We start from the raw sequence: 122,720 nt of genomic DNA on the forward strand, positions 1-122,720 counted from the left end.
TACCTACTTAATTGATTCTAAAAATGAATTTGCGTTCAACAGAGTATGCATGACAACGCAAAGAGTTTATTTTTTTCCAATATCTACGCTTTCTTTAAAATTTATAAGAAGACCTAGATAAAGAAACAAACCCACCCACCCCCCCCCCCCCCCCATTTTTGATCAATTTTAAATAATAGAAGTTAAATTTGAAAACTCTTCCCAAAGTTTTATTTCTTGTTAAAAGTTTTTTCAGTAAGATTTTATTAATTCGTACTTAGCTTTTTCTGCTGGAAAAGGGCTCGCTGGTTGTCTCTTTAGTACAATAACATACTTAGCATAACTCACGCTTTTTGCCTTTCAGATGCAACTTACAACTATTTGACATCCCCTTTGTTCATTCAAAAAGTTAACAGACCTAATTTTAAATTTTGGATGTAGCTTTTTATATATACTTTACGAAAGTGTGTTCTTATATGAAATAAACTACATGTTAAATGTACTGGTCTTAACAGTTTAATTGGCAAAAAAAAAAACCTGTTGGTAAAAGCAAATATACTGAGAACCACATGACTAGTAGAATTAATATTTAAATTTTGAAATGTTTTCCCAAAATATATCCAACCGGGTGTTTGGAATGCATGGACAAGGCATGATGATATGTAAATGCTTTGTGTGTTCATCGCATGTTAAATTAGCACTTGTCATTTATCATTTAACATAAAAAATGCAGCGATCAAACTTTCGTCAATCGTTCGGCATCAGTCTTTCACCTTACATAAGTTGGGTTAAAAAAGCCTATCCTTAATAAGTGAAATCAAAACTTGCTTGTATTTATAAACCTTTTAAAGGAGCATGGTCACGATTTTGGTCAAATTTTATTTTTGTGTTTTTATTATTTGCAATGCTTTAGGAATGCATTTCTAATGATCAAATGAAATTTGGGTGCCAGTAGTTGAGTTTTAAGCAAGATACAGGTCTTAAAATTCTTCGTCAAGTAAACAAGGCTCATGGCCTGTTGTGTTTGCATAGGTTCAATATAACAGTAAAAAATCTTTTTAAAGCTGGTTTGTCTATCTTATTATTCATTTTAAGCATAAATAAACAGCTCCTAACGATTAACACGTTCATTTTAGGTCTAAAACTGGAATTTTCACTTCAACATTCAAAATGTAAACAACCGCTTTATTTACGTACCGAAGAATTGTAAGCTCTGTAACTCGATTATGACTTATCAAATGACACTCAAATTTTGGTTGCCTATTAAAAATGCCTTACTAAAGCATTGTATACATAAAAATCGAAAAAATAATATTTGACCAAAATCGTGATCTTTAATAAGTGAAATCAAAACTTGCTTGTATTTATAAACCTTTTAGGCGACTCGGTGGGCAACAATTTCATCAGATCTCTCTTAAATTTTCAAAAATGTGTATGCTGCATACACACACCTTGTTTATATCATGAGGTACAGAATATTCAGTCGATGAAAAAAGAATTTGATTATAAATACATATTCTTTTATGAATTCAATGATTCACAATACATATTATATGAATGCTTTAAATATGCGTGTATTATAGTCATTGTCTTCAGTGACTCTAGATTTGTGTTTCTGTCTTTGATGGTTGGTAATAAATACAACCATTTAGTTCGTTTTGTGGGTAATAAACGACGTTTTGTTGATTTTTTTCTCACCATCTTCTTTAAAAAAAAATTAAACGTACATTATATAATAAGTACGAAGGTTCCTGTTAAATGTCATTAATCGCTGCTGAACTTTAGAGGGTTAAATGGTCGTAGCAATTTTTCACCTGTATCACTCTCTTTAAAAAATGCATGGATTTAATTGCGGAAAAAAATATAATCATGTACGGTATGAAAGTGTAATAAAAAGGGAATTTGTTGACCACAAAACCTCCTTAAGGTATCCCACTACTCAATGTTGTTGTACAAAGATTTTCTTGAGAAGTATATCATTGAAATCTGTAGACAAAACATACTTAAAAAATACAAAGATAATGGGGGGTCAGTATCCATCCCTCTGAGTTATGGCCTATTTAATTTGACCTTTTCGCACCTAAAATGCAATTTCATCCTGATTAGGATTTGTTGTCAGTATTTTTGATTAAGCGAACTTATTTCTTCAAATATTGTTTTTAATTATGCACAATGGTCACACTGAATAGGGGGATTACGAAAAAAAATTGTACGTAGCTGCATAAATTGTTGTGTGACCTTTTTGCACTTAAAATAGACAATTTTTATAATAGTTACAATTTGATTTGAAATAAAAACTTTTTGAATATCAAGAATTTTATAAGATTAATCCAGTTTGCCTATGTATTCAGTATCATTTTGACATAATATAACATGGGGGTCAGTGATGTCAAATTTTAGATATAGGGCTTCAAAGGTAAAATTCTCGCAAAATTTGGCTTTAAAAATTCAGACATGTTCTATATATTTGCATGATTTTATGCTAAACGGCTATCACATTTTCAAGATTTGATTTTGTACATGTCACACAGAACCTATAAAATATGTTACAAGCCTATCAAATGTTAAAAATGTGAATAATGAATTAAGTATAATAAAAAGAAAAAAGTATATTGAAAATTCATAAAATTGCTTGTTTCTGTCATTTTCGTCTAAAAAACCTTCCGCACGAAAAAATAGTTCCCCAAAAAACTTGTTTGCTTCTTCAATTCAAATGGATTTTCTTTATGAATGTTGTGTAATTATGAAATAATGATCTATCTGTGATGATTAAATGAATAAAATCATATTCATTTTAAATATAATGATCATCTGCTCAATGAATTCAAAACATGAGGAGTGAGTTACCTTAAAGATTAATGTTATTCATTTTTACCAGCTGCTGAACTTAGACGCAACAGAAAAATTGTAACGAACAGGAACTTTTCTGTGAACGAGCTCATTGTTATTAGACACATGAGAATCTAGAACAACAAGAAGGTTCCGTCGCCGATACGTCATGATTTTTTTTTTATCTGATAGAAGAGTAAATCTAGATTGGTCCACAGATAATTCGGTTATTTGATTGAAAGATTTTCTGATATTATGCTACGTAAGTTAAAGAACCGAATTCAAATCATTAGTTTTTGATATAAAAAAAAATCCCCAAAATTTAACATGATTCTCTTTCATTTGTTTGTTGTTTCCATGAATCAATATGCCGTTATCTCTTATATTCTCCATATTTTGACACACTTTTGATCGAAATCAACAATAAAATCAATTATTAATTTGAGTTTAAAAGTATAACTGTTTTCTTTCCCAAAATTGTGACATAACAGCAAAGCGTAATGGATTAGAGAGTTAACTACAAATCTTTAAGTCATGAGTTCGAATCCCTCTGGGTTTTTATTTATAATTGTTGCCTTTCAAAATTTTTAATCCAAACCTTGTTTTTAAATATTGTGAAATTAAAAACAATTAACCAATGATTTTTTTCAATTATAAAATACTTTTATTAACGTAAAAATTGACAAGTGTCCCAAACCACCTTAATTTGATATCTTATCTCATTATTGTCACCAACTTTCGTAAACATTTCTTTAAATGAACTTTCAATTGTTTTTTTTTAACAATATCCAAAAGTAGATCATAACAAAACGCATAAGCAATCAATCGATCGACAAAAAATAACTATTTGTTGATTTTAATACTGTAAGGAAAATGTACCAATCTCCCACAACCTGAAAAGAGCTTTAAAACATATTTCTATTTCATTCATATGAATAAAGTGGTTTGATTCACGTTTTGAATCATGTTGTTGTAGGGTCCTGCTGTTTCAAAACAAAACTACATAATACAGCCTTTATGCACGTTTGAAGTTAGAGAAATCGTTTTTACTGGAGGCTGACATGATGTAGAACTTTTCTGTATTTAAAAAAACCCCTATTTTTTCCCGGTTGTTTTACATATACCTTATATATATAAAATACCTTCAATATGCACTGTACACAGTGCTCTGAATAAAACGATGTTGTATGTCTTTTTGTTGTAAATTAAAAAACTAAACAGTTTAATTGCAGAATTAAATACTCGCGTAAAAAAAAACCCATCTACCAGCAGTATTTGTTTTGTTTTTCATTTTGTATCTTGAACAAGTACTCATATCCTCCCAAAGGGCAGACTTAGTACCCTGGGATGACACCCCTTGAAAAACAGATTGACCATGGATAGGGTATCTCTATATATTGTCGCACTATCATTTTGAATAAAAAAATCACATTTAAACATTTTTCAGAAATAGAATAGCCCCCCCCCCCCCCCAAAAAAAAATGGTTTGTTTTAAACCATTTTAGTTTTCTGTCAAATTGCAAAAGTTTCAGACATTTAATGATTGAATAAATATTGTGAAATTTTAATTTCAAAAAATTGAATTCAGCTAGTGATATTAATGTTCAGGATGGTTAACATTAGTATTATAAATGCTGAGTCAAAATGTGAAAAATCGAGTTACAAGCAATTGCAAGGTACAGAGTTCAGAATAATTTGTTTTGTAAGCAAAGGTCGAGCTTGTTTTTGTTTATCAATGAGTTGTTAGGGTGTATGTTAAATCAGATGATGATAAAAGTTATTAAAACACATGATTAGTGTTTATTGTTCGCCATGAGTCATTTTGTCGAAAAAAATTTATAATTTCTTACTTTACATTAATTGCAAGCAATTAATAAATCTTGAGTTCGGATAACAAAACTATGCAGTCTTAACCTCTGTGTTTCGCTTGTAACTTGACTTCTAACATTTAAATTTTGGTAAATTACTCAAAATGCACAAAGAACTTTTTAAACATAAAAAATATTTTTTTAATACATATCGTGTACAGGTGCCATTAAAATCGAGCTACCGTGCAAGCAAGACGAAAAAACATGATATAACACACAAAGAGCTATAAAGGCGTTAGATAGTTTTGAACTTTTAGAACTTGTTCTTGTATTTTGACAGTGTACCCTAGTACTTGAACACAGGTAAATGACCGGTTTCTAAAGGAGTTTGACACCTTTAGAGAACTACCATAGTCAGGTGACACTGCAATTAAAACTGAAACTTCATTTACATAACCAAAATCTATTTTCACACTAAAAAAATTTATATTAACATCTGTACTGTTGTTCATAATTGTAAAGATTGAATTTCTATACATAGTTCGTCATTATGTTCTCCGCCTTTGATCTACAAAAATAAATATTACTCATGATTGGATTGTTTAGACAGAAATAAATAACCCACTTGTGTTTAGTGTTTTTTAAATCAAGGAGAATAACTCATATGTCCTGATACCTGTCCCTTTTGATCTTTATGTCTACTTTATGCTGTCAATAAGAAAACTTTTTGGAAAAAAAGAAAGAGTTTCAAAAAAGGCAACTTTTTAAAAAAAATTATTAAAACTATTTTTACAAACTTTACAATATTCAAGGAGCGAGAGAGAGAGAGAGAGAGAGAGAGAGAGAGAGAGAGAGAGAGAGAGAGAGAGAATTTCAACGACAATAATTTTTTTATTTACTTCTACTCCTTTATGTAAATACTAATTATAATATATAATTGTGTGTTGGAAACATTTTACTAAAAGATTTTTCCCATGGACCATAAAGCGCGTAAATTGTCTCAAGTTAAATGTGTATAATATATTTAAACATCGGTAGAAATTAAATTCATTCCCAGATAATTAAATTCATTTCTAAAAATATAAACAAATGACCTTCTTGGAATCGTTCTCATATGATATACAACGAAATATACCCCCCCCCCCCCACCCCATGTTAACGTTACCTCAACCAATGTGACTCTCTACAAGGTGAAAGTCGGTCAGCTGAAATTAAGACGTGACAAAACATAGAAACGTTGCCTTTTGGTAACCTTTCCGTAATTTTCTGTTTACATTAAGATATTTGGGTGGCCAAGGTCCATCCCGTGACAGATAAAGTGTTTAAATTAACGTCATGTGTATGTTAATTGTAAAAATATCTTTGAAGTTTGAATAAGAAATATCAGAGGCATGTTTAGATAAAGTTATATATTGCCATGTACAGTATCGGTTTGAATAATATACTCTATCTTTTTCAGTGCAGATATATCAAGTAAAATGCATTAAATGTAGCATATTGAGCAAACTTTTGATTTTGAGTTAATACAGGTTTGTCGGTTTAAGTAAATAAAATAAATTAAAACAAACTAAGAGACTTTTGATAACAGGAAATATTTCCTTAAGATAAAACGGCATTCAGAAGTTTGAGTTCTTTTCGCTTTTTGCTATTCACTATTTGAATTTTTTAATTGAAAGAAACAGTTATATTGTAAGAATTATTACTTGCTGACCTGAAATGGAACATTGACATAATGTATACGCCCAAAAAGAGGCTTAGCTAGCCTGGCAGAAATGGAACATTTCGTATAATACAGTTACAATGCGATTTCTTTCAAGGGGCTGGCTTACACCCTGTATCCCATATTTAGGCCTTCATATTTTATGAAGATTTGGCCCCGGAATTGCCCAGTCCACCCTCAAAAGGAATTGGGTTTACACGACCAGTAAAAGGCAAATCTAGCCTAGCGAAAATGGGAAATTTCGTATAATACAGTTATAATGGGATTTCTTCGAAAGGGCTGCCCTAAACCTTGTTTCCCATACTTGGGCCTTCATATTTAGTGAGGATGGGGCCCAGTCGACCATCAAAAGGAATTGGGTTTACACAACAAGTAAGAAGCTTAACCGCCCTGGTGAAAATGCGATAATGTATCTTTCAAGGGGCTGGCTGACACCCTGTATTTCATATTTTGGTTTTCATATTTGATGAAGATTGGGCCCCGGGAATGCCCAGTCGACCCTTAAAAGGAATGGGGTTTACACGACCAGTACGAGGCTTAGCTAGCCATGTGAAAATGAGAAATTTCGTACTCCAACTTCTGAATGCTAGATAACACAGTGATAATATTGACTTGTAATCTATGGTTCGTTGCTGCAGTTTTGGCAACTGCAAATAGTTTCATGAAAAGGGCTGGCATGTTAAAGATGTTATAATTTGAATTGGTGCCGATAGTTTGTTTACATTACATAATCTAATGTTCGTAAAGAAAATATGTATACCATTTAGGAGATGTAAAGCATTAATAATTAGAATCCTAAGGGCTCAAAACAATTTCACATCTTCAAAGTTCCTGAGACAACGCTCTTTAACAAAATTACACACTCCGAAAAACAAACTTAATGTAACGTAAGTTTTCACAAGGTGACGCACGTATACACTTTTTTATAATGAAGAGACTATAAATTTTGCCCAAAAAAATGCACTTCACATTCTGGAAATAAATGTACACTCATAGCACAGATTTGCTCAAAGTTGTTCTGAGCCCTGAGGCTTCTAATTATTAATGCTTTATATCTCCTAAATGACATACATGTTTATTTTCACATATATTAGATTATGTGCATGTAAATAGACAATCGGCATAACTCAAATTATAACATCTGTAACATATTAGCCCTTTTCATGAAATTAATCGTTAATTCTTTATGAAGTTTTTTCTGAATTAATTCTGGCATCAGAGACAAATGTATTAATTTAGAATAAAAACAATCAAAAGCATGACCAAACAAAGTTTCAAATGACAAAAAGTCATTATTATGTAAAAGACCATGAGGATTTACAGTCATTTCATGCATATCTCTTACAATTTTATGCTATGCTATGGTATGCGATTTAAATGATATGCTACGAGATTTTAATGCTAGCTATGAGATTTGTATGCTTTGCTATGAAAAAGTGAAATGAATGGTTTAATGATATGGTATGCTATGCTGTGGTATGGTATGCTATGAGATTTGAACCAAAACGTCTCCATACACACGATAGTTCCACACATTTCAAAGTAAAATGATTAGAAGACAAAGTTTACCACTGATCTGCAATGTGAAAATTCATTCCTTTCAATAAAATATTTTTAACCGAGTTAAAATCCTTTTGTATGCTATGCTATGGTATGCTATAGTATGATATGACGAATGAGAATCTATGATATTGTATGCTATGGTATGATATTTCAATGCTATGGTATGAGATTCCAATGCTATTCTATGAGATTTTAATGCAATGCTATGCTATGGTGTATGTTATAAAAGATATGCTTGAACTGACTGTATGACATGCTTGAATTATTGAACAATTTACTAATTTTACAAAAGAATAATCAGAAATATACAGTAATTAAGGTGATTTTCGCGGTGAACTATTTTCGCTCTCCCGCAATTTCTTTCACATTGCAAATTATAGAATACATAGAAATTATATTTCTTTTTTTTTATAATTTTTTTTTCTGTAGGCCACTTTTGAAACACAAATAATAACGCAAATTAAAAATGTTTTTCGTTTTCCACACCCTGTTTTTGTGAAACGTGAAAAACTCCCGGAAATATTGTATTCAAACAAATTTATGTTGAAAAAAAAAAGAAAATAAAAGGTAACTTGCTCAGTTGGAATAATGAACACAGGAATAAAGTTGATATAGTGTTTGTCTTTAAATATCCATGACAAATTCATGTCTATGTTTTCAAGGTTTCTAAACGATACGGAAATATAACTATGTATTGCAAGTAAGTAAAAACAAATTATGCTTTGTCTTGAAATACTGACAAGAGATTTGTCTTACGGTTGATCACCGAGCAACGATTTACGTTCATTTTGTTGAGGACCCACAGAAATAAATGATGTTTGAATGAATGAATGAATCGATCTATGAATCTGTACTGTACATCTGTATTGTAACGGAGAAATCACATTCTTCCCGAGTGCCTGCGCACTGTATGACCATATACAAGTTAAGGTAATCTACCACAGTCTAGATAGGAAGACATTTAGGTTGACAAGCTCATGCTGACACGTATGACAGATTCTATCCTACCATTTGAGTACTCCCCTGTCTGTAAATAATATTTTTGTGGAAAAGCTTCTTCAGATTGAAGCAAAGTTACATTTTTATCATTTGTGATACAAAACAGGAGTAAAACGTGTTTTCCTAATAATGCTAATATTACAAAAATACACAAAACATCATTTCTGAATATTTACACTTTCCAGTATCTATGCCTGTAATAACACTATGTATCGATTTTGTACTATATAATCCATAACTTCAAATGACGCCAAATTGAGGCGCCAGCGGGGTTTGCTTATCAATATTAAATTATTTAATCGTACGATGGCTTAAATTATATAAATAAAAGACAAAAGGAATCATTCTTTGTATATTATGAGGTGATAATTTCGGTCGGGGCGTGATCAAATATATCATAAAGCCCTTTGGGCTTTATTTGATTTGATCACGCCCGGACCAAAATTATCACCTAATAATACACAAAGAATGAATCTTTATTCCGTAGTGAAATTCGTTGTTTAAACCGTTCACTAAGTTGACTGCACTAGAGAACTTCATACTGTGATACTATTTTTATATATAAATTTCAAGTATTCCACAATGTGTAAAATCAAATCAAAGACTTGTGTTACTTAATAGCTTTATACATGTATATAGACAAATACTCCCGAAGAAGCTCACAAAGTTACGATTTAATAGTGAACAGACATACTATAATTCATTTGATCGTATGAAATTTGTATAATTGTCGGAATTTATGATACAACATTTGCATTCTTTTCCTTTTCCTTTTTGGACATTATCTTTCAATGTACAGAGATGTATACCAGATAAAAAGATAATTGCGTGTTCAAAACGTCGAACAGAGGGCATTGAACTATGGTGATTATGCATTTACATGCGTTTTATACAAAAATTTTACTATTCATTTTTTGTTTTGAACCCAATGCACAGCCACACAACTATCGGGGGTTAAATCGATAAAGCGGGACACCTCTGAATTGACCCTATGTAAATCGGTACAAAGCTATTACTTAAGTTTTCAAAAACTTAAGTGTTACACATAAATTTTAACTTTTACATTTTTTTTCTTCATTGAAACGTTACAGTTGATGATTGTTATCCGTTACACAGCTTTACAAGCAAACCGTGATAACCTCACGTAAATGTATGGTTACTTTAATTATACTTGACAACCAATAGATTCGGTCTTATCGCTATTTTTTTAATCACTTTAACGGCATCCTTTCAGGCTGGATTAGGGCAAGATAGATTGTTCTTCAACATTGCTTTTTCTAGTATTAAAAATTGTATTGCAAGTCACAGATTAACACTTTATTAAGGGTTTTACTAAAATTACATCAAAAAACATCTACGACAAAAATTAATCTATTGCAAACTTTTTGAATATAAATAATGTTACATATTCTTTGATGTTAATATCAAGAATCTGCTATTATATTTTTAATGTTAATCTAAACATATCTTATTGAATGAATTGAATAGGATTGGACAATTGACATAGCCTTTGCATATCCTCTCCTTGTAATAAAAGGGAAATTTACATAAATTGTATAAGAATATTGTAAAGTATACATATCTAGCTATACTCAAGTATTTGATAAATAATCTAAGTACATAAATAGTGAGTTGTAGAGATGCAACAATTTATAAGTATCTTAATTATGATTATCTATATCTAGTTATACACGTGTAGTTAATTGTACTATGAGGATAATTAGTAAACTGAATATATATATATGAATTTTGCCTTTAAAAACACAATAAGACCTTATTAGCATCTTAAGAAGTACACTTTAAATGATAATTTAAAAAAAGGAAACCACATGAAATATATAAAGTCAATAGATTATATTCTGAAACATCTAAAATGTTTCTCTTTTTTAATAATTTAGTTTTTCTCTTCCCTGTAAAGATCAAAACGTAAACCATGGTTACTAAGTTTGGCTTCATGCATTTATTTCGAAAAGCAAATGGTTTTGAAAACGACTTTTACAACAATGATGTCTTGCCGACTAAATCGAACGATAAAACTAATTAATCTTTGCTACTTTATCACTTCTAAATTACTTTAATTTAAAAATGTGATTTATAGTTGTTTATCATGATAATGTTTTGACCTGAGATTTGACAAATCTAATAATGTAATATGTACGTCGCTTTTACTAATAACATTAGATCTCACGTACGACCTCACTCCTGTATATCTCATTTTGAGAGCAATTTTAGCTTTAGAATTTTTTTAACGTTTACGTCTCTACAGTCTATTGTAGCTTTGTCATTCTCATACTATAATGTATGTTATCTATACACAACCTTGTCGATTATAAATGAAACAAGTGAACAAAAAAACCCACTTGGCATACAAATAAAAATGTTCTTAACGTGTCATTATCATGATGTATAGTACAGACCTAAACCCATGTGTCGTTCCAATAACTCTTTATCCCAATACAATTCTGCAATATTCATCTTTCAACGCCATGCAACATAGCTCAGTGCATTTCCGATGCATCAGACTGATTAAAAACCTGGTGTAATAAATACAGAATTACGCAGTCCGTTTATTTATAGTGTGATTTCAGTTTTCAGCAGTTTAAAAATTATCCTTTTAAAAACATTTTTTGCAAAAGAAGCAATTGTTAAGCCAAAAATATATAAATATGTTTATAATCATTTTTTGCTGTTGCAAAAAAGAAAAAAAAAAAAAAAAAGAAAAAAAAATACACTCTACTTCTATTGTTAAAAGAGGTCAAGTTTATAACTGTTTAAATTAACTTTTAAAAAAGGACTATCAAAAATCAATGGCCACATTCGTTTTAAATCGGCAACTGCCAAAAAACTGTTCTGTAATTCAGAGAAACAGATTAAAATGATAATGATAATCTAATTCTTTGTACACTTTATGCATATATGACTTCGTGTCAAAATGGGTGAGAATGTATATAACTTTGCTGTAATTTTATTGACTATGAATATGAAAAATAACACGGCGTAATATATGCTAATTATTTTAAATTCCTTTCGTCTGGAATAAAATAATTTGTTTTTATCAAAGAAAAAAAGCCATACAATTTCTCCGAGGATATTCATTATTATTTTCACAAAAAAGACATAAATAATTTGAAACGTTTAAGAAGGGAAGTTTGACTTAATTGCACCTGAGAACGGGTTGTGTGGGATATTTTTTAACCTATTGCGATATCATCACAAGACACAGCGTTTGGATCACGGGATAATCACAAGATTTCACCTACACTTGCTTGCGTTAGAGATTCAAGGTCACAACACGGGAACCGCCATGTCAATTTCCGTACGACAGCTGTTTGTTTTCACCTGATTAAATTCCTGTAATATATTTATATATCACAAACAAAAGCATGTCGAGACTGTATTTCGTTCCTAAGGATTGAAAAAAAAAATGGTATTTCTTTAGCTGGATTTGGATGGCTTACTTAAATGCTATCTTTCGAAACTAAACGTAAGACATTTTATCTTCACTGTTCATGCATATGAAATCAACTGATTCGACATTCATTTGCAAATTAAATAGTATACGTTTTGTCGTTTATAAAATATCAACTTTGAAATAACTACTCCGACAAGAAAGTTAACTTTATTTAGTATTTATTTTGTGCTTTTAATCTTTTGAATGTGTATACCTTCCTTTATTTCGTATAGAGAAATTGTTGATTAATTTTGATTATTGAATCAATATGGAAGCAAATTCGTTAACTGAATAAATATTGATAAATCGAAAAAAAAATCATTTACTGGAAAAATAACATCTGTTTCGTTTTTGATTTAACACTCATTATTAAATGAAACTAACTCATTTAAAAAAAGAAAGAATATAATACTTTCTAAAAGAAGTAAATGATATTGACGTATGGTTTATCAAAAGTTTACTTCGTCTAGTTTGTTTAAATATAAGATCCATTTTTCAAATTCTAAGTTAAGTTTTTTGTTTTGGATTTTTAATATGCAACTCAAGAAAATTTTTAAAATAATGTGAATCATTTATAAAATAAAGAATACAATCACTACATCCCCTTCCTTATGTGTCTTATCCATCCAAAAAATGTGAATAAATATCAAGTTAGCAAATTCAATTTATTGAATAACACAAAAAAAACAACAGAAAAAAATAAATAAATTCCGATCTAACATTTACGATAGTTTCTTATTTAAAACTAGTCAAAGATTTGTATTTTTTGGATTGTAATACAGAACTGTTGTATATCAAATTAACATCAGATCTTTACATTAATCATCTTGAAATATTTGCATCATCATAAATCTGTCTAATTAACGCCAAGGATTATTTCAACATTAGATATGTCGTTTGAATATTTATGTAATTGCTAATTGGTGTCTCAAGTCTTTTAAAACGAAAGGAAAGAAGTGGGTCCTAGAATGTTCATGCACGGTTATAAACGATAAAAAGGACAAAGTATATTGCACGAACTAATCTGTTATCATAAATCTTTAATACATAGAAAAGGTAAAAGTTACTCCACAGGTATGATAAATTATTTCAGAAAGTCAAATTTCTAATGCGTATGTTCATCCGATGATAAAAACTATACTAATGACTATTTTCATTTTCTCTTCATTGTCATGTGAATAAACAAAGGAAAATGAAAATGAACAAATAAAAAAATATCAAATTCACTTCATTCTAACAACGCATTTAATCAGAGCTTTCATTTGGACAACACAGAGAAGGGTAATACTGAACAGCGAGTTGACTGAAATTCTACGCTCAAAGGCTAGACATGGGGTAGACCGTTATTTTTTTTTTTTTTGTTGGGACAGGATAAATACATTTATCAAACTAAAATTTAATACCTCTGATTTGTATTACAAAATCAAATAGGAAACCTACCAGACCGATTAATCATTTAAATGATTAAATAATTGACACACAATTGGCATGCATCGGGATGGAAAACATCAATCAATTCTTTTTTTTTCCTTCCAAAATATTTCAAACTTCAACCAAATATATCAATAGATAAATCGTTTGAGAACTTATGATAGACTGTTTAAGTTTGATGAATAACTTTATATGAATTTTAATATCAATTCCTTTGGAAAAAAATAAAACCATTCCATTTGAAATACCGGTATCAACCGTCAATGATTAATGGAAATATTTTCGCCTTTTACGCCTAGTCGAGAATATCAAATGATGCTAATAACATAGAACTTCCCGACTGAATTGAGATTGTTTCAAAGAAGTACTGAATATGGTCGAAATGATTTATTAATGTATTGGTTTCATTGAAAAAAAATCTCCGACCTGATTTCAAAGTTATTTAGCTTTTTAACCTCTTGGATCAGATATATTTTTTAATTAACATGAAAAAAAAAGGTCAGAAGCAATGGTAAATTTTGTTTATGTATTATCAATGTAATCTTCCTACGACTGGTTTAAATCATCATTTACTTTGAGTGATAACATAATGACATGCGCGATTCACATGTACATTAGCATGCAGCTGTCACTTATCTGGATCTAATAAAAGGCTAATTTATTCAAGACCACTCAGAAAGGTTTATCATGATCATGTGCGAGCTGCGCGCGACGCGCCATAGTGATGTATGCCTTGTTTCCATAGACTTTGATGAATTTAAACATTACGATCATTATTTGCGTTGCATTTCAAAGTTTGGTCTATACCTGAGTAGCGACATTTTACTGGTAGGCAGAGAATTTGTCGATTTACTTTTCTTTTGTCTTATAATACAAATTTTAATATATGTCATATTTTTACAAATAAATAAAACGTAATGTAAAACATCAATACTTACTGAAAAAAAATAGTAAATAAATCTTCTAAAATTGATAGCTTGAAGTTTTAGTTGATGTATTAATTTACTAAATAGTTTATTCGATTTTTCGCTTAATGTGATTTCTTAAAACTGCCATTTGGTTTATTGGATTTGGTTTTTAATAAAATGAAGAATTATAAACAGAAACGGACACATCTATCTTTGGAATTTTTGTTTTTTTTATCTACGTTGAGGCGAATAATCTGTCTAGTAAAGCTATACTTCTATGCAGATATGGAATATCAATAGCCGTTGAGTGTATTGTTAAAAATTGAAGCAGATGAAGAAGCTAGCGTTACCTAAGATGAATTTGTACTACAGAAGAAAAATGAAGAGAAAAAAAGGTATAGACTTGACTGAATGTCCTTTGTTTTTACATTCAGTCATTTTTAATCTTGTAGAAATTAATGATGAGAAATAGTTTTATATAATTATATAATTAATATACATAGATATAGATATAGATATATATAAAACACAAAATTGATGTCCAAAATCTATTGGAAAACTCCTTTTTTAAAATAAAATTATTGATGTTTGCGTTTTAAAGGGTCTTTGACGGGTTTTGAGCTTAAAGTTTTAGAATTCATTTTGCTATTTTTAATTTTTTAAATGCTAAATATGGATTTGTAAAAATTTGAAAGTCAAAGTTTGAGTTATAAGCAAGATAAATTTTTGTTTTGTAAACAAATCACTAACCTCGTCACTGTTTTCATATGTTTTATTGATTTAAGTTTCAAATAGATATTGCTTTCTCCTATTGATAAAATTAATTATGAACATATGATTTACTTTACCCTTGTTTGCCATAAGTCATTTTGTCAAAGAAATGGTTAATTCCATGCTTTCCATTATTTGCAAACAAATATAAGATTCGAGCTATGTTTACATAACAACGATTTCTATTCTCTGTATCTCACTTTTAACATGACTTCTTATAGTAAAAAAATCGTCAATCATTCGAAATGCGAAATTTAACCATTGTATACATAAAAATTAAAAAATAAAATTTTAATCTAAGATCGTGCCGTAGTCCCTTTAATGCACATAAAGAGATCGAGTAAGATCCTAAAAGAACAAAGAATGTATTATTGCTATATATATATATAAAGGGTCATTTTTTGTATTTTGCTCAATAGCAAGAAAGAGCGGAAACGTAAGGCACCGAAGCTCAGACAATGGGGACCATGCATTGCCCGACAGCAATTCATTGTAAGTAAATCATTATTTTTATAATGTACATTTTAGGAAAGACAAGTGTAATACAAAAAATGATTTCTGAGATATACAGAGTTTATATCTAAATAATAAATACACAAATTTTATGGTGCAAAAATAAAACTATTGGCTGGATAAAGTTTGATAGAACGGTAAAGATTGTATAATCTATAAATTTTGTACAGGAAATCTCAGTCGTTCCATTTCAAGATATTGATATAGATATATTCAAATAAAAGTTAAGGATAGTTTCAAATTGTGTAATTTCTTCCAAACTAAACAATAAAATTACCTATAACTTTGTTTTTTCTTCTATCTTTTATTGTCTTATAGCTTTGCGCAATGGCTTCAAGTTTAAAAAAAACATTTCCATTGTCAAATATTGTACAGTTTGAAAATTTTAAGCAATTATTACTTTTAAATAAGGCGTAGTTTTATTTTTATCAATTTCAATATCGCAAGGTGCCATTTACCACATAAAACATTCTGTTTCCATGAAGCATTAAAAAACTGCAGATTCATACGAATATTTATATATAGTAAAATTTGTCATCTCTTTTGACTAGGCGTAAAAGATTGTTTAATAGAACTGATTTCATTTGGTTTAAAAAAAATGTCTCCTTTTCACAAATACAGAGTAATTGGGCGGATACACACTAAATACAGGTATAAACACAATTATCGCAGTTGATACATATAACTTTTTTAGATATCTCATGGTAAGAAAGGACACCTTTGATTTTTATTTTCTATTCAAATCCATACAAAGTCTATTTTACTGTGATCAAAAATGTATTTGATTTTGTTTTCATAGGCTTTTCATAGACCGAACAACTATGAATAGTGAATAGTTTTCAATTTGAATGTGAAATGCACCTTGCATTTAAGCATAATTATGTTTATAGTTCAATGTGACATATAATTTTTTAAAAAATCAACATCAAAAGTTGTATTTCTCGGCTATTTGCGTTATATGATCTTAAGTTGAACATGTGTTTATCTTCGATTTTTCCCATCAGAACAAGTCCACAGAGAGTAACGATAGACGACTGGATACAAAACATTAAGGACAGCAGAGAGGAAAATACCAGGCGTGTGTCAGAGATAGAGAAAAATCACCAAAAGATTCTTCTAATGCATCAATACATAGATCAGAGGATCACGGCAAGTACTCTTTAGAGGGTTCGATGGTCGTGCATCTTTAGACTGTATTGATCTCCTTTTGAAGAAGAGCTCTTATCAAATAAAATATACAACATGACTATTTATTTGATAAAATGAAATATATCGGAAAGGACACTTTTACAAATATATAAAGAATGCTTAAATTTAAAAAAAAGGTTAACTTTAAAGGAATTTTTAATTAAAATAATAGTTAAAAGACAAGTTCTACCATATCATAAAATTCTAGGTAAGTATGATAATTACATGTATTTTGTTGACAATCAAGCCTCCTTAATGATTAACACTTACAATATCTAGTCCTAAGTCGGTACTTAAACTGGCATCTTTTAGTCCACACAAGAGAAAAAGTGGAAAATTTATCTTATATATTAGAGATAAAAACAATGCCTGGTGTGTTGACTACTTGCAACTGTATGACATAAATTTGATTTCTGGCATGACTGCCTTTGAAAAACAGTAAAGTCATGGAATCCTCCAACTAACGAAACACATGTGAAATTGATTCCAGTAAATGTTTCATGTTGAAACACACACGCACGCACGCACACAGGAACTTTCGTACAACTAAATAAGGATGTATAGTTAATGCATTACATATCAGGTCTCCACTAAAACTTTTGATATACATTTTTTAACAATTCACCAATTTTAAGTAGCAAGAAATATTTAAGTTTTTAAATTTCAATATGTCATACTAAGCTCTTCTTCCCCAGGAGATTATTATGGTCTAAAAATGACAACGACCACCAAGCGCTGTTAATATTTTGTATGTACGGTAATTACACATGCTACGTATTTAAGAATATTTCATTATAATTAGCTTTATAGTTTATCCTTAAAAAGTGTAAATGTACAGTATTTTGTACCTTACATTCCAGGCTTTAGAGCGCCACTTTGAAGTTTGTACAAGTGATCTATCGGATTCAGAGGAAGAATCTTAATTGGACTTTGCACTGGTTTACGCACGTGATAAATATGTGCATTTACAGATAAAAGATGCATGCTTGCTTTGGAATTCAATAATCCCTAGGCATATCATCTTCAACAACAAATGGTATTGTGTGAATTTGTTTTTGTTTCTTTGTGTTTTATAAGAAAAATAAATAAAACCTTTTGAAGGATTGTTAAATTGAGTTTGTGTTGACACTTCATTCGTAGATAAGCAATTTCACGGATTTCTGCCCATGAAAAGGGTACACAATTCACAATGCATATATGGACCACACGCTGTTTGTTTACTAATCATTATACATGCACTGAATCAAAATGAAAAATCCCTTATATGAATTAGATAAACTAATAATTAATAATGTCCTTATTTTGAAAAAAAAAATGATGCAAACTGCTCTATATGAATAAACAAGGTTAGATATTATACTGAAATAATACCTTGATTAGCATGATTACTGCTTAAATGCTGGCAGCTAGTGCCACGGTCCTCGTCCTAAAAACGTTAAAGAAAAGGGACAATTCAAACTGTCATAAAAAAAATATTTAAACCTGCACAAGATAAACCTCAAGTACATCTAGGTCTTTAAAATTTCTATTTTGGTAGTTTGACATTTACACAGCCGCGCTTGTTATTGAGAATTTATTCGTATATGGATTGAAAAATCGATTCTTAAACTGAAAAGATAGATTTGACTTTTCATCGGTACATTGACTTTCTTCAAATTATATGTGATTTAAATCACCCAATGGATTTAGACTGCATAACTTGCTACTTATTCATTATTCGAACAGGAAAAGAAACTTCTCATTTTAAAATATTTAACAAAGCGATTCAGTTAACGTTATTTTTTTGTTTAATAGATAAGTAAACATGATATTGACCTAATGTAAATTCTTTGATGTGTTAATGAACATGCTCAAGTCCACAATAAACGTTGATAACCTACAAATATACATAAATATATCACAATTTTCCCCTTCATTGAAGAACTTTTGTTACTCGTAATTACATGTATCAATAGATAATTAAATCGTAGAATACCGCAGAAAGTTCCATTTCATATTAATGGACAGTACTTGTGTTTAGTTTCAGTATTCCTAAAACATGCTCTTTGGTAATGTATAATAAGCTTTCAGGGGGATGGATGATATGACTTATTAGATGAATAAGGAATCATTATTTGAGTATTATGAGGTGATAATTTCGGTCGGGGCGTGGTCAAATCAAATAAAGCCCGAAATGCGTTATGATCGATATGACCACGCTCCGACCGAAATTATCACCTCATAGAATTCAAAGAATGAATCCTTATTACTTATATTAGTATTTTGTCCAATGCGAACAATTTAAACAACATTATTTAAAACCACTTTTTTATGTGGCCCATGCTATATGTATTACTACGCGGTGCAGCCAATACCGTTTCTCGGTTATGCTTTAAAATTGATTCGTAATGTTATCACAGACAAAGACAGTTGAAAATGTAAATATTTTTAGACTATATTAATTACCTTGGAAAAAAGGACTCTTTATAAAGACTAAAATATTAAGTATTTAATAGAACATGAAGATTTTTTCTTTCATAGATAAAAGATTACTGGTACTGTACCAGTTAATCGGCTTAGACCAGTTATCGGCTAAACTGAGGGTTGGGGTCTATAACACGCGAATATCCGAGATTTTTTAATTCAATCATCTGTTTCTAATAAAGAAAAGTAAGTTTGCTTGAAAACTTTCTTCAATATGTTTTCAACATGAGCTTAACAATCATTGTTTACCGCTGATAAATATCTTTGCACTTTCAGCTGTGGGGGAAGTGACGTAATAAGTTAAATTAGACTATTACCTCTTTGTGATACGTAATTATATCCCTTCATTGATTTGACATATAATATCAATAGAGAAAACATTTATAAAGAAAAGGAACTCCTTAAATTCCGAGAGATTCATGGTGCAGTTGAACGCCTGATTGTATAATTATGCATTTGTATTACCGTATGATGATAAAAGAATAATTCTATGAGTTTAATTTATGTATAATAACCCCTACGACCTACAGGCTGACCCTGCAAAGAATCTAATTCAATCAACACTTTGCAGAATATAAAATCAACATGTACAAGGATTTTACTATGTTATTATCACGAATCCGATAACTGGTACAGTAAATCATAAAACCAAGGCAAATTCGGGGCTTGCTAAAAAGCACGGAAACAATATGTTTTGGGTTCTAAATGATGATATCATCGAACCGATGGATAAATAAAGAGTTCACAATTTAAAGTATGAAAAGTTTTATTTCAATATATCAAGAAATAAGGAAACACGAAAAGAAAACGTAAAATTATAGCCGATAAACTGGTACAGTGCCAGTATGGCCAAAAAAAAATAAATAATAATCATATTTACAATCTAAAAGGTTATCTGCCGACCACCCAGTAAGTAAGTTTACATGTCCTTATTGTCACCAGCTGTGACCCGTTTTATTTTCCGCGATTCAGAACAATGGTAGGTATCGGCGACATTCCAGGGAAGCTAACGAGAATGATTTCCGAATGCTTCACCTTGAAATTATCGCCATTTTTATGCACAAAGGTCTCACATGATGGTTGACCCTTCCTTGCTATACTATGATTGATAGTGACAGATCTGTCAAATATTCTTTGTGTATATACAAGACGGATTTTTTAAAAATTTCTTTCATCAAATGTATTACACTCCCATAAGCTAGACCCCATAAATTATTAACTCCCCCTATAAATTAATAAACCACGTATGAATGTTTAGTGAAGTTAACATCGTTATGAATACCTCGTGACAGCTAGTTCTAGAACATTTTATGATCGCTGATCTACTTTCGATTCTACTTTCAATTTCACGATGTAAAACAGGGAAAATTCAACATCAAATGAATCTGCTAATGAAATTCTTCCCCTGAGGAATTTTTAGTTTCCATTACACTTATTTCAAATAAAACTTTGTGATTTAAATGACTTTGCCATCGTTTTAAACACGAATTACTTTAAGTTTTCGCTTGCATAAATTTAACATCATATATCAAGCATGCTACGGAATTCATATTTAAGTATTTAAATACCTTCCTCCTTTAAAGATATGCAATAATTGTGTTTTGGAAGGTCAAAACATATCTCGTATGATTAAAAAAAAATTATATTGATTGTTACCAAAGATCATCGATTTGCAGTTCAATATAATATTTGAATTCATGTTATTTCTAAAAATCTGTGTAATTCATTTTAAAATCAGTTTTCATTATGTTCACAAATTAATTTGATGAATTTATTTAGATATTTCTGTTATAAATATTAATGCATTATTAATAATGCAGGTGTCAAAACATGGCTGAGGCAAAATATTCCTGAATTTACCTTCGAATTTGGGGCGTTTTTTATGAGATGAAAAAACAACATGCAAGAGGTCTAACTATGTTTCCGGAGGGGGGGGGGGTGAAAAGGCCCGGGCTTGATTTTCAAGCACATGTAACTTCGAGGTAAACAAAGTCTCACGCCTTGTTGGATGCACGTGTGTATTTTGCTAGAAAATTGTAAATGAAGTGTTGTTTAAAAAGATGTCAACAGGATTTTTTCCAGAAGTTCGTTTTGAATTTTTAATCTATATATAAAATTGTGCAATTTTGGTAAGAATATATAGTAAAAATTAATACAGTAGTGCAAACTTAAAATAAATATTTACACACCAATCAAAAATCTATTTGGTAGAACGTCGGGTTAAATTAAGTGCATTTGCAGAGGTTATTTTTAGTGCGAAGTCATCTTAAACGACTTAATGTTTTTTAATTGTGCATATTCTTATCACCTTTCAACCATCAACTCATCACAGTCTGCAATGTAAGGTTACACAATTTTTCTTAAAAGAAATTAATATATGCCAGATCTAAAATTATGTATGAAATATCACGAGCTCGAGCATTCACAAATAAACTGTCTAATACATAGTATCTAGTTTAAAAACCCAGTATCCCATGCAGATTTTTTTTTAATAAACGATACTTTTAAAAGAACCAGAAATGATTGAAGGCGATGTGTTTGCGTCCCGCTCGTTCCGAGATATGACCGATATTCCATAAAGTGAGGATATAAGTCCAAAACAGCACTTTTAAAATTTTGACATACAAAAGGCCAGTAGACTGGTTTTCAGTAGGGGAGGACATTGATTATCGTTTTGGGGTTCAAGGTGTCATCGTTCCTCTGCATCAGAGTCCGGGGCTAGAGCACACAATTTATCATAACGCACTAACGAGTGTGTCTCAATTTGTCTGCTCACCTGGCGGCAGTATACACACGACGGCGTCAAAAATATAATTTATAAAATCATTCAATGCTATAATAATGGTCCTTAATTTCTTAAATGTAAATAATACGTCCTTTCTTTTGAACAGGACAAACTAACTTGAATGATGTAAGAATGGAATTCCTTAATTAATCATTGTAAGGAATTTTCAAATCAGATACAATTAAGGTATAATATTTTTAATCATTGTACACAGAGTCAGACTCATTTTAGATTTGTTTTCTTTTCCCAAGGAATATTTCGGTACCATCTACTCAATGCTAGTAATTATATACTCCTCTCGCTCTTCATTATAGCGAGCGCAGCTCGCCTGCGTGCAGCGCCGGTGCTAAGCGAGCTTTACCGGCAAGGCGTGTGTGAATAGAAAATTTGGACTATAGTTGCACATTCATTCAACGGATTTTTTTGGCGTCAGTAAATCGGACCAGTAATCGTCCCAGTAGTTCCCTGTAACCAACCCCTCGCTTCAACGCTTTAGTGACGTATTTTCGAAGATGTGCTAGTACTTTCAACATAACTATATATACTACAAAAATTTATATAAAATGGATTTTGTCAACGATATAAATTACAAATATGAAGAAAAACACATAACTGCGTAGCATAGGCGTCGGAACCGGAGGGCTTTTTTTTTTTGGAGGGGGGGGGGGGTCCACCCCCCACTTCTTTTGCAAAGTTATACATAACCTCACATTCTCGCGAGAATCAAAGTAAAACTAATGAGAAGCATATAAGATGTGTAATTTTAAGAAGATCATGCTTTTTAAGTAAATAAAACAGTATACCTCGCGTACTTTTATTTCTCAGGAGAGTTTTAAAGAGTCAGGCGACACTTAACCAACGTGAACTTTAACGTCACAATAAGGGGAAATTACTTTAAGTGAAGTTATTGTAAATCTAATGAAATGACCAAAACTCCTCTCAAAATCTTGCAAAGCTAAAGAATGAGGACAGTTAAAGGAAACAGTTGTAACTTTCACTCATATGGATGAATGCTCACATCTTTTTTATTCACTATAATTACGGTAAAAAAGGGGGTTGGTGGTGGGTGGATTGAAGCCTCATCCAAAAAATCTTTACAAGCAAAAAGAAAAAAAAAAAGGATAATTCTCAAAATCATGACAATTCTAATTCTTCAGCTCTTTAGCAGTTCAGTGTTTTTTTTTTTTAATTTTCACTTCCATCTATTACATGTTTCCAATATTTTTAAGTGTAAATAAAAATAAATAATTAAAAATTATTAAGAAAAAATGTCTACTGCAAAAAAGAGGGGATGAACTGACGTTACAATCACTTTAAAAGAGGAGATACAGTGCAATGAACATTTATATTAAAATCTTTATTATTCAGCAACATTGTATCTGTCATTAAACAATAGTTCTACTTTTAAATAAATGAATAACAAAACTTATAAACTATGAATAATGAAAATTTACTGAAAAAATAGGTATGTTTTATTTTATTTTGCAATGAAATTCATTTTCGTTGTTAATTTTGTTTTTATTGATTTATCATGATTCATTGTTTGATCACATGCTGCGCTCGCCCAACGGTCGCACCGTAAAACATATTAAAATAAACTTTACTACCACATGTTTATCTCAATATATGGTGGATATCACTCATGGGATAAATTTTTGATATTCCACTGTGTTTTCAATTAAACATTACGTACCTTTAGGCAGATTATTGACGTAGAATGAACAAGAAACAAAATAATTCAGATGAAAAGCGTAGATTATAAATGTGCAGCATTTAATGCTGTTTAAAATCTTTTTATAAATTGATAAAAATATACAAGAAAATCAAATGTTTGTTTGTTAATTTTCACTTTTTTCCATGCGGAAAGGTGTTGACGTCTTGTAGTGAATGTTGCGGTTTAACAAAAGACTGAGGTTCAACTTGTGGAAAAACATGTGATAAAAACAATCTCTCATGATTGTTGTGTTTTTTCTATCCCCTGTCCAAGGCTAGGGGATAGAAAAAACACAGCTCGTTGGATAAAAATCATATACCATCGCAAATCATAAGAGATCCTATATTTAAACATGCAAAAAAATGCAAATGCGTTTTTATATCTTATCGCGTGACTTATCGACGTAAATCCTTTAAAAAGAGAGGTATTGATAACTTTATACATGTGTATCTTATGTGCGATTGTTATTTTACCTAAAATATATCACGAAATTTCATTCTAGACTAAGGAACTTAAATAGAATCCTAAATTTGTTTTCACGAAATGCGCATTTACACTAACAGTATAAAAATAAGATACATATGTCTTGCAACAAAAATGGACAAACAGGTTATACAATCTATATAAAAAATAACATTTGAAGGTTGACATATTTTACAAATTAAATTAAGAGCCATACTAGTGGCATGAAAAATGAACTTGTTATTGTCGTTTCTTTACATGGATTTCACCAGAGTTGGTTGATGCACTTCATGTGATGTAGCGTATGAGGGCAAAAAGATATTAAGCTGAAGCCATGGCTTAATATTGGTTTTATTCAATTGTAAAATTGATAAGAATATAACAAATACCAATATTTACATCATCCAGAAATACTGTCTGTAGATTTTATTACCTTTTTGTTGCCGAGATTATCTGGTTATATAAATATTTGTGGGGTTGTGCAATTTAAGGAATAAACTTTATGTTTTTTGAATTTATATAATAGAATCGGTTTGAAGCAGTTTACGCAAAATCCTTCATACAATTTACAATTGTCATGTGACTGGCTAGTCAAATCAACAAAAAAAATTATCATGGGAAATCAAATTATTTATACAATAGAATGCCTTCTTTGGGATCGATAAGGGAGGAAGGTAGTGACATTACAACAAAAATATATAACCTGCGTTAGCAATGATCGCTACCTTCATAAACCCGCATACCAGAATAAATTATTGTTTATATTTACAGCTTTCTTAATGAATTGATCGTAAAAAGAAAGTGAAAGTAATCAAATTGATGCAAATATACATCAGTTCGTTAGATAAAAGAAATTGCCAAGTCGACTTATATGAGAACTTGAGTCTGACATCACCATGATTATTTCGTGCAGTCCGTGATTTTTCTGAAGTTGACGAAGGTAAAACTTAAACCCATTGAACAACTGGATAGAACTGGGTCGTGTAAATTTCAGTTCTGTCACTTTCTATACAGCTGTAAATTACAAGCAATTTCTGTTAATCATACTTAGAGGATGTAAATGCGTGTAAAAACGTTGACAACCTGACTCAAAGACAGATGAGCCACTTAAAGCAATATGATTATTAAGTCGCAATCCACACATCCAGTTACTCTTTCTATACGAGGGTTGTTATAGTCTGTCCCAAGATATTTATGCAGCACATTTGGACGATTTTTAAAAAAAATACACATACCTGTGAAAGAAGTGCACTTGTAATAGTTGAAAGGGATAATTTCCAAGATAATTTCATTGACACATTATCAATTGTCACTCAGAAAAATTCACAGGAACGAAAACAGATTCCTTACGGATATTTATAATGGGGAATGTTTACAGCTTTACTCCATTCGGAATACACTCGGAATACATCGCGCAATTTTTCAACGTTATCATCCGGGGTTGCTGCAATACAAAATCTCCGTAGACATCACATTTTTTAGCATTGTATTGAAACCTGATACGCTAACAGGGGGCGTTTCGACTGAGAAATCTTGGAAATTTTTTATACTTTTGAATGAACATCGTTTGAACCCTGAAGTATTTATAAATATCAAGCAATTAAGCAAAATGTGAATCCAAAATATCTTGGGACAGACTATAGAAAAGTTCGCGGACAAAGTGATTTACGGCAAAATGACTGTGTACTTTGTAGGATGACGTATGTTTTATTAAATGACCACCAATTGAAAATAAGTATGCAAAAAATCATATGATTTTGAAAATGTTTTCAAAAGATTCAGCGATTTTTATTTTGCATGAATTGGATTTACGGAGCTCCATTCATATTTCAACGACGTCAGGTGACGTCAAACAAGTGAAATGCAATCTAAACCTGTCATCCTTTTCCAAAGTAAACACCTTTTAGTTCACACACTTTTCATGCCATTAACCCATTTATAAAACGCATGTTCACACCATTATTTGTCAAATTTTAATTTGTATAATGTCTTTTGTGTCATATCATAGATCATTTAGGTCCGTAAAACTCTGTCCACGCAGTTTCGGCTTCAAATAAGGAAATAAAGTAAAATCCATAGATGCAGGATCCGGGCTGTATGGTGGTGGGGGAGCTGCAAGAGCTCAAGATATCAGCATTTCCATTTTCAAATCTTCAATTCCAAGTGTGGTTCAAATTGTAAACCTTTGTCCTGTAAAAATAGCAGCATTTATTACTTAATCAAAGGGATTTTGTTGTTTTATTACAAATTAAATATTTGAGTCTATTTTGAACAGCCGGTCAATAGACTGCGATCTATTAGACCGCCGGTCAATAGACTTCGATCTATTGGACCGCCGGTCAATAGACTGCGATATATTGGACCGGTTACGTATTTCAGAACGCGGGTATGTTAATGTTACATCCTTTCGATAGTTCTCAGGGAATGTATATTTCTTTACATAGACGCTGTTTTTAGTACTTGGTAAAACCAAATTTATGTTATCAAAATGGAGTATCAAATAAGCAACAGTTTTAAAGCCTCATATAACTTAAGGTAAAAGACTATTTAAAATCTAATGGGTTGAAGACTCCCCCTTCTTTGTGTAAACTAATATTAAGTGAGATGTTCTAATGCATGCAACAGGTTTTGTGATGCATGCAACAGGTTTTGTGCATGTAAAAGATGAAAAAAAATCTTAGTATATTGCATAATGGCACGCAAACCATTTACAATATGCAAATTGTAAACCCCGAAAACCAAAAAAGGAATTAGGTAATAAAACAATTATTTAATGCTTGAACAGTCAATAGACCAGAATTTTTTCCCTTGGTGCAGGGAACAGCTCATTATGATCTATTGTCCTCGGCCGTTGGCCTCGGGCAATAGATCATACTGAGCTGTTCCCTGCACCTCGGGAAAAATATTCTGGTCTATTGACTGCTCAAGCATTAAATAATTGTATACTAAGAACTTTTCGGTTTCTATCGGAGATTTTTCTGCGTGCACACAAAATATAATGACGGCCCGGTGCTCCAAGGTGTCCATTTACATGTACATGTACGTTAACGTGTTTGGCTCACTTTAACGGATTACCAACTGCGTCTAAACCAATCAGATTTCAGTATTTAACATGAAAGTATAATAAAATATAGATAGTGCCTGTTTTGAAATTGATACCCCTCGAAAACCATTGTCAACCTCCGCTTAGCGTCGGTTGACAATGGTTTTCTCGGGGTGTCAATTTCAACTCTTACCATCCTAAGCAGGTACTATCCATTTTATTATACTGAATGTCTTTAAGTTAATTTAAAAGAAAACTTTACTGATTTTATATAGGAATGACGTGAATTCTATGGCGAATCGTACGCGCATAATTTACGTGCATGTAACAATTCGTTGTGTTATCCGTTGCCAAGTGCGTTGATAACGCTGAGGGTAATAGAACGGATTATTTACTGCGTCTTAACCAATCAGATTTCAGTATTTAAAATACCATGTATAATAATAAAAAAGGTACAAGGTATCGGGTGTTCTTATTTACGTCTTTGTCATCAGCTCTTTTTGTTAAAAGACATACATGCCAACTTTTGAAAATCTTCATGGGGGATTTTACGCGCGACGACATTTTCCTTGAAGGAAATTTCGCGGCATTTTGTCGTGTAATCGCTTTGTATAAACAATTGAACTCTTAGAAATTCATCTGTTTCTTTATCTATTTATCATTATCCTAATGTGTTTATCAAACAATCTCCTCTTTCAAATGAAATCATAAATAAAGTTCATAACTTTATTTTCATATATTAAATCAATCTTTAAAATCTCCACAAACAATAAATAGTATGGTTTAGCAGTTCAAAAAGCACTAAATTCTGCAACGCAGTTGGCAAACAGGACCTCTGCTCTTGTGACATCTACAAAATAAAATGAATAATTAATTAAATTAAATATTAAAAAGCATTTCTGGGTCAAGTTGCTATAAAAAGTGAAAGAAAGTATTTATAATTGTTTCCTGGCTTAAAATTCTTTAGAAATATTATATACTAGCTTATTAAAAAATTTAGTTACCTTCATCTTGCTCCAATTTTGATTTCACACACAAGTTGGTAGCAGCAGGTGGCTTGATGGATGGCTGATTTCGTGTTCTTTGTAACATCATTCATTCCACCATGGTCTACCCTAAAATCCCTCAAAATAAAAAAAAAATTTTTACTCATAAAGTTTAACATATCTACAATATTCTTCATGTTGATAATGTTTTAGCTATCAATCTCTCCTTGTGTCATGTGTACACAATAGAATGTACCCTGTCAATAAATATATTTAGTTGTACTCTATATAAGTTAAACATACCTATTGCACGGCAATATACATGGTTGTCATCCAATTACGATCCCGACAGTCATCACGAAAATCGGGAATCTGCCTCCCGATATTGGGATGAAAGTTTCGTTTTCTTTGGTGGTGTAACCCCATTCTTGTCGAAGTTTGTGTAAAAAGTGTGGCATTTCGCTATCCATCCCGATACTTCCCGATTAATTACTATCAAAACATGCTCCCGATTAATTACTATCAAAACATGCTCCTCATTAGGTTTGCAAGCACCCAGACACAGGTAGCGTACAGGTAATTACACCAATTCACACATCCCGATATACACACACGCGATACAGGTAAACAGCAATGGCGGTCATAATCCCGCTTTTTGATTGGTTAGCGTAGACAAACAGCGCGGGATTTGAAATTTTAGATGGAAATCGGGACTTATTGTCGTAAAACGGGTTGGATTTTTTGAAAATCGGGATTTCGGGGTATTTTGACAATCCCGATCGGGATATCGGGATTTGTATTTTTGACGACGTGAAATCGGGAGAATCTCGCAAAAATCGGGATAGTTGGCATGTATGAAAAGTTTTAATTTATAACTTCAAAAAAGGTTTTACTATGTCCGCGCTATATCTACATTAATTTATAACTAAAGGGATTATACATGTACATGTAACAAGTATTTTTTTTCTCATAATATAAATTCACCTTTTTCTTTTGCATGATACGGAGAATGTTGTTTCGTTTAAAGGTCGTAAAAATATAGGTTTAACTTACGATGTTTATAAAGTCAGCTGCTAGGGACATTTTGTTCCTGTGATGTGGAGCGACAATGACAATCGCTGAACTTGGAAGGAAGCTATCTTGTATGACTTCATTATATTTTACCTTGATCTTATCGCCACGTTCATACATAAAGGCCTCACATGATAGTTTAACCTCCATCGGTAGATCATAATTTATGATGACAAATCTTTCAATATGAGTCAAATCCTGTATACATGTGTACATGCATGTCATGGTTTTTTTATGAATAGAAATATTTTGTTTTTTCGTATGTGACATAAATATATATAACACTTCACGTAATAATAATATTTCTATTTTTAATTCCTTATCATGCACAAAGCAGAGAGACGCAGAGGTCATCTTAATCCGATAATGAATTTGTTACCTTAAGAAAAATTCATTTACAAATCACTTTTTTAAAAAATCAAATATTTTATTTAACTTTCACAGTAACGTTAATACAACTGATGTTTTACGATTCATCAAAATATGATTTGATTTGAACATATTTTATTGTATACATATATATAAAATACATATACAAATGGTTTGGACACAAGTTCTGACAACTTACTAGGTCTTTACCATTAAATAGAAAAATTATACAAAACTTACAACTGTTATTGCATAATATAGAATTATTATTACGATAAATGAAAGTAAATGATATATACGAAAATAAGAAACATGCACATAAACTATATTAAACAAATCTACCAGTTTCGTTGATGTACAATTGAACTAATGAGAATAACTGTTTGTTAATATCAATGGATAATGACTCATCGCCCCATAATAAAAGATGAGTATTAATTATATGAAAATGATCTAGTTGTAGCAGATTAAGAAAAAAATTATTTCTAGCGATTGTATAATTTTTGCATTTGAAGAAAAAATCAAAATATCTTCCAACTGATTTTAAAAAAAACCCCTCAAATTTCATGGATCACTCCATTTCACATTTACATTTAAGAGGGTTCGATGATTGTGGCCTTTTTTGATTGTAACGATCTCCACGGCCTGTTCGCAGTAAAACAAGTTTTCCCCGTTCTTTATTTATTCATTAGATAAAGTATTGGTGTTGAAGAATCTTGATTTAGCAATTTATACTCGAGCAATTCGTTTAGTTTTTACCATATTTGAATTATAATACACCTCCACTAAACTTTAAAAAATCTGAACAATTTGGTTTTTTTTTTGGTTAGACGGGTTCAATTAAGAAGTTCAATGTCATCTCAGTGATGTATATGTATGTCACTGCATTACATGTACATGCGCGCATCTAGAAGGAGGGAGGGGGTTGGCCGTAGGACGGTCCCCTCCCCCTGATTTTTTATACTAAATTTTTATTCAATACATTTGTTCTTGGGTATGAGAGGGCTTCAGGTCTGAACAAATTAGACCTTTTCTAGACTAACATGTTGTATAAACACATCAAACATAATGAGACAATTAATTAGTGTGTAAACACAAGTCCATTTAAAACAGGTTTGCAACCTGTACATTATTATTAAATTTGTCTGTAATTCTTCTGCTAACCTTACATGCATATGATTGTTTGCATTTATTTGTACTGATAAAATGTACTGCTTAGAGTTAATGGAGAATTGAACTGATTATGACACGTTTTTATACTTTTCACATTGAAAAAAGTAACTGAAATATAATTGAAAAGTAATTGAAAATACTTGATATTTTTTGGAATGTATTTAAATACATTCAATTACTTGTAATTGAAGGGAGACTCAATTACAAATTACTTTCACTTACTTTGAAAAATGCACTAATTAATTACACTCAATTACAAATACTTTTTTCAATTACCCCATCCCTGATTTTAAGTCGCGGAAGCGAACTGAATAACTTGCAAACATATGTCCAGACTAAGAGCCCATATAATGGCTCTACAGGGACGATAAAAATATTTCGGTTTTTTATTTTCGGATTTTATTTCATAAAAATGGACACCAATAAGTATATACATATAAGCATTGCATTCTTATTTTTGGATGTCGTCGGTCCTATAACACATCAAGCGGTGTAGACAATTTAATAGAAAAAAATAATCTTACCGTGACCAGGCTACGCTCAGGTCACAGTAAGAATTCGTCCCATATACTTGCAATGTAGTAGCCGCGAAGCGGATCAGCTTCGCGTCGATTTTAAGTCTGTTAAAAATAATCTGCAAAGAAAAAACACGTTTTTATACATTACAAACCTTTTTGAACATGCATATGTCTGTAATTCTTCTGCTAACCTTACATGCATATGATTGTTTGCATTTATTTGTACTGATAAAATGTACTGCTTAGAGTTAATGGAGAATTGAACTGATTATGACAGGTTTTTATACTTTTAACATTGAAAAAAGTAACTGAAATATAATTGAAAAGTAATTGAAAATACTTGATATTTTTTGGAATGTATTTAAATACATTCAATTACTTGTAATTGAAGGGAGACTCAATTACAAATTACTTTCACTTATTTTGAAAAATGCACTAATTAATTACACTCAATTACAAATACTTTTTTCAATTACCCCATCCCTGATTTTAAGTCGCGGAAGCGAACTAAATAACTTGCTAACATGGTTACTCCATGTATGTTTCATATCCCAGACTAAGAGCCCATATAATGGCTCTACAGGGACGATAAACATATTTCGGTTTTTTATTTTCGGATTTTATTTCATAAAAATGGACACCAACAAGTATATACATATAAGCATTGCATTCTTTTTTTTGGATGTCGTCGGTCCTATAACACATCAAGCGGTGCAGACAATTTAATAGAAAAAATAATCTTACCGTGACCAGGCTACGCTCAGGTCACAGTAAGAATTCGTCCCATATACTTGCAATGTAGCAGCCGCGAAGCGGATCAGTTTAAAAATAATCTGCAAAGAAAAAACACGTTTTTATACATTACAAACCTTTTTGAACATGCATATGTAGTTTAGTCCACATAAATATCCATTTGATGAGTCGTAACAAGGCATTTTATCAAAATACGCGTTTGAATTTGCCTGCCATTTTGTCAAATATCGCACTCGGAATGTCTCGGATTTTATTGTTAACATGGCGACCATAAACAGCGAATTTTCAAATGCGATGATTAAAGTGGCAGCGATTTCGTTGCAAAAACGGTTAATGTGGTAATATGGAATTATAAAAGAGCAACATTGAAGGTATTTGAGATCAATCATATGAAAATTTAGGCGAGATACAGGGCGATATATTTTTTTCATTTGCTACGAAGCGAGTATATGGGACGAATTCTATCGTTAAACCGGGTCCATAGGACATCTGTCATTTTAACGATAGAACATTCTATCTAACAAATTATCAAATTATTATTACCGCTTGTTGTGTCCTAAACATATCCTAAAATAAACATGAAATGCTTAAAAATAAGACAAGCATCACTTGAATGAACAGTGTAATAAACTCAGTCTTTAAATCATTATCTTTATACCAAACTGATATAAAAAATAAGAAGATATCCCATTATAATTGTATCATACGAAATTTCATATTTTCTCCAGGCTAGCTAAGCCTGTTAATGGCCGTGTAAACCCAATTCAACAGAAAATCATAATTGCCTTACCTTCTTGCCAGGCTAGCTAATTGTTCCAATGTTCAGGTCAGGAAGTAATAATTTATGCTATAAAACTGTTGTTTTTTTCAATTAAAAAGGGAAGTTTATAAATAATTTTGAATTTATGAGTATTAGCATGTTTACGGTAATCTGAATAGCAAACTGCCCACAGAATTCTATTCGCTATTCGAAGAGTGACCTCACCTGATCATTTGCATGATTAGCTAGCCTGGCAAGAAGGTAAGACAATCATCATATTTCGTTGCATGGGATATCTTTCAAGGGGCTGGCTTAGCTAGCTTGGTGAGGATGGAGCCCCGGGAGTTTATAGGGCCGGGAGTCTATGATTTGTATCCGATTAGTACCACGGAACCAGGAATAGAATAAAGACCCACATTGGTCGGAGAAAGAATGAAATTATTATTTAAATGCAAATACATGTCCTTACAACAAGCTTGCTGATCTCATAACGGAACATAAAATTCTTTAATTGTGCTTTCATATCGCTGAATCGGGAGAAACTTTCTTTTGTTTTAGATATCATAAATCTGTAACTAATATATTTCTTTCCTAGTTCAAAATTTCTATTTACTAATGAGCTATAAAATGATTTAGTCATAAAAAACGGAATTTGTACGAGTCAGTGTAAAATTAAAGCTGGTAGTTGCCGAGACCTCAGCTTTTACTTCCCATAAAATGCATTTAATGGACATTGCATCAGATCAGTTTGTATTTCTAAGTAAATGATAAAGGTTTCATCATGTGATAAATCATTTAATACATTCATGTATTAAGCATATAGATGTGCAGGAATGCTAATGTTTAAATATGTAACCTTTCAATCAAACAATCGTTTGGATGTGTTTAATGTACATTATGAATGTTTAATATACAATATTCCTGTTACTCCTTTAAGGACCCTTGATGACCAATTTTTTCAAGCAGAGAATCTGTGCTGTTGTGATTGATGAAGTCCATATGGTGTCAGAATGGTGTGCATTTACTCATTTAAAAATATAACCTAGCATTAAGTGCTTGACTATTGAAATAAATTAATAAAATTTAGATTATATATAATTATTTAAAATAATTGTCCATTACATTCTTGCTGGATAAACAGGAAGTAGATTACATATGTGACATTAATAAATAATAACAATTATTATCAAGTTTTTAAAGGAATTAACATTTTAAACATTACAATATATAGGTATGTCACGCAAAGAAAATTTAATTTTCATGCATACCACAATTTTTTTTTCGGGGAATGTCATTTCGCAAAGCATTCAAGAAGTTGTCCGAGTTGGTATGTATTTTCCCCCTACCAGACACTGTGCATCTTGCTATGACAGCAACAGCAACACCACCAGCAATCAAAGAACTTGTAGAGGACCTACAGATCACAGACACTACAACCATCACTGTAAATCCAGACCGTCCTAATATTAAACTTGAGGTACACAATGTGTTTATCCTTTGTAAGAAAAATTGAAAATATAGACTTTTGTTATTTGAACATTCTGATATTAAATCTGTCAACAGTACCAATATTCTACTTGCAATGATATACTGTATACAGGGTTGTTTTCTTCCCATGTAATTTTTGTTTTAATTCAAACAGATACAGACACGCCTTCCAAACATCAGAAACTATGAAAAACTAGATGAATTGCTGCACCCCCTAGCCCAGGAGTTGCGGGACTTGCTTTCTTGTTTTCCTTTAACTATAGTCTATATATACAAGAAGCACAAACCAGAATGCTAATAAAACGATATCGTCACATGTCGAAGAAGTTACGACCCTTGTTCGGCTCGATAGACGATATTCCATAATGTAAGGGCATTAGACACCAAAAACTCTCTTTATGTCACAAAAAGGGGGTCGATAGACTGTCTGGCAGGAGGGAGAGGCCATTGACTTATTTTGTAGTTCGAGGTCATAACACCGGTGCAGTGAGTTCACGGGGCTTAGTGTATCAGTGCACGTTTAAAGCAAAAGACGTGTCAGAACCTCCGGCGGAATAATGTACATGAAGACTGTAATTTATTCCTAAAGCTTTCTATCGTTTATGCAATATGCATGTACTTATTTAGTTCGCAAAGTTCTTATCGCGATATCATCTTCTTCGTGTGTGATAAATATCAAATCACGGGTAATAAAAACAGTAAAAAGATTTTAATGTGCATTTTTTTTCAAGGTCTCAAATTATCTGTTTTTTCATGCATCACAATTCATCTTAATTTTTGGTGTACGCCATTAATATTTTTCTATAGAAACACTGTATATAAAAATTGTATCAGATATGCAATACATAATGATTTCGATTGTTTATACACTTAATTGTCATATGCTTTCTTTGCACTTGACAAACTCAAGATATTAATTAGGAAATAAAGTTACGTGTAAGCATACATATTTCTTCAAATGTATCGTGTTTTCTCTTTATTTCCAATATTTCTCAATTCAAACAAATAATTATTCATTTTATCATTTTATACAGGCTATGTGATCAACTCGCACTAGACTGCTCGCTATCGCTCTCTCTCTCTCTCTCTCTCTCTCTCTCTCTCTCTCTCTCTCTCTCTCTCTCTCACTGTACCTTTGAAAACGTGTGATGTATGCAAAAGCAATTGGCTAATTAATATGTTTGTATCATAAAATTTGAATTAAAAGAATTATACAGGCTATTTCTAATTCCAATAGTTTTATCAATGCCAGCTTATTGGCGCTAGTGAGTACTGTATTTTTCTGCTTGCTGTTGGAAAATGAAAATTGTTAATGTTTGAAGAAAACAGAATTGGCCATGCGTTTATATACCTCGTGACTCCCCTGTGTATCTCCTTAAATTAGGGCGTTATACATGTATATGTCCTTTCTACGATCGTTTAGGGAATATAAAATAAATGTCTTCTCAAACATAAAATTATATTATGGGTAAGTGGGTTAATATGTGCCTTGCATAATTCATGTAGCAACATAAATAATGTATGGAAATTGGTATACAGCGTATATGGAAAGTAAAAAAAAAATAAACAGGTCATTGATTCTAAATTGAAAAACATATTTTATGGATCGATTCATTTTTCATAATCTGAATAATATACATGTTCATGCCAGTAACATGATATTTCAGCAGGTGGGTTTCATTAAAGTTGCTGATGTCATTTTTTTGGCACAAAGCTGTAAGGGAATATAATTTAAATTGTTTTTTTTTTCATTTAAAGTACTGTGCACATTTCAATTCACACATTACACATAGAAAACATGTTCTACATTTTTTCTTAATTTACATTATTTAGTATTTATTTAACAATTCTTTATCAATTTCATTGCATTTCTGTGCCGACACATTACACAGAATGCGCACGGGTCCCTGGTCATATTCTCTGTCGAATGAACGGTAGCAAATGTTTGTAAGAGAGCTACATTTTATTGTAAAACAAGCAATATCTAGGTGAAGGATTTGAACGACAAAATGAGTGTAAGAGCGATAACTCCAATGTCTTGACTGCAAACTTAAGTATTGTACACAAGCATTTGTGTTGCATTGATATTTTGTAAATACACTGAACAAAACTTCTATGGCTCATCGTCTCAAGCCACACATAGAACAGCTCTCTCCATGCGCGAATCTGGGAGGGGGTTGGGGTCGGGGCAGGGTCTGGACTCCCTGGAAAATTTTAGAATTTACATATTAGTAAAATTACTAAAAACGGAGGCGGATCCATTAATTTGGCAAAGAGGGGATCCAATCGATGAAAATCAAGAGTTGTAAAATTCAGTAAAATTTTGCTCTTCGAAAAACGAAGACCTTTGAACAATTTCCGCCCATGGGTAAAATTAAACAAACACTTATCTTATCAATATCTATTTCAACATCAGAGTGTACATGCATTTAGACAAGTCCTGACAATTTTTGTTTACCCATTGTTTTGGTTTCAGTAAGGTTGATTTGAATAAAGTTAAGTCTTAACAAGTCCTGAAACTGTCTCCGGCAATGAGAACGAGCATCTGTGGGTTGCTCTGTTAAATGAATGGATATGACAAAAAAGGTGTTTTAGGGGATAATTAATCTGCGTAGTAGGTGTCCAAGTAACGTAGTGGACAACGCACTCGCTTGTCACTGCTGCGACCCGAGTTCGATACCCGTGATCGACAGTGGTTGTATGTGATAGGGTATGGCGGTCGCCCGCTTGGACACGTGGGTTCTCTCCGGGTACTCCGGCTTCTTCCCACACCAATGTCCCCCTCGCGCTAACATCCGTGCCAACGAGAGATATTAATATAAGTTGTAGAACTTGCTTATCAATCGTTGTAAAATAAATAAAGTTCAGGTTCAGGTTCAGGTTTGTGTAATGCGGTTGCACAAACAATTGCTGTCCCCGGGAACTTGCTGTGGTCTCTTGAATGGGTGCGCTACATAATCCAGCACTAGAGCAGATGTACAATGTATTATCATATTCAGGAACCGTTTTATAAGTGGTACATTTTCATCATGATTTACAAGTAAACCCTTCTCACGATATTCTTGTAACAGACTTGCCGATTCTTGGAAACATTTAAACAAGAAAATGCATTTTATTGTGTATCATGCGGGCATCAAGCTAGCTATTATTGCAGAAAAATACATGTATAACCCACATAGGCTTCTTATGTAAATTTCTTTCTTAAATGCAGCAACCTTCATAAAAAAAACAAAATAAAGCATTTTATTTTCTATATTTAGATTTGCCTCTGAATCATTACCAGGTATCTTATCCACCAAGGGATATTTTAAAAAATACGTAAATTATCAATACTGTTCTTATAACACAGAAGAAACAGCTTATTTCTCCATGTAGTACATTGTACATGTAGTACCTTGTACATCAACGTGTACATGTAAGTACAATTACACAGAGTTTGAGGTCCAGCCGTGGGCTTTCAATGTAGCTCTTTTTTTTGGGGGGGGGGGGGGGGGTATTTTTGTGTGATAAATAAAGTTATCGATTCTTTCAACTTAAATTGTTGGTGACATTTTATTTTCCTCTTGTTTACTAGGTGAAACAAACACCAGGGGCTGAAGCAGAGTACTACACTTCGATAAAATATTGATAGGGTTATGTTTCTAAGAAATAAATTACATGCGGTCCATTTTACGAAACTCTTTCAAATGAGCGATTTTTAATTAACGCATTTATTGACGATACATGAGGCTGTGTGAGGGATATCAATATTTGTTAGGGCCTATTTATTCACAATGGAAAATGAATTTATATAAATTGAAATTTCCAAAATGGAGGGGAGGGGGGGGGGGGGGTGTGCAAGACCCCTCGATCCCTCCCCCTTCTCTAGATCAGCGCATGGTGTGAGGCATTCAGCATTTGTGTACCTTCTATTTCTGTCTAATGATGGCCACTAAATTTACTTCAAAATATTCATCTTATTTAAGTTTATCATAAACTGTCTTAGATGTAAAACATGAAACGATATGTTCTTATTCTTTTGCAACAGGTATAGTTTATTATCGGGTATATACATGTATATAATTGTAAAGCTGTGAATATTACAATAGGTGCGCGTCGCGTCAAGCTTTCAACGTGAATGAAAGAACACCATATTCAAAATTTAATCATCGTTTTAAATTTTCAAATTGTACTATATTACCATGAATTTTAAACGAATTTAAAAGTCTTTCAGTTATAAGATTTTAGAAATCCGACCCGGTTTCTTACTCGTGGTATACTGATTACAATCTGCCGACTCAACCCAATGTATTACGTAGTTCAACAAAAAACTTATATTAAATTTTGAATTAAAATACAAAATTAAAACATGTATTGTAATTTTAATGATATTTTTTGTTTTTAATTTTTATAGTCACTTTAACCAAGTATTATATATAATATTCTATAGATATATTTGGACTAACGAGCCTTAAAGGGGCAAAGTGACGGTTTTGGTCAAAATTACTTTCCGATTTTAATATTTACAATGTTTCAGTGTGGCATTTTTATTAGGCAACCAAAATCTGAGTGTCATTTAAATTATAAGCGAGTTATAGAGCTTTCAATTCTTTGCTATGTAAACAAAGATTTTGTTTACATTTTGAATGTTGAAGTAATTATTCCAGTTTTATACCGAAGATGAATGGGTTAAACGTTAGAAACTGTTTATGTATGCTTAAAATGAATAAGTAGATAGACAAATCAGCTTGAAAAAGATGTTTAACTGGTATATTGAACCAATGTAAACAAAAACAGGGCACGAGCCTTGTTTACATGACAAAGAATTGGGAGCCCTGTATCTAGGTTAAAACTCTATAACTGACTCTCAAATTTTATTTGATCATTAGAAATGCATTCCTAAAGCATTGTAAATAATAAAAAACAGACAAATAGAATGTGACCAAAATCGTGACCATGCACCTATACCTTTTGGAGACACGAGTCGCCGCCTCTTCAAAATACACCAGAATAAGTAAATCACAAAACTATTGTATAAAGATGCATGGAAAGAAAAGAATAAACTGAAACTGTAGAGGAAAATATTTACATTTTCAAGGGTTTTTGTCGATAACATAAGTAGAAGTCAAATTATTTTTCATTTTTACAATACATTTATCATTGGCACATTGCCAAAACTCGGTGAGGTCAACAGCATTTCACCGTACAGTATAGGCCCAGGCGCGCGGATCCAGAATTTTTTATTTAAAAGTTAAAAGGAATTTTTCTTTGTCTCTTATTAAAGTTCTTTCAGCTGTAAGAATTTCAGAAATCCTATCCGGTTTCTTACTTGACTTGTGGTATACTGATTACAATCTGACGACTCAACCCAATGTACTACGTAGTTCAACAAAAAACTTATATTGAATTTTGAATTAAAACATAAAATGAAACTCTTATGTACTATAATTTTATTAATATTTTTTGGGTTTTTAAAAAAAGATCCATAGTAATTTTAACCAAATATTTTATATTCTGTAGATATATTTGGACAAAGGAGCTTTAACTTTTCGGAGGATTAAGTCGCCGCCCCTTCAAGATACACCAGAATAAGTAAAATACAAAACTATTGTATAAGATGCCTTAGATGCATGGAAAGAAAAGAATAAACTGAAACTATAGAGGGAAATATTTACATTTTCAAGTGTTTTTGTCGATTTAATATAACTAGAAGTCAAATTGTTTTTCATTTTTACAATAAATTTATCATTGGCACATATTGCCAAACTCGGTGAGGTCAACAGCATTTCATCGCACAGTCTAGCCCCAGGCGAGGGTAAGGAATTTTTGTTCGAGGGGGGGGGGTCTTTTCATTTAATCGATAATAACAGTCAAATCATTTTTCTTATTAATCGTTATACGTTATATTTTAATTTTTTCTATGCAAATTTCGGGGGGGGGGGGAGTTCCACCCCGACCCCCTCACCCTCTAGATCCGCGCGTGTTATGCCTATATATTATATCATCTGTCAAATGACATACACTGTTTGGAAACATGTTAGGGATTGCATGAGTACTGTTTTGTTAAAATATCAAAAACTTTAATTATATTAAATACAAATGATTAAAAAGTGGATATATAAAAAAGTTATACGTTGAAAGTTATGATAAGATCCTAACAGTTGCTACGTAATTAAATCTTTAATGAAGTTCTTTTTTAATGTAACGGTAACTGCAGTATGATAACAATAAAAAAATAAATAATAATACATGTAATATACATATCAATTGAAAAATTGACTGCAATTATTACGAACAGCTAATACAGAAAAAGAATGCTTGTTTGTGTTGAGGGAGGGGGTGAGGTCATAGAGATAATTTTTTATGCCGAAGGGGGAGGGTGTGGATGGTATTTTCACGATGAAAATTTTATGACTTTGAATTTTCCAGTGGGCCCAGGGCCGACCCCCCAATCTTGTTCCCAGCCTCTGGATTTTTAATGCGTACTGCGGTATTTGATCCCAAGTAATTTTAAAAACAGTTTACTGATTTGCAAGTTTAACAGAAATCATTTTCAGGTTCTTAACTGTAAAGAATTACATATATAACTCTCTTGGTAATTAAATTCAAAAGACGAATTGCCTATCACTTGGTACATGTATTTCAAATATTACAGTTTCTCATTTAATATTGTGATAATGGTAAGATTTGTATGTATGCTGCCATATACATGTATATATGTGTGTTATATAAAATATAAATATTAAAAACATGGATTATGATACATATATGGGTATACAACAGTTTATGTCCGTCTCCTTACAATTATATTTGGATGGAAACTCTCTTATCATAGACACTGTATTGACGCCGTGCGATTATGGAATCGATTGCTGACAATGGAGGACAATCGGCTAACAAAGCGTGTATTTTTGTGGCACTTTAATCAAACTGGTATATCTAGATAGACATCACGAATTAAATCACTATTTGAATCTATGAATCTGTTACATATTTATGATAATTTATCAGTCTGTGATGTTAATGAATTTGAAAACAAGCTGTTTCTTACTTATGAAAATGAATGGTTAGGAAAGATAAACCAACTACCAAAGTTGCGATTATATAAAGGCGTAAAACAAATTTTAAAACTGAAAATTACCTTGAAATGAACATTTCAAAATCTCAAAGATTTATTTTGGCACAATTCAGATGTGGGATTCTCCCAATTAGAATTGAAACAGGGCGATATGAGGGGGAACCTCTCAATGAAAGAATATGTAATTTTTGTGTATTAATGAAATAGGAGACGAGAGTCATTTTCTTTTGAATTGTGCAATGCTATCTGATTTTAGAAGGGAATTATTTAATAATGTAGGATGTAATCCAACACTAGTAATGTCAAATTTAGACTGTATAATTTTTCTACTGTCAAATTTTCCGAGACAAAGATCTAAATATTTACTTGAATCTTACCTTTACAGACAATCATTATTGTATAACATACGCAATGCGTAATAGGTGTATATATGTTATAATTGTATTTTCAGTGACATATAGGCCCAATAGGCCGGGTGTTTCATTATATATAACATTTTGTAATTTGTTATAACACGTGTCACTATAATAAATTATTTACTTACTTACTTACATGTACTTATATCCCTCGTTCCCTCTTGTGTATACTTGTGTTTATTGATAATATTGTGCATGTTGTTTATTTACATAACTGTACTATATCATCCCGCTGCCCCCTGAAGGTCCCTGATTTGTCAATAAATTGGTTTTTCTTAAAACTTTGATTAAGTTAAACTACAAAGTATCCCTCATCCTAAACTATATCTCTCTTGCTGAACTTCTCATAGATTTGTCATTCACACACTTGATACCTTGGCTAAATACTGTCGATGGACTAGGTCTAGGATTCGGGGAAAAACCTAATAGCCAAAGGGATGGTCGTCTTGACCCTAACCTTTACCATGCGATTTTCGGAAAATTGGTTTAAAGCTCACCACGTGTTTGTTTTGTTTATCAATGATTTTCATTCTTCTTTTAAATTAAAAGTTTTTATCACTAGCCGACTTACTCCCACAGGTAAACCCGGACCGGTGGTTTTCCCTTCCTATGACTCACTCGATCAATAAAAGTCAAAATGAAAGTAGAAGATTCTCGGAATAGAATGTTGTACAGGTTGACCTATATTGAGCCTTGAACGTAAGATAGGTGAGGACTGATAGAGCTGATGTGACCACAGTCCACGACAGGTGTGTACACTAGTTACTTATGGTTGACACATGTTGATATTATTGCGATAGTGTGTGTGCCGAATGATAACATATTTCAGATATGACTGATTACGAAACGTAGCGCATACGTGCATCTGAAAACTTCTGTAAAAAAGAAGATGTGTCTATATTTCGTAACATTTAATTTTTGATACATGTTTAAAAACAATTAAGTCTGTTAGTAGAAGTAGATTTATAAATGTATGCATAAAACTGGATGTATATGTTTGTACCGTACCTTTTTAAATTTTATATTTTCGACTACATTTACAAAGAAGTCGGATATTTTGATATGGATATAGCAAAAAAGGTAAAAACTGGCCATGGTGTGTAAATACTGAAACCCAAACGAGAAAAGAATCCGAATTAATTTCATTAAGTTAATGGACGTATGTTAAATTTTGAATAAGCTAGGTGAATCACTGAATGTCAATACAAAATTTACGTTATGACATGTATACATGGCACCCTGATAGTAAATTCATGACTTAGTAAAAGCAAAGAGGTGTGATATTTTTGTGCATGGAATATTAAATTCTACTTGGACATTGGATGAAAAAATTGCTCATCTCAGATGAAGATAAAAACTATAATCAACTTGAAAATTTTAATCCTTTTCATATTCTGGTTTAGGCCGTGTGAAAAACATTTTATGGGGTTATTTAGGAGGGCCCTATGTGCCCCCGGGCATAGCAAGGACTAGGTAGGTACATGTAGGTTTGGAGGTTAGCAAAAATATGTTTTTAAAACCATTTTATTCGTGGTAGTAAAATCTCCTACTTCGTAAGTTATGGTTTCCTAGTTATAAGGATCAACAATGTAAATTCAGTAAGTACAGACATTCGGAGGTTTCCGATTACAGGGCTTAGGCAATGTTGTAAAACCATCGTAGTATGAATAATAGAACATTATCTGGCGAAATATCCATTTAGCTCAAATTTTGTCTCCTTGTGTCGTATAAAGATATTTGTTAAACTACTTTGTATTATATATTTTCTCAAAATAACCAACTACTTTTTTTTTATTCTCGCATACTTCGCACCCGAGAAATAGAGGTAGGAATTAGTTGTTTTATGCGTCTTTTCCGTTACTTATATAAATAGTCTTTTAACAGTTGCATGTAGCACGAGGCAAAATGTTACCCGTGTTACAATATAGCTGTAAGGATGAACAATGCAGCCTCTAGGGAAAACTCAGGTCGATTGACATCTTCCCTAGCCAAGGGTTTGCGATCCGCTCCTGTCATCTACAGTTGAGGAGTGGATCGTAACCATTGGCTAGCGGAGATAGTTGATAGATTAGACGAGGAACATTACTGCACACAATAAAATGCATAAGTATTGAATTTGCATGATTGTATGTTTTCATAATTCCTTATTTAATGTATCAAAGTGGATTTCAACATGAGTATACTTTCATTGGACGCTCTCTCAAGCCTCAGTGCGTTTGTTTATTGGGTAAATTGGTAACACCTGTTAATCGAAAAATTCATGGACTTCAAATTTCAACTATTTAAATAAAAAGGCAATATATTAAAGCTTATTTCAAAGTCCATACACTCTGAGGCCGAAAATGTCACTAAGTACTGCAAATGTATCTTGCATTGACAGTGCACTTATGTTTGAACAAGACTTGTTGAAACACTAACCCCACTTTAACATCAATGATAAAAACCAAGCACTTCAGACAAAGCAGACGATACTTTTTTCTTCCAGTCGTGAAATCAGCGCGCAAATGTAAAAAAAAAACCCCACCAAACTTTAAGGGCGTTAAGCTTGGTATTTTGTAAAAAATAAAATGAATATTTATTTCTTCAATTGCTGAAGAATGAGAGAGCATTCAAGCAGAAACGTGATGCGTATGTCGATAACAGCTATGTAGAATACAGGAACTAGACTGCATTTCAATGTAATGAATTGAAATTATCTAATGTTTGGAAGTTGCATTCTTCGAAACAAATCAAGCAATGGGAGCTAGCAATTTCAATATTTTTTAATAATAAATAGATAGTCTTGTTAAGTCGGTGAAAGGGAGGGGAGGGGGCGTCATAGCAACAAGCTGTTACCTAAGCAATAATTATTGTCTACTTCTTGGTAGAATATAAGTACTAACTGATGATGGATTATCGCTATTTAACGAAATCTTCAGCTTGAATTGAAGTAAAAATAATATAGTCTGAAATATAAACTGAACTGCCGAAGCGGGGAGTTTTATTTCATATGCTTGGATTTTTTTTCCAATGGGCGATATCAATCAGACATCGAATGCTTGAAAAGAGTGTGATTTGCGTCCGTGTCTAGCTAAATGTAGGTAAAAAATTAGTGTGTACGTTTATTCGACAAATCTTTATAAACAGTCGTTCCATTATGGTTGAACTTGATTTGTCAAACCGGCGTACGCCTAATGTGCCAATTGACCTTTGGAAGCCCTGCTTGTTGCTTTATTTTACCGGGAAAGGTTCGTCTGGATACGCCGATTTCGCGGATCTGGAAAGACCGGCGTGCAATTCGCCCTTTTTAAGTATGGCGGAATCTCACGGTTTGGTGATGTAATGAGATGTAAAATGTTGATGTTTGTTAATAAATGAGCATGCCCATTTATTTAATGTATTTTGCGCAGAAACGACTATAAAAAAATCTGTACTTCCTGGTACTTCAGGTGAAATTGCATTGCTACATATTTAACAGTTCTTTATGTTTTATTTCTATATAATATGTAGGAATTCTTGCAAAGCCGATAAAAATGTATCTTTTTGAACTGTACTGTTACATCTATTACCATGGTTACACCAAAAGCTCTGACAATAATATGTTCCTCCATTTTTGTTTTACTCCGGTTTACCCTCTTTGCCAATTCGCCGTTTAGCGAGGGTAAGAATGTAAAAAGGTTGTAGAGAGGACACCAATGAACCCCCATCATATTTTTTCAAATTTTTAAATCATCAAAATAAGTCTGTCGCTGCGCAGTTCGACAGCTGTTTTGAGTGATTGTCCAGTTCTTGTATGCAGACTTTTCAAATGCACACTTTTCATGACAGGTAGGACCTCAATTTTATTGCTCTTATATCTTTTGGCAAGATTTGTGGCCGGTTTCGGGGAGAAACAAGTCAGTTTAAGAAATGCTTACATTCTTATCATCTAATGTACAAGATGGTCGCACATCCTTCTTTACAAAACAAACATCAAAAATTGATTTGTCTCCTCTCCCCGCGTCCAAAGCATCGGAGATCTCATCCTTTTGGTGAAAGGTAATGCAGGACTTCGCGCTTTAATGTTTACCCACCAATAGAGTGGACGAGTCCAAAATGGGATCGTTCCCTATACGATACGATTTGACTTAAAATTTTCAAATTTTATTTTTTCCATTTTCAATGTTTATAATGATAAATATAGAAGTTTATAATGTAATGTCAAAATTTGAAAGTCAAATATCAAGTTATAGGCAAAATACAAATCGAGTTCATAATTCTTTGTTTTGTAAACAAAACTCGAATATTGTCATTTTTTACATATGTGTTTTATTGATGTAAGTTTTAATCAAATGTAACTTTCTTTTGTTGATTAAAGTGTTTATGAAGATATTGAGTTAGTTTAAATTGTTTTTTTACATGTCATTTTGTCTAAGAAATGGTAATTCTCTACATTTTTTTTGGTAAACAGCTTATAAGAGTCGTCCTTTGTTTACATAACAATCAATTCTTACCTCTCTATCTCGCTTGTAACTTGATTTTGACATTCAATATTTTGGTCAATCATTAATTTTAAAATGCTCAAGAAAACCATTTTATACAAAAAAATAAAAATAAAATTGTTGATATCGAATCCTGTCCAAGTCCTTTTGAGGGAGGGGGATTTTTTTTACGGCTGCATGGAACTACATGGATGTATTCTGTTCAGTATTTCTTCGATTCGGTTATTTTTTGATAAAAAAAAGTCATTTCGAAGTGTCATGTCGTGTCGAATCAGCCAGTAAACATTTCTGAATATATGAACTCATTGAACTGATATGAACATTAAATTATGTACACCCTTTCGATTAAAAAAAATCTTTGGACTTTTTACTAAATATATTCAAAATAAACCTTAATAGAATACTCGTACGTCATATTTAAACGGTATGCGTTATTTCCTAAAACAGATATAAATGTTATATGATAAGTATCTCATATGAGGTAACAAAAACATTTGATTGTTTAAGCTAAACATCACTCCTTGAAAGCAAGGGATTTCATGAGTGCTCGAGGATCTGTCTAAACGTGAACAACTTGTATCAGTAAACCAGGCCCTATATATCAGTAAATGGCTACTGAACGTTCGATCTTTCAGGAAACTTTAAAATTGTGACGTCGTCAATAGCGGTTTGGAGGTAACAGGCGTTTGCTTATGAAAAGTGAGCTATCTTTATGTTATCATTTTCTACCTACAGTTGTACCATAACATTTAAAAGAAACGTTTACGGAGCCCTATTAATCGAATTTTCCAAACGTTTATTCTACTTTTGTGCCACTCTGTAATCCAAAGTAAAGTTGTGCGTATTGCATGCATGTTCATGTTTAAGGATGTTCTAGAATCAAGCATGATGTACAAACTTCCATCAGTCACTACTCAGCCTCAAGCCTGAGTATTGACCTCAAATTTATGCACTTTTATATACAGGATTTGAGTTGAGGAATAAGTTGAGTGATTTGAAAATTTTGATGAAGGTGGAATCTGGCGATAACAAAGGTAATCATCGACTAAATTCATTACAAAAATGCGCTATATTTCAGGATATCAGCGCTATGGTTTTCAAATGCCCTATTTGCAAAAGGGAGGATTTCCAGAGCGAGGGAGGACTCAGCAGTCACATAACGTGGAAACATCCAAGTAGCTCAGACGGTAGAGGGTCGCGACCATCTACTGGTGGACGTGGCAGGAGGGACGATAGGGTAAGGACTACAATACACGCTACACGGTCTCTAGGACACGTACACCGCTGATTAATGCTATTGTAAAAGGTGTTTAAAGTTATTAATCAAAAGAAGTTAAGAGGGTAAGATGGTCGTTGTCATTTGTAGAATGTATTTTATCTCCTTTAGAAGTAGAGCTTAATATAAAAATACCAGAATTTTAAAGGTGAAATATATGGATATTTTTTCTTTCCTTAATAATAGTTTATAGCCAATCAAATGATATCTGCTAATTTTAGGCAGATCTGATGGTTATTTGGTTGACCATCCAGCCTATTGAGGGTAATCGTGTTCAAAAATCCAGACATGTAAACTTGTAAATCCGAATATGTAATCGTGTTGGTGTGTGAGTCTGAGTATGAATATGTGTAATTCTGATCGTGTAACCTATAAAACTCAGGGATAAACACTTTAGAGTTGACCCTGCAGGCCTTCAATCTAATTTTTCCAGCAGATGCTAATTGCAGCTGTAAAATGTTGTTTGTTATTTACATGTAACTTGCCACTATAATACTAACTTTCAATCTGTAGTCTCTGTATTTGTATTTCCGTTTTCTGAAATATCATGGCTGACATGTTGCAAATCAACAAATGTAAAGTCTACAAGTTTGTCGAATTTTGACATGACCATATATGCAAACAGTGACGTCACCGATAGAAAAAGACTAGCTGCAGGTAAAGGCATGCCGTAATCGCCGGAATAGGGACGGAATAAATATAAAAAAAATATAAGGATAGTCTATAATAATAATATCTCTGGATAACAACTTTTCTTAGAAAGTACTTTTTTTCGGAAAGTTATCGATAAGAAAAACAAAGAATATAAAGACATATATTGGTTTTGAGATTTTGATTAACATGAGACACAAGAAGCGCCCTTTAAAAATAAATATATAAAAATTCCAAAGATAAGGTTAACTGTCGTGAAATTAAAATGTGTATAATTTTAAAAAAAAAAATGTTTCATTCTGCATTGTCAGCAATATGTAGGGAAAAAAGCCTATCATGCAGGTGAAAATTGGCATTTTTTAAAATTTCAAGCAATTATTACGGAATATGAGCATGACATCCTGAATGTCGGTTCAATACAGACTCACTTTGTGAAATTGGTTGATAAAAAAATCCCGGAGAGCTATTATAATACAGCTTTACAGCCACTTGTGAACATGTACTGTTTGTCATAAGCAACTATAGTCTGTCCCAAGATATTTATGCAGCACATTTGGACGATTTTTTAATTAAAATACACATACCTGTGAAAGAAGTGCAATTGAAATACTTGAATGGGATAATTTTCAAGACAATTTCATTGGCACATTATCATCTTTCAGTCGGAAAAATTCACAGGAATAAAACCAAATTCCTTACGGAGATTTTTAATGGGGAAAGTTTACATCTTTTTTCCAATCCACTGGCGTCGGAAGTAAATTGAAAGTGGGGGGGGGGGGGGGGCTGGACTGATCCTCAGAAAAATTGAAAGGAAAAAACCTATTTCCCAAAATCACGAAAATCCTAATCCGTCGGAGGAGGGGGGGGGGGGGGGTATACCTATGACTCCAACTTCTCAATCTTTCAAGGTACATTAAGGAACAATTATTTTTCCTGCGAAAAAAAGTGGGGGGGGGGGGGGGGCTGAATCCTCTATTCTACTATGTGCCTAATGGTTAGGTCTAACTTTGGAAAAAAAATAAAAGTGGGGGGGGGGGGGGGCTAAGCCCCCCTAGCCCCCCGTTCCGACGCCTATGCATTCGGAATACTCTCGGAATTGTATTTAAATCTGATAAGCTAAAAGGGGTGTTTCGATTGAGAATTCTTGGAAATTTTTCCAAAAAGTATCAATACATGTATAGTTACAAACATTTTTCCGCAAAAAATTACCAAATCTTTGCAGGTCGTTTATTCTAACTAATTCAGCAAAATAACAAGAGAAAAGCTGTCAATGTAATACCAAACCGGGTTTTCTTTTGTGTGAACAGTATCCATATTATAATCCATTTGTCAATCCTGAATTAATAAATACTACATATCCAAAGAGATGAGGTACTCTATATGCAATGTATTTGCCAAAAAATGACTAAGTTGAACAGCTGATATTTTTGACAAATTATCAGAAATCAAAATCCTAGCAATTTGTATACCTCTGATTTATGTAAAAGTGTTATGCAAAAGAACAATCTCCTATCTCAAAAACTGTACGAGGAGTTATCGGTAGAATAAGGGTACCTTTTTGGCAGCCACTCACCCGCCATTTTCACTTTTTCAATAATCGAAAAACCCGGTTAAAAATTCTCTCTAAAAATTCTTAAAATTCAGAAGCAATGGAGTTACAACATGGGACCTCACGGCGGTCTCCGAGCCTCATGTCGCTCAAAATATATTTACCCCCTTAAGAAATTTCTTGATCCGCCTCATTTCTAGAAAAGGGTACGCATTTACTTATATTCCTGTTTAAATTACAAGTCAAATTATTTTAGAGAAATAAGATATTAGGCATTTCTTTTTAACACTTATCATACAATACCATGAGAATTATATTACAGAAATTAGCGCATTCGTCACATCGGCGACGATTTTTATGTGCATGACACTTCTTCCTGTTTTGTCAAGTTTCAATCACACGTAAAAAAAATTCTAAAAATAATACTGGTATTTTTGATAGAAAATAACTGTCCTTCATTAAAAGCTTATTGCAACAGTTAAGTTGAATATTATGTTTATGATTTATCCATTCCGGCGATTACGGCATGCCGTTTCCCCGCAGCAAAGCAGTTGCAATATAAGGTCATGTCAAAATTCGACAAACTTGTAGACTTTACATTTGTCAATTTGTATTATGTCAGATGTGCTATTGCCGAGTCTGAAGATACAAATGCAGAAACTACGGATTGAAAGTGTGCGAAGTTGAAGGTTTAATTAACTGATGAAAGCAATAAAGCTGCGAATTGAGCATCATGCGAAGGAACTGAGTCAAATCTTACACGTGTTTATGCCCGAGTTTTATAGGTTACACGGTCAGAATTACACATATTCATACTCAGACTTACACACCAACACGATTACATATTCGGATTTACAAGTTTACATGTCTGGATTTTTGAACACGATTACCCTCCATACTAGCCTCCATACAGCATACATGCTACTGAATGTGTAAACACCCAGGATAAATTTAGCATGATTTGTATTTGGGATAAGAAAATTGAAAAACAGTAAGCAAACTATAATCAAATTTTCAGTTGCTATGTTAAAATATCAATTTTATCAATTAATATGTTTTACGGTGTGACCGTTGGGGCGAGCGCAGAAGGAACCACACATCTGTCATTATTGTTAAATGCAACCCGTGGACTTGCCCTAACCAAAAATCTTTGGCTTTGTCTCGAAAACTTTTACCACCGCAAGGAACCCGAACTCATCAATCTTTTATTTTATTGTTCCCTTCCTAGGCTTATACACTTAAACAAATTACCACTCAGTGGCGTCGGAAGCAAATTGAAAGTGGTGGTGGGGGGGGGGGGGGCTAGACTAATCCTCAGAAATCTTGAAAAGCAAAAGAAAAAAAATCTAATTCACAAAATCATGAAAATCCTAATCCGTGGGGGTGGGGGTGGAAGTATACCTATAGTTCCAAAATTTTTTTTACCTACCAACCCCCCCCCCCCCCCCCCCCTAAATCATGAAATACCTAATACCTTAGGCTAAGCCCCCCCCCCCCCCCCAACCCCGGTTCCGACGCCTATGCTACCACTGAGCATTAATAAAATGTTAAACAGATTTATTAAAATATTTTGATAAACACAAAGCCGTTTGGGTTTTTTTCATGTAAATACAATTATGTTTTATCATTCCTTTACCTTTTAATAATGATCATTAAAATCAGTAAACAATAGATTGTGTGTCTGTGTTATTTCTCATTTTGTTCCTTGTTGTTACCTGTGTTTTAATTTTTTTCCTCTGTGACATCAATTTTGTTTTTAATCTTTTTAATTTTTGTACGCTTATATAAGCGTTGAAGACGTGTGCCCTCACCCTTTTCTGGTGTGTGATATCCAATATTATTGAAAGGTTTGACCACGTATGCAACTATAACAAATACATGTACAATGTAGATATTTTAACAGTTTATTTTTTTTCTTTTATTTATTCATTCAGTACAAAATGACGTGGCTGCACGTAGATCTAATAATGATTGGACTTTTCTGTTTTGATTATTTTTTGTCACCTACCTAACGTATGCATATATGATTGGATCAATATGACAGTAAATTTAGAATATGGAACTTGCATGTGTATTTACTAAGCAAAAAAATTATCAAAACAAAACTTATTAGCCAAAGAGTCACCGTTGACACTGATACTGAGTACTTTCTACACGTTACATCCAGATGCTTGATCCACCTCTAAATGAAAACGCGAGATCACTGTGACATCATTCTTAACTTTCTTTTGCTCGACAGTTTTCGTAAATTGTCGGACAAATTCGGGGAAGGAAATGACGTCATATGTCAGCAAAAGTTCAGATAGGTACATTTTTTTAACGTAAGCATACGTGCTGTTTACTTCAATTTTATAAAAGGATTTTTTATTGTTAAATGAAAATGATGTTTGCGATTTAGAGGTAAGAATTTTCCTTAGAAACGCTTCCTGTTCCACCATATTGCTATGCACCGCAAAGGATCATTGGGATAGTAGGCCTTATAAAAATTTCTTTGAACAATGTGCAGATTTCAACTCGAATTTCCTCCGTTCGTACACGTTGTCTATGGAGCTCGCTACGCGAGCGGCGCTTCGCGCCGCCTCGCTGCGCTCGCTATTACTTTTCACTAAGATAAGTCGAGAAGGGTTAAGAAAAATGTACCATTTTTGAAGTTTTACAATATATTTTTTTCATTTCAAACATTTGTAGGCGATACAAAGTTCGAATACATATTGTTTATTGCAACAGAACTTTGAGTGTTAAACCGATACCATTATAACCATTGACCAATGGGGACACACGAAATCATAAAAAAATTCCAACTATACTCTGTCCCGAGTTTTTGCTTCCACCACTTTTTGCTTGATATTGCAATAATAGTAAATACCTTTGTGCTCAAACTACGTTCATCCACTAGGCTAATATGAAAAATGTCCAGATTATCTGTTTTGAAACGCCCCCTCTACCGCTTCAGGTTTCAATACACATCCCAAAATTGAAAGTCTAAGGAGATTTTGCATTTGATCAGCCATTAAAAAGCCCGGATGATAATGTTAAAAAATTGTGCGATGTATTCCGAGTGTATTCCGAATGGAGAAAAGATGTAAACATCTCCCATTACAAATCTCCGTAAGAAAATTGTTTTCGTTCCTGTGAAATTTTATGAGTGAAAAGGGATAATTGTTCAATGAAGATATCTTGGATATATTCCCTTTCATCGATTTCAATTGTATTTCTTTCACAGGTATGTGTATTTTTATTAAAAATAATCAAAAATTGATGGAAGCAATAACTTGGGACAAACTATAGAAAATTGGGGAAACCATTTCTTAGCGTTAATCGACTGTTGTAAGACCAGCTTACTATGTCTACAAACAAAAAGATATTGTTTGTAAATAAACGTAGTATACTTTAATTTGAAAAGTAAAACATCCCATTTTTGACGAATTCGCCAATTAGGTATAAAGTAGTCAAATGTTGTATAAAATCTAACCTAAAAAAGAAAGATATAATAGGCATGATATACAATGCGAATACCTTAATTTTTGTGGATTTATTTCCCAGGATATCAAAGCCAGGGTTTTCAAATGCCCTATTTGCAAAAGGGAGGATTTCCAGAGTGAGGGAGGACTCAGCAGTCATATTACATGGAAACATTCAGGTAGCTCAGACGGAAGAGGATCGCGACCATCTACTGGCCATGGTGCATGTGGCAGGAGTGACAATAGGGTAAGGACAACAATACACGCTACACGGTCCCTAGATCAGGACACATACCGCTAATCAAGGATATAACAAATGACTTACCAAAAGGAATAAATAAATTAATTGTTCTATTAATTGTATGGGATAGGCAAAAACAAACAACCCCTCCCCCCCCCCCCCCTTACAAAAAACCCAAAACAAAGCTTAAGAACCCCCCCCCCCCCCCCAAAAAAAAAAAAAAAAAAACAAAAAAAAACAAAAAAACAAAACATTTCACCCCAAAAATATAAAAACCGATGAATATTTTACATTTGAGCTATATCAATTAGGTTATTATGCTTTTTCAGGAATACAACACTACGGTTATCAAATGTCCTATTTGCAAAAGGGGCGATTTCAAGAGTGAGGGAGGACTGAGCTGTCATATAACGACTGTGCATCCAGGTAGCGCAAATGGCAAGGGATCTCGACCGTCTTCTTGTACAAATGGCAAAAGGGACGACGGAACAAGACCAAAAACTTACACGCCACGTCATAGAGACCACGAGAGACACAACAGTGACAGAGATGTTGTAAGGGGTGTTGCAAGAGTACAGAGGGAATCACTCCAAAGGGGTTCTCCAGACGAATTTCCGTTCAAAGTAAATATGTTATTTTTATATGTTTTGCTTCTGAAAAGATTTGCAATGATAACTAATTCTTTTGCATTAATAAAATAGAATCATCGTTAGTCTATTGTAACGATTTAAATTGTATTTGCATAGTTAAAGTCTGGGAAAAGTTTTTTAATTTATAATCATCTTCATGATAAACTTGTATATTTTATATTTACATTTGTAAACATGTTTCCCTATTTGAACCTATTGACTAACAAATTAAAGCATTCATTTCTATATATTTACATTTGCAAATATTCTTCCTTAAAAGAACCTATAAAATAGCGAAGAGACTCAATTCTGTATGTTAACATTGCAAAAATGTTTCCTTATATGAACATGTAGAATAGCCAAAACGTTCAGTCTTTTATGAACGTTTTCATGACGTGAAAAGGATAACCATAGGCGAATTTTGTTTGACGGTTGCATTTTTGTTAACATTAAAACACGGATATGTTAATAACTATAAACGATTTGACTTGAAACGTATATATAAGTAATAAATAAGTTCAACGGGATATGAACTTAGTTGTTACGTGATCAAATCTTCTGAGAGGTCCTTTCTTTTTCATATCTTTGCATTATTGTAAGTTCATGTTTTAAAACACGATTATGTTAAAAATTATGAACAATTTGCCTTTCTTAAACGTATATATAAGTAACAAACAACACTGTAATAAAATCAATGGGGATCTGAACTTTTGTTTGTCACATGATCAAATCATATGAAGCCTTCACAGTATTTAATTACGTGACAAACTAAGTTCATATCCCGTTAAACTTTTATACTTGTTGTTTTTTTTTCTAATATAACTTGTCAATAGTTATGCTAGGCCATGGTGTCTCTTAAAGAGTTTTTGCTGATCAAATCTTAATTCATAAGATGGTCTTCCATGGCAAGTTAATGATTCCCTTTGATCCTAAAGTCAAATGATAAACGGTATTGTTATGCCTTTATTAATCTTCCTCTTAATTATTCTAACCAACAAAAAGTCAAATGTTAGTTCAACCGGCCGCGGTATAACAAACTAGATGTTTGACCGGTCGCTTCGCTACAACTATTTAACCGTTGTTCAATCTTGGCGAGATAGAAGAAACGGAAAGAATGCAAGTGCTTTGCGACAAGAGTGGCTGGGTGCAACTTAAAATGATCCCTGCGTCTGCAGTGAAAGATAACACAAAATAGCTATTGGATCGGATTTGGACAACATGTCATCTGTTGGACCATCTGACAGAAGTATTGTCTTAGATGTTTAACCTTGGGCAACGTTTGTGTCGTGTCTGTAAAAGTCCAACAAATGATATGTTGTCTCATACCCCGGCAATATGTGAATGAGACTGTATTTCAAAAGTTGACCGTACGATAACTTGAGAGTTATATTATTACTTATTAGGTTTGTTACTGACTGTTTACAGAAATTTGTGGGGTCGGTAAAGTCCATAGAAGGCGAGGCGGAGCCGAGCCTTCTGTGGACTTTACTGACACCACCAATTTCTGTAAACAGTCAGCAACAAACCTAATAAGTGTTTTGTTTTGTCGAGGACCCTAAATTTGATATGTAAACAACAAAAGAGAATACATACCAATTAAATTCATAGGCTTATTATCTAATTTTGTACCTTTCTCGTCAGTCGTCTGTGTAAACCTGGATGCCATTGTATATAGGATCGTTTTATTACGTCACGGGCAAAGGGGGAGTCACTCTAAATATTTTGGGGCATAAAAATTATAGGTATGGTTGAACGTTTGTGTTAAAAATAAGCTCAACTAACGTTACGTCCGCCATGTTGCCGTATAAATTTTAACGCACGCCGTGTAAAGAAATTCATAAGGCAATCACGTGACGTGATTCATCCAATGACGTCGAGACATTCTAGTCCGAGGCAAAACAAATTTACATATAAGTCACCATTCACCATTTCTATCAATTACGATTTAACAATTATTGGAGAATCATTTTTAAGACATTTTATCTTATGACACAGGATGGTGCAGGAGGAGCAACATGGAAATCGAGCTCAGCAAAGTATAAAGGTAACAAGACAGAGTTGTTTTTATAGTCCAAGCAATCCAGCTTTACGTAGTGTTGGCCATATAATAATATAAGCTATCTCAGAAGAACAATTTCTTCTTTATCAAAACCGTTGGACACTCGGCAACTAGATTTATCAAATTTTAAATGGAAAGGCACTAATTTAAAGAAGCTTTAAATTATTTGTCATTTATTGACCTGTTCCCTGATATTGATAATGAAAATATAGGAAGCATTTGATTTGTTTCTATTTCATCAATAGAATCTCCAAAACAAAGCAGAAAAACAGAGGAACCTCGTGAAAGACCCTCATCATCAGATTTAAGTAAGAACTGTTTTAGTGTGAAATTAGCATCATCTATATGTAAGGGAATGAAACTGTCACTTGCAGGTTGTCTATATTCAGTCCTTGTAGTAAAGTTTACTTATATATGACTGAGCCATTCAGTTTGCTTTTCAGACCTTTTTGTAAATATTCAGTTGACTGAACATCAGAATCTCTTGTGATAATTGTAATTGCTGCATCAGGAAGTTGTTAAAGTTAAAAATGCTTTAGTTGATCAAAGGGCAGAACTTCTTGCGATAATTATATTGGTAAATCAGGAAATAGTTAAAAGTGAAAATTCATTAGGTGACGAAATTGCAGGACCTTTGGGAAAACTTGTATTGCTCTATTAGGAATTTGTTAAACATTTTTCAGTTGATCAAATGGCAGAACTTCTAATGATAATTGCAAGGGTGTGTATCAGGAAATAGTAAAAAAGGAAACAATCTTTTGTTGACCAAGTGGCAGGACCTTTTGTGAAAATTGTAATGATGTATCAGAAAAGGGTAAAAAATGAAAATTCTTTACTTGACCATATAACAGAACGTCTTGTGGTAATTGTATTGCTGTATACGAAAATTGTTAAAGTTAAGATTTTTTCAGTTGATCCAATGTCAGAAGCTTTTGCAATAATTGTTTTGGTTTATCAGAAAATAGTAAAAAGGTTAAAAACACAAAACCTCTTGTGATTATCGTATTGATGTACATAGAAACTGTTAAAGTAAAAACATATTCAGTAGAATGTCAGAACTTCTTGTGAAAATCTTTTATTTGTGTATCAGAAAATGGTGAGAAGTAAATTTTCCTTAGTTGATTTAATTGCAAAGGTTTTGTGAAAACTGTATTGCTGTATCAGAAAATAATTAAACACAGAAAATGATAAAAGTAAAAATTTCTTACAGATTTATCGCTGTCGTTCAATGCTCCAAATTTTGAGAAATTTGTGGGAATGATAGAGGGCAGCATTGTACGTCCGAGGGAAGACAGTACACTTAGGACAGACAGCATAAACAAGTTCATTGATGACTTATTGGTTGTGATGGATAGGATATCTGATATACCGATAAAGCTCTTGAGATCCGGGTCTTACTATGACAGAACGAAGGTAACTGTAAAAAGAAAGTGGTACCATGTTAGGCGCCTTGAAAATATGACTTTTATGTTTACATTTATGTATTTGTCTGTAATAACAGTATGGGTCGTATTTGTAACGTATTCTTCAATGCATTTCATGAATAACGCAATTGAGATGCCCCTGGAGAGCAAGCGGGGTTTGGAGGGTTGTTGGTCGGTCCTCCCCCCCCCCCCCCCCAAGCACCTGTGTATTCGATTAACTCATAAACTCAAGGAATGGTTCCTTATTCCTAATTCACTGTGAAAAGATGTTTTTATGAATAAAATTATCTTTAAGGGTCAATCATGAGAAGAAAAAAAACAAGTGTCTCCATTGAGACACTTATTGTTAGATCATAATTAATCACCTAATTGTGTACGGATTTTCCTTTCTTTCCGATTTCGACAAAGAGCACCCGGGGATGTGACCGGTCAGCAGAGGATGCTTTACTCCTCAACGGCACCTGATTCTACCTCTAATTTTTTTTATGAGGTCTTTGTTTGCTCTCCTCCTGACTTGTGATTTTCCTTTTGACTTTTGATGTTTGTTATCACCAAATGCCTGTATTTTAAAGAACGAGGAAGAACGTTATAATTCTACCTAGTATTTCATACACCTTTCTTTTAATTTCTTTGAACAGATCGACTACAACGATGAATTCGATTTTATGTTTTATGCTGACATCAGAATGGAAGCAGATTTTACAAACTGTCCCCCAGGATATTGTAAAATTCGGAAAGGAATGACTGTAAAACCGGATCTTGATCCGTTCATCGACAGGAACGGGTACCTTGTTCCTGAAAAGTACAAAGCCCATATGTTCGATATATTCGAAAAATGTCGGACTGATTCCAGTTTTAGACAAGGGAGGAGAACCCAAAGTAAGTGATCTAATTTTAGTTTTTTTTTTATTTAGAAGCCTTTTTAAATATTTTGGCATATGGCGTGTTATGCATTGATATATAACTAATATTGTTTGCTATTCGGCAGATCAGAGGCAGACTAATTTGTTACCAAGTAACTGTAAATTTGCATAGAACTAGCACAAAGAGAAAGTCTTCCTCTCCTAAACACTTCAAATAAACTTTAACTAGGCATAACGTCGTGTACACGTTATCCAAAAAATAATTATATTACCCTCAGACGCATTTTGTTTATACTTAATTCAATCATAAATGAATAACTTGAAATCGTATGTTCCAGAACAAGATCGCAAACCTGAGAGCCCAGCATACACATTACTGTTCGATTTAGGAATTTCCGGTAAACCCCCAATCGACATTGATTTAGTTCCTGCAATAAAAATTGATGGCTGGCCAAAACCTGCAAGAAAAATCGGTCCTAGTAAATGGATAGAAAAAAGCATGGCTGAGAGAGCTATGCAATGCTTCCACGTCGTTACCAAGAAGTTTCCCGAAGGTATACTTTTGTTCATTGCATTTTAAGTCATCTGTTAGAAAAGAAACATTTAAAATGATTTGGATAAAAAAAATGAGAATTGTTTGATCACATCATTAATATCATACGGTTTTGTAGTATACAATTTTAATCAATATAGTTATAAAAAAATAACGATATTGCATCGTATGATACTATACAATATCGTGCCATATGATATATCATCTGATACAGGAAATTGAAGAAAATTAACTTTCTGCATATGTATTGTACTGAAATTGTTGGGCAAATACTATCCATGAACTAGATTAATTTAAAAATAAAAATCTTAAAATTAAGTTCAATTGCAAACAGTATACAGCAATTAACTTTTATGGTAAACAAAACAAAAAGAAAAATGCGAAAATGTTTTTCTTTTCTAATAATGAACATTAACAATGAAATGCGATATGATTCGCCGGAATTTTATTTTTTTCATATGATTTCATTTATAGCTCACCAAGACAGTCGCCTGCTATGGAGGATTTCCTTCTCGCACGCAGAAAAAGAACTTATTCTTCACGCTAACATGTCGGACAATGGTTGTCGGAAGGATGTTTTTAAAATTCTGAAGAAAATTAAGGAAAACATGAAGTCTAAAAACCCAACTGAAATGGACAAGTTCTGTAGCTACCATCTTAAAATGTTTATTCTAAGGTTTTATGATAAGCATAGAGATTTTAGTAAAGAGAAGAAGTTGGACTTGCTCAAGGAGAGTATAAAGCAGCTCGCGAAATGTGTACGTGAGGGAACCATCGAAAATTACTTCATTCCTAAGGACAATGTTCTACAGTCAGTCCCAGAGGAAGAAAGGTGGTCTGTTGTCAGGGAGCTAGAGGGTCTCTTACAATAAATGGAGCTGAAATGTTACATGTTTTCGTTGATATCCATACCAACATATGTTCAAGTTAACTAATTCTTTTTACAGGTTTCGTGTTCAGGAGATGTTTTATATATATTTTTTTATATTTTCAGTATGTCTGGTGCATTATTATAAATCATGACACAAGATAGCCTGTAACTTTGTACCGATTAACTTATTGGTCTGTCTTTGTTGCATCATCGTTGTGTGTTAAGGTACTAAGATTTTGTAAGGATACTGAATGAAACGCATAGCTCTTATTAGGTAAAAGTGTCTCTGCATACACATTTTAAACCAATGACTTTATTTCTAGGCCTGTGCATAATGGTACAATCAGTACTTTGTAAATTTGCAAATGTTGATTTTTTTAAAAATATTCGTTTGTTGGATTTTTTGTGAGAAAGAGGAACACGGTGTGTGTTTTTAACCTGGCCTCTTTGTTCAGCTTTTGTGCTAAAAAGGTAAAATTGGATGATGATTGTTTTAAATAAATATATCATAGACGATAGTATTTTAATATTGAGTTTTACGATCTTGTCATCATTATGAACTGCTGATTGCGTATAACTGTAATGTAATGTACAAGGTATAATCAAGCATTTGTGAAGTGAATGAAATTCTAAATTATGTATTCTTTACAAAACAAGTCTGCTTTATATATTATCTGTAAAATGTGTCCCATATAATTCGATGTTTGGCTTTAGCGTATGAGCAAAACTACTTAACACTGCCATTTAATAACAATATTTTGAATAATATCTTTACTTCACATTACTGTCTCCAAGTACATATAATAGTATCTACGTTGTGACGTTTTTATTTGTGAGGCCATATTTTCTTTATCTTTTATTTTACTTATAATCGATAATTGATCATAAAGTTTGTTAAAAGATTTAAAGCAATATGAGCTGTAATTTTTAGAATTTTATTTTGCTGCAAAAACCTGCCAGTATGATAAGTCTGCATGTAACTTAAACTCTTATGATAAATAAAATTTGAAAGAATTATTAATTTCGTCAGATGAAAGATTTCTCTTATGAAGAATATATAGCAGATCAATTTTGGTAGAGGACAACAATAATTCAATTTTGCTTCAATTAAGGCTTCTTTACGGCTTTTAAAATAAACATATGCCTAACAGAACTTTAAAAACCATGATATGTTTGTTAATTTAATAGAAAATAACATTTTCGTAAAAAAAAAAATCAGCATGAAAATTGCAGCTCATATTGCTTTAAACTGTATATTGATGGATGTAAACTATTGATTACAGAGAATAAATAATGTTCAAATTTCAAAACTTTATTTTCAAATACTTTTATCGTATGATCAAAACTATTGAATGTGATTACCATTTGCACAGTGATCAGGTTTTATAGAAAGATGCATAATTTAAAAAAAATATATTGCGGTTGTGCTTTGGTTTTTTTTCTATCTCTAAACATTTAGTCCTACTCTTATTTTTTTTGTTTCATTTGACATGGCATTTTGTATCCATTGTAAAAAAATGTTTTACTAGGATATAGTAATTAGAACCCAATAACTGTTGTCAATAATAATACACAGTTCATAATTTTGACGATTACAATTTAGTTATTTGAATAAAGTTTACAAGTTATTTTCTGGAAAGTAGATTGGTTGTAGCATGATTTGTCAAAACACTGTAAGTACCTTTGCATATAAAAAGATTATTTGATAATCCTTAATTTTTATCATTTAAAGCGTAGATGATGATGATGATGATACTGTATGCATAAGCGAATTTCTTCCCATTGGGTAGCATTTAGGAACATCTCAAGCCTATATTGCAGGGGGAATTGATGACATAATTTGCGGAATATATCATTAATATACAAAAAATCCAATATCAGCGATATCGGAAAAAAACATCAGAAATAATTTGAGATCACAGTATTGTGTAATATACGTCGAACACCGAACATTTAAAGGGGCATGGCCACGATTATGGTCAAAAATCATTCTTCCGAATTCAATGTTAACAATGCTTCAGTAATGCATTCTTTATAGGCAACCAAAAATTGAGTGTCATTCATTGAGTTAAAAGCGAGTTACAGAGCTTATTTTTTTTCTATGTAAAGAAAGCTTTTGTTTACTTTTTGAATGTAGAAGGGAAAATTCCAGTTTTAGACCTAAAATGAATGTGTTGAATGTTAAATACTGTTTATTTTATGCTTTAAATGAATAAGAAGATAAACAAATCAGCTTTATATAGTATATTTAATCTTTGTAAACAAAAACAGGGCACGAGTCTTGTTTACATTACAAAGAGTTGTGACCCATGTATCTTGCTCATAACTCTACGACTGACTCTCAAATTTATTTGAATATAGAAATGCATTTCTAAAGCATTGTAAATAATAAAAACTGAAGAACTAAATTTGACCAAAATCGTAACCATGCCCTTTATCGCAAACGAAATAGGAAAGTGTTTTGAGAAAAGAAACCAATGAAACACGATACAAAACAGATATATTTAAAAGTTTCACATTTACAGACGTTACTCTGTGTTAGTTTGTCAAAACATGTACTGCAATAGATCAAGCAGAGACATCGTGGACTTAAAAACGTGTTGGTAATTTGAAATAAATTTTACCTACTACGTGTATTGTATCCTCGTCTATAGACAACGCTGGTAAGAGAACTCGGGTATGCAGCTATATTGGAAAGTTGAAAAAGCCCCTTTTGATGTGCACTCACAACGAAATTACTCGTTTTGTGCAAGGAAATCCTAATACTTTGTATTCTTCCAATAAATGCAACATTAAAACAAATACCGGTATGAAATTTTGCTGAATATTACGAATTCACCATTGCAATTTCATTTATTTTCTGTTCAACTTTGTTATCCTAAATTGAATTTTGCACGGTCTACTTTTTAGGACCCGCTCTGCGGGTGACTTATAGTGAGCAGTCCATCCATCCATTTTTGTTTCTGTTTGTCTGTCCGTCCGTCCGAGATCTCTTGTCAGGAGCATTTTGTCTCCCCCTTGGCCTATTTTTGCTCTTACTTTCCCAAGTTTTAAGGCGAAATGTGAAGATCATAGCAGATCTCTTTATAATCCAGTTTTAGAACATACATTTATTCTCAAATGCTTAATTTTGCTCAGATTGAACAAATAAATACATGTAGGTAAGAGTAATGACATTGAATTATTTAAACTTCTATGCCAGCTGGAACATTTTTGAGTCATAGGTTAAGGTCAAAGCAAATTATCTGAAACACTTTTCATTCTATTGTCCATTATTTGAGTAGGCCCTTTGAGATGGCTACCATCTTAATGATGCCTAGTTACTGTCAGTTTTAGATTCCTGTCATGCAAACGTGTATTGCGCTATGTTGATTTGATAAGGTTGATTTTTCCCTATGTCTGTCATAATTGTAATTAAAGTGTTCTTTTCAGGAGGAGAGGGTTACTCAAGGAAGCTATACTATCCTATTTAAAGTAATAGGCAGTAGACCCTATTTCATATAACTTGATAAATGTCTTTTAAACTTAATTTTAAAAAGATTAAATTGTACACAAATTTGTCAGTTAAAGGTAAATACTCACGAGTATGGAAGGTAGTTAATCCAAAATCAATAAATGATAAAACGAATAAAGGGTCCGTTTTGTATTAATCAACAAATAACATTTCATTTTGAATTAATTCTTCCGGGATATTAACTACGTTATCGTAATAAATAGTTGGTAGCTAACTTACAATTTTCTCTATTATATTTAGTTTAAACACCTACTATAAAGAGCTATATGTGTGTTGTTTGGAAAAGTGGCACACAGTCAGTCAATAAAATTTCAATGTAAATGGTCAATTTTTTACCAAATAACAAATTTAAGAAATCGGTATAAGAACAGAAAAAAAGGTTTTGCAAATGTGTCTGAATATCATTTTATTCTTGATCCAAAACAGAAATATTCGTAAAAACAGAATTCCTAAACAATATTGATCAATGGAAAAACAGTCATGTCATATAAAAAGAAATGGTTATAGTTTAAAGGGTTAAAATAACAAAGCAGTAACATATTTAAAAATTTATGCAAAATTAATGTTAAACACATTCAATAGTTTTGATCAAATTACAAAAGTCCTTGAAATGTAAATTTTTCAATTTAAACTTTCTTTCCTTATACTAATATGCAGTTTTATTCTTTAAACATAATTACGGATGTTCAATTACAGGTTTTAAAAAAATTACAATATGACCTCATGTATATAAGCTCCAAAACAAAAGGTAATTTTCACATGTACTTAAAAAGGATAACGTCCAAAAATTAAGTCCAAAAATTGCAATTAACTGTTGTTTTGGATAGTTATGCAAATGGAAAACATTAAATTTTATGCACAAATTTTACAGAAATATATGTAAAAAATAGTTTTACAAAATACATGTAATTCAAAACTTCAAACACTTACTTGTTTGGTTACATGTACATTTTATATAGAGTTTAACGCCAAAAATACCATCTTACAAAGCAACGAACACATTGTGTCTCCTTTTCTCAGAAGAAAAATAACAGAGGTAGACTATTCCTAAAAAATGTTAACATATTGATATTACAAAATATGCATAGAAAAAAAGCTGATGCTCTTAAATGTGCATACGCAGACCACTGTTGAATCATTAAAATTCGTGGGGGCCAATTTGTGTGGATTGCTTTAATTCTACAGGTTTATAGGGACGTAATTTCGTGTATTCTCTGATACTTCCAAAAGGAAATATGACTTAACAGTCCTAATTTATTTATTCGTGGAAGATGTTAAATCGTGGGTGAGAGGTACCCACGAATTCAACGAAAATTGAGCCACCATGCAATCTAATGATTTCAAAGTGTCATATTCATGCGTCCCTTTACCCATACAAATATACAGATCAACATACAGTGATGTCTTGATAAAGACAGATCAATTGGTCAACTTAAGCAATGTAAAGATATATTTTTCTATAGAAATTAAGGCTCATAATATTTTTTCTATACAGCCAGTAAAGGTAATGAACGCACTTGAACACATTCGGCTTTGATTATTATAAAAAAGGGTAACATTTGAACATTATTTATTGTATTAGACCCCCTTTGAACATATTGTGGTTTGGATATAAACGAAATTATGTAACATTTTAGCACCATTTATTGTAAGAGACCCTCTAGTTCCCTGACAACGTACCGCCTTTCTTCCTCTGGGACTGACTGTAGAACATTGTCCTTAGGAATGAAGTAATTCTCAATGGCTCCCTTACGTACGCACTTCGCGAGTTCCTCTATACCCTTCTTAAGCATGTCCAATTTTTGGTCTTTACTAAAATCACTGTGCGTATCATAAAACCCTAGAATGAACATTTTAAGATGGTAGCTACAAAACTTGTCCATTTCAGTTGGGTTTTTAGACTTCATGTTTTCCTTTATTTTCTTCAGAATTTTAAATACATTCTTCCGGCAACCTTTGTCTGACAGGTCTGCGTGAAGAATAAGTTCTTTTTCTGCATGCGAGAAAGAAACCCTCCATAGCAGGTTAATGTCTGGGTGAGCTAAAAATTAAATTATTTTAAAAACATAAAATTCTCACCAATTATATTGCAATTTATTGTTTAGGTTCATTTAAAAAAAACTCAACAACTTTGAATTCGTTTTTATTTCTTTTTCTTGTTTCCCAAAGAATGTAATTACTGTATTATAAGAAATTAATTGCTGTATTTAAAGGTTTTTTAAGGGTTAAATATTTCGAAAAATATGTCAAACAATATGATATATTTCCAAATCCTTCCAGATGTTTCGTTCTATCAAATTAGCTAAAATTTACAATGTAATGAATCAGCGTATACCTTCAGGAAATTGTTTGGTTACGACATGGAAACATTCCACAGCTTTTTTTGCCGTGCTTATATCAATCCATTTTCCAGTCTGGATTTCTCTTGCATCCTTTGTTTTGGGCCATCCAGATATTCTAATTGCAGGAACCAGATCAATGTCGATTGGGGATTTATCGGGAATTCCTAAATCGAAGAGTAATGTATATGCTGGGCTCTCCGGTTTACGATCTTGTACTAGAACAGAAGATTTAAAGTTTTACATAATAATGGAAATAAATGTAAGTTTGAACATAATACATCTTAAGGTAATAAAACATTTGACAAGAACGTGTATGTATACAGGATCATGTCCAGTTAAACCTTATTCAAAGCCTTTGCAAGGGGAAGTTTTTATCATCGTGGTTCATAATCTACGCTAGATGTCTGCACGATACTTTGTAACAAATTATTTTTTCTCTAATATGCTGAAAAGCAAACAATTTTCAGCGATATACCTATGCATAAGAAGCCATATGCATACGTATTTGAAAAGGCTAATAATAAAAGAAAATAGATCACCTACGTTGAGTTCTCCTTCCCTTTCTAAAACTGGGGTCAGTCCGACATTTTTCAAATATATCGAACATATGGGATTTGTACAATTTGGGAACAAGGTACCCGTTCCTGTCAATAAACGGATCTAGATCCTTGTTTACAGTTACTCCTTTCCGAATTTTACAATATCCTGGGGGACAGTTTGTAAAATCTGCTTCCATTTTGATGTCAGCATAAAACATAAAATCAAATTCATTGTTGTAGTCGATCTGTTTAAAGAAATTAAAATAAAAACGTGTATGAAATTCATATGGCAGAGTTTTCGCTATATAGTAAGATGTTAATCTTGACGTGATGTCGTCATTTTATTCTATAAACTACTTAAATTTTACACTCTAAATTCAAGTGACTCCATGAATTTCTCCTTCTCTTTGCTTATAATTAATCCTTAGAGAATTTATTTATGAAAACATGTCCATAACTAATAATAAAGGAATAAGGAATCATTCTTTGAGTATTCTCAGGTGATCAAAGAGACTAGAAAATGAAAAAAATGAAGTACACGTTCAAGGCGATGCAAATTGATACCATAAGTCTTGTAACAGTTACCTTTGTTTTGTCGTAGTAAGACCCCGATTTTAAGAGTTTTAACGGTATGTCTGATATCCTTTCCATTACAACCTTTAAATCATCTATGAACTTGTTTACACTTTCGGTCCTAAGTGTACTGTCTTCCCTCGGGCGTACAATGCTGCCCTCTATCATTGCCACAAATTTCTCAAAATTTGGAGCATTGAACGACAGAATAAAATCTGTAAGAATTTTTAATTATTATCTTTTTTATGATAGAACAATACCATTATCACAAGATGTTTTGCTATCAAGTCAACTGAATAATTTTTATTCTTAACCATTATATAATAGTCTAATACAGTTTTCACAAAAAGTTCTGCCATTTAGTCAACTGAACAATTATTTTATTTTTACCAGTAAATTAGAGTTCATCAATACAATCATCACAAGAAGGTATGAATTCAAATTGTATTAGTTTTATGCGATATAATATGGTTAGGGGCAGTTTAAGCTTTATAAACCTTGAAGCGGTTTATAAAAAAGCGTAAACTGTCCTAAACTATTTTATATCGCATAAAACTAATACAAAGTGAAATCATTGCTTATTATTAAATTTTTTGGCTATTTCTTGTAGATAAAAACAGTCATTTGACCTTTATAAAGACATTAAATCGTACAAAATTCAAACGTAACGCCAGACGAATTGATACGTTCTTGACGTTAGTCTCACTATAATGTAGGCAACGTTTTTTATACGATAAAAATATTGTTTGAGCTACTCAAAAAGCGTGTTACAACAGGAATTAAATCATTCTTTACTATTATCTGATACACCAAAGTATGACTAAATCAATTCTTACTTGACAATGATGACAGAGGTCTGTCATGGGGTTCCTCGGTTGTTCTGCTTTGTTTTGGAGATTCTATTGATCAAAGTAGAAATATATCAAATGTACGTATTTATGTGTTTTCATTGATTTTATCAGGGGAGATAGCAATTTAAGTCCAATTATGTAGAGCATCTAAGTACATGTCCAGCATAAATTTGAGAGATCTTTAAAATGATTGTCGAGTGTCCAGAGGCTGGGATGATACCTTGATCATTTTTCTAAGATAATTAATGTTTGATATATTGCCAATACTATATTAATTCGGATTGCTTTTCATGGAAAAAAGCCTCTGTCCTGTTACCTTTATACTTTGCTGGACGTGATTCCGGTTTTGCTCCTACTGCATCATTCTAGTATCATAAGGAAAAAATTTTTTAAAATGATTCTTCATTATTTGTTAAATCATAAGTGATGCACCAAATGAATTTTGATATTCATGTAAATCAATAGCTCTCAAGATATTGTATGATCAGCATCTAAGATACATTATCATACACAGATTGCTGGGTATGATGCAACATATCATTTGTTGGATATTTAAAGACACTATCGTGTAAGATAATATATTTTAAAATATAAAAATACAAATTTATCATGAAGATGATTATGAATTGAAAAAACTTTTATCGGGCTTTTATTATGCAATAAAAATTAACTGATATGATAGACCTATGAAGATTATTTATTCATGAAAATGGATTGGTTATCCGTGCAAATCTATTCAAAAGCAAGACATATCAATAGTTATTTACTTTTAACAGAATGTTGTCTGGAGAACCCCTTTGGAGTGAATCCCTCTGTACCTTGGCAACACCCTTTACAACATCTCCGTCACTGTTGTGTCTCTCATGATTTTCATGACGTGGAGTAAGAGTTTCTGGTCTTGCTTCGTCCTAAAAAAAAAGCTTTGAAATATTGAAACTGTTTAAAAAAATTACACTGTCGCTCTTGAAACTGTCCCTTTTACAAATAGGACAATTGAAAACCTTGTGCCGATATCTTGATAAATCAAAGTACCTTATTTTATACAGTTCATACTGTAAAATATACGGCTTCTATTTTTAGGAGTGAAATACTATTTGTTAAATCATAATTGATGCACCAAATGAAATGTGATATTCCTGTAAATCAATAGCTCTCAAGATATTGTATGATCAGCATCTAATATACATTATCATACACAGATTGCTGAGTATGATGCAACATATCATTTGTTGGATATTTAAAGACACTATCGTGTAAGATAATATATTTTAAAATATAAAAATACAAATTTATCATGAAGATGATTATGAATTGAAAAACTTTTCCCGGGCTTTTATTATGCAATAAAAATTAACCGATATGATAGACCTATGAAGATTATTTATTCATGAAAATGGATTGGTTATCCGTGCAAATCTATTCAAAAGCAAGACATATCAATAGTTATTTACTTTTAACAGAATGTTGTCTGGAGAACCCCTTTGGAGTGATTCCCTCTGTACCTTGGCAACACCCTTTACAACATCTCTGTCAGTGTTGTGTCTCTCATGATCTTCATGACGTGGAGTAAGAGTTTCTGGTCTTGCTCCGTCCTAAAAAGAAAGCTTTGAAATATTGAAACTGTTTAAAATAATCCCACTCTCGCTTTTGAAATTGTCCCTTTTGCAAATAGGACAATTTAAAGCCGTTGTGCCGATACCTTGATAAATCCAAATACAATGTACCTTATTATATACAGTTCATACTAAAATATACGACTTCTATTTTTTTTGGAGTTAAATATTATTTTATTCTCAAATCGTGTTGGTTATTTTTTTATTGACGACTTTGTAAATAGAATATCTTGATTATTATTATGTTTATTCTATTTAACTACTAAATTTATTTCTTGTTACAGAAAATATAGTATAAGATTTACAAGCGAATGATTCTAATGAATTTCATGTAGTACAAATATGTATTTTTGTTTGTTTGTTCGTTTTTGTCTTTTAATTTTCTTTTTCAATATTTTATGTATTCTATCATGTCATCTATCATGTCTTGTATTTTTCCTATAAAAATCTAGCACAAGTAATTATTTTTTCTTTTGATATGCCATTTAGTTTGTTACGTCTTTGATATACGATATATGTCCTGATTTAGTGGTCGTGTATCGTGTATTGTTATCCCTACCCTGTCGTCTTTCCTGTCACGTGTACCAGTGGATGGCCGTGGTCCTTTGCCGTCTGAGCTACTCCGGTGCATTCGTGTTATGTGACAGCTGAGTCCTCTTTCACTCTTGAAATCATTTTTGTCGCAAAAAGGACATGTGATATCCTTAACGACTATATCCTTGGAAATAAATCCACAAAGATCATGATTATTAAGAAAGTTTTTATTATATATTGTGAATTATCAGTTTTAGGTCAATAAACGGGGTTTTTCATTGATGTAATATTTTTTTGATATACCACTTTGTATTTTTTCCCAACGTGACGTCATGATGTTACATTACGTAGGTCTAGGCGGTTGATTGACATAGAATAAAAAGGAAAAAATCATTTGAAATGTGTTGATTTTTTTTTTTTTTATAAATTGTTAAAATATATTCAAAAATGTAATGTTTGTTTGTTGATCTTTAAGGAACTTTGCGTAAAATTGTTGACGTAATGCAATAAATGTGTGTGCGGCTCATAATTATAATTTTTAGCTAAAGACGTTGTAAAAATGCGATAAAAAATCTCTTATGATTTGCAATGGTATATGATAGTTATCAAACTTTTTGTGTGTTTTCTATCTCCTCGCCTAGGGTCGGGGAAAGAAAACACACAACTCAATGAATAAAAATCCTATAATATATATCTTATATATTTTTCTAGGAGATTAAAATTTATACAACATTTAACAAGTCTTATTCCTTTTTGGCTATTTTTTCAAAAAAGAAATTACATTTTCTAACAAATGTTGAGGGTTAATATCTGATACCATAGACACTTTAAAAAGCTTTTAATTAAAGTTTTTTAACGTTAAGTCAAAAAAAGTTTTATAAATGTATTTGATGTAAATTTTCACTCAACAAACATTCATGAGTCTTCGACAAACTGAGCAGAGTTTATAAAATCAGAAAAAATAAGAGTGTGTCCAAAATGACGTCTTTTATATATATAACAACGGCGTCACTGAATGAGTAACAGTCTTAACAACATCCTTTTTGTACGGATCCCACTTTTTCAAATCCCCTCACTTTTTAAAGATTATGTTGCTTGTTGAGTTGATTTCCCCAGGGTATTCTTTTAAATTACTCGAATAATTTTATTTTGAGTTTCAGTTTAAAAATGCAGTTTTAAAACGAAAGATGCCTGCTCTCTTGTCCGATTTATCTTCAATTCTTCATTTAAACCGACCAAATATGATGCAACTAAATGATATCAAAATTCTCTAAAATTGTCTTTTAAAAACAAATAAACTACTTAATTTTTATTTGAGTCTCATTTTACAAGTTTTGACCAAACATTATCTAATTTATATGAATTTCAAATGGTATCAGAACTGTGAATTTCCTTCAAATAATTTTTAAGGTCTTCCGTTTCCAACGGAAGACCTTTGTATTATTGTGCGGGAAAGATTATTTTTCTTTTTTTTTTTTTCTTCCTAGACGCGAACTTTGAGGCTTCATATCTTGCTTACATCTGAACGGTTTTTGCTCAAATTTTCAGTGCTAATGTACTTTACAAAACACTATCTTAAGCAATTCATAAAATTTAGAATTCCCTTTTCGTTAAAGAGTTATTTCCCTTTTAAATTTTTTTAGGGCCTTTTGTTTCCAGACAAAGGCTCCGAGACTATGATAGCAGGGAATGGGAATCCAACGAATTTGAATAACAGAGACATTGTAGTTGTGCACATCGGTTTTTGTTTTTAGATTACGTTTTTTATTTAGGAAAAGGTAGGGGGTCAAAAAACAGGATTCAAAAAGAGCGAAAATTTAGACATATTTTCCTTTATATCTTTTAAACGAAAAATATTTTGTTAAGACATGTAGAATAAAAGTTGTGCAAAATATAGAGGGCTTTCATTTGACACCAATAAAAAAGAGCTGGCCCCTTAAATTAAGGGCCAATGGCCCCTAAACAATTTTGCTTAATAACTCAAAAACGGTTTGGATTTTGATATGGCTGTCGCTGGAAAAGTTGTTTGTTGGGATCTCATAAAGGTCGTTACAATGTTATTTTGTATGTAATTTGTGTAGTATGAGTGTAAAAAGCTTTACATGTTAACATGTACCTGTTTTCATTTGACAAGTTAACGAAAGTCTTTGCGCGTACAACTGGCATAAAGTCACCGCAGAAAGTATGCTGGTTTATACAAACGGCATTAATTCATAAGAATTTTTTTTTAGAATATACGTGCTTTTTTTTTTTAGGAGTTTAAGTCATTGTTGTTAAGTTCTTATATTGCTCAACCTTTAAAAACGGGATTTGGAAAACAAATCGTTGTTTTTCTTTTCTAGTAAACCACAAAATATGGAATTAAAAAAAAATCTATGCATTACATTTTAGTTATTAACTCCATACATTTAAAATCTACCTTGAATCAGAGCTGGTGTGTACCATTACGTAAGCTCTCCCTCGCCCGCGGCCGAGAAAATCGGTCACCATGGTCGCGGCTGGACTACCTAGCGGTCAGGGGTTATCTAATACACGAGAGTTGCGTCTCTCATATATGAGTTTATTTATCCGCAAACCCAAGAATTGTTTTTGTTTTGATTACACATGTTTTTTTATGGATTAAACGATTGGGTGTCAATTAAGAAATCGTTCAGTTAATTAATAAAAGCAATGTCATTCTCAATCTAAAGCAATAATAGATATAGATAAATTGTGGGTTTTAAGTTTAAAATAAATAACTTCTATTTGATAAAGTAAGGTCATTATACTGCAACTTTCAAGGCTTACTGGGTTCTGAGCTGTGTGGGTGTGTGCGTTGTACCTTTACGTAATCTATCGTTCGCCCACGGCCGAGGATCTCAGCCACGGCTGCACTACATAGCGGTTATTTATACACAAGATTCGCACACCGAGACGCACACTTCCATGCATATGAACGTGTTTGAGTTAATATAGTCGTAAATACAAGAACTGTTTTAATTTTATGTTATAAAAGTTTGTCCATTTTGTATTTATTTAATTAAATTTGAGTGTAAATGAATATTAATGAACGATATTACTCCAAATCGGAAACATCGTCAGACATAAATTAATGGTTGGTTTGTTTATATAAAATATTTTATAAACTGTACAAATAATGTTTTAAATCAACAACAACCCCCCCCCCCCCCCCCTAAATATTAAACATTTAAATGATGATCATCCATCGCCCATGGCTGAGGAGATCCGGCACGATTGGACAAGTGATCCGCGGTCGGTTCGTGATCTTGTACCTTATCACGCGTTCATGTTTCATATTTTGGCATTTTGCACGGACACAACTATATTTTATTATGTTTTCAACTATTATTTTGGTTTAAGATGAAAAGATAAATTTATTTTACTTGTACAGTTGATTAAGCATTGGTGTATACGATAGCGTACAAGGTAGTTTAAAAATCAAATCAAATTATAATCAAAGTTCCATGTTACATGTTTGCGGTAGGGGCTAGCACGATAAAAGAATGTCCTGAGTTGAGGCATTCGATGATTATTTAAAAGAATATTCACATGAGTTTTAAACAACTTTAGATTAGATTCTGTCGGTCACATATTAATCACTTCTGTAGTTTTTCTACATGTTCGTTTCATTATGGAAGCGAACTCATTGCTGCCCCCCCCTCCTCCCGCCCCGCTGACAGGAGCTCGCGCTGTATTTTTTTTTGGGGGGGGGGGGGGGCGAAACGATATCAAGATCTGTCGAAAATCATTTTTGGTGGCTTCTTCTTATGTGTAACATTTTGTTTCACTTTCCCAACCGTTTGTTTATTCGGTCAGTCTGTGTTAATTCAATCGCCACGTGCGACCGAGAATCTTGTGTCTCTTCAGCGCACACAGCTCAGAACATTTTTAGCCCCGGGTCATCAATTGTTATGTAATTGAGTAACAGTTGGAATGGTGCTTTTACTACATAAAATAAAAATTAAAAAAATCATCCAGAAAAAATGTTACCGTAACTCAATAGTCAATACCAAAAATAAAAATCCGTATGATTACAAACTGAAATCGGTTTTTCAGTATTCGGCGGGATTTTATTTTTCTTCTAACATTAGTATTTTTATTGGTTTCAGAAAATACGATGTAAAAATACAAACAGGAAATAAATCTGATATTATTTACATTGATAATGTTGAAAAATATTTAAAATTAAATTAGTCACATTCGTTAGAAAACAATGTTATACAAACATCCGATAATTTTTTTCCTATGTCGTATCATTCGCGTAAATAAATATGTTCTGTACATATCCATGTACCTTAGAAAAAATTCAAATGATTAAACAAAAAAGAAAGTTGTAATTACTATTTCGGATTTTTTTCAAAGTAATTTAACATTGTATTGAAAAGAACAAGATATAAAAATGATTTAAATTTTTGACCCCATCTTTGTATTTATTACCGGCGCTCCTTACATGTATAACGGCGTACAGTGTATATAGATTATCATGATCTATTTGAATTGAGTTCCATTCGTAAAGATTCCCTTAATAATTAATTGCATGACTGTGTACATTGTAGGCAAATCCCTGTGTGTTAATTACGTCTTGTTTTCCGTTAACAGTGGTTTAAGTAATTAAAATAATTACTTGTAAAAATATCTATAATCGGGATTCCAAAGAACTTTCTTCCCGCAATTCATAGAAATGATCAGTATGTTTTCTTTCTATGTTTACATTTAATTTTGTTCAAATAATTAATAAATTTTCTATCATTTAAATTGTGTGCTTCATCAGATACTGATTCCAATTACCTTGAAGTCATTAATTTTTCAATTGGCTATTGACAAAAAAAGAGACGCTTGACCATCCAATGAAAACAAATACACAGAGTTTGATTGACAGGTTCAGCCAGATGCAGGTCTCACCCGATGTCCGAGGTTATGTGTGCCGCGAGTGGTCTCAATAAGAGTTATCGATGTAAATAAATTAAAAAAGATACATGCTTATCAAAACATGCTCGTGTAAGTTAAAGTTGATTAAGGCTTGTTCCAACAGAAATCATGTTTTGCTAACTGTATTTAGTATTTTTTATGTATAGCAAATTTTAATATTGTACAGTCATTTTACCGGTAACGAATCAGTATGCGGTTTCTCGTGCATGCAACTATTATTATCAAAATTCCAAATGTTTTTATTTTTTGTATAAATCGCGTTTCTTTGTCCTTCTAAACTGTATCAAACTTCCGAAAATGTAAAGGATGAATTACGGAGACAGTAATTTCAACACCCCCTCCAGTTTCCTAGTTTCGAATTCGTTTCCCAGTATCGAATTAAGCGCCCTTTATCACTTCTGACCGAATATTTTGAGGCGAATTAATTTCAAAAATATACTAGAGGTACATGTTAATGGACTTATAAATGAAAAAGGAAAAACGATTGTGGGAATATGTCATTTAAACAAATTATATGATCGTTATTTTTATCATACCGTTTTCCTGTCAAATTGAAACTGGACTTGAACAGTTTTCATTTCCGTTACTTTATAATATTGAATTTTCATTAAAACACTTTATAATAGTAATTGATGATAAGTAGTTGCCATTTTCCTTTGTTTTTCCCGTATATCTATCAATTTTTGCAGCCAAATAATACTTCTGTCGCAATGAACCGTAACTAGGAAAACTACACGTGGTTCTATTTGAAGTCGTAATTTCATTCAAAGCTCCATTATTATTTGATATGATGTATTATCTTTTTAAATGAATTATATTTACTAATTATTCACTAAATAGGGATCAATAACAAACTTATTTTCATAGTTAGGCTTAATTGTTTTTACACTTTCGTTTTTTCTGCTTTGAACATCCGGCAGCTCATATCTGGGGCACAATTTTAATTTGTAAACAATTCGGTAAATAATCGTGCAAATGGCAAACAACTTCACGCACTGATATAATATTTATTTCTGTGTTATAATCACCTAGCTAGAATTTTTTAAAACCTCAACTTTGTCTTCCACCAATAATTTTTCTAAAAATTATTCGATACTGGCAAATATTCGTTACCGGTAAAACTGTACCAGTACTGAAACATCGTATAAAAACTTTATATAACATGTACTCTGTAACTAGTCGTCTTTTAATACATATATTTTTTTACATAATAAAATATTGTTTAAACCAAAAAAATAAAATACATATACCTTTCTTTTGTTTCTTAAAAATAAATTCAATTTTGTTAAAAGATAAGTATATCATTTCTTCTAGATTTTTTTTTTCATGAAAATACCTACAAGAGAGTTTTGCCAATCACAAACAAATTAAAGTACATGTAATGTAAAACACGGGCTCCATTTTGAAACAAATTGTTAGAGAGTTCCGAATGAAATCTGATAAACGTTTCACATGGTTCTCGCACACTTTGCTCGAAACGATTTAAACGCATTGTCCGAAATTCTGCACGCTTTGTCCGAAACGCTAAACGGATTACACGAAACGCTTCACGATTCACACGAAACGCTAAACGGTTAATACGAAACGTTTTTCGCACGTCAGTCGCACGCTTTTTTTTGTTGTAGTAGTACGTTTCAGGGTCTGTATATTTTGTCAGCACGCAACAATTCTAAATTGCACATTGTCTTCAAAAATTTACAAATATTTAAATAAAGAAGTTATCTTAGAGAAAAGGTTACGTGTTTTGTAAACGGGTTCGGTTTAAAAAAAAAAACCCACAATTCCTGACATGACACATGAGTACATACTGTTTATTACAATGCTTGCTACCCTCTGAAAATTTAACTCGCCATTAAATATCTCATTTTTTAAATAATGTTTGTTACGATTACATAAACTGTGTGCGACAAATAGTTTTCCTAAAACTTTTTCTTATTTTCTTTTTCAAAACACGTTTTATATGCAGGCTTTCAATCACAACACGTTTTTATAACAAAAGCAGAACTGAAAGTTTAGTAATCATAATCGTTTGACACCATATCACATATATTTTCAACTCGCAGCAACAACGGAAGACCTACTCGTGGCCTTGCCACGAGCTCTGCTCTAGTTTTTATTACTTTTTGTCCGTAGCGTGTATTGTTGTTCTTACCTTATCGTCCCTCCTGCCGCGTGTATCAGTGGATGGTCGCAATCCTCTGCCGTCTGCGCTACTCGGGTGTATTCGTGATATATGACAGTTGAGTCCTCTTTCACTCTTGAAATCATTCTTGTCACAATTAGGACATTTGATTACCATAACGCTGATAAACTGAAATATGAGATATTTTTTGGAATTATTTTTTAGACTTATTATTGGTTAGGCCAGAAAACGTCATTAAAATTTTCACATCAAAGTATTTCTTAACTTACACTGTTTAAAGAAAAGTGCATAAATCTGAGGTAAATACTCATACTTGTGGCTGAGTACTGACTTAAGAAAGTTTGTACGTTATGTTTGATTCTAGAATATTCTTATCCATACAACAACGTTTTTCCTTTGGTTCACAGAGTGGTACAACGTTAGAAGGAATCTTTGAACAATTCCACCAGGACTAGTTGAATGCTTTTTACAAAAGTAGTGATAAAACTGTTGTCTTTGTAGTTAAAATTAGTAAACAAAAAGTAAAAAAAGAAAGACAGAATGAGATATCTAACTGGTAATAAAGCCTAATTGTCATTTCCAAACCGCTATTGACGGCAATACAATTTTAAAATATTATGATAGTAACGTTCAGTAATCGTTTACCTCTACATAGGGTCACAGTTAACTGACATTCTCTGTACGTTTCTCTGATGAGTTCGTTCACATTTTACGCGGATACTGTTATTGTGACTACCAGAAATCGCTTGCTTTCAGAGAGTGTCGTGTTGATACAATTACAATCAAATATTTCAGTCACCTAATATGTCATCTAATATGAGATACTTATCAGATAAAAAAATTATCTCATATCCGAAAGAATGTAAAAAGTTTAGATTAACGTATTCTATTTAAACTTTTTTTTGAAAATCTGTGGTAAACAGGTTTTTTTAAATCGAATATTTACTGTGTTCAAATAAGTTCAAATATAGAGTTCAAATATACAGAAAAGGTAAAATTATTTAAAGAATAAAAATTTAAAAATTAAATCAGCGTAATATACTATTCGAACTGACTTTCTATTTAATTAAAAACAAATGGAAGAAGTTCTGAATATAATACATGTATTTTCATGCAGCCGTAAAAAATATTTACCCCCTCCACTTAATTTATGTTCCTAATCTAAATGCGATATCGTAACTCTTATAGACTGCCGTAGAGTAAAACAATTGCTATCCAGTACATCATTGGGTTTCTGTAGTTTCGTTCCTGTATTTTACATTATTGTTAACTACTTCATTTCTATGCGTACTTTGTCAGTAATAAAAAGATTGAAAATGCTTTTATTTCACAAAAGCAAGCTCTCCACCCTAATGACTAATGTAAACATTTTAGTGTCGATTACACGGCTGAAAAAAATTATATCGTCTGCTTTGATTGAAGTGCTTGGTTTTTATGATTGATGAAAAAGTGGGATAGCTTTTTGATAAGTCGTCTGCAGGCATAAGTGCAATGTCAATACTGAGTGCATATGCAGTACATGGTAACATTTTCGGCCTTAGAGTGTATGGACTTTAAAAAAGAGTTTTTATATTACCTTTTAAGATAGTTGAAATTTGAAGTGTATCGTTCCTTATTTCGACAATCGTTATCAATTTTATCTTTCAATTAAGCCTGCTAAGTTCAATAAAATACATTCATTTCAGTTATTTTAGAAATCAACAAAACGGGACGTTTTGTCCTATTTACCGTGTTTATTGCATGTCATGTAATGATTTAGCATTACATTTACACGTTGTTGACCGATAATATCACAAGCCCGTCAGTCCTTTGAAAGGAATACCTGTTTACATTGTCTAAATCTGAATATGAAACGGAGGAAAATGTTCAAGTTTATTAGTCTTTAGTTTCTTAATTTGAGATAAGCAATGGTTTCGTCATATGTACTAAGAGAATATATATATCATGGACAAAAATTCACAAAGATTAAAACACATTTTGTCTTTTTCAAAATCATTAATTTACTGTTCGGGTGTCAGGCGTACATGTCAAAGGACTATGTGCGGTATGGTAAAAAATCTGCCCCCGATTTCAACCAATTTTTAAATAGTATCGTATAACAATGAAATCTTCACAAATCATTGTAAAAAGGATGCCTCTAACTTTAATTTTGATTTTAGTCATCATTGCTCACTCGCTTTTTATCTATGACGTCACCTAAATGACCCAATTCCCGCAAATTTGCAAACAAATGAAGATATTCTCATTTTTGCTCTTTATTTTGCATTCGGAAGTATAGAGCGCAGGTCTGCTCAAGTGCAATTTTAACATATGTTTTTCTTCAGATAGTTATACATATTATACTAAAGAATGGTACTTGAGCAAGCCTGCGCTCGATGTTTCCCAGTCGAAAAACCATCGGAAAACACCCATATTTTGCTACAAAACATCAATTTATCAAAATAATGCAATATTCATGACGTCATTTCTACGTTATGACGTCACTGTGGTGATAACCTTTTACACCTTTATTTCCAATATGATTTTAACTATCTTTCATCTAATTTTAAAGCTCTTTCTAAAACTTTGATTTTGGGGGGCAAAAATTGCATAAAACCGCACTTAGTCCTTTTTTAAATTTGAATTGAAATGTACCTAGTCAATTCAAAATTTATGATACAGCTTTTTACACTTAAAAATTCATTTCCGAATTTATACTCTTTGAGTTTCGGTATTTATACCAAAATCGTTCTTTTATTGGTATATCGTGTTTCTTTATAAAATATCAACATCAACAAAATATATTTAAGTGAAAGTATAAAAGTTAATTAGATGTACATCCAATTTTATGCTTCTATACTTATATATTTGTACCATCAGACTTAAAATGATACTTGTCACCAAGTATCAATCTGTACTACTATATTGAAATTGTTGACTCGAATTTTTGGGCTTTAATACCGATAAATCGTAAGAAAACAATCTTTTGTTTTATAGATTTTTAGCAGCATTGGTACTTGAAGATTACCAATTTTTTTTTATTTTTTCTCAATCAAGCTATGCTTATTAATAATAAACAAAAATTTCTTTCTAAACATCCTGGAATCATCGGGATTTTTGGATTTTACAATCTTGCGCTTGCGCATTACCTTCACGCTAAATCACGGGTGGCTCTTAAGTTTATGTTTCCTTAATATCACATTTGCATGAATAAACCATGTAAACTCAGAAATAATAATACAAATACTTTTAAATTTTCATGGGAAATTTGGTACATATTCTGTTCACCAAAGAAAATACGAGAGACAACTCTCACTAAGCGCGTTTAAAGGTACCTGCAGCCCAGCCGATGAATTTAATGCAATAACCGCATCGAAATCGAAAAATCCCGAGAGTTCCAAATGACAACTTGGTGTGTAAATTTGAAGCAAGTAAAAAAGTATTGAATTCCCAAATTAATATGAATAAAATTTTTACATAAAAGGTATTTACAGCCTCAAAATGGTTTGTGAAATATAATTTGACTGTTATTTTAAATGCATCTTAATTAATTTTCTTGAAAATCGTTTCGGAGCGATTTTGCATTTTTGTTTGCTACATTACGAGTATATGGGATCAGAGACATAAATAATGTTATCTATATCTTTGATGTAATGCATTTTAGTTCTGGTGAAGGCCCGTTTCGAGACACAGATTATTCTAACTAAGCAGAGTGTAGTGAAATTAATAGCATTATTGTTGGCTTAATTAAAGCTTGGTTATGTAAATGTCAACAATATGGTGTATAGATGTACCTATTTTGTACATATCCTACATCATATGCAATGTCAACCCGTGCACGCACGGGTCAAAGTCAATTATATTATGATATTTATTTAGACACATCTAACAATCATTTTACCTAATACAAATTGGTTAAGAATTTTGTTTATGTCAAATAAACATGCATGTGTTATTTTTCGTTATCAGAAATGTGTTAAATATGTAATCATTTGACACGCTATCGCAACAATCTCAACATGTTAATATCATAAGTAAATAGTATACACACCTGTTGTTGAAGGTGGAAAAGTTAGCTCGACCTGTTTATATAACTATCTTTCACACGCTTGCAACATCAAGGCCCATTGTAGATGAACATATGCGAAAGTCTATTCTCGGGACTTTCTACTTTCATTTTGATTCATTTGACACTGAGTGAGTCATAGAGTCGCTGTAGGAAAACCGCTTTTCGTTTACCTGTGGCACACCTCAAAGCCTTATTAGCATGTTGAAAAAAATGACAATAATAAACCGTCAACAATCTCAAAATCCATAAAACAAAATACACATTCAAAGCAGAGCAACACGGACTTCCAAATATATAGAGGTAGGATCAGATTCCTAGGAGGAGTGAGCATCATCTGCTGACCGGTCACACCCACCGTGTGCTCTTTATCGTTTTCGAAAAAAGTCCATAAGTGATTAATTATCGTCTAACAATTAGTATGAAAAACGTCTGTTAGCATGCGACCTTGTGGAATATTGCATTTGCTAACAAGGTATCGTTAGCTCGACCATAGAAGTTACGAAAAGATGACTTCAAAGAAGACTGTTAATAGTCGGACCCTTTCTGATTTTTATATTAACGAAAAACTAAAAAAAACCCAAGAATGCCCTAATGCGTCATTCACGGGATATTGAGACTCTTGCAAATTGAGAGAGGAGTTTATACTCTGTCCCGAGTTTTTGCTTCCACCACTTTTTGCTTGATATTTCGATAACCATAAATACTATTGTGCTCACACTACGTTCATCCACTTATATGAAAAATGTCCTGATTATCTGTTTTGAAACGCCCCTCTACGGCTTCAGGTTTCAATACACCTCCTAAAATAGAAAGTCTGCGGAGATTTTGCATTGCATCAGCCATTAATAGCCCGAATGATAACGTTGAAAAATTGCACAAGGTATCCTGAGTACTTCTGAATGGAGAAAAGATGTAAACATTTCCCATTATAAATCTCCCTAAGAAATTTGTTTTCGTTCCTGTGAACTTTTATGAGTGAAAAATGATAATTGTTCAATGAAGATATCTTTGATATATTCCTTTCATCGATATTAACTGTATTTCTTTCAGAGGTATACGTATTTTTATTAAAAATCATCAAAAAAGTATTGGAAGCAATAACTTGGGACAGATCGAAAAGTAAGTAAAAGTATATGTTTATTCTATCGGCAAGCTTTTTAAATTATTTAAAGTTGCAGAACAATTGTTTATTAATGTGAATTCGAAGTTTGGAGTGATTAGCCTTTTCTAGTTAAATATCATGAAAATTGTTCAGAATGAAACCGTCTGAACAGCAGTTTTTGATTTTGTCAACAATCTGAAACGTGCTAGGGGGTAGCCATGTATCGGTAACAACATACTCGCTTACAATGTTAAATTAGAAAAAGATTCCTTTAAAATATCCTGCAGTGCAATAATTCCACTGCATGTGTTACCAAAATGTTGATGAATAATGGTCGTTGTGAAATGTGACTTGAAAGACATGTTCTAGTATGAAATGTGTATGTAGGTGTATTATAGTCAGTTTATAGTTAGCAAATATAACATTATACAACTGAGAGTATGAGAGAGATAAATAAATAGACTCAGAGAGAGAGAGAGAGAGAGAGAGAGAGAGAGAGAGAGAGAGAGAATGTTAAAGATATTACAATATAGATGTAATTGTTATTGATGCCTTGCGTCCATGAACCACACACACACACACACATACGTGTATCAACCCCTTTTTGGGGACCTTGTCAAAATATCTCAAATTGGGGACCAAGAGATTTCACAGCATAGTTGACATTGTTCAACTCATTTTATTCTGTTTGTATCCTGATTTGAGTAGATAAAGTGAATCGTTGTGTTTAAACGAAATATCAATGGATTTTGAAAACGGGGACCCGGAAGTGCCAATCTGAGGACTTGAGTGTAAAGTATGGGGACCCTGCTCCTTATAATCAAACAAAACTGAGGACCTTATCTCGACTAGACTAAATTCTTTAAAAAAAATAATGGAAACGTTCATTGCAGAAAAAACTTTCACTACCAACGTTAGCGTTTTATGTATTTTTTCTGCAATGGCGCCATCTTAATATCCCACATGGATCCCCATTTTCTGAGGATTCATACAATGATATATGATTAATTGATAATTGATCATTTCAACATTCAACAAATGAGATTTAACACGTTTGAAAAATGTTATGTGATTAAAATCTTAAATCGCGAGGAATACTTGTACCGATAACATTAAAACCTGAAATCCTAATCCTCACATAACTACGTGTATAGTTTGGGAATTTAGGCATGATAAATTTATTTATTTATTTTTTAAATATATTTAACTGAGAGCCAATAACACACACGGTACACCTTTTGATATTGACATATGAATCCAATTTAAATTAAACTGATGACAAAACACACACGGTACAACTTTGGGGAATTACACATGAATAAAGTATACACTAAACTGAGGACCTAATACACACGGTACAACTTTGGGGGTGTACACATGAGTAAGGTATACACTAAACACTGAGGACCTAATACACACGGTACAACTTTGGGGACTTACACATGAATAAAGTATACACTAAACTGAGGACCTAATACACACGGTACAACTTTGGGGACTTACACATGAATAAAGTATACACTAAACTGAGGACCTAATACACACGGTACAACTCTGGGGACTTACACATGAATAAAGTATACACACTAGACTGAGGACCTTATACACACGGTACAACTTTGGGGACTTACGCATGAATATAGTATACACACTAAATTGAGGACCTAATACACACGGTACAACTCTGGGGACTTACACATGAATAAAGTATACACACTAGACTGAGGACCTTATACACACGGTACAACTTTGGGGACTTACACATGAATAAGGTATACACTAAACTGAGGACCTAATACACACGGTACAACTTTGGGGACTTACACATGAATAAAGTATACACTAAACTGAGGACCTAATACACACGGTACAACTCTGGGGACTTACACATGAATAAAGTATACACACTAGACTGAGGACCTTATACACACGTTACAACTTTGGGGACTTACGCATGAATATAGTATACACACTAAATTAGGACCTAATACACACGGTACAACTTTGGGGACTTACACATGAATATAGTATACACTAAATTGAGGACCCAATACACACGGTACAACTTTGGGGACTTGCACATGAATAAAGTAAACACTAAACTGAGGACCCAATACACACGGTACAACTTTGGGGACTTGCACATGAATATAGTATACACTAAACTGAGGACCCAATACACACGGTACAACTTTGGGGACTTGCACATGAATAAAGTAAACACTAAACTGAGGACCCAATACACACGGTACACGTTTGGGGACTTGCACATGAATATAGAATACACAAAGTAAACATTGCAGACTTTAACAAATATTAAGCTTTATATTGAAATTATGAAATATAGACGATTAAAGTCACAATTTACTGAACTTTCAAACGTTTCCAGGGCAATTTTGCACCTTTTTTCGCCGATCCTACATTCACCACTAAATTATAATTTATAAACTTTTGTTCAGAGTATGTGCTAAAGGCTATTCAAGGTATGAGCTGAAAGTTGCATTATTCTTCTTCCGTAATTATTATAACAAAAATAAGTATTTTTATGTCATTCAAATCAAAATTTTAATTGTACGCAGCATGATCACAATACCACGTTTTTGCAGCACAATAAATTTCTGAACATTACAGCTCATGTGAGCCTCGTATTAACATATTTACATTTTGGTGTAATGAATAAATTTCTTACTGCTCTACAACAAATTAACACTAATATAAGTAATCAAAATTTATTGGCAAATATTTTCATACAATTGATAAAATTGCAATTTAAGTTGCAATTATAGTTATCATTTATCATACACTTTCAATCCATTCATGTCAGTTTAAAACTCCACTTAAACATAGGATTTAATGCTGTAAGAAGTTTAAATTTTAAAAAACATCTCCATCCAAATTAATTAACAAATTCTATCTAAAACAATATACTATTTGATCATACACAAATCATTGATAAAATTGTAGTACTTAACAGTTAATTAACATTCTCTGCATATTGATTACAATACTTAAAATCAGCCAATTATTTATTTCCAAATCTCCAAATCATCCCAAACAATCAAATACCTCGTATGTATAGTGCATGTGCATACTAGCTGTAAAAGATGCATCATTCATATCATTGTCATGTCAACTCTCAACATCCACAATGAAGTAATTCATTTCAACAGTATGAAATATTCTCCAACATTTCATCAGTGCAATTTGTGAATTTACAAATTCAAATTATTCAGAGTTTACTAATGCTGTCAGTTCACTCCAAAACCGAAATTGTAAAACACTATATATATATACATGTACATACAACATATTCTCTACATTTTGATTAAAATAACCAATTCTTATATCTATCATTAAAACATTTCAACAAATCTACAATTTTTGTGAATACAGTACACATTCTGTTGTTCATACAACTATCATCAATGCACATCAACAGTACAATTAATTTTTATATAGCAAATCTAGCTCATTAATATAATTTGCAGTATGCAAAGTTACTAAATGTTTTCTTAATTTCTAGTACATTATATATTTGTCAAAATCTATTTCCAAACATCAAATCAAATCAATTACCAATTATTGTATAATTCATACAAATACTAACTGTAACCATAGTCATTCATACAACCAACAATGAAGGTAAATATACCGGTACACAATTTGCTCATTAAAACTACATGTCCAGTCACTGTAATATTTATTCCAATCCCTCTGTATTTCAATGACAATGCTAAAATTAATCAAGGTCTATACCCAAAATATCTGAAAAATTTTTTTTTGTCATTTCAAGTTAATGTCAACTAAAAACACAAAACCATATTAGTTTTACAGTTGTATTAATCAATTCCAGCTAAAGTTATCATGGCCCTTATTCCTTAGTTATTTTACAAAGGTGAATGCTCATCACAGCAACAAACATGACAACAGTATGTATTGGTAAAGCTATACATGGAGTATTTTCTACAAATTCGCTAATCCTCACACTTCTGTGCTTTATACAATATATGAAAATTGATGTCCACAAGCTATAATGAACTTGTAATTACTTCATTATCAAAGTAAATAAAGACAAAAAATCAGCATTTTCTTTGTTTTTTTATAAGGTTGTACACTTGATCTTTCACATTTCTCCAAGTTCTTTTGGAAAGGATTTTATCCTTTTTTAAAACATTCTCGATATCGTTCTTGCCAGGAACTTTGGACATTGCAATAAAATGGGAAAAATGCTTGTTGACTGAATTCATTTCAGATGGATTCCATGGTTTTTTCTGTGTTTTGTGACGTTTGCCTGCAGAATTTTCATCGGTAGATCTGCCATCAGAGGGTGCTTTCCTTTTCCCTAAAATTACGAGTTTTACAATATAAATTGGTTGATGATATGGTTGGAATGTGAAAAATGCAAATAACTAAGAACACATACAGTACCGCAACATTTTTTTTCACAAGATAAATGATAGAATTTACGCACGATAGGACAGGCTTAATGCATGATAGAACAGGATACATGCATGATACAATAGGATTTATACACCATAGGAAAGGATATACTATGCATGTTCATAATTAACGAATAATCACGATATATGATCTTCACGATTTACCCGAAAATGGCATAATTTGATAAAGAAAATGTAGGAAATAAGAAATATTATGCAGAATTTCATTTTATTAAAAAAGTCAAATTATTACGAGCTGCGTCGTTTCATTGGAAAAATAAACTAAAATAATGTATGAATTATCTTTATCAATAATCAAAATACAATGCGTGTTCTTTAATAATATATAATCTATCTAAATATTATCATTTTTTTTTATTGAATTAAATAAACAAATTAGATGACATGCAAGTTAATGTTTACACAGTAATTCAAAACACTCTCTGCGTACGATTTAATATGTCAGACATACAGTTACATATGTTATCTTGTTCCAAAGAATTTTCCATTGTACACATTATCCTATCATCTCCAAATGTTACTTATGTCTTCTTTTTAAAAATATCTTTCGACTTAAGAACTTCAATACATATAGCTTAATATTGTTAATTTGATGGAATGTTTGATAAAGATTTGCATTATTTGTTCCAATATTATTGTTAACGGAGCGATGAACGACTTATAACTTTAAAATAAAATAGCTTGCTTACGAAAAGGCAGGATACAGCTAACACGATAGGATAAATGGAGAAACTGATAAAATATAACGATAAACCTGATAAGATTACTGTACGTTAGGATAGGACTAATGCACGATAGAACAGTTTACACGCGCGATACAATAGTATTCATACATTGATAAAGGATTGTAAAATAAATAACTTTGCAGGTACCATAATTTCATATCTCATCCTGGCTAAATATTTTTAGATAAGTAAAAAGGAATTTGTCATCTGCATCTATCATACATGTATATGAAATATGAAAGATACTAAGTATATAAAAACTTTCTGTATAAATTACATGGTCTTGACATGTACTTGATTTTTGACTGAAAATTCTTCACATTATGAGCAGACAGAAAATATGGTAATTAATGCCAGTGATGAAGTTTATCAACTATATTCATGAGTCGTATTTAAGCTTTGTTTTTGTCTTGTTTTAAGAAAACAAATTAACTAAGAAAATTGTTTTTTTTTTGTAAATCAGAATTTGAAATCTTTCCACTCAATTAGAAACATATTTTCTAACAAATATATTCTTGGGAAAAATGTCAGTATGATAATTAAAATACATCTGTTAGGAACTGTTTTGTTATGGATGGGGGAGATGTAAGAAGTTTTTCAAAGATCTATGCATATTGTTCAGGAAACATTTAGTTTAAAACTATGACCCTCTGTGGACTGAAGCTTGACTGTTAATGTACCCAACATTTAATCTTGAGAACTGCTTCTTTTTCATGCATCTAGTTTTAAGTAGAATTATAATATACCAGAAAAGGAGAATATACCAATAATAAATGTGTACTGAAATAAGGGTACAGACCTTGAGCGCTTTTATTATGAAGACTGTCTTTATCAGTCTGGTAATCCATTTCTCCATCACTCTCATCAGCACAGGGCCCGTTAATTTCCTTTACCTCCTCTGGAAAAAATAATCAAAAAACGATAAGAGTAAGTTATGAACATTAATTCTTATATCATATATACAAGAAATTAGAATTCTTACCTTCATTAACTAATAAGAGGCCTACAGGCCTTGACAGTCACCTGAGTACCATATCATTTAGATTAACCTGGCTGAGGGTCTAGTTTTTGCATTTTAAGCTTCATTTTGGAGTCTAAACCCTAATCCAAATTTTAATTTTGGTTAAAAGAAACTTGCAGACTTTAACGGTAAACTTTTATAACATTCCGTTTTGCTAATAATGCACACGTGCAGTTAATTCCTAAATTATGGCAGCAATATGTTACATGTACCCATGTGAATTAATTGACCTAAAAAAAGTCATTCACTATACGGCCAAATTTATCCCCCCCCCCACGAAAATGCCCCAACCCCTGCCCCACTCCCAGTGAATTTCACAATTTTACAGTACAACAGTCCACAATAAACATACTATACTAAACCAAATCTAAAATCAAATGTTATCAAAAGTCTATAGATCAAACTTGCACAGGAGGAATAAATAATCACCATTGAAATATAACAAATGAGTTCATTTTAATAATCTATTCACAACACTGAATCCTTCCCTGTCTATATGCCTATCATCATTTAAAGAAAACAACTCACCCTGATTATTAAAGAGCATCTCTATGACATTTTTCCCCTCGTTAATTAGCATCAACATCTTGGAGATCTTTGTTTTTAGAATGATATCCAATGGTTGCCGATAAATTTCTCTGTGGACTCTTATGTCATGGCCAAGGAATTTGGCTAACTGATCCTGACCGTTTTCACTAAGCTCATGGATTTGTGCCATTGTGGCAATGTGTTTTCTGAGGTTTGTATAGGTTATAATGTTTCCATAGCGCAATTCTATTTTCCCAAATATTTCATTCAATACGTCACTTGCCCTTAGTGTTCGTGTGGAGGGTGATGGTCTAGCAAATAAATATTTTCCACATACATTTGCATCACTTCTTTTCTGCATTAAGAGATCAATGCATTTAATCATCTCTGGAGTAAGTAATATTGCAACTTTTCTTTCCTGTTTGCCTTTGAGTTCAATTCGAGTCAAAGAACGACAAAGCTCAATTTCCATGTCTGACAAACTTGATTTAAGTTCGTCATCGTAGGGAACACTGTTTTGTGCTTCAATAGCTTGCTTGTAATTGTCTACAGTAATACGCTGCACATCGCCTCCACTCTTCCTGTTAAAGAGAGTTATGTGACATAGCGTCATCTTTGCCAGCTCAATGTAGAAAGCTGAATCATTCGACAATTTCATCAAAAGTTCTTTGATTTTTTCTTTTAGGTAGGAATTAAGCTTGTACACATCCTCGCATAGAGGTAACATTTTTGGCGCATTATACTTTTTCTCACTCAAAGTTTGTCGCGCGCGGGAAGAGATGAGATCGTTCCAATCAGACTCATACAACTGAATAAAGGCTGAACCATTCTCTTGTTTTGTTATATCTGACTCAATAATTCCATCTGATCTATAAATCCTTGCACATCGTTGAAGACTATACCCTATTTTTAGTGCAAGTGAAGGAGTTGCATACATATGTGTATCTTCACTAAATCCAGCAAGGGACTTCACACATGACACAACATTGTTAAATTTCTCAGGACTAAAACAATCCTCAATCTTCTGGATACCCCATTCAGGTGTCTTTTTGGCTTCTCCAATTAGTCTGCCTAGTTCTCTCATTCTGCAGCTGATGTGGTTAGATGTATGTTCCTGGATGTCCTTATTTTCATACAGGCGCTTTCCAAATTTCAGTATGAGTGGATCGCGATATATATACATATAAATGTCATCTTGAGACATGGATAATAAAACATCTTTGTAAAATCCTCCATTAATATGTTCTGGAATAGGTAGTAAAAAACGACCTTCTTTCACTCCTTGATTTTTTTTATCAGTCTGCTTACTAACACATGTCTTAAAATGATCACTCAATGAAGTTTTGGAGTACAAACCCTTGCAACCACTACATGGAATAAATTCACTATGTGCTCTGGTCTTCTGCTCTCTATACTTCGGTATTAATGTTCCAGTTCCATTTTTCAGAACGTTGAAGTTGTGATCCCAGTCTCCTTCATTTCTTATTGTTTTCCAAATTTCTTTTCTTTCGGCACTGTTTTTGGGTAAGGAAAGAGCCTTAGCTACAATAACTTCATTTTTGTGCATTGTTTCCAAGTGTCTAGCCAGTTTTGGGTACAATTTTCCACAAAATTTGCATGCATGTTTTTTGTCCCATTTCTGCTTTCCTTTCTCTGTGTTGGTTTTCTGTACAGTGATAGTTTCCAAAGGGATAGATATTGGCACAACAATACTTCTCTCAGAATCATTACTGTCACTGACATAATCGGGAGGATTGGATGAATCTTTCAAATGTAGCAAGGAATGAACTGCATTGTCATCTGTATCACTAGAACCCCTATCAAAAGGAATTGTATTAATTCAATCTGACAAATAGCAAAACTCATGTTTCTATAAAGTTCACTGCTGATGTACTTAAATTTAGCAAATTCATAAAAATATAAGAAATACTAGACATGATCTCATTGCGAGCAACAAATAGGTTTTCTGTTTGATTATGAATTAATGACAGGGTTCAACTAATATGTTGACATTATTTCATTTCTAAAATTTAATAAATCCACCTTAATTGGGCAAAATCATAACAAATACAACAACTTTATTAAAATCCAAAAATCTTAAGAAGGGCTTAACTAAAAGCCCGAATGATTTTATGCATTACTTAACAAAAACTGGAAATTAAAAGGCTTAATATAAAACAATTCATTTTACTAGGTACAAATTAACAATTCTACTGAATCAGATTTGGTACGAGTTACTATATTAATTTTCTCAGACTAATTTTTGGCCCAACACTGCAGAATTAAGATTTCCAAAAAAGGTCATTTTTAAGAGGCAATATCTCTGCAATGTGTTGGAATCACTTCCAGTGACATTCAGAAGTGACAGACAACCTGCCCATAATCAAATTTGGTAAGTTTAAAACATATTATGATGAAGAAAAAATTCCAAATTTTTAATTTAAATTTTTTTTAAAACAGTTTTCCAAAAATGCCATTTTAGCAGACCAGAAGTGACGGATGATCAGGGTATTAGCTGAAAATAAGGAATCTACAGTATATTCTTGTTTTTGTACATACCTAGTTTCAAAAGGGATAGATATTGGAACATCAATACTTTTCTCAGAATCATTACTGTCACTGACATAATCGGAAGGATTGGATGAATCTTTTAAATGTAGCAAGGAACAAACTGCATTGTCATCTGTATCACTAGAACCCCTATAAAAAGGAATTGCATTAATTCCATCTGACAAATAGCAAAACTCTGTTTCTAAAAAGTTAAGTACTGGTGTACTTTAACCAATAAATTTATAAATATAAATAATATTGAATTTGCTAAAGGTAGGTTAATTTTTATAGTGATTACTAAACAATAAATTAAGACTGATGAACCCAATTCTGTATAAAATTCAAATCATTAATTATACTCTTATTTTTATACAATCCTTTATAGACTTTACAGAACCTATTCTTGTAAATAATGATCAGGTAGAAAAAAAAGAATCTGCAAAATTCCATTTTTTTAAGTGTCTACTTACTGATCAGTATCTTCTGAAGGTGAATAATCAGAATCATTGGAATCCGAAAAAGAAAACTCATCATCATCACCAACAAAATCATGGTGTATAAAGCTGTCAAGTTTCTCTGGAAAATCTGTGGCATTCCCAGGTACACGGCTGTCAAGTTCCTCTGGAGGATCAGTGGCATTCCCGGGTACACAGCTGTCAGGTTTCTCTGGAGAATCCGTGGCATTCCAAGGTACACTGCTGTCAAGTTTCTCTGGAAAATCCTTTGCATTCCCAGATACACAGCTGTCAAGTTTCTCTGGAGAATCTGTGGCATTCACAGGTACATTGCTGTTAAGTTTCTCTGGAGAATATATGGCATTCCAAGGTACACTGCTGTCAGGTTTCTCTGAAGAATCCGTGGCATTCCAAGGTACACTGCTGTCAACTTTTTCTGGAGAATCTTTGGCATTCCCAGGTACACTGCTGTCAAGTTTCTCTGGAGGATCAGTGTCATTCTCAGGTACACTGCTGTCAAGTTTCTCTGGAGAATATGTGGCATTCTCATGTACACTGCTGTCAACTTTTTCTGGAGAATCTTTGGCATTCCCAGGAACACTGCTGTCAGGTTTCTCTGGAGAATCTGTGGCATTCTCAGGTACACTGCTGTCAAGTTTCTCTGGAGAATATGTGGCATTCCCGGGTACACTGCTGTCAGGTTTCTCTGAAGAATCTGTAGCACTCCCAGGTACACAGCTGTCAGGTTTTTCTAGAGAATCTGTGGCATTCCTAGGTACACTGCTGTTAAGTTTTTCTGGTGATTCCCTAGCATTCCGAACTAAAAAAAAGAATATATGTATGTCACTTTTGGACAAAAATAAAATTAATTAAGGTTGTCTAACCAATCACGATAAACAGTTTTATAAAAAAAAAAATGCAACATAATTATAAGATGAGGGCTTTATTTATTTAACTGGCATGGTAAGAAAAAATCAAATTTAATAGCTAATTATGTAAATTAATAAAGAGGACTTATCTAAAATCGACAGGGGTCTTTTTGAGTATCCGAATATCTAAAATCGACAGGGGTCTTTTTGAGTATCCGATTGCAAAGTTGTATAGTGAAAGTTTATTTTGAAGCTGACAAAATATATTTTATTAATATTTCTATTTAAATTTTCACTTAACCAATTGGTCAATGAAGTTCCTAGCTTCACTTGCTTCTAATAAGATTTTACCTGCCCCAAGCAATCGAATAGTTGTGAATATACCGGTAAATCCCTGAAGTCTTTATTCTTCATTACTTTTTCCATTTTTTTCAATGTTACACAATTTATTGTAAATGGACATGTATGTATGACTTCTAATAGCAGCTGTATGCTTGCAATACAACAAAGTGGACAACTGAATCTTTTTTACATGTCTTAATGGTAACTGATTAAACTGACAAAACTTAAAATGAACTGGAGGGATTTATATCAAGGGTGATAATTGGTAACTAGTTAATTACCTGGTACATAACACAGCTTATTCAAGTGCAAGTCCCCATAGCTGTACCGTGTGTATCAGGTCCTCAGTTTAGTGTATACTATATTTATGTGTAAGTCCCCAAAGTTGTACCGTGTGTATTAGGTCCTCAGTTAAGTGTATATTATATTCAGAGTTGGGGTCAATTACTTTGAGAAGTAATTAATTACTTTCAAATACATGAACAATTTTATCAATTACTTGCAATTACAATTACATTGATTTTTTAAAATGTAATTAATTACTCTCAATTACTTTAATAAATGTAATTAATTACATTTCAATTACTTTAGTTTTATCTTTTTAAATCTTGAGAACATATACATATATTAATGACATTAAGATATACAGGGCTTTATGTACGGTTATATTTTTAAAGGTTGTATAGTTAAGTTCAGATCAGATTTCTTGAAAATTTTCTTTAACATTAAATTCATTAAGTACCATTGAGTTCATTTTTGGTTCTGAATAATATTTTCTCGTTAGTGAATTAATTTTTATTCACATATTAAAACTATGTTTATTGAGAAAGAACAACTTTTGGCAGTACAGCATATCAGTATATAAATAATTGCTATAATTCACAAGAATGAGATATTTTGATTCCCTTGAGTCTAAATTCAGTTCAGTTCAGTCTAAAATCAATTGGGGTTCATGGGTATTGGAGGAGTTCACACCTCCACAAAATTAGATCTTTACCTATTGCTCTGGGCAGTGTGTCATACTGTATAAACATATGAAACATTATGGGACATTTAATTATTGTATAAACAAAAGTCCATGCCAAACATGTATAAAATCTATTTATCATTATGAGACACCTTTATTATATCTTAAACTTGGAGAAAAGTAATTGAGATGTAATTGAAAAGTAATCGAAAATACACAATATTTTTGGAATGTATTTAAATACATTCAATTACTTGTAATTGAAGAGAGACTCAATTACCAATTACCTTCAATTACTTTGAAAAATGTAATTAATTACACTCAATTACAAATACTTTTTTCAATTACCCCATCCCTGATTATATTTATGTGCAAGTCCCAAAGTTGTACCGTGTGTATTAGGTCCTCAGTTTAGTGTATACTATATTTATGTGTAAGTCCCCAAAGTTGTACCATGAGTATTAGGTCCTCAGTTTAGTGTATACTATATTTATGTGCCAATCCTCAAGTTTTACCGTGTGTATTAAGTCCTCAGTTTAGTGTATTCTATATTCATTGTGCAAGTCCCCAAAGTTGTAATGTTACTCAACATGATGGAAACAATTCAAAATTGAGCAATTGGTTAATCAGATGAAATAAATAAACTCATGCAAATATAATCAAAAGAAAAAAAAAACTCTTCACAATGCTTAAAAACTTTAAATTCAGCAGGATTTAGACTGCTACTGCATATATAGCTATCAAATTGTCATATACAGTCTAGACTGCCATAGCAACTCTCTGTCTTATGCGACCATATCAAGACCCACATAACATATTTTTCATTGATAAATTATGTCTTGAAACAAGTTATATCTTATTCTATACCAATATCAAAGACAACAAAAATGCTAAACCGGCTAATCTTATAATTGCATGGTTAATCTGATAATTTTTCTCGGGCAAATTGACTATAAGATTAAGTGGAACCCTCGGTATCTAGATTCTCATCTTGATTTGGATTAAATAATGGGGCGGGTGGGTGGATTTATTTTATATTATCTTTTAAAAACTATTATTTTCACCATTCATGTCCTAGAAATTACAACTGCTCTATTCCTGAAATATTTAAATTGTTAATGCTAATATGAGTATACAAACCCATTTGTAATCTTTTAATTTCAACTTAACTGCACTTGCAGAAAGACATTTGTATCTTTATTATAAAAACATGACTGGAATCGAACGTTTATCCATGTTAAGCAGCCATTGCAATGTTTGTATGTGCCGAGCTTGATATTTTTTCCCTGAAATACACTGGAGCGGGTCATTTTCAGAGAGGTGGGCGGGGATGAGAATCTAAAATGTAATTTCATGTAGCCTAATGGCCATGAATTTTAAAATACAGCTAATAATTAAATCCTAGTTTTAAGATAAAAGATACCGTACATAATATTTTATCTATTTGAAACAATGTACTAAGTTAATAATGATTAATGTTGGATTGTCACATAAGACAGTCTAGATTGTATATAGATTGACTTTACTCCAAAGGACAAGTTCTGTGAAATCATTAGAATTTGTGGTGGCTAAATATTTGTAGTATTTGTGTGTAGTCCCCCACAAATTTACACTCTTGACGAAAACACATTTTGAAAGAGTACCTGGGTAAGTCATCATACTAAAACTGAAAACCGATGCATCTATGAAATTTCATCCCCACAAATGAGCAATAACCCATAGGTCATGAAAATTGGCCCTCATAAATTCAAATAATACCACAGTAGTCTAATGATAACGAGTTACAACCAGTTACCTGTAACAAAACAAATAACAGAATATAATGCACAAAAAATGAAAAACGTTTTAAGGATGTGTATTACATGCACCTCTTTTGGACATCTACAGAAAAAAAATATATGTTGTCATTGGACAGCAAAAAAAGAAGGCCATATGCTATATCTGGTAGTTTTTAGGGCTGGGACGATACTGTACTGAGCCTATTCGGTACATATCACGATACATGAGGTGCGATACGATACATATCACGATACATTGCAATTAAATGAAAACATGAATAAAAGTTTAAAATTTATTCAACCTGCCGATGTATTACCGCATGTCCAAAGTTATTTTGTTATATTCATAATGAGCGTTGCACAATTTACAAATTACTTTAGTCTCGTGTACACTAGTTTTTCATAAACAAGTACTCCAAAAGTTTTCCACACTCCATATTTAGCTTCCTAACAGTTTTGACAACTTTACGAGGTTTTCCGCCATCTTTGTACTTTCATATTAGGCGCGCGGACTAAAAATAGCCGATATATGAAGCTCGGATATTTTTGAAAAATCAAAAAAAGTTCGGTAAGGTATCGTTGTATTAATGGTAAATGTATCGATCCAAATATCGTCAAAATAAATACTGCGATGCACCGGTGCATCGGTGGATCGTCCCATCCCTAGTAGTTTTTGCCTGACTTTATGACGTCAGGCATATCAAAGGTTTAAAAGTTGCCTTCTCAGAAACAGTGCAGACAGTAAGAGCAAGCAATATCAAGATTTTCAAAAAAAAGATTGACAGACAGACTAACAGTGGTAACAACAATAACATTCTTTACAAAGTGTGGGTATAATTATGATTACTTAAAGTGTAAAATACATACAAATTTAAACATCAACATGTGAAAATCTTTCATCGACTATTAAATCACAAAAACTTCCACAATCAACATATGCAATGGAGTAATTACCTTTCCTCTCCAAGGATAGATGTTGCCTGGGCCATAGTCATATACCAGTTCTGTATTAGAGGATAATGGCCTTAGAGAGAAAAAACAAATGACTGGCTTTTCATCAATCTCCATCACTTTTGGTCTACAATTTGGATGGATATGATCATCATTTAACAGACGTCCAAATGATCCATCTTCTTTTGAAGCATCAACCCTTGATGAAAATAAAATAAGCAACATAAATTTGAACCTTGCATAACTGGTATTGTCACAGTGAAAGATATGAAGACAAAATATCTAAAATTGCAAATCACTTCATAAGTTCTACATATATATGTGTATGTAATAAAATATAAAAACAAGGCTTTATATACGTAAAAGGGTATACTGAAACATTTTTAGAGCTAGATAATCACAGTTCACTAGGGCTGTGTATTGGTAAAGATTTTCTAATACATTACGATACTCGCTAGACTTATTGAAAGCAACGGAGGTTGATGCAAACTATCCATGTAAACACTGAGGAGATCCAAAAAAATACAATAAACCAAGAGGTTTCTCACACAGCCCTCAGATTTTTGCTCTCTCTGGATTTATCATACGTTTTCAGAACATCTCAGTGATTATATGGAGAATTTACGTCACTCAAAAGTAACCTTCCTATTGCTTTCGACAAGTTTGGCAAGTATCTAGTACATTTTGGAACGATGTGTTTATTATGCGACAGACAGATGTAGTTAGACGATAGGGATAATTCATTTGATCATTTTCCCACCTAGATCTCATCAGAAATCGTTGGAGATATTAATATAGAACTTGTTTAAAAACATATGTTGAAGTAGTGATGTTCTAATCATTGATTATAATCTAAAATTAGTAGATTATTACTGCATTCTAAGTGCTCAATTATAAAAAGTTTCATTACAATTAATTGGTTGGGTTTTTATTTCCCTCTTGACAAGCGCATATCATATAGCAGAATATTTGAGACCCGAACTATCAATACACCAAAAAGGAGCTGCGGTTTAAAAATGGCTGATATGTCAGACGTGCGCTATCCCTACCCGTGAAATAAAGCACAATTTCTTGTTTGGACATTTTTTTGTTTCAAGAAATTGAGTGTTGAACCGTCTAGCTACTTAAGAACATCTTTTGAATACAGCATTTTTATGGCAAGAAATATTAAATAAATTGAAATATCAAAGGCCTATTAACAAGTCAGTTAATTGTATCTTGTTTCTTTACATTTTTTTAACACTTAACTAAGAAATATGACAAATTTTGATTATTATCGATAATAAGTTAGTTGCAGAGAGTCGATTATTGATTATGAAAATCTCACCAATTCCTATCACTAGCTTGAAGTGAGGACCTCCTATAAATCCAAGACGGCGGGTGTCGTCCTTTAACTTTTCTAATTTACATTGAATATACTTTTTAACATGATTGAGACTGGGGTTTTCAGTGAATTTATCTATTGCAATACATACACCTTAGATTACCAATTTTAATCAATTTTTCCTTCAATAAATATCTAGAAACTCATTCTCCAACAACCAAGCCCTTGTATTCTTAACATAAACAATTAAACATGGTGAACATGATGTACAAATTAAGCAGCAAAAATTTCTTACCAAAAAGGCTTTCCTTTGAATGTAAATTCAAAAATATATGTGTCATCTACATCTGGTTCTTTCTCTAATAACACTCCTTCATACGGTAATAGGAATTCATTTTGTCCAAATTCTTTCTTTGTAAATACACCTCTTCCTGAAAATAAATAAAGAACTTCCATTAGGGGTTGAAAATTACAAGATATACTTGCTGTATGCAAATTAAAAAATGAAATTGTGCGCTAAAAGAGACATGTGGTTGCCAACTTTTGCGAGTTACAAAATAATGGTCTAGCTTTTTCGGATTTTGAGGTTTATGATTATCCATTCAGATTTTAATTCAGAAGCTTACACTCAAGAAACTGTAGATGTAGAAACATTAGTTAGGGTGTTTTGAATTATCCCAGAATTAACCCTGTTAAACACAATCAGTTGTTCTCTTCTATCTTTATCCTAAAACAAAGTCTCAATACAAACCTTAAAATCATTGAATTTCACAATTACAAACAAGTTCAAACTATACTCAGAAATACTAAATAGAATTCAAATGTTGGAATATTGACAGACTGTTTCCATGTACAAATTGTTAGGTTAAGAAATGATTTATACCTTCACAAATTAACAGAATCATGATATCACTGTTGTGTTCAATTCATTTAAATGAAACACTAATTAAAAGCTAATAAATAGGATGTATGCTGTATTGTTATCAATGAAAGTGTTACATATCTTATGAGATTAAAAAAACTAGTTTGCAACGGTTTTTATTTCACTAAATATATAATTATTTTATTTATCTCAATAGGAACTCAAAAATATTGTTAACAATGAGATTTTTAAATACAATTGAAGGTCAAAGGTGATCATTGCATGCTTTTAACATTAGGTTTGTTATCTCTGTCTAAAGATATCCTTGATTCACATTTTGCTTATTTACTTGATATTTGTTAAAACCTCTGGGTTCAAAACTAATGACATTCATTCAACAGTATGACAAATTTCCAAGTTTTCTCCTTTGAAACACCCCCACTAGCTTATAGGTTTCAACACACAGCTAAAAAATATGATGTCTATGGGGATTTTGTACTGCAAAGTGACCCGCATGATAATGTTGAAAATTCTGTGAGGTATTTAAAGTGACTTCCGAATGGATGTCAACATTCCCCATTTGGCCCTATAATTATCTTGTTTACCATAACTGATGCAAGAAGTAACTGGGAGGCCATTATACAATTGCCCCAAAACTTTTAGAAGTTTGAATGCAAAGTCTATGAAAGAAACACAAATTGATGAGTACCCGTAATCTTTACATTGCATTGTTTACAGACACAATTCAAAGTTGAAAACTATCACTGCTCTAAAAAGCGATTTTGTTTACATGCTGAAAAAAATACACATATATGAAAATTGTATGTCAAAATAACTAAACCAAGCTATTCTGAATAGCTTTATTATCTACATAAGTTTTAGAAGCTATACTGGCGTGTGACCAATTCTCGCCAAGTACCATTTCTCGCCAGTACATTGTGACATCATTTTTCATATACCGGTATTATTTTTTGTTTTGATAAAATGACTTCACAATGTACTTGCGAGAAAAAGTACTCAGCGACAACTGTTCGCACGCCAGTATAGCTAAATCAGGAGATTGTGTTGGAGCTGTATAAGCCATAAGAAATAAGTTTTGTTCCTGTGAATTTTTCTGAGTGACAAATGATATTGTTTCAATTAAATTATCTTGACTATTTTCCCTTTCATCTATTTTAATTGCACCTTTATCACAGGTATGTGTATTTCTATTAAAAACTGTCCAAATGTACTGCATCAATATATTTGGACAAACTATAGATAGATGTGGTATGTTCACAATTTTTAAACGTTTTAAATAAATTTCTAAGGCCTATTCCCCCCCCCCCCCTGGAAAATTAAAATTTCTTAAATTTACACAGTAAGATGACCAAATGTATGCCTTGGAACCCTCCGCCCCAACCCCAGGGAAAACTAGGCCTAGCATACAACCGAGAAAAAATCCTGGATCGCACTTGAGCGTTATGCACAAAGATATTTCTTTCATGATTTGCAAGGGGATTTTAAAAAGTATACATTGTGCATTTCTCGGAAAGTTCACTATACAACCCGTCTTAAAAAGATTTTCATTTCTAATGTTATGCAAATCGTTATGGAAGAAAATCACCGAGTGCGAGTACCCCCCCCCCCCTTCCACACCACATCGTATTTCAAGTTTACATCACAAATGTCATCGAAACATGTAATCAACATACCTTTATTCGGAGTTTCTTTAATATAAAAGGCATCCCGGTCAATGATTCTTTGACCATGTTGACCTGGCCTTCCCCGTTCCCTCCGACTTCTTCTCGACATACTTTTCCCCCGCTTCAACAAAATGGCATTTCCGTTTTCTATACACACGCGCATGCGCATTTCGAACATGTGTATCGTCAGAGGTGCGTAAGTGAAGATGGCAACTACAATCCTCACGGTATCTGTGTAATCACATGTCTGATGAAAACCCGATAATGGGACTAGATACTTTTCGATATTTTTTAGGTTTAGAACATGCTATTTTTTTGATTTAAGCAATAAAAAAATATGGGGACTTAAATCAAGTCCCCAGACTATTTGAGGTCCCCATTTTACGACTTGCGTATCTGAGGCAGGCCCCCAGTTTGGCAGAACCACACACGCACACACACACACACACACACACACACACACACACACACACACACACACACACACACACACACACACACACACACACACACACATATATATATATATATATATATATATATATATATATATATATATATATATATATATATATATATATAAGATATATTAGAGACATCAGATGCATTACTTAAGTAGTCTCCTTGGAGTTCTATAAATGACCTGTTTTGTCAGTTGATTTATATGATCATCTGGAGGGTCTGTCAACGTGAAAAGAAATGTATTTAATTCCATTTCAATTCATATCATAAATTTCCCACATCGAAAATTTACACAACTGTGATTTGTTTTCCTACTTGTTATACATTTTTATTCTTTTAAGATACCTCTATACCAGGGGACTCTCTGTATGTAAAAGAAACATTCATAATGGTAAAAAAATAAATGAAAACAAAATCATCTATAACAAACAAAAATCCTAAATTTTTAAAGTTTTACAAACTTCAAGGTCATGCAAGAAAGGAACAATATAGAAAATCTTCTGTATCAATTAATGCATAACTCTAGACCAGAAAACTAATCATAATACTTTTTTCAGTGTTTCTTTCTGAGTATTTGTACATTATTTGTCAATAGACTGTAAATACTTTTGCATATAAATAATCCTTACTATCATTTGAAACATAGATAATGATACTGATGATAACGGAATAAAGACATTAGAAATATTTTGAGATCACAGACAGTTTAAATATCCTACAATTGATAAGTAGTTCTTAATATACGTGAATACTGAACATTTAATACCAAAAATGTAGGAAATTGCTTCGAAAAAAACCCCCCACTGAAACACGCAACAAAACATATACATTCAAAAATACCAAACACTTTGTGAGTGTGTAAAAACATATACTGCCACAGATCATACAGTTATGACATCATCAACTTTAGAAAACGTGTCGTTTATTGAAAAGAAAATACGTAATCAAATTTATTATCGTCTATAAAACAATGTTTAAAAGAGTACCAGGATCTGCAATTCAATTGCCAAGTTTTTAACTGTGTTGGAACAGCACATTTTGATGTATACGAAGTTATATCATGATATTTATTTAGACACATCTAACAAACATTTTACCTAATACAAATTGGTTAAGAATTTTGTTTATGTCAAATAAACATGCATGTGTTATTTTTCGTTATCAGAAATGTGTTAAATATGTAATCATTTGACATGCTATCGCAACAATCTCAACATGTTAATATCATAAGTAAATAGTATACACACCTGTTGTTGAAGGTGGAAAAGTTAGCTCGACCTGTTTATATAACTATCTTTCACACGCTTGCAACATCAAGGCCCATTGTAGGTGAACATGTGCGAAAGTCTATTCTCGGAACTTTCTACTTTCATTTTGATTCAAGTCATAGAGTCGCTGTAAGAGAACCGCTTATGGATATAATATACAGACAATATTGTATAACCTTTTCCTGTACATAAACGATTCCTTAAATTTGCAATTTGGTTAAACATCCACCTGTAACATTGCACCATTATTGGTTTTGTGCCATTTCACCAAGTACAAAAATAATGCATATAGCAAAACACAAAGAATTATGTTTTACACTTATACGATTATCACATAACTGTGCACGCTACAATGTATTTAGAATAAGGACATCATTTTATCCCGGAAGAATTAAGTAAAAATGGAATGTTTTATGGTGATTAATACGGAACGGACTTTTCATTCATTTTATGTTTTATTGAGTTTAGGTACACTTCATTTCCTTATCCGTAAGTGTTTAACTTGAATTGACATATTCTGAATAATTAGTGAACAATTTGAGAATTTAGGTTCAATAGGAATACACTTTCCAAGTTACTTAGTACTTGTAGTAGGGCTTACTATCTTTTGATTTTATGGAATGCCATAACTGCCTCGAGTAAATAGGGGTTTTCTCAAACTCCTAGATATTTAATTTTCATGAAATTAATACATTACGGTTTACATTCCTTTTCTGAGTCCCCCTTTATCTCATCAGGTTGAAGAACTTTGCTGTAAAGGGTCAAAGTTGTTCTGCATTAAAACGCCACAAAATTAAGCCAAGTGATAATGTTGAAAAATCGTACAAGGTGCTTTAAGAGACTTTTGAAGAAAATAATTCAGATTATTCTATCACAATATTATGACTTTAATCTTTAATAAGTTTTTACATTCATGAATTAAAAAAACAGTTTGAAAACTCTTTAAGATATACATCCTTGGGGAAATTGCAGTGAATAGGTTGGACAGAGTTAGCCTTTTGAGGAATGATTATGCTAAACGAAAACTATTCAGAAAATTAAGAACTATTAACTATTAAGAAATAAACACGTTTTGGGGGAACTATTTTCTCGTGCGGAAGGTTTTTTTTAGTTAAAAATGAGAGAAACAAGCAACATTATGAATTTTCAATATACTTTTCTTTTTATTATACTTTTTTGTTATTCACATTTTTAACATTTGATAGGTTTGTTACATGTTCTTTATGTCCTGGATGACTTGTACAAAATTAAATTTTTAGAGAGTGATAGATGTCTTGCAGAAAATTATGCAAATATATAGAAATGCCTGATTTTTTTAAGCCAAATTTTGCGAGAATTTTACATTTTAAACCATATATCTAAAATTTGAAATAACTGACCACCATGTTTTATTAAGTAAAAATGACACTGAGTACATATCTAAGCAAACTGGATTTATCTTATAAAATTCTTGATATTCAAAATTTTCCCTATTTAAATTTTAGTACACTGTAACTGTAGCTTCGTTAAGAGGGACGATGGCCAATTTTAGAATGTATTGATCCTCTAGAGTATAAAAAAGTAAAAATAAAAAATAGCATGTAAGGAAGCGTGTTGAAATATTAAATCAAAAAGTTGATTGACATTGATTAGCGTTAAGCTTTATCTTAATTTAAAAAAGTATTCAAAAAAATTACACTTTAAGTTAAGGTATCCCCCTATAATTTATAGAGCTCTTCTACAAAATAAGATCAATACATTCTAAAATTGGCCACGACCATCGTCCCACTTAACGAAGCTACATTTACAGTGTACTAAAATTTAAATAGGGAACATTTTGAATATCAAGAATTTTATAAGATAAATCCAGTTTGCATAGATATGTACTCAGTGTCATTTTTACATAATAAAACATGGGGGTCAGTGATTGCAAATTTTAAATATATGGTTTAAAATGTAAAATTCTCACAAAATTTGGCTTAAAAAAATCAAGCATTTCTATATATTTGCATAATTTTCTGCAAGACATCTATCACTCTCTAAAAATTTAATTTTGTACAAGTCATCCAGGACATAAAGAACATGTAACAAACCTATCAAATTACAAAATAAATTCCTTAAATAAATTTAAACTATACGAGTCTTTTTCTTCTAAATCAAATGGTCTTTCTCTAGTGGTCAGTATAAAGTAATTGCTGTAGCAGGTCGAACAATATTCATTGTTCTCTAATTTCCTATCATTACATGTATCTTTAAGACCACAAATATATACACCATAAATATAAATTGTGACAGCAGATATGCATTATTTTAAAAAATATACATATTTTGACATTTTAAGCTGAATTCTACTTAAAATAAGATTGTCCATCATTCAAAATTCACCCCTACCCGTGCTGCATGTTCAGATCTGCAGATGTATAAAATTTATTTCTTTGTTTTGTTATTGATGTTTCGCGGAATTTTACTATGTATTATTACTGAACATATAGAGAGTCCCGAGAGTTTTCGGATGGCAAAAGTACAGAGTTATCTTTTCTTGGGCGAAGAGATTAGGTTTCTGCAGCAGACAGCTGTTTTAATTGGATAAAAACACTTTTTACCGAGTTTATTAGGAATATTTGAGTGTGAACGTGTTTTTTGACAACATTTGCAACATTGTGTGGGAGGATTTGCGTAACTTTTGTCAAGTAAGTTGTTTTTTGACATTGTTTACAAATCGTGTCCTACTTTCGATTCTTCCCTTGCATATTATTTATATATATGTCATAGAGTGTAGAGCGGATACGATGCCCCTGTGGATGACTACATAGATTTTCTTGACATTTGCAGGGATGATAGAAAATGATAATGAAGTTTTATATTCATTTTTTTCGAATTTGTTTTTTGTCGTCCATTTCCTGCCCCGCGATAAAAAGCTTGTGACGTCAGGATCTAGAAAATGATAAGGACTTGAGCATTCAGGCTTTGTATGATAATAGACCAATAGTTGTTGAAGTCTATAAGCTATTTTGTTTTGTTTGTCATAACTTCCGGTCATCATTGGAAGCACGTAAAAAAAATTTACGCATTCAATATATTTTCACATAGAATTGAAATATAAGTATAAATCATTACATTTGTCATATATCCGATTTAAAATAAACAAAAACATTCTACTGCTGGTAATATATATCAAATATCTCAAATAGCCTTTTTTCATTAAATGTTTTACCCACAAAATCTCAGAAAGTCAAGCGATCAATACACGAAACTTAGGTAGATGCTAGACATTTTATAGAAAATGTGTTTAATCGCTTTTATTTTGTCAACCTTCACCTCCATGACTCACCGGAAGGGTTCAAACAAATCAAGCTGTTTGAAAGTTTAACTGTTTTTCTTTGATAATCTAGTAAAATTCTAATAAAAAACACAATAAAGTAAAGTTATCTTATCATCAAGAAATACTAACTTTTATTTTTACTGAGCACTTCTGTTTGTCCGTTTTCTGTCAAGAGACCAAAAACAATGACTCCACGAAATCTCAAATACGGTGACGACTTGGACAACCAAACTTTGTTGGATAATAGCCCAAAGTATGGATCTGTGTTAACATTATTTCTTTATTCGTCGTCACTTCCAGTCGTCACCGGAGGCACTTATATAATATTCGTGCCTTATTTTATTTATTTTACACGTAATAAATATATCAGTACACGATCATATATATGCTAACTATACAGTGGTAAATTAGCAAACATATTCTACTTTTTGTGAGATATAACATATATGTTAGGTACCTATTCCTTTTACAAATTTGATACCCGGAAGATTTTATGACTGTAAGTGATTGAGACACTGAACATTTATGAATGAAAGACAATTGATTGAATATGTGTTTAACGGGTTTTATTTTGCCAACTGTCTCTTTCGGTACTCACCGGAAGGGTTCAAACAATTCATCTTTTTAACAAGTTTAACAGATTTTCTGAAGTGGTTCATCTAGCATGATAAAAAGTGATGTACACTAGGCAAATGTACAACAAATATAAGCTTTTATTTTCATTTATCACTTTTGTTCGTCCGTATCCGGTCTCAAGACAAAAAACCTAGTTTCACCAGGCCCTCAGATTTGGCAGAGATTATTGATATTTCATCGTATCAAATAAAAAAAATCGGACGGAAGACCTACTCGTTATTAGGTATTGGAAAATTAAACACTTTATAAATCAACACATATCTTTACAATCGATTTTGGCTGCCTTTGAATTGTGAAAAGATGGTTAGAGTTTACTGTTTGCAATAACAATCACCAGACACAAAGTATCACGTGATTTAACTTGCACTTTTATCAATTATAGTTTCAAGGCTAATGAATGAAATCCTCGAACAATTACCGCCCTGCAGGACAAGTTTCGCCTGAATAAACAACCCGTTACAGAGTCCTACGTCTGACGACTGGAGCCATTTATATGGCCAAGTTAGTTTTAATTACACTGAGTGGCCAAAAGTATCGCAAACAAATAAAGCTGACGTCATCACAACTTTGCTCGCTTCAAATTTTATTCGGCGCATAGTATTCGGTGTGTAAATTAAATGGGTAGTAATTTATTTAAGGAACTGTTTCTGGTCTTCATTTGCAGACGATATCCAATGCAGAAACTAACATAAACAATGTCGAAAAAAGCGAGAACTGTCAACGGATTTAAAGGAACGGATAGTAATATTGAATGCAAAGGGATTTAACTACAACAAAGTTAATGAATTATTGGGAATACTTCGCAGTACAGTCGGATGTCTTTTGAAAAAAAATCTTTCAAAAGGGAAGTGTTAAAAACGATCCCGGAAGTTGAAAGCCGCGAGTGACATATGTGAGGGGTGATCGGAAACTTAATTGCATTGTTAAAACAAATCGTAGGCAATCTTTACAGGATGTAACATTAGCATACAATAAAAATGAAGGAACGCGTTTGTCCAAGAGAACGTGAGGCGAAGCTTACATCTGGAAGGATACAGGCGGGGGAAAATTTAGAAAACTCTGACAATAAGCAAAGTTTACCGACAACGCGAAATTCGATGGTGCGGAGGGAGAAAACATTGGCAGTCTAAACAGTGGCAGAAAGTCCCGTGAGATTGATAACTTTAAAAATCGTGATGACTTAGTAGCAGCAGTTACGAGAATTTGGAATGGATTTTCACAGACCTACATGAGAAGGTTGTATGCCTCAATTCCCTACAGACGACGATAGGTTACAATTCAGAAAGGCTATGCAACATGATACAAAAAGGAAAATGTGAAGACACCTTTTATCACATTGAAAGTTCGTTTTTCTCTTTGCTGTTGATGTTACTTTGTGATGACGTCAGCCATGTTTGTTGCAATACTTTTGGTCACTTAGTGTAAGTAACACGTGTCTATACACAATCACTTCGAAGTATCGCGAGTAAAAAAAATCAGCAAACTATAAATAACGGAACTGCAGTTTGACTCTGAGGGATCAAGAATTTCGAGGATCAACAATTCGAGAAATCAGAAGGATGTTAGTTATATAGGAAAAAATCCGGAACCTTAGACTCAATTTGAGCAATCAAGAACTTCAAGCGATGGAAGTTTGAGCCATCAAATGTTACTTGTATGTATACTGACGTGGAGTTCAGTGAATCATTATTCACTGTAGAATAATAACAAAAGCGACTTATCAGAACTCGCATACTAGAAAACAATAATTTTAAACTCTATGAAAAATGTTACAAACATATCATCGGCTGTGCAATGGTTTAAACTGTGTTCCCTAATGTTTCTAACATTAGATTGTTCCCAATAACCCATTCAATCATAACACAGCTTCAATATACTAATAAAGTGCTGTTTCGCGGCAGATTTAGAGATGATGTTTTTTATCTTCAATGGGTCTGAGACTGAGATGATCGAATTCTTTTAAACATTTAAAAAATTTAATTTTTTCATCATTTTAGACACAACAGTGTATAAAGGAAGAAAAAGACTGCAAACGATAGCATTGTCTAGCCGCCTAACTAAAAGTCATTTTTTGAAAGTTGTCTAATTAAAATTATTTTTTCATAATAATGTAAACATTTATGTATATTTTCATTAAATATAAATGATTTGGTCAAACAAAAAGATTTAACTTTGTATTTTGGGTTAAAATAGCTCATTTCATAATAGAAAATAACGGAAAACGGAAAATCATTTTAAAACTTCTTCCCCCCCCCCCTTCCCCCGTGAAACAAAAATTCCTTTTGAGGGGTTTTAATTATTGTTATTAAGCATATTTTTACCAAAGGGTTTGTTGTTTCACAGGGGGGGGGGGGGGGGATGTATGTCTACAGACCGAAATACATTCCAAAAAAATAAACAGATATGATTTATAATGAAATTTTACTTTAATATAAATCGTAGATATGTTATTTTATGCATATATTGGCCGCTAAATAATATTTTCCTCACTCATAGAGACCGATTTCAATGAAAATTTTTTAAGACCCCGCGTTAGCAAAACTTTGGTTTAAAGATAAATAATTTGATTACAAATTTTATTTTGATATAAATTGATTAGGATTTGATTATACTTTTTAGTAGAAAACTTAGTTTTTGAATATCTGACAGAAATTCCGAAATATTTGGATGTCAAATGTAGGCGGGAAACGGGCGTTAGCGTTCGCAGTTCTTTCAAACAAACAAGATATCAGATCCTACATAAAACTAACGAACAATTTTCAGTATCTACACAGAGAAAGCTCTCATAACCCAGCCGTTTTTAAAGGTTTTTAAAAAAGATGAATGCATAAGATATGTGAGGAATACCTCTGACACTTCAACTCACAGTATTATTCTACAGGATTTAAAGAAACACTTATCCACTAAGCTACTCTAATACAGACGTAGACCATATTATCACAGTCATAATTGAAGCAGACAGAAATAAGATCCTAAATTAAACCAAAAGTCAATCGAAACTCCAATTAGAAATCAATGAGTTATGGTAAAAAATATAATTCAAGAATCAAAGGATTAAAAACGCATCTTAAAATACTGGAACGAAATTAAAACAAACAAAAGATAAAGCAATATTTACATCGGAACCAATAATAGCTTATAGCAAGCACAAAAGCATAGGATAAATAACTAGACACGATCTCGTTGCGAGCTACGAGGTCTTCAGTTAAATATTCGGTGGTGATATGACCTTGACTAAGATTTCCGACAAGGGAACATGTGGAAAAAGGGAAAGAATCCTAATGATTTTCCGTATTGCTTTTCAATGAGGTTTTTTGAAGATTATGGACTTCCAGCCCTTTAAAATCCCTAATCATATAATACATGAGAAAAGTAAAGAGCTTTGGACATTAGAACCCCCTCCCCCTCACCCCTTAAGTCTCTAATTTGAGGGTCCGGTTACTGTTTTATATTATATGAGAGGCCGTATAATTTTAACATATATCATTTAACAAGTATTTATAATTTTGTTACCCAAAAACGCGAACGTTTTAGGAGCTAACCTTTTACCTTCTATTTAGGATCATTTAATGAAATATTCTATTTGTGGTTGCATAGATATAAAGTACATCCTTTTGAGAATAATCTGTTCTACATTGTTCTTCAAAAACATTTTTACATATATTTGACTGAATTTGAAATATACCTAAATTTCATTCAATCGAATCGACTGTTATGTAATCAGTCGCAGAATTGCAAGAGCAACTTAGATATGATGTTTTAAATTCGGATTAAAATCATTAAAATCAATTTAAATGAATTCATTTTTTTAAAATTGATATTTCATTCAATCACTTCGACTGAGATGTCATCTGACGCATGATTGCAAGAGCAACTTTGATAAGTTGTTTTCAAACGGATTTAATTGCGTATAAGTTCTTTATTTTTATGGATAACCAATTTCAATATTTGCATGATAAAAGTTTTTCCAATTTTGTTTAAGCTCTCTAGAGCTGAAAGTTCCATTGAATGTCTCTGAGCACCTTTTTTCTGTCCATAAATTTTAATATTTTCAACTCTTTACTTCATAAACCACTAGTCTAACATTTAACCCAACCTTTGCATTTAAACATTCCTGCATTAACAAAATTTACGTTTGCTTTATTGAAGAGTCTGATCCTGTAACAATGGACGATTAAACATCTTATTTTTAATATTATGTTTGTAAAGGTGACATTTTCTGGAAGCATCCTCAGGTGAATTAGATTCAAATCATAACCCCATGATGTAGGGTGAGTTAATAATGGCGATTTGAAGTTTTACACTGAATTTAATAAAAATAAACATCTTTAAAATTCTTCCACCGAAACCTTTAGGCAAAAAAAAAGCTGGTGCTTGTATGGAAACATCCTAATGTAGAATAAATTCAAGTATATTGACATAAGTATCCCGATAGGTAGAAAGGGGCAAAATCAATGGTTCAAATTTTTACATTGGTATAGGAAAGAAAAATCACAAAAACCATTACACCAAAAAGGTGAATTTTGTGTGGAAGCCGTGAGGAAGGTTTGAAAATATTTTTATTGAGCAAGTATGGATAGAATCTTTTCTTTTCCATAATACACAAAAATCAACATTAGGAAGTCATGCACAATTCATTTATACATTGTATTTTCAAATAGTCAACATTAAGAAAACCAATACGGTAAAGAAATGATACAAAGTACCTGTTCAAATTTTTTTTGTTTTAAATTTTGTTGACCGCGTGCACAATTGTCATATTTTGATGAGAGGGCGCAGCCATTTTAAAACTTTAATAACCACTCAGAGACAAAGCTCTCTATATAAATATATAGGTAACCATCAAAGCTTAAGCTAAGGTATTTTCGTAATTCAATTTTAATTTATTTTTTTTGTAACGCACCTTCTGATTAGCTAAAAGCGTGTGCATATTATAAAAATCATTGCCTACGCCACAGTAAAACTAACATCGAACACGTGTCAATCATAATGATTATACGTTCGGTTCGTATAGGTAAACTTCAAAATCAATTTAAAGGTCAAATGACCCTTTTTACCTACAATTAATAACAGTTAAATAAATTTAGTATCAGGAATAAATTTAATAACTATCCAATTTATACGCCAAAATATAAGCACAACTCATTTTAAATTCGTATAAAAGTGGTACTATTTAAATCATTTCTCAAAATTTATGGCATATCATTTCTTTAAAAAAAATTGCACATTTTTCAGCCTTCCTATGTATCTATAGAACATGACAGATAAAGAAAAAAAATAACAAGGAATAACAAATACCAGACGTATGTCAGAGATAGAGAAAAATCACCAAAAGACTAATCCAATTTATCGATATACAGGGTGTTTCAGCAAACGTGTCCCAACTTTACAGTTTTAGAATAAAAGTTATGCTTCATGTACGAACTGAAATTTTGCAAAAATGTTATGAGAAATTGCATAAAATTTTATCAATTTTTTTTTTAATAAAGCTGAATCATTTATTTTGCACAGGCATTTTAAAACGAAGTCATATTAGTACGTGTTCCAAATGTCCGCCTTGTTTCTCAGTCACTAGTCTTATTCTATCTAAGTTCCTGATAACATTTTTACAAGAGTCTACGGTTATACGTCGGATTTCTCTACGTATATACATTTTCAGAGCACTCGTGTCTTGTGGGGGTGGCGAATAAACACAGTTCTTTAAATTACCCCATAAAAAGAAATCTAAAGGGGTCAGATCAGCTGAATGTGGTAGCCATTCATTGTTTGAACGTAAGGATATGAAATGTTCTCCAAACTTTTCAGCAAGCCATTCAAGTACAATTTTTGCAGTGTGTGGGGTGGCACCATCCTGCTGATACCATACGTTGTTCATTTCTCTATCTCTTCTCTTTAGCTCAGGAAGAAATTTCGTCTTTAGAATGGTCAGATAACGTTGCGACGTAATTGCTGTGGTTTCACCATTCTCTTCATAGAAAAAGGGGCCTATGATACCACCACTACTCAGTGCTGCCCATACTGTAACTTTCTGACTATGAAGTGGTCTTTCTGCATAAAAGTCTGGTTTTGAATTTCCTAGAAACGCATGTTCTGCTTGTTGACATGTCCATTCAGGGTGAAATGTGCTTCTTCAGAAAACCAAATGACTTCAGTTAAATCAATGTTTCTAAACATCCATTCTGCAAAATTTAATCGGGATGAAATGTCCGTGTCTTTTAGATGTTGCATTATAGAAATGTTATTTGGTGTGAATTTTAAATCGTATTCTAAAATTCGATAAACAGATGAAGAACTTATATTGGAGTCCACTTCTCTAAATACATTCCTTACTGATTTCGTTGGACTCTCCTTGATAATTGTCTTCACCTTTTCAATATTTTCATCCGATCGGCCAGTCTTCTGTCTTATACGCGTATCTTTTCTTCAGTCACCGATAATCCCGTACTGCTCAAATTTAGCAACAATACGAAAAATCTGTTTTCTTCAAAAATGTTTCACATCTGGGTACTTCTTTCTTAAAACCTTTTCACTAGGGTCGGCGTTTTTCCATTTTCAAAGTACAGTTTTACAATATAGATATAGAGATAATTTTTATTATCCATTTTCAAATACCTGGATATGATGTCATCAAATATTAATTATGATATCATAATACATTGTATTTGTACTGTAATACATTTTGCCAGCATAAACGCTGTCAGATGCAGTATTATTGTTAAGAAATATGTCATGTTAGTGCTAAGGTATAGACATCGAAAGTTGGGACATGTTTATTGAAACACCCTGTATTAAGGTGAGCATCTGATAAGGATTCTTAAATTTTAAAAGGGATTATGCTTTATACAATTACATTGAAATAAAGTTACAAACTTGAAAGATTTTACATGTTTGACAGTTAATCTTTATCCATGCTGCATTCATGTTCACAAAAATGTAATTTATATATTTTTTACATATATTCATTTTTTTTAAACATGGGAAATTTGCTAGATTATCCTAATTTCAAATGAAATACAAAGGGAAGCTTCAGTTCTACTTGCACAATGCACTTATAAACAACAGCAAAAGTACGACGTCATTATAGATCAACATACATCATAGAAAAATATCCTACCCAATTCAAGCTAGAAAAAAATTATTTTAAAAATATTTTGACATTCAGTTATTCTGTAATATTTTCTCTTAAACTTTTCTATTCTAGTGTTTCATTCGACAGATGTTGTTTGTAATATATATATCAAAAATATAATACATAGTTTGTAATAAGACATGTTTTTATGAATATATAAATGATAGCAATCGTATCAAAATAATGATTTAAAGAAGGTTTATTATCATTCATTATTAAATCGTTTATTTTTTATCTTATCAATGAATCTTTTGTAAATTTGACACATTTAAAACTTGTTATCAATTGATATTATACGTTGATAAGTTTCAACAGTTCAAAAATATGTATGTCATATATATGTATGTCTATATTTTGAATTTAAGACAAGTAAAGAACAAAAATCACAAATTGAAAAAGTGGATGGAAATTTTCACATACTGTTTATAACTAGCTTAAAAATAAAACATTCGAACTTCATATTTTTAAAAATATCGGAGACATTTGCCGGCCTTTGAGCAGACATATCGGTTTTTTTTTCTTAGCAGCTAGTCATAAGGACACATGCTCAAGAAGTTTCGATGATCGAGGCTTTTTTAACACTCAATTATTCTTTTTGAAAATAAGACCTATATATTAATATTTTCAAAAACTAACAAAAATACAATTCAAAAGCTAAAATATTTTGATTTTGTCTTTACTAAATGACAATTTATGGCTAAAAGGATCCTATCTAAAATCTGAGGTCAGGTGCAATAGGTAATTTGTTGACCATGCAGTGTCTTAAAGTATCAATCAAAAATGTTCTGGCGTATTTTCTAGGTGATGAAATGTTTATACAACTAATGTCAATTCAGCCTTTTTCCTTGGTTCTAGCTCGTTCAATTCTAAAATTTACACTTCCTTAATAGTAGATGGACATCCAGGCTTTCTCTTTGGTAGACCTCTATCTGAAAAAGACAACTTAAACTTATTTAATTTTTTTCTTCACCGTAGAACCATTAAAATAGTGTGCATGAAAACAGCATTCAACTGTTAAATAATTTGGTGTATTCCATACTTAAATCATTTGCGTACCGTCTTATGTGATTATGTGCTACTTTAAGCTGGGATTTTTTTTTTTTAAACAATTCCTATTTTAGGTAAGAGCGTAAGTTTATAAAGAAACTGAACATGTTTATTCACAACCCTTGTGAAATAACATAATAAATTTTGAAATTGGCAACATGTGTCATGATAATTAAATCTAATAAAATTATTTTATTTGAAACCATATGATAATGTTTAGACCACTTATATACGCTATGTAAACTATTTTTAGTTTTATCATTAATTTTCATATAGAAGAACATAATTGATGACACCCATTTCATGTAAAATGTTTCCTTGTAAGCCGGTAAAGATTATAAAATAGTGTGGTTTTTATGAAGTTAAGAACAAATTCATTTTTGCAACCATTTTAAGGTTTTACTAAAAAACAAATACACAGACCAATTCAGAAATCCTTCAAATATAAGCACTTGATTTGCTGGTGAACATCGCAACAGTTCTCAATTTAAAACTTAGTTTTGTATAACCATTATAACGGGTCAGCAATTCCAATGATTTAAACTATTTGATGAAATTTTTACTCAGAAATCCTGTTTAGTTACCATTGTAACACTTTCAATATTTACCTTTCTACATGCTTGTGTGTAGTCGACAATCCCGCATTTTTCTTACCCTTGGGTGTCCAAACTGCTTGTATTACTTTTCATACACTTTCATAACAACTTTAAAGAAGCATGGTCATGATTTTGGTCAAATTTTATTTCTCTGTTTTTATTATTTACAATGCTTTATGAATGCATTTCTAATGATCAAATGAAATTTGGGTGCCCGTCGATGAGTTTTAAACAATATACAGGGCTCATTATTCTCGTCATGTAAACAAGGTTCGTGCCCTGTTTTTGATTACACAGGTTCAATATACGAGTAAAAATCTTTTTCAAGATGATTTGTCTATACTCTTATTCATTTTAAGCATAAATGAATAGTTCCTAACGATTAACACATTCATTTTAGGTCTAAAACTGGAATTTTCACTTCAACATTCAAAATGTAAACAAAAGCTTTGTTTACTTAGCGAGGAATTGTAAGCTCTGTAACTCGCTTATAACTCAACAAATGACACTTAACTTTTGGTTGCCCATTAAAACGCCTTACTGAAGCATTATAAACATTAAAATCGAAAAAATAATTTTTGGTCAAAATCATGACCATGTCTCTTGAAAATGCCACTTTTCTTATCGTGGTGCTCTGTTGTCGTGCATATTTAGCACCTGTAAATCTGTCATTTTACGTCATTCAATAGCAAAGAATTGTAAATTGATATTAATCATTTCTTTCTATTAACGCACTGCAAGAAAATATATATTTGATTAATGGTATCAAGTCTTTTTTTAATGATATTTGCATCTTTACCTCTTTTGTTTTGCATTTCAGTACCTTGTGGTGGTCCACGTGTATCTTGTCTGATAAGCTATCACTTACCTGATCAATCATCACAGAATGATAGAATGCACATTTGCAACACATCTGTCTTATAGTTCTAAAATAAAGTTTTACACATTTTTACTTAAGGACATTCTAGAAAAAGGTTTGTGTAAAGATTAAACTTAATTAACTTGCACGATGTACACTTAGTAAAAATGAATATTCTGTTGTGATAGTAAATGATGCAAAACAAAACTGAATGTTATAATTAGTGTTGATTGCTTAAATACATGTACATGTATGTTAACAGAATTTGTGTGGTTAAGATAAGGTATCTTACTGTTAATAATAATGTCATTTATTTTTTCCGCAAATGACTTTATATATATAAACAAAAAATGCTAACAAAAACCTGTATTTTCCTTAGAATTAACATTGGTTCATGACCAGTATATATTATGGAGTAACTGATTGCATTTTGTTGTAAGTTTTTAAAATATATACCTTTTCTACAATTTCATGAAACAAATTCCAATGCCTAGTCAAATGCTACAAGTGCATGTCGATTTGTCTTGTCCTGCTCTTGTCTCCTGGAATTCCGCACATTTAATGACCCGATCGATTTCAATCACGCAACAATGAAATCTAAAATATGTTTAACAATACCCAAAATATCACGATATCATTCATATTACATGCATTTAGTATTCAAATTTAGCGATACTAATATAGTGATTAAAAAACATGTTTTAAATTAGGTATGTCAATTTTACTCGGTTGGCTTAGTCGATTAATTGGAGTCTGTAGGCGAGCGATAGTCGAGTATTCGTTGTCTTATTTGAAAATAGATTCCTTTAAAATAAGATAATGCTACTGTCACATACAATGTATCTTGGACTCAAAACATTTAAAAATAAAATAAGACGCACCCGATGAGCTTGATTTTAAATCAGTTGAAATTTAAAGAATTTGATCTAAATGTCCGTTAGAGAATGTCTTAGCTTTTCCTTTTTCTTGTGACGATTTCACGTAATTGAGCTCCATGTCATACTAGTATTAGGAAAATGTGATTTGCTTAATACTAAGTCATTGTCCCGTCATTAAGTCAACAATTAAAGTTCAATTATTTTAAAAACAACCGCTTTAAAAAATGAATGATTAAAGAACCAAAAATTGAACTCTTTAAGTACATGTTTGCCTCAGTACATGTGCATATATTCAAAACAATAATTTGATGTATAAACAAAAGCAATTAGTTATTAGCCAATTCAAAAAATATACCATGTTTGATGAAACAGAGTATTAATTGATCAAAAATGCCGAAAAAATTAAACTTATTATTTTTATTCGGAGCACAAAAACAGCGCTGCTTTAAGAAAAAAACATTGTTTTGAATTTCTTTTTACTCTTTATAACATGTAATCGACTACAAAATTGTTGTTCGATGATCGGTGTAACCGAGCGATAGTCGAGTACAATACTCGTTGACATCCCCAATTAAAATATTAAAATATCATTGCATTGTCATACAAAAACATATCATAGCAAAGATAATAAATCATCTCAATTTCAAAAGACTTCTTTGATGAAAAAAAATTGGAACCAAATTAGTGATAAGCAACTAATTTAAGTTTTCATTAAAGTATCATATTACAATGATTCAAAAAAAGGCTGGGAGAAAAGGTTTTCATTTAAAATCCGTTATGCATTATAAGCACAGTTAAAGTTTGTTTAATAATGTTTTAAAATGTTTAACAGTTTTTAAAATAAAATTCTTACACAATATTTGAATAGCAGATTAGTGTTAATAGTAACTTTGTTTTTAACAAAGTGATTGGAAACCTTCTGTACACAGATGTAGGTAAGCAATGGCAAGGCTATAAATACGGTGCAATATTTACTTGATGACCGAACAACACTTGAATTTTTTTGCGCACAAAATTTCAGCTTAAAAGAAAATGAAGCATGAATAGCTTGTCAGTTGGACAGTGTAAGTTTACATATATCTTTTATATTTAAACATCACATGGTATCTTGCTCTTTGTAAAATTGTAAATAATCAGAACATTTAGAATGCAAGTTACCAATTTACATGGATTTTAAGAAATATTTACATATGAAAATATTGGTAAAGTAGTTAATAGAACTGTAAACCATTACCAAACAAAGCGTTAATCTTAACGTCGAGACGAAAACGTTTTGATTGCGTTTCTATATAAAAAGCTTACCAAAACTAAGCATTCCAGGACTTTTGTTTGACCGTCAGTAAGTGCCCTTTATCAATATTTATAACTTCAATAGAATTTGTTTTTATAGAAATCTAACTATTGTTTTTCAATCCAGTCGGTTCAAACTAACGAACATCCTTAATTTTGTGCATGTAGACTATTCCAGTCTTTTATCATTCCATTCAAGTGATTATTTTCTAAGAAAATATATTGATTTTTAAAAAAAACGCATTATTTCGAGTTATATTATATGTACATCATTTCTAAGGATAACACATCAATTTGTGTTATTTAATTTTTATATGAGATAAAAAAAAATGCGTGAACTTTGCAAATATATTCACCATCTCAACTCGTTGAATGAATGCAAACATAAAATCACAGATATCCTTTTGTTGTTCTTGAGAAGAAGACTTATTACCATCCTTAATCTCAGCAATTTAAAATCTATAAGGATGATATGTACCAAGATTAGTCTATATTGGCAGAACAAATACAAAATGTGAAAAATGAGCAGACTGATAGACAACAGACGGACGGACGAACGGACAGACAGAATGATGGACAGACAGACGGACGATGAACAACAGATGATAAGAAATGTGAACTTGAACCTTTGGTTCGGGTTAACTAAAAGGAAGAAAAGATTAACTGATGGATGCCACAATTTATTTATAAAAACAAACTGACTTACCTGATCATTGTTCCAATCCTTTGTGATTTTGAAAAATAAATTATCTGGAACTGGAACTCTATCTTCTTTTTAAGGTTCTCTGTTTTTACTACATGTCAAAGTGAAATTAAAAATATTAGAATATTGAAAGATAATCATATCAAATTTTGGGGTTTTTTCCACGGGTTCATAAGAAAACCTTAATGCTACGGAAGCGCAACCATTACTGCTTTTATAAAGTTCGCAACTTTAGATAAAAAAAATATAGAATTTCACTTTAGAATTTAATACTTTGTATCCGTCTATAGTTATTCATACGTCTTACTCAAACGTTAACAAGTTTAATAGATTTGGATTATTTAATGCAAACTGCTTTGTCATGATTTATGCACTAAGGTCAATTTATTCCTTATAAAACATTCAAATAATTCGAGATGTAAGACGCCAATTGGCAACATTATACGTATTAAAACACCATTTAAAGAGTTCAAATAATCGTTAAAGTTAGCATGGCGCATAATTTATGCTAATTCCATTACTTACGTCTTACGTAACATTGATAAATTACAGGGTTTTTTTAACAATCTAAAACATCTATTCCAGCCAGTTTTAAAATTAGACTAGAGAATACCTATTTACAAACAATTGCAATATTTGCAAGGTTATATACCTGACTGCGCAGACAACGCTGTCAAGTTTGCGCGATGAATTTCATTAAACTACACAATCTTGTGCATGTGTAAGGAACAAATGAATCTAAAAAGTTCAAATACCATTGATTTTACATCTTCACACACTTTGTTGGTTAGCGAACATGCTAAACTCATCATGTCAACCGACTTGAAAGATGAATTTAAATGTTGTCATTATAATGTGAGTTCAAACTTAAAAAAACTGGACTTTTTTTATTTGAAAATCGCAAAAAATATAAATAACAGGATGACGCAATCCCTATATATTCAATGTTATCAGATCTATTCAATTAATTCAAAATGTGGTTCTACGATGCGATCTGGGTTCAAACTGAAAACTTTTGTGTTTATAAAGTATAAATGCAAGTCCTAATAATGGATAGTCACAAGAAAAGTAATGTTTCAATTTGTTGATTTCATTTTGTTCAAATCATTTTCAAGATGAAACACAGTGGTATTCCAGAAAAGGGAGGGTATTGTCTTGCCTTTCACTAAAACGTAGAATGTTAAGGAAATCGACAGTACTTTAATATAAAATATTGAGTATAAAGCTCCGAACAACATGACAACAAGCTTGCTAATCCGCTTTCCCTTATTTTTAATCCTAGAATTTATGATAAATATGCCATTGACAAGGTGCTATGCTTGCAAACGCTTAAATTGCAGTTTCATAAAATTACACTTATATCAAATGATACACTGTATATCAGGTAACCACTTTTGATTTTAATGTATCTCACCTGACAGGTGAGATATTTAGAAATATTTCCTACAACCAATATTTATAATCTTGTAGGATTTATTTAAAATTTCAGTATATTTATCATAGGAGAAAAGTATTTTTTGTTAAAATTTGATTGAGACATATAATTTTTATATAGACAATTAAATCTTTCATGGGATTTTAATATCATATCATATTGTGCAAGTTTTCTGGAAATTGTGAAGTTTCTTTATTCCAGTAGAATGGAGCAATTTAAATGAACAAGTAAATGTGAAATTTCAAAAGACAAAGGTTTGTAAGTAAGTTACAAAATTAAAAAACGGTGTACATATGTACTTACTAGTCAAAACAAAAATTTAACTATTTATTGCAAAACAATAACTATATATTCTTACATTTTCATATTTTCTTACTAACTCGTGGTTCACTTGGAAAGTTCACGTCTTGCACGTCCACAAACGACTGTTTTTATCTTATATTCGCATCGAAATAAACTACTTATTCGGGGACACTCGAGTAAGACTCGAGAAACAATCGTAGTAACTCGTAACATACTCTGGGTAGGTTGTATGATATTCTTAGTATTGCACGTACTTCAAAGTTTCGCCAGATTTAATGGAAAATTGTGCTCGAGAGCAGTGCGAGTGTTTTTCGAAATTATACAATACTTTTAAAAAGAACTTGTATTGTTGACACGATTTTTTAAACAAACTTAAACTAATCGCTGCGTTTAGTAATAGATGTGATGAATGAAGACCAGGTCCATCTCTACGATAAGGCCAAACTAAGAGCTATTTTCAAACTCGTTCGCTATCGTAGCTCAAAAATTGTTATAGTGTGACAGGGGCTTAAATACAATTATCTGTTGTTCATCTTTCTGGCGTTCCAAAAATTCTATTTTTATGTTTTTTATTATTTACAATGCTTTAGAAATTCATTTCTAATGATCAAATAAAATTTGAGAGTCATTCGTAGAGTTATTAGCAAGATACAGGGCTCGCAATTATTTGTGATGTAAACAAGGCCCGTGCCCTGTTTTTGTTTACATAGGACCAATATACCAGTAAAAAATCTTATTTATATTTCTTTTTATTTATTTTCAGCATTGATACACAGTTCCTAAAATTTAACACATTCGTTTAGATTTAAAAATTGAAATTTTCTACTTCAACGTTCAAAATGTAAACAAATGCTTTGCTTACATACCGAAGAATTTCAAGCTCTGTAACTCAATTATAACTCACCAAATGAAACTCAAATTTTTGTTGCCTATTAAAAATGCCTTTTTGAAGCATTGTTAATATTAAAATCGGAAAAAAAATGGTTTTTGACCACAATCGTGACCATGCCCCTTTAAAGTTGCATAACAATTGTTTATTAATGTGAAATCGAAATTTGGAGTGATTAGCCTTTTCTCATTAAATGTCGTGAATATTGTTCAGCATAAATCCGTCTGAACAGCAGCTTTTGATTTTGTCAACAATCTGAAACGTTCTAGGGGGTCATGTATCGGTAAGAATATACTCGCTTACAATGTTAAATTAGATAAATATTCCTATAAAATCCTGCAGTGCAATAATTCCACTGCACGTGTTACCAAAATGTTAATAAATAATGGTCGTTGTGAAATGTGACTTTTAAGACATGTTTTAGTGCGAAATGTGTATGGAGGTGTAATATAGTCAGTTTTTACACTTATTGGTACCTACTGTACCATACGTTGTTAAAACATTGAATGTTTTTCCTAGAATATTGTGTTTGTGTCAATCATGCTTTCAAGCATTTCCATACAGAATTTCCTCGACACGTACATGTAGCTTTGATGCATGTATCTCTTTTAAACTGTTAACTTTTTGTCTTATTTATCTGTTAAGTAAACGATAAGAATGTTTATGAATCAAGGGCGTGCATTTGTAATGTAAATATAACATTATACAATTGAGAGTATGAGAGAGATAGACTCTTTTAGAGAGAGAGAGAGAGAGAGAGAGAGAGAGAGAGAGAGAGAGAGAGAGAGAGAGAGAGAGAGAGACTGTTATTACAATATACATGTAATTGTTATTGATTGCCTTGCTTCCATGAACCATATATATTGTAATAATGCCACAATGCATTAGCAACATTGTTGACAAAGATATTGTAAGAGCTCAGAGAGAGAGAGAGAGAGAGAGAGTGAGAGAGAGAGAGAGAGAG

At 32.0% G+C, this 122,720-nt stretch overlaps 5 protein-coding genes and 3 long non-coding RNA genes across 13 annotated transcripts; 3 read left to right on the top strand and 5 right to left on the bottom strand.

The window, feature by feature from the left end:
* The first annotated feature begins 12,228 nt into the window (after positions 1–12,228).
* LOC128163415 (uncharacterized) lies at positions 12,229–18,275 on the top strand. Of its 2 annotated transcripts, none has more exons than XM_052827023.1 (5): positions 12,229–12,382; positions 14,972–15,083; positions 15,879–15,951; positions 16,977–17,121; positions 18,021–18,275. In XM_052827023.1, exons 2-5 carry the CDS (start codon positions 15,020–15,022, stop codon positions 18,081–18,083), a joined length of 345 nt encoding a protein of 114 aa, XP_052682983.1. In that variant the 5' UTR covers positions 12,229–12,382; positions 14,972–15,019; the 3' UTR covers positions 18,084–18,275. The 2 variants fall into 2 exon arrangements, with proteins under 2 accessions (XP_052682983.1, XP_052682982.1); XM_052827022.1 differs by lacking the exon at positions 12,229–12,382 and adding an exon at positions 14,457–14,608.
* Positions 18,276–28,173: 9,898 nt separating this feature from the next.
* Positions 28,174–29,464, bottom strand: LOC128163517 (uncharacterized). Of its 2 annotated transcripts, none has more exons than XR_008240816.1 (3): positions 28,917–29,464; positions 28,632–28,742; positions 28,174–28,477 (listed from the first exon to the last, which is right to left on the bottom strand). It is a non-coding gene; the product is annotated as an uncharacterized LOC128163517 (long non-coding RNA). The 2 variants fall into 2 exon arrangements; XR_008240815.1 differs by having other exon boundaries at positions 28,632–28,751.
* Positions 29,465–31,622: 2,158 nt separating this feature from the next.
* On the bottom strand, positions 31,623–35,166 carry LOC128164338 (uncharacterized). Its single transcript, XR_008240930.1, has 3 exons — positions 35,033–35,166; positions 32,489–32,577; positions 31,623–31,860 (listed from the first exon to the last, which is right to left on the bottom strand). It is a non-coding gene; the product is annotated as an uncharacterized LOC128164338 (long non-coding RNA).
* Positions 35,167–42,831: 7,665 nt separating this feature from the next.
* On the top strand, positions 42,832–61,964 carry LOC128162093 (cyclic GMP-AMP synthase-like). The gene is made up of 10 exons (XM_052825286.1): positions 42,832–42,967; positions 47,757–47,915; positions 53,698–53,862; positions 54,186–54,479; positions 56,481–56,529; positions 56,790–56,852; positions 57,755–57,957; positions 58,607–58,847; positions 59,170–59,385; positions 59,859–61,964. Exons 2-10 carry the CDS (start codon positions 47,769–47,771, stop codon positions 60,254–60,256), a joined length of 1,776 nt encoding a protein of 591 aa, XP_052681246.1. The 5' UTR covers positions 42,832–42,967; positions 47,757–47,768; the 3' UTR covers positions 60,257–61,964.
* Positions 61,965–64,265: 2,301 nt separating this feature from the next.
* Positions 64,266–103,005, bottom strand: LOC128162094 (cyclic GMP-AMP synthase-like). Of its 4 annotated transcripts, XM_052825287.1 has the most exons (12): positions 102,670–103,002; positions 81,324–81,530; positions 77,303–77,461; positions 70,247–70,405; positions 69,526–69,666; positions 68,842–68,982; positions 68,391–68,439; positions 68,060–68,122; positions 67,236–67,438; positions 66,655–66,895; positions 66,105–66,326; positions 64,266–65,810 (listed from the first exon to the last, which is right to left on the bottom strand). In XM_052825287.1, the coding sequence occupies exons 3-12, from the start codon at positions 77,447–77,449 to the stop codon at positions 65,413–65,415; spliced, it is 1,764 nt and encodes a 587-aa protein (XP_052681247.1). In that variant the 5' UTR covers positions 77,450–77,461; positions 81,324–81,530; positions 102,670–103,002; the 3' UTR covers positions 64,266–65,412. The 4 variants fall into 4 exon arrangements, with proteins under 4 accessions (XP_052681247.1, XP_052681251.1, XP_052681250.1 ...); XM_052825291.1 differs by lacking the exon at positions 68,842–68,982 and having other exon boundaries at positions 102,670–103,005; XM_052825290.1 differs by lacking the exon at positions 102,670–103,002 and having other exon boundaries at positions 81,324–81,602.
* On the bottom strand, positions 88,247–92,996 carry LOC128163273 (uncharacterized). The gene is made up of 6 exons (XM_052826818.1): positions 92,962–92,996; positions 92,198–92,920; positions 91,737–91,877; positions 89,178–90,994; positions 88,428–88,526; positions 88,247–88,296 (listed from the first exon to the last, which is right to left on the bottom strand). Exons 1-6 carry the CDS (start codon positions 92,994–92,996, stop codon positions 88,247–88,249), a joined length of 2,865 nt encoding a protein of 954 aa, XP_052682778.1.
* On the bottom strand, positions 93,086–101,395 carry LOC128162096 (histone-lysine N-methyltransferase set-1-like). Its single transcript, XM_052825294.1, has 4 exons — positions 100,970–101,395; positions 98,709–98,844; positions 97,093–97,288; positions 93,086–93,237 (listed from the first exon to the last, which is right to left on the bottom strand). The coding sequence occupies exons 1-4, from the start codon at positions 101,136–101,138 to the stop codon at positions 93,163–93,165; spliced, it is 576 nt and encodes a 191-aa protein (XP_052681254.1). The 5' UTR covers positions 101,139–101,395; the 3' UTR covers positions 93,086–93,162.
* Positions 103,006–105,208: 2,203 nt separating the features above from the next.
* LOC128162097 (uncharacterized) lies at positions 105,209–108,535 on the top strand. The gene is made up of 2 exons (XR_008240615.1): positions 105,209–105,359; positions 107,292–108,535. It is a non-coding gene; the product is annotated as an uncharacterized LOC128162097 (long non-coding RNA).
* Positions 108,536–122,720: the final 14,185 nt, after the last annotated feature.

Source organism: Crassostrea angulata, chromosome 9 (assembly GCF_025612915.1).
Source record: "Crassostrea angulata isolate pt1a10 chromosome 9, ASM2561291v2, whole genome shotgun sequence".
Lineage (NCBI taxonomy): Eukaryota > Metazoa > Mollusca > Bivalvia > Ostreida > Ostreidae > Magallana > Magallana angulata.

Bases quoted from the DNA above. Each gene is read 5' to 3' on its own strand.
- LOC128162094 (XM_052825287.1), bottom strand. From the start codon at position 77,449: ATGGTAATCAAATGTCCTAATTGTGACAAGAATGATTTCAAGAGTGAA. The intron at 69,667-70,246 runs GTAGGGATAACA...CTTTCTTTTTAG, and splicing joins GTGACAGGAAAGACGACAGG to GACGGAGCAAGACCAGAAAC. The intron at 67,439-68,059 runs GTAAGAATTGAT...AAATTCTTACAG, and splicing joins ACCTCTGTCATCATTGTCAA to ATTTTATTCTGTCGTTCAAT.
- LOC128162096 (XM_052825294.1), bottom strand. From the start codon at position 101,138: ATGTTCGAAATGCGCATGCGCGTGTGTATAGAAAACGGAAATGCCATT. The intron at 98,845-100,969 runs GTATGTTGATTA...ATTTATTTTCAG, and splicing joins TAAAGAAACTCCGAATAAAG to GAAGAGGTGTATTTACAAAG. The intron at 93,238-97,092 runs GTAATTACTCCA...TGTCGATTTTAG, and splicing joins TCTATCCTTGGAGAGGAAAG to ATATTCGGATACTCAAAAAG.
- LOC128162093 (XM_052825286.1), top strand. From the start codon at position 47,769: ATGGTTTTCAAATGCCCTATTTGCAAAAGGGAGGATTTCCAGAGCGAG. The intron at 53,863-54,185 runs GTAAGGACAACA...ATGCTTTTTCAG, and splicing joins GTGGCAGGAGTGACAATAGG to GAATACAACACTACGGTTAT. The intron at 54,480-56,480 runs GTAAATATGTTA...CTTATGACACAG, and splicing joins CAGACGAATTTCCGTTCAAA to GATGGTGCAGGAGGAGCAAC.
- LOC128163415 (XM_052827023.1), top strand. From the start codon at position 15,020: ATGAAGAAGCTAGCGTTACCTAAGATGAATTTGTACTACAGAAGAAAA. The intron at 15,084-15,878 runs GTATAGACTTGA...TTTGCTCAATAG, and splicing joins AAAAATGAAGAGAAAAAAAG to CAAGAAAGAGCGGAAACGTA. The intron at 17,122-18,020 runs GCAAGTACTCTT...CTTACATTCCAG, and splicing joins ACATAGATCAGAGGATCACG to GCTTTAGAGCGCCACTTTGA.
- LOC128163273 (XM_052826818.1), bottom strand. From the start codon at position 92,996: ATGCTAGGGAATCACCAGAAAAACTTAACAGCAGT. The intron at 91,878-92,197 runs GTAAGTAGACAC...TCCTTTTTATAG, and splicing joins CCTTCAGAAGATACTGATCA to GGGTTCTAGTGATACAGATG. The intron at 90,995-91,736 runs GTATGTACAAAA...TCCTTTTGATAG, and splicing joins TCTATCCCTTTTGAAACTAG to GGGTTCTAGTGATACAGATG.